Genomic DNA, 144,179 nt, shown 5'->3' with positions numbered 1-144,179 from the left:
ACGAAATTTTCTACGTCTACTTTTGCTTTCAATGTTTTTAGTAAATCGACTCCTATAAGGTCATCGAAAAATGAATGGAATTTAAATAATAAAAATTTTAGTGTACCATTTTGGTTAAATTCATTAAACATGTCTAGTAAACATGCTGAATATAGTGCATGTGTATTTATAATTGTTTTTATAATTCTTGGCTCGGTTAGTTTAATATGTTGTTCACTTGGAACAAATTGAGGGTCAATAAAAGAAGTAGTAGACCCTGTGTCGATCAAAAGGTTTAATTTTTTACCAAATGGGAATTGAATTTGTTTTTTATACCATACACCCATAGGGTGAAATGGTATATTAAAGTCGCCAAAATGTATGTAACAGGCAGAAGGAAGCATCTCCGACCCCACAAAGTATATATATTCTTGATCAGGATCAACAACCGAGTCGATCTAGCCATGTCCGTCTGTCCGTCCGTCCGTCCGTCCGTATGAACACCTAGATCTCGGAGACTATAAGAGCTAGAGCCACCAAATTTGGTATGCAGTCTCGTGTAGTATGTACGCTTATCGAGTTTGTTTTAAATTTTTGCCACGCCCCCTTCCGCCCCCGGAATTTACAAAAAACAGACTTTCTTAAAAAGTATAACAGATAGAAACATCAAATTTGGTTTATATACTCGTTTAGTTAGCGCGCAAAAAATAATTGTTCCAACTTTTTGCCACGCCCCCTTCCGCCCCCGGAATTTACAAAAAACTGATTTTCTTAAAAACTATGAAAGCTACCGACATTACATTTGGTATGTAAGCTAGCTTAATAGACGCGCAGATATTGACTATTTAAAAATTTTGCCACGCCCATTTCCGCCCCTGCAAATTAAACAAAACTGATTTTCTTGAAAACTAACAAAGCTAAAGTCACCAAATTTAGTATGTATACTAGCTTAGTATGCGCGCAGAATATATATATTTTAATATGTTGCCACGCCCACTTCCGCGTCCATAATTTAGAAAAAACCGATTGACTCTTGCAATTTTTTGACCATTGCGATCAAATTCGGCAGACTAATTAATCTTATCTATTTCTACCAAACTACCAAATTTGATTGAAATCGGACTAGAAACATACAAAATATACGTATGAACGTATTTTGCTACGCGATCCCTAAGGGCAGAATTGGCCGTTGGGTAGTGTCGGCGCTAGAGTGCTCGTGTGTTTGTAGAGTGAGCGAGATGGCATATGGTATGAGGCATGTTAAAACAATTTAATAGACAAACATTTGGTTTTCGAAATTTTAAATATTTGTTTCCCCTGGTGTATGGTATACCCAAGTCGGCGAGACGACTTACTTACTTCATTTTTATTTGATTACTGTTGTTTGTGTTGGATTTTGCAGACTGGTTAGAGAAGTTGGAATTTCTAGTTTGGGTACTATAGTTTCCCCAATATTTCTGTCTCTGTCAGTCACTTTGTTGCTCATTGTCGTACTTTTTTTGTTTAAATGGTCTTTGATTGTTGTTACTGTAATTATTTGTTTTTCCCTCTTAAGACCAATTTCTCTCCCTTTTTTGTTGGTTTCGGGGCCCAAACGATTCCGAATTTCGACCATTATACGTTGTTCTTTCAAAGCTCTGATTTATTCGCCTAGCTTCTCTTTGACTAGTATAAACTTCCTTTTCCGCAATTGCTATTTCATATGCTGTAACAATATCCGTGGGGTCTCTGCCTCGAACTATTGAACCTAAAGGTCCACGAAGTCCCTTCAGAAAAGTGGTTAGACATTGGTTAAGAAACAATTCTTTCTTTGTTTGTATGATAGTTGGATTGGTATCCTTTTGGTCAATGATGTTTAGTAGAGCTCTTTGAATATTTGTGATTTTTTCGTATAATATCTCTACCGGATGGCTTTGCAGTGTTAATATTCCAAGTTCGGCTATTAGATTATACTCGGTTCTTTTATCGACAAAGTGTTTAATTAAGGTATCTTTAATTTCATTCCAATTAAGTCGCACATTAGACTGATACAAGACTTCATGAGCTTTACCCTGAATTTTGTTCCTGATTGCTCTCAAAATCATGACCCCTGCAGGTGTCTGATCTGCTCTTTTAATAAGCATTAAAAACTCCTCAACATTGGTAATGAATTCTTTTAGTCCCTCTTTATTTCCCTCATATACAGGCATAGACTGAATCAATTGTAATAAATCGGATATCTTAAACCCACCCAATGGCTCCTGTGTTTGTGGGCCAGTGGGTTGGGCTGGAGGAATCTCCTGATCTAAAGGCATTGATAATTCGAAACTCATTGGTAATTCGAAAACTTATTATACCCTTGCAAAAAGGGTATATTAATTTTGGTCAAAAGTGTGCAACTCATAGAAGGAAGCATCTCCGACCATATAAAGTATATATATTCTTGATCAGCACGACGAGACGAGTTCAAATAGCCATGTCCGTCCGTCCGTCCGTCCGTCCGTCTGGATCAACGCAAACTCCTCCTAGACCGTAAGAGCTACAGAGCTGAAATTTTGCATGTAGGCTTGTATATACTGCAGGCGTTGTATATCTCGGATTCAGCCGTATCGGATCACTATATCATATAGCTCCATACAAATGGCAATGTCACGAACAGTGACTTTTCTCAATAACTTCGTTATTTTCTGAGCTATTGTCGTGAAATATTGATGAGTTTATTATACATTTAAACGACTATGCCGAATTTGATCAAGATCGGGTGACTATATCATATAGCTCCCATAGGAACGATCTTTCGAAAACAGTGACTTTTATCAATAACTTCGTTACTTTTGACGCGATTGCTTTCAAATTAAACATTTGTTAGTTTAATATATCTGTTAATGACTGTGCCAAATTTGATAAAGATCGGTTACTATATCATATAGCTCCCATAGGAACGATCGGTGGAAAACAGTGACTTTGATCAATATCTTCGTTATTACCTATGCTAAGATTGTAGGCCGTTCTTTCGGACACATTAGCCCATTTAGCTTAAACGTTTTTCCACTTTCATGGCTATAGGTAAGGAAAGAGTTACCAAAAAAGTTGCAAGGGTATACAAACTTTGACGCGGTCGAAGTTAGCCCCGGCCCTCTGGTTTTTTTTTGAATTTGGTTTGTTACTATCTAGTCTCTTAGATCGTGTTTCTTACTTTTTGACTTAATCGTAGCTTAATATATCTTTTTTACTTATGTTTTATTGTAATTAGTGTTATGTGAAAGCAAGGTGTCCTTCCTTCTTTTTTTATACCCTTGCAAAAAGGGTATATTAATTTTGGTCAAAAGTGTGCAACGCATAGAAGGAAGCATTTCCGACCATATAAAGTATATATATTCTTGATCAGCACGACGAGACGAGTTCAAATAGCCATGTCCGTCCGTCCGTCCGTCCGTCTGTCCGTCTGTCCGTCCGTCTGGATCAACGCAAACTCCTCCTAGACCGTTGGAGCTACAGAGCTGAAATTTTGCATGTAGGCTTGTATATACTGCAGGCGTTGTATATCTCGGATTCAGCCGGATCGGATCACTATATCATATAGCTCCAATACAAATGGCAAAGTCACGAACAGTGACTTTAATATTGTTGAGTTAATTACACATATAAACGACTGTGCCAAATTTGATCAAGATCGGGTGACTATATCATATAGCTCCCATAGGAACGATCTTTCGAAAACAGTGACTTTTTTCAATAACTTCATTACTTTTGACGCGATTGCTTTCAAATTAAACATTTGTTAGTTTAATATATCTGTTAATGACTGTGCCGAATTTGATAAAGATCGGGTTACTATATCATATAGCTCCCATAGGAACGATCGGTGGAAAACAGTGACTTTGATCAATATCTTAGTTTTTTCCTATGCTAAGATTGTAGGCCGTTCTTTCGGAAACATTAGCCTTTTAGCTTAAACGTTTTTCCACTTTTGATGGCTATAGGTAAGGAAAGAGTTACCAAAAATGTTGCAAGGGTATACAAACTTTGACGCGGTCGAAGTTAGCCCCGGCCCTCTGGTTTTTTTTTTTAATCTGTTGACTCACGAATTGTTGTCCCTCCGTGTGGCAAGCGATGAAATGATGGTTTTAAATAGTTGTTGTTTTATTTCGCGGTTGTGCTGAAGCTAACTGAGATTGTTGCTCGTTGCAGTAGTCCCAACTAAGGGCGGACAGTCATCAGCCGTGAATTTCACCAGATTAAGCCTTGTTAATAAAAAAAAATTATTATTTTTTTTGAATAGACAAGCTTTTATAAGTATTCAACATCTTTATTGTTGTTTCAAAATTGATATATAGTTTTTTGTTTATTTTTTTTTTTATTATATTTTTGGTTTATTTTTTTTTTGTGTTTTGTGGGTTTTTTTTTTTTTTTTTTTATTAGCTCTGTCCAATACAGCAGGTTCCGGTTACACATACACACAAATTTGTGGGCACATATAACCGTCTAGCGCAATAAGAACACGAAAAAAAAAAAAAAATTTTTACAACAACTTATGTGTTGGTTTAAACAGCTTATGTATCGTGTGCCCTTTTTGATGTGTTGTCCATGGTTTGTGTAGTTGAAGGTGAATTCGTTGGTGTGGTGCCCGGGTAGGTAACTCGCGCTCCGTCATAACCTTGTTAATGAAAGAGACAATAGAAAAAACGTTACAGAAAAATTACATTTAGCACACAAGGAAAGTTATTATGGAATTCCATAAAAAAGAACGGCACAGCAATTTTATAGTACTCATTTTTTTAATTCACCTTGCCCAACCATTAAAGAAGACTCAACTTTCAACTCTTTCAGAGTTGTTAGAAGTGCATTGCTGAGCCCTTTCCCGGTTACATCTTTCACAGGTGTGAAAAAAAAAAAAATCTTCCTGAAGTCGATATCCCTCTTTTGAATTTTCGGTATATCGCACACAGATTGAAAATTGTTCAATTCCGATAACTACGAAACATTTTGACTTGTTAACGCGCTCGACAAGTTTTTCTGTAATCGTTTTTTTTTTTTATATAGACGTAGTCGTACAACGCTCAGTACGAACAAGTGGCCCATATGACACCAGGGCCTGTTACGAATGACCCTAAGTAAAGTTAATGTTACAACCTCTACCCACTCCGACCTAAGGGCGTGCATAAATAAATTAAACTAAAGAAATAGAAAATATTAAATGTAATGAGACATATAAAAAGAAACAGGTTAAAATAAAGATGATTACAACTAATTACGAGCGAGGAAGGACAACATCGCAGTTTTTATACCCGGAAGCGATGTTTCGGAACCGATAACGTGCCAAAGTCTGTTGTAGTCACTACATAGTATACGAAAAGGTTCATGCAGAGAAAAGTTAGTTGTGCAAGTGGGAAGTATAAGCGGTGTGAAATTGCGGGTCCTTCTAGATGGAACAGAAATGTTAATTTGGCTCAACAGCTCGGAAGAGTCAATCTCACCATTCAAAAGTTTGTAAAGAAAAGTTACACCAAGCATTGTTCTACGATTAGTTAAAGAAGGAAGGTTAATTAACTGAAGTCGACTAGAATAAGATGGAAGTTGTACAGTTGGATCCCAGCGCAAATCACGAAAGGCAAAGAGTAAAAACTGTGTTTGTACAGATTCTAATTTGTTTTGATAAAACTCATATTAACGAGACCAAACACAAGATCCATATTCTAATATGGGGCGGACTAAAGAAATAAAAAGTATTTTGGTAGTATATGGATCCTTGAACTTCTTCGACCAGCGCTTTACAAAGCCAAGAACACTCTTAGCCCTACTAACAGTAGTCGATATATGCTGATTAAAACTAAGTTTGTGGTCGATTAAGATCCCTAAATCTTTTACAACCAAGAAAGTATTATTAATTTTTTCTATAGCTTAAGGCCTAGTAGCTATAGCTAGTAAGAAGATTGGCCTTAATTTACAATCACTGCCCAATCACAGTATAAATAAATAAATAAAATAAATAATTTTTTCTAACGGAAAATTATTTAAAAAGTAACTCGTTAATTGGGGAGAACCTCTATAAAAAGACATAACTTTGCACTTAGAACAGTTTAGAGATAACAAGTTAGTCCTACACCACCCCTGAAAAGCATTCAGGTCAGCTTGCAAGGTATGACATGAGAGAGAGTCTACGATGCGATTAGCGATTTTTACATCATCGGAACTCTGGAATTTAAAAGAACGGTGGGGAGATCATTGATAAAAATGGTAAATAATAATGGGCCAAGGTGACTGCCCTGTGGGACTCCCGATTCAACACAAATGATCTTAGAAAGAGAGGACCTAAAAAGTATATATATTCTTGATCAGGATCAACAACCGAGTCGATCTAGCCATGTCCGTCTGTCCGTCCGTCCGTCCGTCCGTCCGTCCGTCCGTCCGTCCGTCCGTCCCTTCAGAAAAGTGGTTAGACATTGGTTAAGAAACAATTCTTTCTTTGTTTGTATAATAGTTGGATTGGTATCCTTTTGGTCAATGATGTTTAGTAGAGCTCTTTGAATATTTGTGATTTTTTCGTATAATATCTCTACCGGATGGCTTTGCAGTGTTAATATTCCAAGTTCGGCTATTAGATTATACTCGGTTCTTTTATCGACAAAGTGTTTAATTAAGGTATCTTTAATTTCATTCCAATTAAGTCGCACAATAGATTGATACAAGACTTCATGAGCTTTACCCTAAATTTTGTTCCTGATTGCTCTCAAAATCATGACCCCTGCAGGTGTCTGATCTGCTCCTTTAATAAGCATTAAAAACTCCTCAACATTGGTAATGAATTCTTTTAGTCCCTCTTTATTTCCCTCATATACAGGCATAGACTGAATCAATTGTAATAAATCGGATATCTTAAACCCACCCAATGGCTCCTGTGTTTGTGGGCCAGTGGGTTGGGCTGGAGGAATCTCCTGATCTAAAGGCATTGATAATTCGAAACTCATTGGTAATTCGAAAACTTATTATACCCTTGCAAAAAGGGTATATTAATTTTGGTCAAAAGTGTGCAACTCATAGAAGGAAGCATCTCCGACCATATAAAGTATATATATTCTTGATCAGCACGACGAGACGAGTTCAAATAGCCATGTCCGTCCGTCCGTCCGTCCGTCCGTCTGGATCAACGCAAACTCCTCCTAGACCGTAAGAGCTACAGAGCTGAAATTTTGCATGTAGGCTTGTATATACTGCAGGCGTTGTATATCTCGGATTCAGCCGTATCGGATCACTATATCATATAGCTCCCATACAAATGGCAATGTCACGAACAGTGACTTTTCTTAATAACTTCGTTATTTTCTGAGCTATTGTCGTGAAATATTGATGAGTTTATTATACATATAAACGACTATGCCGAATTTGATCAAGATCGGGTGACTATATCATATAGCTCCCATAGGAACGATATTTCGAAAACAGTGACTTTTATCAATAACTTCGTTACTTTTGACGCGATTGCTTTCAAATTAAACATTTGTTAGTTTAATATATCTGTTAATGACTGTGCCAAATTTGATAAAGATCGGGTTACTATATCATATAGCTCCCATAGGAACGATCGGTGGAAAACAGTGACTTTGATCAATATCTTCGTTATTACCTATGCTAAGATTGTAGGCCGTTCTTTCGGACACATTAGCCCATTTAGCTTAAACGTTTTTCCACTTTCATGGCTATAGGTAAGGAAAGAGTTACCAAAAAAGTTGCAAGGGTATACAAACTTTGACGCGGTCGAAGTTAGCCCCGGCCCTCTGGTTTTTTTTTTGAATTTGGTTTGTTACTATCTAGTCTCTTAGATCGTGTTTCTTACTTTTTAACTTAATCGTAGCTTAATATATCTTTCTTACTTATGTTTTATTGTAATTAGTGTTATGTGAAAGCAAGGTGTCCTTCCTTCTTTTTTTATACCCTTGCAAAAAGGGTATATTAATTTTGGTCAGAAGTGTGCAACGCATAGAAGGAAGCATTTCCGACCATATAAAGTATATATATTCTTGATCAGCACGACGAGACGAGTTGAAATAGCCATGTCCGTCCGTCCGTCCGTCTGTCCGTCTGTCCGTCCGTCTGGATCAACGCAAACTCCTCCTAGAACGTTAAAGCTACAGAGCTGAATGAATTTTGCATGTAGGCTTGAATATACTGCAGGCGTTGTATATCTCGGATTCAGCCGGATCGGATCACTATATCATATAGCTCCCATACAAATGGCAATGTCACGAACAGTGACTTTTCTCAATAACTTCGTTATTTTCTGAGCTATTGTCGTGAAATATTGATGAGTTTATTATACAAAAAACAGTGAAAACAGTGTCACAGAAAACAGTGACTTTTATCAATAACTTCGTTACTTTTGACGCGATTGCTTTCAAATTAAACAGTTGTTAGTTTAATATATCTGTTAATGACTGTGCCAAATTTGATAAAGATCGGGTTACTATATCATATAGCTCCCATAGGAACGATCGGTGGAAAACAGTGACTTTGATCAATATCTTCGTTATTACCTATGCTAAGATTGTAGGCCGTTCTTTCGGACACATTAGCCCATTTAGCTTAAACGTTTTTCCACTTTCATGGCTATAGGTAAGGAAAGAGTTACCAAAAAAGTTGCAAGGGTATACAAACTTTGACGCGGTCGAAGGTAGCCCCGGCCCTCTGGTTTTTTTTTGAATTTGGTTTGTTACTATCTAGTCTCTTAGATCGTGTTTCTTACTTTTTAACTTAATCGTAGCTTAATATATCTTTCTTACTTATGTTTTATTGTAATTAGTGTTATGTGAAAGCAAGGTGTCCTTCCTTCTTTTTTTTTTTTATACCCTTGCAAAAAGGGTATATTAATTTTGGTCAGAAGTGTGCAACGCATAGAAGGAAGCATTTCCGACCATATAAAGTATATATATTCTTGATCAGCACGACGAGACGAGTTGAAATAGCCATGTCCGTCCGTCCGTCCGTCTGTCCGTCTGTCCGTCCGTCTGGATCAACGCAAACTCCTCCTAGACCGTTAAAGCTACAGAGCTGAATGAATTTTGCATGTAGGCTTGTATATACTGCAGGCGTTGTATATCTCGGATTCAGCCGGATCGGATCACTATATCATATAGCCCCCATACAAATGACAAAGTCACGAACAGTGACTTTTCTTAATAACTTCGTTATTTTCTGAGCTATTGTCGTGAAATTTAATATTGGTGAGTTAATTACACATATAAACGACTGTGCCGAATTTGATAAAGATCGGGTTACTATATCATATAGCTCCCATAGGAACGATCGGTGGAAAACAGTGACTTTGATCAATATCTTAGTTTTTTCCTATGCTAAGATTGTAGGCCGTTCTTTCGGAAACATTAGCCTTTTTAGCTTAAACGTTTTTCCACTTTTGATGGCTATAGGTCCTTACCTATAGCAAAAAGAAAGAGTTACCAAAAATGTTGCAAGGTTATACAAACTTTGACGCGGTCGAAGTTAGCCCCGGCCCTCTGGTTTTTTTTTTAATCTGTTGACTCACGAATTGTTGTCCCTCCGTGTGGCAAGCGATGAAATGATGGTTTTAAATAGTTGTTGTTTTATTTCGCGGTTGTGCTGAAGCTAACTGAGATTGTTGCTCGTTGCAGTAGTCCCAACTAAGCCTTGTTAATAAAAAAAATTATTATTTTTTTTGAATAGACAAGCTTTTATAAGTATTCAACATCTTTATTGTTGTTTCAAAATTGATATATAGTTTTTTGTTTATTTTTTTTATTATATTTTTGGTTTATTTTTTTTTTTTGTGTTTTGTGGGTTTTTTTTTTTTTTTTTTTTATTAGCTCTGTCCAATACAGCAGGTTCCGGTTACACATATACACAAATTTGTGGGCACATATAACCGTCTAGCGCAATAAGAACACGAAAAAAAAAAAAAAATTTTTACAACAACTTATGTGTTGGTTTAAACAGCTTATGTATCGTGTGCCCTTTTTGATGTGTTGTCCATGGTTTGTGTAGTTGAAGGTGAATTCGTTGGTGTGGTGACCGGGTAGGTAACTCGCGCTCCGTCATAACCTTGTTAATGAAAGAGACAATAGAAAAAACGTTACAGAAAAATTACATTTAGCACACAAGGAAAGTTATTATGGAATTCCATAAAAAAGAACGGCACAGCAATTTTATAGCACTCATTTTTTTAATTCACCTTGCCCAACCATTAAAGAAGACTCAACTTTCAACTCTTTCAGAGTTGTTAGAAGTGCATTGCTGAGCCCTTTCCCGGTTACATCTTTCACAGGTGTGAAAAAAAAAAAAAATCTTCCTGAAGTCGATATCCCTCTTTTGAATTTTCGGTATATCGCACACAGATTGAAAATTGTTCAATTCCGATAACTACGAAACATTTTGACTTGTTAACGCGCTCGACAAGTTTTTCTGTAGTCGTTTTTTTTTTTTATATAGACGTAGTCGTACAACGCTCAGTACGAACAAGTGGCCCATATGACACCAGGGCCTGTTACGAATGACCCTAAGTAAAGTTACAACGTCTACCCACTCCGACCTAAGGGCGTGCATAAATAAATTAAACTAAAGAAATAGAAAATATTAAATGTAATGAGATAATAGGTTACATATAAAAAGAAAACAGGTTAAAATAAAGATGATTACAACTAATTACGAGCGAGGAAGGACAAGATCGCAGTTTTTATACCCGGAAGCGATGTTTCGGAACCGATAACGTGCCAAAGTCTGTTGTAGTCACTACATAGTATACGAAAAGGTTCATGCAGAGAAAAGTTAGTTGTGCAAGTGGGAAGTATAAGCGGTGTGAAATTGCGGGTCCTTCTAGATGGAACAGAAATGGTAACTTGGCTCAACAGCTCGGAAGAATCAATCTCACCATTCAAAAGTTTGTAAAGAAAAGTTACACCAAGCATTGTTCTACGATTAGTTAAAGAAGGAAGGTTAATTAACTGAAGTCGACTAGAATAAGATGGAAGTTGTACAGTTGGATCCCAGCGCAAATCACGAAAGGCAAAGAGTAAAAACTGTGTTTGTACAGATTCTAATTTGTTTTGATAAAACTCATATTAACGAGACCAAACACAAGATCCATATTCTAATATGGGGCGGACTAAAGAAATAAAAAGTATTTTGGTAGTATATGGATCCTTGAACTTCTTCGACCAGCGCTTTACAAAGGCAAGAACACTCTTAGCCCTACTAACAGTAGTCGATATATGCTAATTAAAACTAAGTTTGTGGTCGATTAAGATCCCTAAATCTTTTACAACCAAGAAAGTATTATTAATTTTTTCTATAGCTGAAGGCCTAGTAGCTATAGCTAGTAAGAAGATTGGCCTTAATTTACAATCACTGCCCAATCACAGTATAAATAAATAAATAAAATAAATAATTTTTTCTAACGGGAAATTATTTAAAAAGTAACTCGTTAATTGGGGAGAACCTCTATAAAAAGACATAACTTTGCACTTAGAACAGTTTAGAGATAACAAGTTAGTCCTACACCACCCCTGAAAAGCATTCAGGTCAGCTTGCAAGGTATGACATGAGAGAGAGTCTACGATGCGATTATCGATTTTTACATCATCGGAACTCTGGAATTTAAAAGAACGGTGGGGAGATCATTGATAAAAATGGTAAATAATAATGGGCCAAGGTGACTGCCCTGTGGGACTCCCGATTCAACACAAATGATCTTAGAAAGAGAGGACCTAAAAAGAACCCTCTGCCTCCTATTGCTTAGATATTGTGAAATCCAAGCAAGCAGAGCATCCGGAAAGCCAACTAAATTCAGCTTATGTAATAGTAAGGCATGGTTTACCGAATCGAAAGCCTTACTGAAATCCGTATATATAACATCAGTTTGCTTTTGTTTCTTAAAACCTTGGATTACAAAAGATGTAAACTGTAAAAGGTTAGTTGTGGTAGACCTATTCTTGACAAACCCATGCTGGTATGGCGAAAAAATAAATTTACATAAATGCTGTATTTGAGACGTCATAATTTTCTCAAACAGTTTAGGTATCGCTGACAATTTAGAAATTCCTCTGTAATTAGTGATGTCGGATTTATTGCCTCATTTGTGAAGAGGTAAAATAAACGAAACCTTCCATATAGTTTGAAACTCGGACAGTGTAACGGACAACTCAAAAAGCTTAAGTAAAGGCGAGCACAATGACTCCGCACAGAACCTCAGGACACAAGCGGGAATACCGTCAGGGCCCGGTGAGTATACCGGCTTAATCGTCATTAGTTCCTTAGCTACCGAACTTTGCGTTATAATAGGATTAAGAATACAGTTGGATTTCGTTATAGGATATGGATATATCTGACTAGAGTTGTACTTAGTAGATATGTACGTAGTCGAGAAGAAGTTAGCAAATAAATTAGAAATAGATTGACCGTGACTTTATATTTTTTGTAATACCTAGACTTAAGATTCTTCAGTTTTGACAGCCCCCGCGTAAACCATGGTGATTTTTGCGTCACCACAGGAGACACTAGGGTTACACAGTCATTAAAGATCGAGTCAACAGTGGTATAAAATAAAGAAATGGCGGAGTTCATATCCGTACAAGTGTATAAATTAGTCCAATCGGTCTTAAGAAAGGCATTGTTTAGTGCGACAAAGTCAGTCTTCCGAAAACATCGGGTGCTTACCGTAGGATCACACTCGGAGATGGGCTCGCGGCTGGGAAACTCAATAGATAACTCTAAAGTTGGATGATAACTATCCTCTGGTAACAACATTGGACTAGTTCTAGATACTTCACAAAAGCTAGGATCAGAAGTAAAAATCAGATCCAGAAATCTGCCAGACGTATTAGAAATAGAATTCAGCTGGGCCAACGAAAGCTCAAGCAGACCATCAATAAAATCATGACACCCAGAGGGCAGCAACGTTTTGCTACCATTAACTGTTGACCAAGTCATAGTGGGCAGGTTAAAGTCCCCTAGGACAATTAATAAGTCTCTGTCAGAAAGTAGTTCAAGTATAAATTTAATAGAATCTAAGTGTAGTAAATAGGTTGGCCATTCCGATTGGGGCGGAATGTAAGAACAGGTAACTAAAATAGAAAAACGAGTAAAAGATACCTTAACGCCTATAAATTCAATAGTACTTGATACAGGTATTGTTATCAGACCCGATGATAGGGCGGAATCTACAGCAATAAGAACTCCACCACCCCTACGATCAGTACGATCACGTCTAAAATTATTGAAATTAGAGGGTAGAACTGTGGCGTCAAAAACGTCAGGTTTTAACCAAGTCTCAGTAAAGACAATTAGGTCAAAATCAAAAGACAGACTATCTATAAAGAGTTTAGTAAGTTTAGTATTAAGGCCTCTGACATTCTGATAGCCGACAGAGAAGGAAGTTGTTAGTTTTTTGATAGAGTAGAAGTAGGAATAGATAAGGAAGGAGTGGGAATAGATGAGGAAGAAAGAGGAATATATGGTGAAGGAATCCTTGTTTGGCCCCGTGTCTTCCTTTTCCTGGATGTAAACTCCTTCACAATTAAGCTTTTCGGCCAGAAGCTAGAACTGCAGATACAGTCAAAGAACTCAATTGGAACACTGATTTTAAAAGATGAAATTTCTCTAGAATTTGAAAATTTGAACTTTTCTATTGATATATTGGAGACATTCAGTTTAGCCCGAATGTGGGCCATGACATCATCCGATGTAGCATCAGGGAGAAGCCTCGAAACAAAAATGTGTTTTTTAGGTGGCACTCCCACCAATGGTTTCGGCATTGCAGGTATTGCATCAGCTACCGCATTAATTGTAGCATCAGTTGCAGCAAGTGGCACTCCGGCGCTACTATCACTAGAATCCCTATCGGCAAAATCCATGGGTGTAGATTCTTGCCGAGACAAAACGGACACTACAGACTTCGTCTGCGGAATTGGAGTTTGCATTGGTTGAGAAGGGGTCGGAAAAAAAACACGTCCGTCTTCCTCGAGAGCATTGATGATTTCCAGCAGCATTTATTATTTCGTTTTGAATAGATGGACTTGTATATGTGGCAGAAGCGGTGTCCAAATGTTGACGTAAATCTGCATCACCACTTTCCAAGGCAAAACGCAATAGTGCTTTAAAATTTCCTTCACTTTCTTTTGCAACTTCCGTGGATATTGGACCGGAATCACGATGACCTCTTAGTGCGATCCCTTGTCTGCCACATAGAAGTACAGCCCGGATAATTGGAGTCAATTTCCGCCTATTGTCGATTCGCATTTTCATTCGAGTCAAATCGATTTCACTCAAAATATCGTCCTTTTTGTTCTCAAAAACAGATTTGAAATTCTCTGCATCGATGAAAGCATTTTTGTGGTACTCTTTTTCTTGATGATCTCGGAACATTTCAAGGGCTTTCTTCCAGTTCCTGAACGGTGCCTCGACAAAAGTTTTCAAAATTTGATGACTCCCCTTGCCAACTTATCCGACTGCAAATAAAACACAATATTTGCAGTAAACTCCATCTTCTGCAGCCGAGTAAGACAACCATTGAAAGGATCGCAACCAAGACAACTGAAATTTTAAATTTCGATTGCTTGATGTTGGAAACTTAAAAATTTCATCTGGGACCCATACATCAACAAGAAGTTCATATTTTTTTTGTAGTTGAGTTTTTTCCGGCAGTAAGTAACAATGTCTTTCGGGGAAACCTGCAAACATTTTTTATTTGTAAATCTGGATCCGAAACCCTTGTACTGAACCCTTGTATTGAACCCTTTGTACCTTTCTTTGTAACAACCAAATCGACGTGATCTAATATGGTTCTACCCAAAATTGCCTCATATGCCATGTCTTCATCAGGAACGATATGAAACTCGACTTCCATCTCAATGCCATCTATCTTGACACTTATGCTAAAACTACCAAAGGTCATCACATGACTTCCACCAATGCCTGTAAGGCTTTTCGAATATCCTGTTAATGATTTAATTCAAATATGCTCCTGTATCAATTAGACCGTTGAACTTAATCGACTTATAAGTTACTTCTTTCAACTCCAAACCCGAATCGGTAAATTTACCTGATGCTTTTACTAATTTATCATCTACTACATTGGTGCTTTCAACTTTGGTGGTATCTTTTCCCTTACATTGAAATGACAAGTAAACGTTTTCTTGTTACAATCTCTCATCACGTGTGAAGGATCACGACATTTAAAACATTTGCGATCAACTTTTGTTATCGAACTTTTCTCTCTATTATCTCTACCTTGCTTGTAAAAAGGATGACTCCAATGTTGATTTCTTTGACGACTTCCTAGGATCATAGGATTTTAAGTCGGTCTCTATTTGAACTCTTAACGCATCCACTGTTCTGGCTTGATACAATAATGCCTTGTCTGCTCTCATGCCTGGTATACCTTCTACGAAATACTCGATTAAACTTTCGTCATCCAAATCGATCGGCCTTGCGATTTCCATTAACGAATACAAAAATTCATACAAATTCTCACCTCTCTTCAACTGTCGATTACTTAGTCTTCTATGAACTTCGGCTGATGAAACCTTTACTCTTAATTCGTATTTCAAAGCTACTTTCTTACTATGTATAAACGATATTGCTGCTCCCTTTAACAATTGTTTTGCATACACAAAAAGCTGTAACTGACTCCACTGTACGGTTAAAGCGCATTCTTCTAGCTCCCTAGTCCATTGTACAACATCAATCGAACCTAAACCGCAAAACGCGGAAACGCTTCCCTCCACATTTTTTAGTGTGAACCATGACTGTAGTCTCTAGCCCTAACTCTCTCAATTTAATGCGCAACTCTTCAATACGCAAAGTTAGAATCTCACCTCGACCCATTTCACACAATTACAATTACACACTATGTTAATGTATGTCAAATTGTGGTAGGTTATGGTTAAATTCAGACGATTCTTAGAAATGTGCTCTCTGCAGGTCGCATCAATTTCGTCAATATAGTAACTCACACTCAAGACAATATTTAAACAGCTCACCCAACTATAGTCGTCCTGCTCTATGGAACCACTCAATATCGCTGTAGCAACTCACTCAGATGTTCAGTTCGCTCTCAGTTGCCACTATCTCTGCTGTCGCTACTCACTCGGCTGTTTTCCACTCGTTCTCTTGTTCTCTCTTTGTCTGCTCCACACCAATTATCTCAACTTCGTGTCTGCTGCCTTCTCGTTTGGACTTGTCGTCGTCGTCTGCTTCTTGTAACGTTTTGTGTTGTCTGCTATCTTTTGGTTTTCCGCTTCCACAGTGAACACTAGTTATCATCAACTTCGTCCTCTCTGTCTGCTCTATCGGTCTGTCTGCTTCTACAGTGAACACTAATTATCATCAACTTCCTGCCCTCTATCTGCTCTCTCTGCCTGTCTGCTTCCACAGTAAACACTGGTTATCATCAACTTTGTGTCTGCTGTCTGCTCTCCCTTTTCTTGTCGAATTACCACCGTTCTTGTGCCGCTCTCAACTTCAGTCGCCGACTTTTTGCCTAAACGGCGCCAAAATTCTTAGTGAGGCTCTACTTGCGTCGTCGAACCGCTCACCATCCACTCGTCGCCTCTCGTACAGTCACACCAACTTCCACTATTTTTTGAACTTGTAGTGGTTGCTTATTGTGAAATTCGTTCGCCAACAACCTTGAGTTTGTATATGTATTACGCGTTAGTGCATGCAATTTAAACAATTTTCTGTTCACTTGCGAACTTTACACACATCTGTCTTATGCCAGAAATCCAGATTTTACTTTATCCCGGTTTATAATAATATTGAAATAAATACAATATTATTAAAGGACAACAAATACACACAACTAAACGGAATACCTATGGGCTCACCAGCATCACCAATAATAGCCGATATAATTATGGAAGAACTTTTAAACAAAATGATAAAAACACTACAGCGACCACCTAGAGTTATGACGAAATATGTAGATGACCTTTTCGCCATAATTAAAGAATACGAGATCCAAAACACACTTGACAACCTAAATTCATTTGACAGAAACATAAAGTTTACAATAGAGTTAGAAAATGACAACAAATTGACATATCTAGACGCATCAATACAGAGACGAGGAAACGAGCTAAAATTAAAATGGTACAAAAAACCAACAGCATCAGAACGAATCATCAACTTCAACTCCAAACATCCGAAGTCGATGATAATGAATACAGCAAGAGGTTGTATACAACGGATGCTCAACATATCGGCGTCTTTTAAAGGATAATGACTTTCCAAACCACACCGTAAGGACTTTACTAAAAACTAACAATAAGAAAACCAATTAAAAGGTTTCGACAAAACGCTTTATGTCCGTCACATATGTCCACAACTGTCGGAAAGATTGGCAAACATTTATTAACAATATTTCTTTGTGATAAGAATACATATATTTATTATATTATACCTTAGTGATAATTTGAGTGCGGGATGTGATCGAGGAGAGAGTACGATTGCGAGTGCTTTTCCAATCAACGCTTCTCTTTATTTGCCAATGAGTGAGTCAACCAGATTTATTTCCATGAATGTTAATTTTGGAATGTTAGTGTGCGCTTTTATTTTTATCCACTTTTCCCTAATAGTGTCAAGTGCCAATTCTATTGGAATACTTGGAAAAAGTGAGTCTACATCAAATGATATTAATCTTTCATCGTCGCAAATAAATGTGTCATTAAACCTTGTCTTAAATTCTGAGGCGTTCTTTACATTTTATGCTGAGCCTGCCCTTATATTTTTAAAAATGTTGACTATGTATTTGCATAGTCCGTATGATGGAGAACCAATTGATGAGCAGATTGGTCTCAATGGCGTACCTTCTTTATGAATTTTAGATAATCCATATATTCTTGGAGGAATTCATGTGTTTGTTATAAGCTTATTTCGTTCGGTCCGTGAAATAAGTTCATGTTTGTATAATTTTTCCACCAATTTGTTGTTTCTAGTCTGTAGTCTAGTGGTTGGGTCATTCCTTAAAGTTCTATATGTATTTAAATCGTTAAGTATATTATCCATTTTTTTGTCATACTCAGTCTTATCCATTGTCTTAATACCTTTATCTGAAGTTAAAATTAATATGTCATCATTCTGTCTAAAAAATTTCCTTGTTTGTTCCACTGTGTCAGGTATTGCACGATCAGCTGCGTCTTCTTTGTTAGATGTTTTGTGGTCTTTTTGGGTATTTATTATGTGCAGCATCTTTAAAGTGTAACGTTTGTTGTAATGTTGTTCTTGGTCTATTATGTTTACTTCGTCAAAATTTGGGGAATGTCCACTGGCGTCACAGCGGGCCATAAGTGCCGTTTTTTGTATATTGGAGTGTTGACGAAGTTTATAGTCAGATCTATGTTGTGATAGTCTGATTTTTAGCCTTGATTTGGTTGGCTCTATATACATTTTATCACAGTTTTCTTCATTGGTCCCGTCGGACCAATTATATATACTTAGACAACCAAATCGAGGCTAAAAAAGATCAAAGAAGCTAACATCGGCTATGCCGAAGGTTATATACCCTTGCAGTCCTTGGTAATAATAATTTTACATGTTTGTTTTCTGCAGCTCAATTTATCAATATACAAACAAAACAATTTTACTCTCTATTTTACAATTTGTTCTTCTTCTTGCCTCATTCCCAAAGCAAAGCAACGCATGCATACACATACAGTTTATGTAGCGTTGCGTCTGTGTGTATATGCATGTACTCTATTGATGACGAAAGACGTAGTAGACAGCAAGCAGCGCTGCCGGCAGAGCTGGGAGCAGAGCCGATTATTATATTGACTGTAACTTGTGTTATATTTATCCGATCACATTCAAATTTTGGGATCTGGGGTTTTATATCTTTTATTATCATATATTATCACATATGTAAATTTCATAGCATACTCCAATATTTATGAAAATGTTTCTTCTAGTTCTTCTAGAGCTATATGATATAGTGGTCCGATCCTGATGGTTTTCATACTTTATTTTTCCCGGGTAATAAAAAACCAGAAAAAATTCAGCCCGATAGCTCTTAAGACGGCTGAGTAAAACGCATATGTACAGACGGACGGACGGACAGACGCACATAGCTATATCAACTCAGCTTCTCATGCTGATCAAGAATATATATACTTTATGGTCGGAAACGTCTCCTTCTGTGCGTTACAAACATCTGACCAATTTTATAATACCCTCTGCAAGGGTATAACTAGTGGGCACTGGGTGGCCCACTGTGACGCCAGTGGACATTCCCAAAATTTTGACGAAGTAAACATAATAGACCAAGAACAACATTACAACAAACGTTACACTTTGGAGATGCTGCACATAATAAATACCCCGACAAATATAAGACTTAATTATAAGGTAGATACAGACAACTGCGCGCATTTATACAGGCATTTATTAGGGACAAGTCAGTGTGTGGCTCCACGTCACAGTGTGCGGACGTGTAAAAATAAGTAGGTCTTTCTTATTGTTAAATTAAGTTATGTTAAAGTTAATCACAATTAAATGTTTTTATAGTTGCCCTGAAGTCGACCACCGATGAGTGGTCGAAATATATCGAAAAGGAATAACAAACTATTATTATTTTGTTTTATTCACCCAAAAAATTTGACCTCGAGCCGGCAAAACATACATCTAACAATAAAAGGTCGCAAAAAATCAACAATTAACTTGAACGGAAGGCACTCCAAAAGCATATTCCAACCAAGCCATGGTGGCTTATGCAGAAATTAAGTCCAACTATAACAAATATAAGACGGTGATTAACAAGTACCAATCAACAATAAAAAAATCAGTAAACTTAAGTCTAGCATAAAATTTCTCTTAAAATGTAGGAAATCAAAATTAGTTCCAAAATTTATCAGCAATAATTCAAAATACAACAGGATTTTCACAAAAGATACTGACACATATTCGGACATTAACAAAATATTAGGATATAAGATATTAAGCTTATTAATAAAACATAAACATAACATACTAGCCAGCAAAACAAAGAGAAGGAAAAAGCAACAAAAAGTTTACAAGAACAGCTGGACGAAAATGATTTTAAAACATTATGGAGAGTGAGAGCACGATAACCGAAAAATTATCAACAACTTTGAAGAGACATCACGAATCCAAACATGAGAGACTACGAAAACAACGGAACAGCGGTCTCTTGAATAAGAACAACAACAACACAAACGATTGGTTTGTAAATAAAACGAATATAGAATTTCCGACCGACGTAAAAGCGTTACTTGCGAAAGGCCCTAAGTTCGCAATCCCAGTGGAGAAGAGAAAATTCCCTCTCTTTAAATATATAGCAGACGGAGAGGAGCTAGTACAGACTCTTAAAGGCAAATAGAAACAAGAGGAAGCACGAACAAAAGAATCTTAATAAAAGACCACAAAACATCTAACAAAGAAGACGGAGCTGATCGTGCAATACTTGACACAGTGGAACAAACAAGGAAATTTCTTAGACAGAATGATGACATATTAATTATACCCTTGCAGAGGGTATTATAAAATTGGTCAGATGTTTGTAACGCACAGAAGGAGACGTTTCCGACCCCATAAAGTATATATATTCTGGATCAGCATGAGAAGCTGAGTTGATATATCCATGTCCGTCTGTCCATCTGTCCGTCCGTCCGTCCGTCCGTCTGTGCATATGCGTTTTAATCAGCCGTCTTAAGAGCTATCGGGCTGAAATTTTTTTTTTGTGTTTTTTTTTACCTGGGAATAAAAAAGTATGAAAACCATCAGGATCGGACCACTATATCATATAGCTCTAGAAGAACTAGAAGAAACATTTTCATAAATATTGGAGTATGCTATGAAATTTACATATGTGATAATATATGATAATAAAAGATATAAAACCCCAGATCCCAAAAGTTGAATGTGATCGGATAAATATAACACAAGTTACAGTCAATATAATAATCGGCTCTGCTCCCAGCTCTGCCGGCAGCACTGCTTGCTGTCTACTACGTTTTGTTTGTTTGTTTTGTTTGTATATTGATGAATTGAGTTGCAAAAAACAAATTTTGAACATGTAAAATTATTATTACCAAGGACTGCAAGGGTATATAAACTTCGGCATAGCCGATGTTAGCTTCTTTGATATTTTTTATCTTTTTTTGTTTTCTTTTCTTTTTTCTTGCAATTTTTATACTTTTTTAACTCTGATATATTTTTCTTTGGGCTGCGTATTTTTGCCGTTTGTCACTTCTCACCCCTTGCCCTACCACTTGCCGGGGTCGTAAAGAAATTTGACTGATCAGTTGGTCGCCAATGTAATTGCTTCGTCCCCTTTGGTGAATAACTTCTTCGCGCTTGCACTATCCAACATAAATATCTTGGAATTCCGGCTTTGGAAATCATCGATACCAAAACTTGGGCTTTATATTTGTCTAACAAAAAAAATCATATACATATATGGGATAAATTAGAATGTCGTTAATGCGTTTTTTTTTTCTAGAGCTGTATAATTACCTTCTGCTTAATCAAAGCAATACATTTTAATTTCCTTATTTTGGCATTATGAACGAATATACCGCGACCTAGCAAATCTGCGTGCAAAAATTTTATTTGCAAAATTACCAAATTTTATTCAATCAAAGGAAAATTAGCACTTACTCAAGAAGTATATCTTGAAATAGAGAACAGCAACATAATTGGTTTCTTTTAATCACCGATTCAAGTCCATGAAGGATGGTTTGTATTTATTCGAATTTATAATTTACTTGTGTTATTTTAACCACAAAAAAAAATGAACTATTAATTTTTTCCACTTCCTGCAAAGGACTGTTTCGCTCGGCTGCCAATTTGAAAAGAGTTTATCAAGATAGTTCGCCTATGTCCCAGGCCTAGCTTTGATCATCGTTTAGACCCGATGTCAATTATCAAAGTGACATTATCCGCTATTGGCATAATGGGAAAAAGAAACGTACCACTGTGGTGAACTTTCTTTCTGCAATCAAGCAGTGCATTCGCGAATCATTTAAATTCTGTCTTCCTTTGATTCTTTTCTTTTTTTTTTCTTTTTTTTATGAGCTGCAAGTTTTAATCAAGGCCCCTCCACAACCACAGACGAATTCTAGAGTTTTCTCGGGGAATTAGTCTGAAAACCCTCATTGTTTAATGTCCTTGCCTTGATGTGTTCCTTGCAATTTCCCTTGAAGGTCTTCTAAAACATAATAACAATTCCCTAAAGATTCCCTGACTCTAGATTTCACCCATTGCGGATTGAATTTCGCATTCATATTTTTCTGAAAATTACTATGGCTGAAGTTTCTTCTGAATACTTCTTGGCCTATCCTAAAATGAATTTGTCTAGTGCGCAGGTTATACTGCTTGGCGTTTTTATCTGCTGCTGATGCAATTTGCTGTTTTATTCCTTTTCTCAGCAACTGCAATTGATCGTCTTTCCTAAGGGGATTAAGTGATTCATCTAATAAATTGAACTTACTTAGTAGACTATAATGAGACCCATATGTGATCATATCAAAGTCGAAAACTGCATGATATGGAGAACAATTAATGCTCGCATGATGACCATTACGAAGAGCACAACTAATTGCTGGAATATGTTCATCCCACTCTCTATGATCATTGTTAAGATAAGCTCTAATCGCTGCTATGATTGATCGATTCACCCGTTCTGAGGCGTTGGCTTGAGGTGAATACAACGCTGTATATACATGCTTAATATCAGGCTTCGTTAGCCACGCGTTAAATTCGACCGCTTTGAATTGTGCTCCGTTATCGCTCACTAGGATTTCCGGAATACCAAACATAAATAAAATGTGATCCTGAAAAAACTCCTGTATTAAACGAGATATCAACTTCTTCAACGGACAAAGCCAATGAAATTTGGAAAAGTGATCCAAAACTATAGCCATTCCTCCATGTGCTGATATAACACTATTATGAGCACTGCCTATGACTTCAGTCGTCAAACCAGATGGAATCCACAGTTTCCATCTCGATTCTTGATTTTCTAAATTTCCATCATCATGTTCAGTTCGTATATAGACAAAACCATCTTCTACTCGTATATCTCGATACTCTGCCAGACTATCTAAAAACTTTTTTTTCAAATTCTGATATTCACTATCACTAAAACAGTTGGAATTGAATTCAACACCAGGATAAACTTCTTCTAGTGCGCTTATCTCATCTGAAAACATTCTCGAAAGCGCATCAGGTACGACATTGTCCCGACCTCTTCTATGGCTTATCGTGAACTTGTAACTTTGCAATTTCATGGCCCATCTAGACAAACGTCTCTTCAAATTAGGTTGCTTCATTAGCCATAAAAGGCTCGCATGATCAGTTATCAATTCAAATTCCTGCATCTCAATATAGCATCATCTTCTAGTGCTGCTAAACATTCCCGCTCAGTTACACTGTAGTTTCGTTGAGCTGAACTCAGTTTCTTGGACATAAATACAATTGGTTTTTCTTCTCCTTCGTCTGAGACATCACTCGCATCGCAATGCACATAGAACTTCCGTTCGAAGTTCGGGTTCTGCAACACTGGAGCTGAAGTCAATGCAAATTTAAGCTTTTCAAAGGATTTCTGAGCCTGCTCGTTCAGGACAAATTTCTTTTTCGACGACAGAAGCTCGATGATTGGAAAACTAATATCTGAAAAGTTAGGTATAAATCGTCTATACCATCCGGCTACTCCCATAAACGCTCTTACTTGTTTAACTGTTTTCGGAATTGGCCATGACTGAATCGCGTCTGTTTTTGATGAGTCAGTTGAAATTCCTCCATTGCCAACTATATATTCTAAAAATGCAACTTTTGTGACATAAAATTTGCGCTTTGCCACATTTAAAGTCACGTTCGCTATTCGAAATTGCTCAGCTAGCTTGGCTAAAACAATTAGATGTTCCTCAAAGCTTTCTGATACTACACATAAATCGTCTAAGTATCCAAAAGTATAATATTTTAATTCGGGGGGTATTATTTCGTCCATTAGTCTACACATTGTTTGCGCGGCATTACCCAAACCAAAGGGCATGACCACAAAATGATACAATGGACGACCTGGTGCTGTAAATGCTGTGTTTGCTTTTTATTCGTCACTCAAACCTATTTGCCAAAAAGCATCCTTCAAATCTATCTTCGAGATGATGTTAGCTTTTGGTAGTCTTGCAAAAATTCCGCTGATGCTGGAATGCGCATACCCACTGCGTCTTTGTTGGTAACCTCGTTAATACGTCGTGCATCTAAGCATAAACGAACTTTTCCGGGTTTAAACACCAAACGCATGGGCGAACTCCAAGGACTATTTAACTTCTCAATAACTCCTAGCTCTAATATTCTATCGATCTCCTGAAACATAACCTTTTCAACCGACGGTGAAACTGAATAAAATCGCTGTTTAATTGGGGTGGCATTTCCTACCTCTATATGATGTTGCAGAAGCTTTGATCTCCCGAGGCCTTGCCTTTCAAGGTCTGGAAATAAACTTATGATTCCGCCTAAACGCGACATTACTACCATCGGAAAATATTCTTAGCGGGCTTTTGGATATTCTTTTAAACGTATGTGATATGGTTTTATTGGATGTAACTTAATATTCTTTCTATTTTTTTGTAAATCTCAAATCTTTTCTTGCTTTTCTTTTTCAGTGAAATTAAGATTTAATCTTTTTTGAGCAACAGTTACTAAGGGTCCGTCCGCTTGTTGCCTTACGGTGGTCCCTTCCGATAGTTTTCCGTCCGATTTGAACATTTTATGCACTGCGGCTTGTATACTCCTTTTGTTCCGCAGCCGTAACAAAAGATAATCCGATCTTCTAGGCACATGTCCCAGCGATGTCCTTCTACGTCACATTTCCAGCAAACTAAAGAATTCGCCACTCGCTGAACTGCATCTACCTCTTTCACCGACAACTCGTCTTCTGAATGTTCTGCGGTCAAACAGGTTTAGAAAAATTTACACTCTTGATCAGCCGCTTGATTAGTGTCTCTACTAATAAATTTTCTCTTCTTTGAACTAGCTGTCGTAGATGTGACACCGAAACAACTGATATATATAACAATGCTTCACGCCCTTCCGGTATGAGGTTACGCTGCAACTGCTGCACTAGTCTATCCTCTTCTAATGGAACCGAAAGCCACTAACAATGGATATTACATCTTCATAAAAATTATCAAATAATTCTCCAATCTTTTGTTTCCTGCTCCTTATTTCTTCGAAAATTAAATCATCATCCTTAGTATCACGATATTGTCTTTTGAGCTTGTCACAAAAATCTGTCCATTCTACTTGAGTAATTTCTTTACGGTAGAGCTTTTCCAGTTAGGAGAATATGTAGATTCTTACAGACTACAGAAAAGTCTCCATCTAAACTATTCATAGTTAATGCACGCACTCTGTACAAGAATTCTTGAACGGTACTTCCTTTCTGTAATCCGTCAAACTTTATACCCCAACTCTGGATAATCTGTGTAACCTTTTCGCTCCTGAAACTTGATGTAGAAATCGCTGAATTTCTGGGTGAAGATTGTGCTCTAGCCTGCGTATTTAATTCTGGCTGCTGCTTCATTTGTCTGCAAACTCTCAAACTTCTGATTTATAAGATTCTCTATTCTTTCAAACAATCTTTCGTAGTCTATCGCTGCTGCCGACTGACTCTTGCCTGATGTCTCTCAAATTCTCTGATTGAGCACGTTGTACTCTTCGCTTAGGTGGTCTTCCTTGTAGTTTAGCAGTTCGTAGAGTTTCTACCTCTTCTGATGAGTTCATCACCGTTTTTTGCGGACTAGTGTCATCAGGTATTGCTGACTGTTCTGGACCAGATAAAAGGTGTGCTTGCGCCTGCTGTAGTGTATTATGAACTTTAGCAACTGCTCCTTGTTTTTGACTGGTTGATAACTCAGTTCTAACTTGTACATCTCAAAGGTGGCATAAAGACTTGCATACCGGACATTCTTGATTTGTCGAAACATAAGTAATTATACAATTTCTATGGAATGAGTGCATACACTTGGTTGTTGCCCTCTCGTGTAAGTATGAGATAAATTGTGAACAAATGCTACACACTTGTGATGAGGATGATCGTGGTGCCTCCTCGCAATCTTTATCACTATATGTTAATGGCATTTTAAATATTTGATAGCGTTTTTAAATCAATGAAATGTTATTAAATTTCCTTTTTGTTTATTTTTATTTTTTTTTTTTAAATCAATTTATAAATAATTTTTCTTTTTGGGTGACTCTAAGTGAATTCGGGAGTGATAATTTAATTTATCACTAGGGACTACTCTTAAATCTGCGTTCTGTTACTATTTTTTTTTTTTTTTTTTGGCTTAGTAACGGGAAATTGAAATTTACATAGGTAAACTCATAAATTGGTAGTCTCTTTCTTTCAAGCGGTTGGGTTGGGGTCTCTTGCCTCAAAATACCATAGTTCCATTCTCTCAAAAAACATCACCTTCCTTTCTTTTTTTGAGTTGCACCTACATAAAAGAATTTAAAAAAGGGATTTGTTACCTGTTGTAATATAGTCTATTGCTATGCCAATTATGATCTGGGGTTGGCTAATTAAACCTCTAATGTTCTCACCAATGTCCTGACCACTCACAATTCAGCTGCTATGTGCTATACTATAAGAAATAACAAAACTGGACTGACTTGTATACATACTCTCTACGATAATACTAGCGGTTGCATTATCCCTGGATGATGTTTCAGCCATGTGTCACAATCATAATTCCAGGTGATACGCATCCTATAGCAAAGAAAGAGATACAGACTCTAGACTACAACCACGCCCTCGTTTACTCAACACTTTTCAAACCAGAGTCTAGCTCTCAGTCACTTGCCAAAAGTTAGTTGTTTCTACTGTTTTGACTGTTCTTGTTATGCCATACACCCATAGGGTGAAATGGTATATTAAAGTCGCCAAAATGTATGAAACAGGCAAAAGGAAGCATCTCCGACCCCACAAAGTATATATATTCTTGATCAAGATCAACAACCGAGTCGATCTAGCCATATCCGTCTGTCCGCCCGTATGTCCGTCTGTCCGTATGAACATCTAGATCTCGGAGACTGTAAGAGCTAGAGCCACCAAATTTAGTATGTAGACTCGTATAGTATGTAGAGTGATCAAGTTTATTTCAAATTTTTGCCACACCCCTTTCCGCCCCCGCAATTTAAAAAAAGCGTTATCTCAAACTATTCCAGCTAGAGACACCATATTTGATATGTATATTCGCTTAGTAAATGCACACATTCTGTATGTATAAAAATTATTCCACGCCCTTTTCCGCCTCAGTAATTTAAAAAACTTGATTATCTCCCGTATTTTTTTACCTTATTATTTCAAATTTGGCACACTTAAATTTTATACTAACATCTAGCAAAATAGCAAATTTGATCAAAATCGGACAAAAAACAGTCGAGTTAGCCATATAGACTTGAGTTCATGTTGGCAGTTAGCTTTAAAATATTTATAAAACTGACAAATAATTAATTTGAATGCAATCGCGTTAAAAGTAACGAAGTTATTGATAAAAGTCACTGTTTTCGAAGGATCGTTCCTATGGGAGCTATATGATATAGTGACCTGATCTTGATCAAATTTGGCACAGTTGTTTATAGGTATAATGAACTCACCAATATTAAATTTCACGACAATAGCTAAGAAAATAACGAAGTTATTGAGTAAAGTCACTGTTCGTGACTTTGCCATTTGTATGGGCGCTATATGATATAGTGATCCGATCCGGCTGAATCCGAGATATACAACGCCTGCAGTATATACAAGCCTACATGCAAAATTTCAGCTCTGTAGCTTTTACGGACGGAAGTGAACATAATAGACCAAGAACAACATTACAACAAACATTACACTTTGGAGATGCTGCACATAATAAATACCCCGACAAATAAAAGACTTATTTATAAGGTAGATACAGACAACAGCGCGCATTTATATAGGCATTTATTAGGGACAAGTCAGTGTGTAGCTCCACGTCACAGTATGCGGACGTTTAAAAATAAGTAGGTGTTTCTTGTTGTTAACTTATGTTATTTTAAGTTAATCACAATTAAATGTTTTTATAGTTGCCCTGAACACGACCACCAATGAGTGGTCGAAATATATCGGAAAGGAATAACAAACTATTGTTATTTTGTTTTAATCATCCAAAAAATTTGACCTCGAGTGGACTAATAATAAGTACATTAAGAAATAAAATAAAATACTATTAATCCAAAACAACTAAAACCGAATCTGCTAAACATTTTGTGGCGCCTCAAAGAAAACGAAACGCACGATTCAGTGCCGACTGAAACGAATGCAGCGAAAACGAGAAGGCAGCAGAACTAATTGGCGCGCAAAATCAGATCCAATTGGCCTGCAAAACTAGCGTCGTTAACCAGTGTTGGTAAGCCAACGCTCGGAGCATATGTTGAAAGCGGATTTTCGTTGGCTGCAAATTCCAATTAGCAAAGGAAGCGTTGTTGGGATTTAATGGGAGCTCGTGTGGAAAGAAATGGGTCAAGCAGATGACAAAAATAAGCGGTGTTTATTTAATCAAAAGTGTACAAATGCACATGCTTCTGGTCTCCAAGTCTAATGAGTGGCTACATGCCAATGGTACGGTAATGGTAAGTAATTTCCATTGCTACTACTGCAACTCGAAGAGCCACATGAGCAAGGACTGTAAGAAACCCGACATAGTGCAAGGGTCCTGCTTCGGATGCGGTGCCTTGGATCACTGGGTGGCCACTTAATAAAGAGAAGCTAGCTAAAGGGTGCGACGACGTAAGACATGTTAAGATATATTAAAAAACACCAACTGATTCTTAATTAATTACAGCATGCTTAGTGATGTTTCACTTATTAAAATCTCTTCTCTACCAGAAGGTGAGTAAAAAGAAAATTGTTAGCGAAATAGTTAAGGAAAGTGATAGCAAGATTGTTAGTGAAATAGAAAATAGACATAGAGGCAAAATGGTTATGGAAAGAGGGAATGAAACTGTTATTGAGTTAGTCAAAAAACAAGTTAGATCTGATAAAAAATGTGAAGAAAGAAATAGACTGCTAATATCCAGATAGATTTTAAAATCCGGAAAAAGTTTGAGCATTTTAGTTGTGCGCCTAGAAGATTGTTAATTCTGAGAAAGGGAAATTGCAGGTGATGCTAGACGGGTAAATGGAAAAGAAGATCATTCACCCTATTCAGTTGGAGTATGCATCACCCATAGTGTTAGTGCCTAAGAAAGCTGGCGAGTTATGGTTGCGCATTGACTTTAGGAGATTGAACAAAGTTTTGGTTAAAGATAACTACCCTATACCCCTGATAGACGATTTATTAGATAAGCTTGGAGCAAAACGATTTTTTTCAAATCTAATAGACCGCTATTTTCACGTGTTCATGGAGGAAATCTCAGTTTAATATACATCTTTCGTCTCTCCAAGCCAGTTTGAACTCCTCACGATGTCAATGAGTCTGAAAAACTCCTCATCAAATTTCAAAGATTTGTGAACAAAATTTATACAGATATGATTGGAGATAGTAAAGCAATAGTGTATCACGAAGATATCATGGTAGCCAGTAGAACTGCCGAAGAGCAAGAAGTTTTTAGAAGGATAATCAGACACAACCTGGAATTTCGTATAAATAAGTGTGAGTTCTTTCAGTCAAGCATTAAATACTTGGTATTTCTCATATCGGAAGAGGGCATTGGAGCCGATAACAAGGGCTCTTATTAGAAACTTTTCATTAATTGCAAAACCACTCTATGACCTATTGAAAAAAAGATAGGGTTTTTAAATTTTGAAAGGAAGAACTGAATTGTTTTTCGTTGCTCAAAGATAAATTAGTAGACTCGCCGGTGTTGGCAATATATAACCACAAGGACGAAGTACAGCTCCATTGTAGTGCAAGCGCGTTAGGCTTTGGGGCAATGTTAATGCAAAGGAACATCAAAACGGACGTCAGATGTAGAATCAAAGATAGCAAATAGTATATGCAGTCCGCAGGTTCAGAGTGTATTTACAGGGAAGACATTTTGAAGTACTTACGAATTTTAATTCGCTGACTCTCACTCTCAACCGAATTGAATTAAACCCAAGAATTGCGCGATGGGCTCTTGAGCTACAGATTTATGACTATGAAGTAGTGCACAGGGCAGGCAAAGAGATGTACATATTTGTTGTAGATACAAATATAAATACATATATACATACATATATAGATACATATATAGATATATATAGATACAATTTGTATCATACAAATAGTTTTGAAGACAATCTTGTTATACGCAAGAACAGAAAAGTTGCAGGAAGTGAAAAGAAAGTTGGAATTCGCTGAGGATAAGTTATTTGAAATGAGAAATGGAATAATTTACAGGAAAACCAATGACCAAAGGTTGATGTCTTGTGTACCGAGTGAAATGGAAGAGTCAATCCTTTTCAAGTATCAAAACGAACTAGGCAATATCAGCAAAGAAAAAGAAATGGATGCCATTTCGAAAACGTATTGGTTTTTTAACGTAAAGGAGAAAGTTGTGAAACACATTAGAAATTGCTTAAAGTGTGTTACGTATTCGCCAAGGTGTGGATAACAGGAAGGAATATTGCACAGTATTCCTAAATGGAATCGACCCTTTGAACTAATTCACATTGATCATTGTGGTCCTATAGCATCAGACAGAAACAAAAACCATTTGTTTGTTATTATTGATGGTTTCACAAAATTCGCCAGACTATATCCAACAAAGACAACGAATACTAACGAAGCGGTGCTGGCTATTAAAAACTATTTTACGGCCTAGAGTCGACTCTTTTTCGTAGAATCGGATAGAGGAAGCTGTTTCACGTCATCAGAGTTCGAGATGTTTGTAAATCAGAAAAACGTTAAACAATTAAGATTGCCACAGGGTCCCCTCAAGCTAATGGCCAAATTTAGAGGGAAAATTGTACAATGGGACCTATGCTTGCTAAATTATGGGAACCAAGAAATATTAGGCAAAATGAAATCAGCTAAAACTATAAGGAAATCACGATCTTTAAAACGATTAAAAATAGTTTGCAAAGCATCAGCATGGTGCATATAGGTCATAATATCAGAAGCTGGGAATATATGAACAAAAAAAATAAAAAAGCTAAAGTTGGAACATGTAGCTTTGACGCAAATAAACTCAACACCTAAGGGCAGATCAATCGGCACAACACTTGAACACAGATTCGAGTTAACAGCAATGAGTACTCCACCGTCACGACGACCAACACGATCAAGCCTATAAGAAATAAAGTTATTAGAAAGAATTTCATTATCCAAAACAGAGGGGTTAAGCCAAGTTTCAGAGAAAGCTAATGTGTCAGCCGAAAAGGTTTGGCTATCACAGAACAGGTTCGAGAGCTTGGTAAGAAGTCCTCTTACATTTTAATTATGAATGCAAAGACTAGACGCTATTAGTTTTTATACCATACACCCATAGGGTGAAATAGTATATTAAAGTCGCCAAAATGTATGTAACAGGCAGAAGGAAGCATCTCCGACCCCACAAAGTATATATATTCTTGATCAGGATCAACAACCGAGTCGATCTAGCCATGTCCGTCTGTCCGTCCGTCTGTCCGTCTGTCCGTATGAATACCTAGATCTCGGAGACTGTAAGAGCTAGAGCCACCAAATTTGGTATGTAGACTCGTGTAGTATGTAGAGTGATCAAGTTTATTTCAAATTTTTGCCACGCTCCTTTCCGCCCCCGCAATTTAAAAAAAGCGTTTATCTTAAAAACTATTCCAGCTAGAGACACCATACAAATTTTGCCACGCCCTTTTCCGCCTCAGTAATTTAAAAAAACTTGATTATCTCCCGTATTTTTTTAATACTAAATTAAATACTTAAATTTAATACTAATATCGAGCAAAATACTAAATTTGATCAAAATCGGACAAAAAACAGTCGAGTTATGCATATAAACGTTTATCCATAAGGCCGGAGTTGGCCGTTGGCTGGTGGGGGCGCTAGGGTGCTCGTATGATTGAGTGAGCGAGATACTAAGATACTAAGAAGCATGTGAAAATGCATTTGTTTAACAAAGTTTAAATATTTGCTTTACTGGTGTATGGTATACCTAAGTCGGCGAGACGACTTCCTTACTTCATTTGAAGCAGAAGATAAATTAGGAAGGTGGACAGGCAACGGACGGGAGCGCTTATTGGGCGCAAACTCGTGTACAACTAGGCCCTCTGGCCAGAAATTAGTGTCAACCATAGCTGAGGAATACTCATTAGGTACTGTAATTTTAAAAGAGGAGATTTCGCGAGGCCTAGAAAACTTAAACTTTTGAATTAAAACCTTAGCAGGTCATATATTACCAATGTAAGCTGCCACAGACGACTCAGAAGTATCTGGAGCAAGCCTAGAGATAAATAATTGTTTGCGATGAGGCACTACAGTTAGTGGAGACGGAGAAGCATTGGGATCCGCAAGTGATTGAGAGCCAGCATGATCCTGTGATTGATCAGAGTTCCCGTGAGGGATAGATTGAGTTACACCAGGACTTGCAATGGGTACTTCAATCTGGAAAGAAGAGCATAAAGAGGGACAAGAAGATGGTGTAGGCGAAAGTAAAATGGGAGACGATGTTATAGAGAGTGCTGGCGACTGCTTACGAGGCAACTCAAGGGTACATTTCTTGGGCGACTTCTCAGAAGGTGGAACAAACTTGAATTGCGACAATAAATGTATGCTAGAGTCACACTCGTTAGACAGCTGCTTGGCCAGTTTGTTTAAAGAAAGAAACTTTAAACGAAGATCCCTATACATACGGCTAAAATCAAGATGATGGCTGGCACAAGATGGGCAAGTCCAGCGCATTAAGCCAAGCTCAGGCTTAGACACAGACAAACCAAATTTGTCGTCGTCGCGGCCATTGAGGCCAGCACATTTTAAGTGAATAAAATTATCGCAAAGCCAACAAGATATTGCTCTATACTGATCATCAAAACGATCAGAATGCTTGCAAGTAGGTAGACAACAAGCCATTAAAAAGCCAAAAGAACCACAAGGCAAAAAAAAAAAAAAAAAAAATTTATATATATAAGAACACCGAAAGTGCCAGCCACTCAGCAATCAACAGCAACTTACCGTGGAGAGAGCAGTGTGCTTCTCCATCAATATCGATAACTGGGTCACCGATTGCACCGACCAGCACCGTCAGCTCGTTGACAGCAACTACTGAAACGTCTGCCGAAGTATTGACCTGCCTCAAGCCGACAACGACAAGTCGCCCAGAGTCAGCTACAATAGTAAACCCAACGACTTCTCTCCAAACTGGAATGGATAGATATATTAAAATAACTAAGCGGAAGCTGAGCCCGCAAAAGAAAAAAAGTGGCAATACGCCGAAAATAACCAAACCAAATGAGAATCGGAATGGGAATCGTTTTAAAATTCTTGCCGATCAGCAAGACGATCAAGCCGGCGCTGTAGATAAAGTTAAATCGGCTAGACCACCCCCTTTATACATCCGTGGAGCCAACTGCAGCGCCCTGATTTCGAAGCTAGTAGAAACAGTAGGGGCAAATAACTTTGTTGTAACCCCTCTCAAGCCCAAACGTAATGCTAGCATCAACTTCTATACCTACCAACTAAAAAGCAGTAAAGGTCTCCAGGTTGTGTTAAAGGGGATTGAGCCATCGGTCCCTACTCAAGAAATAGCAGACGCGTTGGTCGAAAAAGGGTTTGCGGTCAAGTCCGTTGTCAACATCATCAACAGGAACAAAGTCGCACAGCCGCTCTTTAAAATCGAGCTCCAACCTGATGCAAAGCGGTCGAAGCCAAATGAAGTGCACCCGATCTACAACCTACAGCTTCTATTGCACAGAAGAATCACCGTAGAGGAGCCACATAAGAGACGCCAACCGCCGCAGTGTAAAAACTGCCAGGAATACAACCACACCTCTAACAATTGCAGTCTTAGGTCAGTGTGTGTTGGCTGCGGCGAACATCATGAAGATGGCATTTGCACCAAGGACAGAAACAACGTCGCACTAAGGCTATTCAGCAACTGTGGAGGGAACCACACGGCCAGCTACAGAGGATGTCCTGTCTTCAAGGATCTTAAATCACACCTAATCGGGCGCAAACCCCCAGCTGGACCAAAAATCACCTTCAACGCCTCCAAAACTACACCGGAGGTTTTCTTCGCCAAGGATGTTAGATCATCCAACATGACTGCTACAACCAGTCCTAGTGTATCCTTCGCTAGTGTTCTCCGAACTGGACAGACGGAGCCCGCGAAAGAGACCCCGTCTCTCCACCATCTACAGAATCCGCAACCTAGCGCACTAGAGCTTGGCCAGCAAACTCCAAGTGGTTTAGTGGCCCTATTGATCTCACTCAATCAAAACATGACCACTTTTATGACGTTCATGCAAAACTGTATGCACGAACTGATGCGGAATCAAAACCTGCTTATCCAGAAGCTTATCGAGAATAAAAAATGGCTTCCCTACGTCTATGTCTTTGGAATGCTAACGGCATCTCCAAGCACAAAAATGAACTGCAACTATTCCTAGACTCAAGTGAAATCGCCGTTTTGCTTATTTCGGAAACACATTTAGCATCAAAAAATAATTTTCAAATACCAAAATATACCTTCTACGCAACAAACCATCCAGACGGAAAAGCTCATGGCGGGACACTGGTATACTAATCAAAAACCGTATAAGACACTCGTTCCTCAACAGATTTGAAACACAGCACCTACAAGCAACTGCTATAACCGTCCAAACCAGCTGCGGCAACACTACATTGGTTGCCCTGTACTGCCCACCACGCTTCTCAATCTCTGAAAAGGAATTTACCGATTTCTTTAACACACTCGGAGATCGCTTAATTGCAGCAGGGGACTATAACGCCAAACATACGCACTGGGGATCTCGCCTGGTAAATCCTAAAGGCAAGCAGTTGTACAACACAATAGTCAACCCTCTCAACAAGATGGATTGCGTCTCACCGGGTAGGCCTACTTATTGGCCCACAGATCCACAGAAAGGGCCTGACTTGATTGATTTCGCAGTAACCAAGAGGATTCCACGTAATCGGATTACTGCGGATACACCGATCACTCTCCAGTGCTATTCACACTATTAACAAGACCTCAAGTACTTGATCGCCCTTATAGGCTCACACACAACAAAACAAATTGGCTTAAATTTAAAATGTACATGAGTGCCCACATTGACTGTTCGCCGAAACTGGATGCTGCAGAGGACATTGATATGTGCGTCTCTGCACTTGAGTCGATGATGGGAGCTGCAGCAAGAGTATCTACTCCACATGCCTCTTCTTACACCAGACCTGTTGACAGGCCTACGAACCGGCGGATAGAACAATTAGTAACGGAAAAACGACGTCTAAGAAGAGAATGGCAGATTACTCGATCACCAGCAGTAAAACTTCGCCTAAGGCAAGCTAATCGCGGAACTCCAATCGGACGAGATCACTGCAGTTATTAAAAACCACATAAAGCCGAAAAAAGCCCTTGGCCATGACCTAATCACACCGAATATGATCCTAGAACTCCCTATCATTGCAATACAATATATCTGCAAACTGTTCAACGCTATAATAAAAATTGGCTACTTCCCAAGAACATGGAAAAAGTCCACTATCATCATGATTCCTAAAGTGGGAAAGGACAAAACCCAGCCATCATCCTATAGGCCAATTAGTTTGCTGCCATGTCTTTCGAAGCTTTTTGAAAAGGTCCTGCAGATCCGCCTAAACTCATTTCTGGCATCGGAGAACACAATCCCTTCACACCAGTTTGGCTTCCGCGAAAAACATGGTACAATTGAACAAGTCAATCGCATAACATCCGAAATACGAACAGCATTCAAACTAAAAGAATACTGTGCGGCTGTCTTTCACGACGTTGCCCAGGCTTTCGATAGAGTTTGGCTGGAGGGTCTGATGTTCAAAATCCGGCAAAAACTGCCACAGTACACCCCAAACTCATGGAATCTTACCTTTACAATAGGAAATTCGCTGTAAGATGTAATGGCTCCGTCTCGGCTGATTTTGAAATCAAAGCTGGTGTACCGCAAGGCAGTGTACTCGGCCCATTGCTCTACCTGCTGTACACTGCAGACTTACCAACGAGTTTAGGACTTACAACGTCCACTTTTACCGATGACACGGCAATCCTCAGCAGATTCAAATGCCCAATACAAGCCTCTGCAAAATTAGAGGAACACCTCAAGGTGGTAGAGGAATGGCTAGCAACCTGGCGTATCCGGGTCAATGAGCAGAAATGCAAACATGTTACATTTACGCTTAACAGAAGAAACTGTCCAGCTCTAAAGCTAAACAACGTACCAGTTCCTCAAGCCGTGGATGTCACTTACCTTGGCATCCACCTAGACAGAAGACTAACTTGGCGCAAGCACATCGAAGCAAAAAAGTCACAGCTTAAACTGAAAGCGAATAGCCTACATTGGATCATCAATGCTCGGTCCCCTCTACGTCTGGAGTATAAAGTCCTCCTATACAACTCCGTATTGAAACCCATCTGGACTTACGGAGCCGTACTATGGGGAAATGCAAGTACCAGCAATGTCGATATTATACAAAGAGCGCAGTCGAAGATTTTAAGATCAATCACGGGGGCCCCGTGGTATATACGAAACGACAACATTCAAAATGATCTAAATATACCTAGCGTAAAATCTGAAATAGGTACTCAACAACTAAAGTATTCTGCGAAACTGGATGCACACCCAAATGTTCTTGCCAATTGCCTTACGCGAACTAATAATAGAACTCGTCTTAAAAGAAATGACAGACCAACCCAATAACAAGTGATTAGGGCCGCCTACAATATCCCCAGGATTTATCTTAAGTACTAGACTAAGAAAAATATCTCAAACTTGTTGTTAGGCTCTAATTTAAGAGTAGATTCAACAAAAATATATTAAACGTTAAAAAAAAAAAAATATATAATAAATATATAAGAATATATAGAAAAATTTAAATACACAGCACAAAGATAGTTATCGATAAAAAATCAATAATTACAAATAAAACAAGACAGCTAGAGAATGCAAGAACAGTTATAAGCCGAGCTTTGAGAGGCGGCCTTACAAAATTGATTACGCGGGAGAGAAGCTGAGCACAAGCACAAAGCAGAGAGAACAACAAAACCACTAGCACTAATGGTGTGATGGGGGCGATGAGGGGAGCAACTGCAGAAGCAATGACGAGAGAGAAAAAAAGAAAAAATATTAAATGCACCAAACACTAATCCCGAAACAGAAAAAACTGTTTAAACTATTTAATTTGGCGAATTATGGAAATACAACACATTGGTGTCAAGCAAACAACACCAGCAAAAGCGTAAACAAACCAAGCACAATTAAAAATTGAGAGAAAACAATAAATATTAATAAAAACTCAGGAGCTATGCAAAAACACAAACGTCACGTCAGAGAGCAGAAGCTTTGTATTGGGATTTCATAGTTGAGAATGTTGAACATTGTTTAAATAGCACACTTCATAGGAGCATTAGTCGGCAAAGTCGGAGATGAATTAAGAAAAGGACTAGAGTAGTTAGGAATAGTGAATGATCCAAGAAATTTGGATACAATTAGAAAGGATGGGGAAATACATCAAAAGCAAAGCCAGAAGTACAATGAGTACAATAGCAAAGCAGGCATATGATATAAGGCAGGGGATTATACTATGGTGAAGAATTTTGATTCAACTCTAGGAGGTGTTTGGAGTAACCAGAATATAAAGCATTGCATAGGTAAAAGAAGAAGTGACTAAAAGTTATGCTTAATCAAATGAAAATAATGATAACTGTAACGTTAATTATGTATGGATCGGGAGATCTTACGGTCAGGACGGTCGAGTTGTAGAAGGAGAAACGGTCACACTCGCTCTGCTGCTTCTCTTCGATCCCGGTATTTTTAATCACTCTCTGAGAAAGAGGTAAGTTTAGCGCGTGAGTCAGTCAATGCTTAGCGTTGAGGACAGTAGGACAGATATCGAGAGAACATTAATGATAACGATAATAAATAATAATAAGTACTGCAGTCCTCGGTAGATGAGTTGTCTAAGTGGCCCAGTCATTTAGTCAACTGAACAACGAGGATCCGGGTTCGAATCCCAGGCTAGTGTATGGATGTAGTTTTCGTCTAAGCCGAAGGCCTTAGTTGCCAGTGCTTGTAAAATATAGTTAGGTTGATAGTTTATAACTATATCCTATACTTTAATAATAATAATAATAATAATAATAATAATAAGTACAGTTAAGAAATAAAATAAACTACTATTAATCTAAAGCATCCAAAAGACGAATCTCCTAAATAATCTGACATCGGTTGATTTATCTACCGCCCAAAATATCGTAGAGAAACTATCCCATGTCTCTAAATTCCTCATGTGAAGTCAAAGGGCGAGACATGCTGTTTAAGAATAAACATAGTGTTTATCTGAAGCGGCTTCTCCGAATCAGATGGACTAAAGAATATATAATACAACTGTACTTTTGATACAAACCAACCTAGCACATTACTAAAATTACAATCAGATACACACGTTGTGGAAAAACATTTGTTGCTCTAAACTAACCCAAAAGATCACAACGGCAGGATGTCAAGTGGCCGTTTTATCTAAAAAGGCTTATGTTTGCGAAAGAACGGCCTACAATCTTAGTATAGGAAATAACGAAGATATTGATCTAAGTCACTGTTTTGCACTGATCGATCCTATGGGAGCTATATGATATAGTTACACGATCTTTATCAAATTTGGCACAGCCATTAACAGATATATTAAACTAACAAATGTTTAATTTGAAAGGAATCGCGTTAAAAGTAGCGAAGTTATTTCCAAAAGTCACTGTTTTCGGCTGATCGTTCCTATGGGAGCTATATGATATAGTTACCCGATCTTTATCAATTTCGGCACAGCCTTTAACATATATATTAAACTAACAAATGTTTAATTTGAAAGCAATCGCGTTAAAAGTAAGTAATAGCTCAGAAAATAACGAAGTTATTAAGAAAAGGCACTCTTCGTGACTTTGCCGGTTGTATGGGAACTATATGATAAAGTGGTCCGATCCGGCTGAATCCGAGATATACAACCCCTGCACTATAGACAAAATTTCAGCTCTGTAGCTCTTACGGTCTAGGAGGAGTTTGCGTTGATCCAGACGGACGGACGGACGGACATGGCTGTTTGAACTCATCTCGTCGTGCTGATCAAGAAAATATATATACTTTATATGGTCGAAAATGCTTCCTTCTATGCGTTGCACCCTTCTGACCAAAATTAAGATACCCTTTTTGCAAGGGTATAAAAAAAATTTTTAATACTATACCCTGCCTTAATTCCCAATCGTGCCGAAGGACTTGATGGGAAACTGTCAAACAACGGTTCTATCCTGTTAGTCCTGCTGTTAAAAAGCTTCTTCTTGCCGAGATTGACAAAATGTTGTCATTAGGGGTAATTGAGTTCTTCTAGTCCTTGGAGTTCGTTCCTTCCATTCACTGAGAAGTCAAACCACCTCGCCGTTTTGCCGAGCAATTCAAAAAGGCCAACATTACATTAAACATTAAGAAAAGTAATTTTTGCGTGACTAGAATTAATTATTTGGATTTCGTTATTGTTGCCGCCGAAATTCGCTAACTGCCCAGCAGACCCGACGCAGCCACCAATGGGTTAACCCATATCACTCATTCTCTTTCATTTTCATACTTATTCTTAAGCGCCAACCTACGTGCTGGGAAATTAACCGTTGCATCTTGCGCTTTAAGCTTACATGTTAGGTTCTCTGCTTGTTACTAAGCGGCGGAAAGAACAGTTTGGTTACAACCGCGAGTAAGGGCGATTAATTTATAGCGGCTCGCTTACAAAAACGGCTCGCTTACAATCATAGCAGCTCTCAAACGGCTCGCTTACAATCAAACGGCTAGCAAACGCATAATAACGACTCGCATACGGCACACACACCATACACACACCCATTAGCATAAGAAATACACGTGGAAGAAATAAATGAAGTATCACGTGAAAAGTGGAGTGTTTTCTTGTGGGTCCGCTAAAACATCGAACCTTAGCGCCAAACTCAACAATTCTATAAATTAATGGCAGGAATTAATTCTATAAATTAATTCTATAAATTATGCCAGGAATTAATTCTATAAATTAATTCTATAAATTACGCCATAAAGGCAATGATTGCATAACCAATCACTAAACCTAAACATAACCTCAACGGTCAACCGTTTACGACCTACATAGGTCACATAACTAATCAACATCGCTTAAAAGTATAAACTCATTGGTAAACCATGGCAACAAAAGACTTATCAAGTGGAATATATCATTGCAAGAAATGCATGCAGGAAGACAATGACCGCATGGTGCAATGCAATCGATGCTGTTCCTGGTATCATTTCGACTGCGTTGGAGTAATAGACGAGAGATCTGAGAACAGCTGGAACTGCGACTGCGTCAACGTGTCATCGGAAGTCATCACAACCATATTGAGCAACGCCCTGCAGAACCTCGGAAATACCACACGAGCAGGCGAACCTCAGGCTACTTCGTCACCAGCAAAACCAACGGCGCAATGGACTATGCCCGCCAAAAATATTCCCGGACACAGCTAGGACGGCTGTTCCTATTTTTACTTCTGCCAAACAAAAAGCGATGGTCACACACTCAGCTGTGCGTGACACGTGGCATTACGATCACGAGGCACCGCAGCTGCCGTTCTTAACCTCAAACAACACGCGTGCTACGACACGCGAACAACCGCACCTAAGTGCTACGCCGATGGCTCCCTGGAATTTCACAAATACTCAAAACAGGGCTGCATCGTACTATCCAGAAAGTAAAGTGCGAATGGACATAGACCTAAACACAGCAATACCAAGCGCGGCACAACTTGCAGCCCGTCAAGCGATACCGAAAGAGCTTCCAACATTTGATGGCAATCCTCAGAACTGGCCTCTATTCTACAGTAGTTTTCAGACAAGTACGGAAATCGCTGGGTATACGAATGCAGAAAATCTTATGCGGCTGCAAGCTAGCCTGAAGGGAAAAGCACGTGAGTTAGTTCAATCCAAACTCCTGTTACCAGCAATGGTCCCTGAAATCATACAAACATTACGTATGTGTTTCGGTCGGCCAGAGCATATTTTGCACAACTTACTGGAAAAAACGCGGCAACTACCCGCAATAAAAGATAAGCTTGAACCACTTATCGAATACGCACTGTGTGTACGAAACATCTACTCAACGATGGAAGCATGTGGACTCACAGGTTACATGCAAAACCCAATGCTCGTACAAGAGCTACTAGAGAAACTCCCCACACAATTGAAGCTGCAGTGGGCAATGTTTCCCAAAGACACTAAGGTACCATCAATAGAATCTTTTAGCAAATGGATCTACGACATAGCTGAAGCAGCAAGCCAGGTAACATCGCCGCTTTACCATAAGAAGAGCGGAAGCCTAAATCATCACACAGAGGCACCTAAAGAGCAGGTCAAGGAAATTACGTGCGTCATATGTAACGAACCTGGGCACAAAATACACAGCTGCCCATCGTTCAAAGCCACGCCACATCAACGAAAGATGTATTTTCTGAAAAATCACAAGCTCTGCCAACAATGCCTAAACCGTCATCACCAAAAGTGCCAACGTGAAAAGGTTTGCGGCATACGAGGCTGCCGAAGAAACATCACCCATTGATCCATGAGATGCAGCCGATGCCAGAGGCTGCGAAATCCAGCAGCCCAAACAGACCAGCTATGGTACCCAACGTACATACGCCGGAGGGCAAGCACACCCAACGATCCAGAGAGTCTGGCTCAACATATTTCCGTGTCATTCCAATACAAATCATCAATAAAATGAAAGTCACTAACACTTTTGCATTTCTAGATGAGGGATCGGCACTAACGCTCATCGACAACAAGGTCTTTAAGCAACTCGGCTTAAAAGGCGTTCCAGACCCACTGTGCCTAAAATGGACCAACGATACAACACGCGAAGAAAATGCATCGGAACGTGTCACGCTTTCGGTTGCCAATCCACATAATGGCAATCAATTTTACTTGGAAGAGGTTCACAGTGTAGATACCCTGGATCTACCTGTACAGTCTATCGACATAAGGGCTCTCGCCAAAGAATTCCCCCACCTAGCGGGACTACCGATAGCATCATACACCAACGCACGCCCAAGCCCTAATCGGCATAAATAACTGGTACCTCGCCGTACCCCTTAAAATCAAAGAGGGGGCATGGCACCAACCAATAGCGTCAAAGACGCGACTGGGATGGGCACTACAAAGCTCCACGCCATCAAGGGCCACTAGAGCTAATGTCAGCGTTCACATGTGTTCATGCCGAGACGCAGACGCCAAGCTGCATGAGATCATCAAACAAGCGTTCTCATTAGACGCTACCACAGCAAAACCGCTATCATCACCAGAAGAATCTCAAGCTCTAACCAGACTTGAATCTACTACCGCCTTGAAGAACGGCAGGTACGAGGTCGGTCTAATGTGGAAAGACCCTGAAGTTTTATTACCTGATAGCTACGCAAACGCACTAAAACGGCTTAAATGCCAGCAAAAGCAATTTTCCCGACAACCACAGTTGAAGGAGCAAATCACCAAGCAAATCGAAAACCTCGTCGAAAAGGGCTATGCTCGCATGCTGACGCCGGAGGAAATAGCTGCACCAAACAGATGGACATGGTATCTACCAACCTTCATAACTAAAAATCCAAACAAACCAGAGAAGGTCCGGCTTGTATGGGACGCAGCCGCCCAATCCGGCGGCAAGGCCCTGAATGACTACATCTGGAGTGGTCCAGATCTCCTAAACTCCCTGTTTGACCTCTTACTCTCATTCCGAGTGGGACGAGTGGCTATCTGTGGCGATATCGCCGAGATGTTCCACCAGATCAGAGTGAGACCAGCAGACACCCATGCGCAAAGGTTTCTGTGGTTCGACAGCAAATCCGAGAGGCAAGAGCCTAACGTCTATGTTATGGAAGCGCTTACTTTCGGAATCAATTGCGCACCCTGCATTGCACACTTTATTCGTGACAAAAATGCAGATCGATTCTGCCAACAGTACCCTCAAGCGGCACAAGCCATGAATGACTACCATTACGTGGATGATTTTATATACAGCGGCGACGTGGAAGTCGGAAACATCGCAACTCAAGTCAGAGACATCCATGCAGCAGGTGGTTTCCACATACGCAATTGGTCTTCGAACTCAAAGGAGGTCCTACGAATACTAAAGAGCGATTCGCTACTCCCCGAAGCTGCCGAAATTACCGCAACAGAAAAGGTACTCGGCTTATATTGGATGCCGAACTCCGACGTATTCACATTCATCTGCAAGTTCGCCAGGCTGAAGCGCAACGTTTTAGACAGCGACAAAACACCAACCAAACGCGAGCTCTTGCAAGTACTTATGTCAATGTACGACCCACTCGGCTTCATCTCATGCTTTACAATAGAGCTGAAAATCCTACTGCAAGAAGTCTGGAGAAGCGGCATTGGCTGGGATACTGGTTTGCCCGACGCATTGTTACCCAAATGGATACGATGGAAACGGATCCTTACAACAATCGCCGGATTGACCATCCCGAGATGTTATTTCATCAGCAGCGATCAAATCCATGATGTCCAGTTACACATGTTCGTTGACGCCAGCGAATTGGCATACGCAGCAGTCTGCTACCTTCGGATACGCCAGTGGGAAAGAACCTACCTCAGCTTCGTGGCCTCAAAGGCGAAAGTGGCACCGTTGAGTCCACTATCTATACCAAGGATGGAACTGCAGGCCGCAGTTATCGGAGCAAGGCTGAGTAACCGAATCCAACGCAATCCAAGTTTGTCAATTAACTCGAGTTGTTATTGGTCCGACTCAAAGACTGTTCTCAAATGGCTTCGTATGGATCCACGAAAGTTTCAGCAATTCGTCATGCACCGCGTGGGCGAAATACTGGAATTCACAAACGTTAGCCAATGGAACTGGGTTCCAACCAACCTTAACCCTGCAGATCTTGCTACTAAAACAAACAACGCCAATAAATATAAAACTTGGCTACACGGTCCAGACTATTTGCTGCAGGATCAACACGAGTGGCCAAAATGCGATGATTTGGGGCCACCAAACAATGCTGAAGTCAGGCATAACATACTCTTCATCGACAATTCGCCGATGGAGCTAAAACTTAACGCGGAATATTTTTCCGACTGGCGCACCAATAGCAGGTGGAGACGTCGTTGTAATATTGGACGAGACTCTGCCCCGAAATAGATGGCCAAAAGGTATAGTCGAGCAAACAATCCTGGCCAAAGACAACCAGGTGCGTCGAGTGATCATCAGAACTGCCAACGGGACTCTTCAACGGCCCGTGGCTAAAGTAGCTGTATTAGACGTCGGCTGTTTTGGAGCAAAGCAACCCCCTGAAGAGAGCAGCTTTACTGGGGGGGAATGTTGCCGCCGAAATTCGCTAACTGCCCAGCAGACCCGACGCAGCCACCAATGGGTTAACCCATATCACTCATTCTCTTTCATTTTCATACTTATTCTTAAGCGCCAGCCTACGTGCTGGGAAATTAACCGTTGCATCTTGCGCTTTAAGCTTACATGTTAGGTTCTATGCTTGTTACTAAGCGGCGGACAGAACAGTTTGGTTACAACCGCGAGTAAGGGCGATTAATTTATAGCGGCTCGCTTACAAAAACGGCTCTCTTACAATCATAGCAGCTCTCAAACGGCTCGCTTACAATTAAACGGCTAGCAAACGCATAATAACGACTCGCATACGGCACACACACCATACACACACCCATTAGCATAAGAAATACACGTGGAAGAAATAAATGAAGTATCACGTGAAAAGTGGAGTGTTTTCTTGTGGGTCCGCTAAAACATCGAACCTTAGCGCCAAACTCAACAGTTATTGTAAACGCAGGCATTTGTATCTTGTATCTTGGTATTTACGGGTGGTACCGTAGGTTTATTCCAAATTTCTCCGATCTTACATGCCCTATATCATACGTTTTGTCCGCAAAAAAAGAAGTTTATGTGGACACCAGAGGCAGAAAAAGGTCGTCCGGGATATTGTTAAAAATAAATTTAAAAAAAAGAGACAACAAATCAATTTCTAAGAAGTGAAAAAGCAAAAGCTTTTTGTGTCGGCATCATTGTGTAAGAGCAAGCGAGATAGGCTGTGCTAATTTTGTTGCAAAAAATCGTTGATGCCCAAATACGTTACGACGCAGACACTACATGTACGAGCATGTTTGATAACGCATGTTTAATCAACCCGTTGGCAGAGACAAAGCTGGACGTTAGCGCAAGGTAAAACGTCAGCAGAACCAGAGGTAACCAGTTGGCAGAGGCAAAGCTGGACGTAACGCGAGGTAAAACGTCGGCAGAGGCAGAGGCAACCCGTTGGCAGAGGCAGAAGCTGGACTCGGCAAGAGAGAAAACGTCATAAGAGGCCCGACAACCCGCTGGCAGAAATTAAACGAAGACTTCGTGGTTAATTGAATTTATTCAAACTAACCTTAGCATTAATTATTGGTATTGAACAAAGAAAATTTTAAAATATGGAGCTTGACGATGGCATTGCGAGTCGCAGATTTGCGAAATAAGTTGGCCGAATTGAACCTTTGCACAGTGTAAGCGCGATTTACATAATAGACTTATTACGCATTACAAAATTCAAGACCAAGATAGCAAGGAAGAAGAAGTAGAATCAGTGGTTACAGTTACATGCGAACTGCCTACAAATAATTTTAAAAGGGCGGTGTATCCTATTTTTCCGGCTCAGGTAGTTCCGACATTGATTCGTGGGTGCAACAGATAGAAGAGTGTGCTATTACAGTACAATGGGACAAGTTACAGACCTTTTTGTATGCCAAACAGTTGTTAGCTGCGACAGCCAAATCATTTTTTTGGAGTCAACATGGTATACACAATTTGGAGATATTAAAAGCAGCGTTGCGCAAAGAATTTGGTTCGAAGCGATCAGCAGCTGAGATTCATAGAATATTATCGCAACGTTCTTAGAAAAGAGAGGAGACTTTACATGTAAATTTGTATGCTTTAATGGAAATTGCCAAACCAGTGAGTTTGGACGATGAGAACTTGATAGAATATATTGTAAAGGACATTGCAGACTCACAAGTAAATTAAGCTATTCTATTTCAGAATCTAGAAAAACTGAAATTTTAAATAAATTCGTATCAGTAAGTTCGTGCTTCACACAAGTTTGAGGCTCAGTCAGTAAAAGGGATTAATCAGGGTAAAATAATCTAACGTTATATCTAAAGAAATTGTAGATACTGGCGCTGGTTTATGTCTTATGCGAAGAAATATTTACTTCATGATTGGATCGAAACCGTTATTAGGCGGAGCTAGACACTTAACAGGAATTGGCGACAGTAAAGTGATGACTTTCGGTAGTTATGAACGTAGCATTCCATATAGTGCCAGATAATGACATAAGTTTTGATACTATAGTGGGTCGAACAATATTGATCAATATAAGTGTAACAACAAATCGATTTTATTTTGCTATTCGCAACGATATAGAAGTTTGGTACACCCATAGTTGGAAATTCTTCATCACAAATATTGATGATAGGGATAAGAGTTTAGACATAAATTTGTCGCATTTGAACCATTTGATAAAAGGGGCAGTAGAGAAATTAATTCGGTACCACAAGCCAATAAGAAATGCGATTTGACCAGTAAGCATGAAAATTATATTGAGCGACGAAATACATCAGCACCCGAGACGTTTAGCCCTTTGTGACCAGGTAATTGTTGATAAACAAATTCAAGAATGGCTAGCAGAGAAAATAGAACAGTTGTCTTAGTCTCGAAAAAGAATGGTGAGAAACGTTTATGCTGTGTCTACAGGAAATTAAACGAAAAGATTTTTGGTGATAACTTTCCCATGGTTCATATGGACAGCGTTTTAGAAAAGTTGCAAGGTGCCGAAGTGTTTTCAACTTTAGACTTAACAAACGGATTTTTCCATGTACCGGTAGTCGAAAGCTCTCAGAAATACCGAGCCCCCGAGATTGATCTTAAAATCTTCGATTGCGCCCTTTGTATGATGTCGACATTGCTGATACTTGCATTCCCCCATAGTACGGCACCGTAAGTCCAGATGGGTTTCAGTACGGACGTTATGCGATTGACTTGTTTAATTCTCGCATGTTTTTCGCGGAAACCGAACTGGTGTGATGGGATTGTGCCAGAAATGAGTTTAATTGGATCTGCAAGACCTTTTCAAAAAGCTTCGAAAGACACGGCAGCAAACTGATTGGCCTATAGGATGATGGCTGGGTTTTGTCCTTTTCCACTTTAGGAATCATGATGATAGTGGACCTTTTCCACGCTCTTGGGAAGTAGTCAATTCTTATTATAGCGTTGAACAGTTTGCAGATGTATTGTATGGCAATGATAGGGATTTCTAGGACAATTTTCGATGTAATTGGGTCATGACCAGGGTGTTTTTTTGGCTTTAAGTGGTTTTGAATAGCTGCAGTAATTTCATTCGATTGGAGTTTCGAGTACTCACTATCCGTTATTGTGCTTGAAGGGGGAAATACAATCGAGTTTGATGTTGGATTTGGCTCGAAACGGTTTTCCGTTTGGCAAATACGGATGCCCTATCTTAGTCACTGTGTGCTCATCCACCGGTTGAACTCCTTATCGGTGAAACTGTCTCTGTAGGAGCGCTTAAAGTTGGGTGACCTTTCCAAAGAGGATGTTTAGTGCTGTTTGGACTAAGATTTTCTATGTATTTTCTTTGAGCCCAGCTTTCTTGTCTTAACGCCTTGAAGAGGTTGCGATTGTCATGCCTTAGTCGAAGTTTTGCTGCTGGTGAGCGAGTAATCCGCCATTCTCTTCTTAGACGTCGTTTTTCCGTTACTAGTTGTTTTATCCGCCGGTTCGTAGGCCTGTCATCAGGTTTAGTGTAAGTAGAGGCAGGTGGGGTAGATACTCTTGCTGCAGATCCCAGCATTGACTCCAGTAAAGAGATGCATAAGTCAATGACATCTGCAGCATTCAGTTTCGGCGAACAGTCAATGTGGGCACTCATGTACATTTTAAATTTAAGCCAATTTGTTTTGTTGTTTTTAAGCCCATATGAGCGATCAAGTATTTGAAGTCTAGTTAATAGCGTAAATAGCACTGGAGAGTGATCGGAAGTTATATCTAGCAGTGTATCCGCAAAATCAATCAGGTCAGGCACTTTCTGTGGGTCTGTGGGCCAGTAAGTTGGCCTACCCGGTGAGACCCAATCCATCTTATTGAGTGGGTTGACTATTGTGTTATACAACTGCTTGCCTTTAGGATTTACCAGGCGAGATCCCTAGTGCGTATTTTTGGCGTTATAGTGCCCTACTGCGGTAAATTCCTTTTTTTGAGATTGAGAAGCGTGGTGGGCACTATAGGGCAACCAATGTAGTGTTGCCGCAGCTGGATTGGTCAGTTATAGCAGTTGCTTGTAGGTGCTGAGTTTCAAATATGTTGAGGAACAAGTAGTTTAAACGGTTCTTGATTAGGATACCAGTCCCGCCATGAGCTTTGCCGTCTGAATGATTTGTTGCTTATAAGATATATTTTGGTATTTGAAAATACTTTTTTGCTGTTAATGTGTTTTCGATATCAGCATGACGTCGATTTCACTTGAGTCGAATAATAGTGGTAGGTTATCTTTTTGCTTGGAGATGCCGTTAGCATTCCAAAGAAGCCATTATTTATTATCGATAAGCTTCTGGAGAAGCATGTTTTGATTCCGCATCAGTTCCTGTATGCAGTTTTGAACGTCATAAAAGTGGTCATATTTTGATTAAGTGAGATCAATAGGGCCTCTAAAATTCCACTTGGAGTTTGCTGGCCAAGTTCTGGTGCGCTAGGTGGCGCGTGGTGGAGCGACGGGGTCTCTTTCGCGGGATCCATCTGTCCAGTTCGAAGCACGATAGCGATTGATACACTAGGGCCGGTTGTGTTAGATGATTTAACAGCGGGGGCGAAGAATACCCCCGGTGTAGTTTTGGAGGCGTTGAAGGTGATTTTTGGTCCATCTGGGGGTTTGCGCCTGCTTAGGTGTGATTTAAGATCCTTAAAGACAAGACATCCTCTGTAGTTGGCCGTGTCGTTCCCTACACAGTTACTGCATAGTCGTAGTGCGACGTTATTTCTGTCCTTGGTGCAAATGCCATAGTCAACAGCCAACACACACTCACCTAGGATTGCAATTATTATAGGTGAGAGGGGTTACAACTTACAAGCGGCACTTCATGTATGCTGCATTTGAAGCTGTGTGAAATATTTCGGCGAACTATTCTTCTATATTTTCCTAATAAATCGGATTTATAGTTATAGCATTGGTGACTTATAAGTAAAACGCCTAGTGGACTCGGTGTAAGGGGTAGAGGTCCTGCCTAAAATAGGCTAACTAAATGGCGTGTTTATGTCCGAGGATCTCGATTCACCATAGTTACTGATTGTAACGCCTTTGAGAGTTGCTCGTTGGACTATGTATCTTCAAGATTTTGATTATGTTATTGTACATCGATCAAGTACTCAAATTAGGCATGTCGATGCGTTGAGTCGTTTTGCATGTTTTATGCTTGTTGAGGACACTATTAATAGTGTCCATCTATTAAGCGAAGCTCAGTTACAAGATGAGTGGACCAAGGCAGTAAGGACACTAGTCGAAAACGAAAGTTATAAAGACTTCTATATAGAGAACGAGAATCTCCATAAAGACCCTAATTGTGAGTTGATTGCAGTGCCTTCGGCAATGAAACATGAGATTATTAGACTTGCACATAACTAGGGTCATTTTTCCGTCAAGAAAACGCAAGATTTGTTCGAGAATTCATACGATATTCCCGAATTGAGAGATAAGGTTATTCGTGTGGTACATAGTTGTGTGGAGTGTATTGTTGTTAACGCAAAGGCTGGCGAAGAGAGTGATATCTTACTTCAATAGAGAAGGGTGACCAAAGGAACTTATAAATAAACGGTGTAACTACTTGTTGGTTATTATAGACAGTTTGGTTGTATCACACCAGGAGCACTGGCGTAGATGAAGTGATACGGTGTTTAAAAGTTCAAGCAACAAATTTTGGGAAGCCAGTGTAGTATATCCATACCAAAAATCATTCAACACAAAGAGCTCAACTTGTAACACTTTGTTGCAAGTATAAACAATCAAATATGTACGCAATAAAACATAAGTGTGCACTTGAATATGTTTATGTGTATACATTAATATATATATTCACATAAACATACTCACATAAATATACAGCTAAACATGTTCATATATGTATGTACATTTATATATGCACATACATATATTCAAATGAGCAGCAATGCACAGGCGTAACATGAGCTAGGGCCAAGCCAGCGTGTGAACGCTGACCAAGCACTTTGACGCAAGGGCCCTAAATAATATGTATGTATGTACTGACACTCTCCCTCTCTTTTGTAGCTGTCGCCTAAGTCGCAGCATAGGAATATCTATGCAACAATAGGTTAAGCAAAAGAATATTATTGGAATAAAAATCAATCTAAATATTACCACCAACCAACACTGACCTGTTAGTTCTCTATTAATTAAACCAAAGTGGAACCCGGTCATTACATGGCGACCGTGACAATAGGCCAAGACAAGGCCTAAGGACATCGAAGGACCAAGGAAAAAGGACATCGAGGACCAAGGAGAAAATTTTGTGTACGTATGTGTGTGTGTTAGAAACGAAGAAAAAAAATATATAAGCACGAAACTGAGAAACGGTAACGATGGATAACTACTTTCAAAGAGTTACCAGACGGAACCCGAGTTTAAGAGAAAACATAATTGAGGTGTTTAGAAGTGAACACAGCAACTCCCCTCAAAGCTCGCTAACTCTAGTGCTAATAAGAACTATCTACTCAGAAAAAACTGAAGAAAGATTCCCAGTAAAAGGAGACACAAGAATACAAATGTGCTTCTTACTGAGTGTACCAAATATATGCTGCTACACAAATGCAGCCGGTACTTTCCATTTCTACTTGATGGAATAAAAAAAAAAATAAATAAACCCACACACATACACACAAAAATACAAATTAACAATTGAAGAAAAAGCCAGTGATGATGACTAGCACCGAAACGTCACATCCAGAGGACTTGGATTTCCTGACGGCTGTACCTACCGTACGAGGACGGACCCCTCCTCGAAGAGGTATTAGAGGTGTGTCCAAACGAGGGACCACGCCCACTCACGATAGCTGAGTACCGGGCTCGCCACGAGAAACAGAAGGAAGCCCCCAAAAGAAGTCTAGAGGAGGAAAATACGCCAGGCTAAGGCGTGAAAGGAAGCTCCTCCAGGACCTCCTCCACACAGGACTGGATGACAAGGACCGACAGGACTACACAGAGTGCCTCATGAACAATACAGTTCAACTTCAAAGAGTGAAGACACGCAATGAGTAAATAATTCTCTTGCCCCTAATTTTAATTGAAATTTTATATAAATATTAAAAACAAACACGTACGAGTTTGCACTTGTTGCACAGTACTCTTACTAACCAACCATTGATAGGCTATTACTAAAAACATGCGTAGGCAAAGATTTAATCAAAACATTGTTCAAGCTGTAAGCCTACGCATGTATACTCTTCTATCTTTCCACGTCTCTGGCTCACTGTGCAAGACACAGTTGAGATAATTTTTCTTTTTCAAAAAAAAAAAACGTTTTTTCAAGTTACATATAAATAAAATAAAAACAAATGAATCCATAATGATTTTTTTAAACATTTTTCTCAATAATCGAAAACAGGTCTAAACGACCAAGAAAAACAAAATTTTTTTTTCTCGCTAGAAAGATGGGTTCTCAAGAATCCAAAATAGACCACCCAACGGCTAATGTCGTTAATAGCGTTAAAATAGTAGATCACAGGGAAAATTTAGAGTATATAGAGATGTTGTTGTTAGCCAATCTAATATTAGTAGCTTTAAAACTAGCATTGAAATCATATGCAATGCATAATAAAATAATCAAGAAAAATTTCAGAGTAGAGCAGACGGCCTACATACAGTATAAAAATGGGTCGAGTAGAACTTAAATATTTGAACAAATACGTTCCATTCTTAGACTTCCTCTTTAACAGAGGCGAAACCAATCCAAAATATAAGGAAATCAAATACTGGATTGTGAATAATAGAAAATTCAAAACAAGGATTGCTCACTTGATAGCTCACGCATGTGTGTAGAAGCATATAATCGCCTAAAGCGAAAAAATAGAATTTTACCCACCTGGGTACATAAACTATTTGAAGAATCCATAGAGACAATCGATCTCTCAGGGAATTAATTAAAAAAAAAAGAGAGTGTAATTTTTTTTTAAACAAAATATGATTACTTGGGATGATATAATAAGAGAAGCTAGAATACATGCACAAGAATTAAATAAATCTTGTAAATGCCTCTCGCAGAATAGGGAAACATCCCAAAGTACAATAGAAAAACACTCGAACGTAATAATAGAGAGCCTGAAAAATATCAGAGCTGTGTTAAGAGAACACTATAATAAACTATCTGCGGGACGAAAAACAGCCGCAAATGCATTCTATGATGACTGCAAACAAAAGGCAAAATCCGTATTGAAAAAATATAATCTTGAATATAAACAAACAATTGATTTGGAAAGTTCAATATCTCTAGAAGATAAAACCAAGTTAACGGCTGAAGAAGAGATGGATGAAGAAGAACCATCAGTGAGTTTAAATAACACAAAAATATCTCTTAATAAACCAGCCATTTCCCCAGGAAACGCAAAAATGACTCAAACAGTCACTGATTTTTTAAAGATGGCCTCAAGCCTTATTCCACAGTTTGATGGCAGAAGAGAAAATCTTCAGAGCTTCATGGACGCATTGAATTTGATAAATTCACTAAAAGGCGACGATGAGGAAGCAGCCGTGTGTTTGATAAAAACAAAACCAAAAGGTCACACAAGAAATTCGATAACCTCTGAACAAACAATAGGAGAGATTATCAATAGTATAGCATCAAACGTAAAAACGGAATCGGTAGCGTCAATACCAGCAAAAATTAAAAACCTACCCAGAGAAACAAAACAGCAAGTCAATATGCTCAAGAAATTGAAAATCTTACTGAATCTCTGGAAGGTGCCTTTATACACGACGGCACAACTGTCGAACTAGCCAAAAAGTATACACTTTCAGTCGCTACAGAGGCAATAACAAAGAACTGCATAAACAACCAAGTACGTAACGTACTAAAAGCAGGTATTTTCCGTGACATGAACGAGCTAAGAACAAAGTTCGTAGACAGTAGTACAGCAGAAACAGGACACACGAACCCTGTCATGCACTACCGTCAATACAATAGAAATGGACAAAATAACTACCGAGGTAGAGGTAATTACCAAAATAACGGTTATAGGAATAATAATAATACCGGCGGATATCGTGGTAACTCACGGTACAACAACCGAGGAAGAAATAATTCCAACCGTAACAGCTCGAATCGAGGTAATTCCAACCGAGGTAGCTCTAACAACGCAAATGGTAATGTACGACTTACTCAAAGTAATTCGGAAAACCAATAGAGCCCTGCAGATATTCAGAAGAAACTGTAAATGTATACACCTTCAATCTTAGCCTAAGTATTTTCATCAAAGTTAAAAACGAAAATACAAACAACACATATACCTTCTTGTTAGATACAGGTGCAGACGTATCAATAATAAAAGAAAAAACAGATCCTTTTGAACATATAGATACTTCAAACACAATTGAAATATCAGGAATTGGTGAAGGTTCAATTACTTCCAAAGGTCTAACCCTTATAGAACTGAGACAAAATGAATTCATAATACCATACAACTTCCATATAGTAGGCGAAAGTTTTCCAATTCAATTTGATGGAATTTTAGGACTAGATTTCTTCAAAACATTCAATTGTCAATTAGATTTCAGTGAACCAAACGATTCACTATTATTAAGACCAAAAAATTTAAATTTTGCAATAAATATCCCAATATTACATACTTGTGACAGCAATACCACAATACTCCCAGCGAGATCTGAAGTAATCCGGCAAATAAATATTCCAAATGAAAAATCAAATATCGCCATATTAAATCAAGAGGTCGAAAATGGAATATTTATTTGAAATTCAATCTGCAGTCCGAACAAAACATTTGCCCGAATTTTAAACACAACAAAAACAGTTGTGTAAACATTTTAAATTTAAAAACCATAAAATATGAATCATTAAAGAATTATGAAATTGTACAGACAACTGATGACCCAAGAAGTCAATCAGTAATACAAAAACTAAAACCAAACTTCCCACCTATGTTCAAAAATGTACTAGAAGAACTCTGCACCAAGTATACAGATGTATTTGGTTTAGAAAACGAACCAATTACTACAAACAACTTTTATAAACAAGAACTAAGATTGAATGACAATCAGCCAGTATACACAAAAAACTACAGAATACCACACATGCATAAAGAAGAAATAATTAGACAAGTCGATAAACTCATTAAAGATAAAATAGTTGAACCATCAGTGTCCGAGTATAATAGTCCGTTATTACTGGTACCGAAAAAGGGTTTACCAGGATCAGAAAAGAAACGATGGCGATTGGTAATAGACTATCGTCAAATAAACAAAAAATTGTTGTCCGATAAATTTCCATTATCAAGAATAGACGACATTCTTGATCAACTAGGCAGAGCCAAATATTTTTCATGCCTAGATTTAATGTCCGGTTTTCACCAAATAGAACTAAAAGATGAATCGCGGAGCATTACGTCATTTTACACCAGCAATGGATCTTATCAGTTTACTAGACTACCGAATGGTCTGAAAATTGCACCAAATTCCTTTCAAAGAATGATGACAATTGCTTTCTCTGGATTAAATCCGTCACAAGCATTCCTTTACATGGATGACTTAATAGTCATCGGCTGTTCTGAGAAACACATGCTCAAAACCTAAAGGATATTTTTGACATATGCAGAAAACACAACCTAAAACTGCATCCAGAGAAATGTTCATTCTTCATGCACGATGTGACATTTTTAGGTCACAAGTGTACCGACAAGGGAATATTGCCAGATGACACCAAATATGACGTCTTTGAAAAATATCCAGTACCAACAGATGCTGATAGTGCTAGAAGATTCGTAGCCTTTTGTAACTATTACAGACGTTTTATTAAAAACTTCGCAGAACATGCACGTCCGATAACACAACTGTGTAAGAAAAACGTAGAATTTGTTTGGTCTGAAGAAGACCAAAGAGGATTTGAATATCTGAAAAAAGCCTTAATAGAACCCACACTGCTGCAGTATCCAGATTTTAGCAAAGAATTTTGCGTAATAACAGATGCTAGCAAATATGCATGTGGAGCAGCACTAACTCAAACTTATGGCGATAAGCAGTTGCCAGTAGGATACGCATCCCGTTCGTTCACTAAAGGTGAGCAGGAACTAGCTGCGATACACTGGGCTATCACTTTCGCCCATATATATATGGCAGACACTTCAGAGTCAAAACAGACCATAGACCCCTAACGTATTTATTTTCTATGATAAATCCGAGTTCAAAATTAACAAGAATGAGACTTGATCTAGAGGAATATGAATTTACATTAGAATATCTGAAGGGAAAAGATAATTTTGTTGCGGATGCATTATCCCGCATTACAATACAAGAACCAAAAAACACAAAAGCACATGTCCTGAAAGTCACTACCAGGCAGCAAAGTAGACAAAATAATCTCTTGCCAGATGATAAAAATGAAAATACAATTAGGCAAGTACCTAATGATGCTTCTAAGCCCAAAATATATAAAGTACTCTACATTGATGAAGTACAAAAAGTAGTGACCTTGCGCATAACACACGATTTATGTTTCCTCAAACATGGAAAGAAAGTTATAGCAAGAATTGAGATTGAAGATCTGTACACCAATGGAAATCTAGACTTAGGTCAGTTTTTTCAAAGGCTTGAAAAACAAGCCGGTATACTTGACATCAAACGACTCAAATTGGCACCGAGTGAAGAGATCTTTGAAACATTCAATAGAATCTTTTAAAGAAAACATTAAGAGTAGCGCTACTCCAACCGGTGACCATTATAGAAAAAAATAAAGATAAAGAAGCAATATTGTCTACATACCATGATGATCCGATACAGGGTGGCCATACAGGCATTACAAAAACTTTGGCCAAAGTAAAAAGACATTATTATAGGAAAAACATGACACGTCATGTAAAAGACTGCATTAATAAATGTGAAAAATGCCTAAAGTCAAAAACGACAAAGCACATAAAAACACCCTTAGTTATTACATAAACCCCCATACATGCTTTTGATAGGGTAATAGTAGGCACCATTGGTCCATTACCAAAATCCGAAAATGGTAACGAATATGCAGTCACTCTAATATGTGACTTGACGAAATACCTAGTAGCAATACCAGTTCCCAATAAAAGATCTACAACAATCGCGAAAGCTATTTTTGAATCCTTCATTCTGAAGTACGGTCCAATGAAGACGTTCATTACGGACATGGGAACAGAATACAAAAATTCAATAATAAATGACTTGTGCAAATATTTAAAAATAGACAACATTACGTCTACTGCACACCACCACCAGACCTTGGGTACAATGAGTACATTCGATCATATATATCAGTAGATAAAACTGATTGGGACATATGGTTACAATATTTTGAGTACTGTTTTAACACAACCCCGTCAGTAACACACAAATACTGTCCATATGAACTTGTATTTGGTAAACAAAATAATTTACCAACGCATTTTAATAGCATAAATAGAATAGAACCATTATATAGATGATTATGCTAAAGAAGTTAAGTTTAGATTAGAACTAGCATACAGTAGAGCTAGAATAATGTTAGAGGAACGTAAGGAAAACCAGAAACATTTTTATGACAATAAGTCAGCAGATTTTAAAATAGAAATAGGAGATAAGGTTTTCTTAATAAACGAAGCTGGTCATAAACTTGACTCAGCCTATATAGGACCCTTCGAAGTGGTAGAGATATCTAAAAACAACAAGATAAAAATTAGGAACAATAAAAATAAGATACAAACAGTACATTAGGATAGGTTAAAAATTTGCAAAAATAATTAAAAAAAAAAAAAAAAAAAAAAACCAAAAGAAATATATAAAATTTTTTTATGGATTCAATTACTAAAACTACTTCATTCTATTACGAATATAAAAAAAAAACGAAATTTTTTTGAGAAAGAAAATTTGTCTGGCCAGACACAAATAAAATGAAGTAAGTAAGTCGTCTCGCCGACTTTGGTATACCATACACCAGTAAAGCAAATATTTCAACTTTATTAAACAAATGCATTTTCACATGCTTCTTACAAGTATATCTTAGTATCTCGCTCACTCAATCATACGAGCACCCTAGCGCCCCACCAGCCAACGCGTTGCAAAATTTTTACACATACAAAATGTGTGCATTTACTAAGCGAATATACATACCAAATATGGTGTCTCTAGCTGGAATAGTTTTTGAGATAAACGCTTTTTTTAAATTGCGGGGGCGGAAAGGGGCGTGGCAAAAATTTGAAATAAACTTGATCACTCTACATACTACACGAGTCTACATACCAAATTTGGTGGCTCTAGCTCTTACAGTCTCCGAGATCTAGGTGTTCATACGGACAGACGGACAGACGGACGGACGGACAGACGGACAGACGGACAGACGGACGGACGGACAGACGGACGGACAGACGGACATGGCTAGATCGACTCGGTTGTTGATCCTGATCAAGAATATATATACTTTGTGGGGTCGGAGATGCTTCCTTCTGCCTGTTACATACATTTTGGCGACTTTAATATACCATTTCACCCTATGGGTGTATGGTATAACAATTTTTCTAACAAACACATACATTACTATTAATCAATCATTAATTATCATTAGTAGTAATTAATAAATAACTCCATAATATTACGTTATTTTCTAAAAAGGGGACACCTCCCCTTGTGTTTTGGTGTAGTATATCCATACCAAAAATCATTCAACACAAAGAGCTCAACTTGTAACACTTTGTTGCAAGTATAAACAATCAAATATGTACGCAATAAAACATAAGTGTGCACTTGAATATGTTTATGTGTATACATTAATATATACTGACCAAGCACTTTGACGCAAGCGCCCTAAATAATGTTTATGTATGTACTGACACTCTCCCTCTCTTTTGTAGCTGTCGCCTAAGTCGCAGCATGAGAATATCTATGCAACAATAGGATAAGCAAAAGAATATTATTCGAATAAAAATCCATCTGAATATTACCACCAACCAACACTGACGTGTTAGTTCTCTATTAATTAAACCAAAGTGGAACCCGGTCATTACACCAGTACGTTTGATATCTGATAGAAGCGCGGCTTTTACATCTCAAAAAAGTATTGCGAGGATCACGACATCGTGCTAGGAAGTGGGCAGGTTGAAAGGGTTGAAATACGTAGGGAAGGTTTAACAAATCATCAAGTACTAAGTACTAAGATCGCTCCTTTTAAGATCCTAACAAGACATACCTCCCATTGACATACCAAGATCAGAAGATGTAAACCTTAAAAAACTAGTCGATGATCTTCTAATCGAAGAACTAGCAGAACATAAGAAGAAAAAACGAATGGAAGCACTTGAAAATATAAAACAAATTCAGGAGGAGAACAAGAAGTCATCTAATCTAAAGAGAAAAGAGGGAAAACGATTTACAATGAATGATTTGGTTGCTATTAAGCGTCCCTAATATGGGGTTGGTCTGAAACTTAAAGAAAAGTAGGACCATATAATGTGAGGTAATCGAGGAATATTTGAAGTAGAGAAAGTCGAACAAACAGAGGGGCCTAATAGGACATCAACTGTATCGGAATATATGAAGTTGTGGCGAATGTACTGTCTGGATAATGCCCAAATGTGGGATAAGACATTGATAGAGCAGAATCTAAAGTAATAAAAGTGAAGAAATAAACACGTAGTTGCCGAACATTCTAGTAGTAGTAGAGAGAGCAGGGTTAAAAAAGCTGTAAATCATTCGCAAAGAAACTGTCAACTGAATCCCACGTCAAGGTCCATCAGTAGTCAGGTGTTATTTTTATAAATATGTTTATAAATTCTTAACAATATATTGAACTCGATTGTCATGAAAAAATTCAAATATTAATAAATAAATAAATATAGTAACGATCATTGAATCAACGCTACATATATTAAAGCAACCATTGACTTCAGCTCCTATCCAAGCAAATGCAAATTTGGAAAATGCATTTTTTCTCCATTGTGACGCTACTGATTATAAAATAGGAGCTGCTTTAATTAAATTAAGTGAGGACAACGATGAGAAACCAATTGCATATATGTCTAAAAGGTTAAGTTGAGCTCAACGTATTTATAGTGTTACGGAAAGGGAATGTTTAGCGGTCGTTTTGGCCATTGAAAGGTTTAGATGTTACAAGAAGATTCAGGAGTTTGAAGTTGTAACTGATCATTCCGGTTTATTAGGGCTTATGCGTCAACAGAATTTCTCAGATAGATTATCAAGGTGAACATTTAGGCTTCAACAGTTTAAATTTTCTATTTCACATATCATATGCTTTCACATATCATATGGTGCACGGGATCATATGGTGCTGGATGCACTTTCACGCTTATATGAGGATGAAATAGCCGAATTAGAAATTGAAACTTAAGCTCCAAATGATATTCTCCGTCCTCCCATGGGAAAACCATAATTTACATGCCGTCAATTTTAAAGCTTTTATATTGATTTACTTGGCCCATACCCGAAAAGCAAAAGATGAGACGTTGGTCTGTTGATTGTATTAGACCACTACAGCAAATATTATTGGCTATTTGCACTTAAAAAATTTAATTCTTTGTCCAATCAACACTTTTTGTTGACGAATATTTTTCATTGCTTTCCAGAGTCAATTATCAGTGATAATGAAGTCCAATTTAAGGCCAACCATTTTAACGCATTTCTTACCGAATTAGGTTTCACTCAAATGTATACTGCTCTATACTCGCCTCAGAGTAGTTCAGCAAAACGCGTTTACGACAATAGCTTAGAAAATAACGAAGCTATTGAGAAAAGTCACTGTTCGTGACTTTGCCATTTATATGGGAGCTATGTGATATAGTGATCCGATCCGGCTAAATCCGAGATATACAACCCCTGCAGTATATACAAGCCTAAATGCAAAATTTCAGCGTTGTAGCTACACCGGTCTAAGAGGAGTTTGCGTTGATCCAGACGGACGGACGGACGGACGAGCATGGCTTTTTGAACTCGTCTCGTCGTGCTGATCAAGCATATATATACTTTATATGGTTGGAGATGCTTCATTCTATGCGTTGCACACTTCTGACCAAAATTAATATACCCTTTTTGCAAGGGTATAAAAAGAGTTTGGGACATGTAAAAATACACAAATACATATAGTTTGGAACCCTTGACTCAAAGTGATTGATCAGCGTTCACACGCTGGATTGGGTCTAGCTCATGTTAAGCTTGTGCATACATCACTTTCACTCGTTGCAGAGGACGGACGCGTTTTTTTTGCGCTTATCAATTTTTACTTTTTCTCGCGATTTAATACTTTTCTATAACTTGTAAATTCATTATCGGCTTAATTAGTAATAATTCCAGCATCCGAATTTTATTTTTTTCGCGAATCTTGCTGTCGCTTTTGTGTTTTTGTTTAAATTTAAATAAAATCAAAACTTAAAACAATACTTGCATTAGCGGTGTTGTTGATTTGTTTATCTCTTTTGCTTTTTGTCTTTACCGTTTTAACTAACTCTCGCGCCCTTTCGTACAAATTGTCGTTGCATGTGTTCAATTTGACGCGCTCTCCCGCTCATTCCTATTCTGGTTTGATTTGTGCTCTCGTCTCTTTTAATTCTTTAGTTGTGAAGGCTTACTCTGCACATTAACCCTTGTGTCAGAACCGGTCAGTATATTCTTATACACAGATTTTTTACCTTTAGAATTTTTATTTTTTGTATTTCCTTTTTTAATTAAATTAAACTTTTTGATACAATGGTTGTCTGGTAAAAAAATGATTATATTGTTTGTTGGTTGTGTGACAATGCGGTTCACGTTAAGTGTGCAGCCGTCTCTCAAAGCTTGGCTTATAACTGTTCTTCCACTCTTTTTTATGCTGTGCACTCTAGCTGTCTCTTTGTATTTATTGATTTCTTATCGATAATTATCTTAATGCTGTGTTTTTAAATTTTCTATATATGTTTATCTATTTTTGCCTTTTGTTTCCTTCGGCTTTTCAATGGCTTGTTGTCTACCTACTTGCAGGCATTCTGTTCGTTTGCGATAATCTAATTCACTTAAAATGTGCTGGCCTGAACGGCCGCGACTATGACTAATCCTGAGCTTGGATTAATGCGCTGGACTTGCGCATCTTGAGCCAACCAGTAGCTTGATTTCGGTTTAAAGTTTCTTTCTTTAAACAAACTGGACAAACAGCTGTCTAACGAGTGTGACCCTAGTGTACATTTATTGTCGCAAATTAAGTTCGTTTCACGATCTGAGAAGTTACCCTAGAAATGTACCCTTGAGTTGCCTCATAAGCAGTAGGCAGCACTCTCTATTGCAAATTCTCCCATCTTACTTTCGCCTACACCATCTTTTTGTCCCTCTTTATGCTCTTCTTTTCAGATTGAAGTACCCAGCACAAGCATGCCGAACAGACTAGAACCCCAGAGAGCGGCGCAGCGAGAGCGAAAAACGTTCGCTAGCAGCAGTGTCGCTACGCATCAAAAATAATTCAGTCTGCCACAGATCGCAGAACGATGAACGCATGTCTGTGTCGCTGCGCTTCAGTACCGGTCGCCGGGGAATCGCCGGGGACATGTCGCTTGTCCGCGGGGACAATCTAGCGCCATTAAAATTGCGGCGACATTTAACATTGCATGTCCTAGCTTTCAAGACCGGAACGACAACCTAGCGACAGTTGTCGCTCCAGTCGTTAAGACAAATGTCCAAATGTCAAGCACTGTACCGATGCTTTGTCGCTTTTCCAGTCGCCGACGACCAGAGCGACTAATAGACAGCCCGGCGACCAGAGAGACATATGTTGCTCAATGGTCTTGTGAACGGGATCATTGAGCGACAATTGTCCCTCTAGTCCAGGGCCCGGCACAAGGAGAGCGCTAAAAAGTTTAGTTGTATGTGTGCACTTGCTTGTGTGCGTATGTTGCTTTACACACAAAATGAAACTTTATCAATTTCTGCCTCAAATCAAGAAAACGAGTGCAGCAAATAATCTTATGCAAGAAAAAGATAGAGAAAACAAAGCAGCGATCAATTTTTTCATGTGTCTTCTCTCAACAAAGCGACATACCACCCTCTTGCTCATGATTTTTTTGTGTGAGGTCTTCGGCAGCCGTTCGGCTTACACGCATAAGAGGTGCCGAACGTGTTCGTCCCCCGGGGGATATGAGTGCCGGGCTCTGCTCTAGTCTTTAGATAGGTTCCAAGGCTCAACTTTTTGTGTTTCTTATCCAGGTTGTGGCTCTTCACAAGAGGGAGTTGTCTCCAGCTAATTGAAAGGTCTGCAAATATAAAAAATAATTAAAATTTTGTGCTTTTCATACAACAGCTGTGTACTTTACTAGCTTTTATGAATTTCCGACGTAATGCTGTTCTTGAAGTCAATTATTTCTAAGCCAGTTGATAATGTTTTTTTTTTTGTGAGAAAAAAAATTAAATTATTACAAAAATTTTTATCTTTTAACACAGCTTGGGGTCGATCTCGCATTTAATTTTGTTGGCAAAATACTTCGATTTCCTTTCACTCTCTGTACTCATACTTCACTTAGAAACTGCTATAAATGCATAAGAATGCAAAAAAAAATTAAATTATTAAATAGAATTAATTAAAAATATACTTTATGGGGTCGGAAACGTCTCCTTCTGTGCGTTACAAACATCTGACAAATCTTATAATAACCTCTGCAAGGGTATAAACATGGCAATTACACAAAAAAAAATGAAGACTTAACCAAGGCTAAAATATTTTCTAGTAAAATTCGTTGAACAAAAAGATGAAGAAAACTTAAAGACAAATAGAAATGGCAATAACAAAATAACACATCAATTATTAAACAAAAAACCGAAAAAAAACTCACCACCAACAAATAAGATGAAAAAAAAAGTATAAAAACAAAATTAAACACTTTTAGCCAAAGTGAATGTTGCCATTATTATTTCTGATGACAACAGGTGAAAATTTCTGGCCAAAAGTGAAGAAAAAAACTTAATTTATTAACTCAAACAATTTAATAATGAATGAGCTAAAAATTTAAAAGCATTGGAAAATAAATAACATCTTAAGAAACAATTTTAAATGGATTGGAATATTATAAATTGAAGAAGAAATTAATTATACATTCTATTGATTTCAAAAGATCTCTAGTACTTACGTACAGTGAAATATCGTTTTAATGAATTTGAAGTATGTAGTGAGTTATTTGTAAAATATTGCAGTTCGAAGAAGAAGTTACTAGATTATTTTAAGGACTATCTTCAGTCTTTTTCTAATAACAAGAAATACTTTTTGACATTTCTATTTTTTTTGAGCTACAGTATATTTAAAAAACAGAAATTAGCATATTTCTAGAGTAATTTTTTTTAACTTTTCCTTAATTTTTAAACTCTTTTTCCTCAATGAAAATTAAAACCAGGCTGCAGTACTTTCATATTGAAAGAAGCTTTAATATATAGTAGGTTTAGTAGGTACAAAATTACCGATACCTTTTACTTAACCCATTCAAGTTTCAAGTTAGTTATTAATCATAAATCGCAAATGCAGCAAAAACCTTGGGGCGAAAATTTCATTGATTGGTTTAATGGGCGCCTGAATGTTTCTGGAAGTAACTCAGCTATATTTGAATCGATTGTCATGAAATTGGTTATGAATACTAAAATAGTCTTAGTTTTATCCAGTTTTATCAATATTCAGAAGATATTTAGAAGAACAAAAGCCACAAATTACATCAAATTATTGCATATAAAAAGAATTCAATAGATCAGGCTTCAATATTCTATACATTCTATAATAAACAAAGAGACTAACAGAGTTGATTTTAAAGTTTCAATTCTGATTGTTTCCCTCAATTCACTTTAAAGGTGACAAATAGAACTCTTAGCCTACTCACACACAGTTCTAAATACACACTTAAGGACAAAAAACACACACAACTACAAATACATTCATCATACGCAACGTTGGCGTTGCCGTTAGCCTTGAACTTTTCCATTAAGCCAAATATTATTAATTACATTTTAACGGTAACTCCAAACAAATAGCAAGGCAAAAAACAATAAAACAAAAAACCACGCAAATGATTTTGTTTGATGAAAGTATATAATTTGTATTTGTATTTTTTTTTGCTTTTTGGCAAACAACAAATATTTTGAAAGCCAGCCAGGACAAAACGGGAACCTGTTTGGCCCCGGTGAACCGACTGCGGCAGAGTCGACGTCGGCAGCGTTTGTCTTGTTCGTTTTCAACTCGATCTTCTTCTTCTTCATCTTCATAAGCGTCAAAAATCTTTTGCCATGTCAGCGCGCAAGGCGAGTAAGTTTTACATACTCTTTCAGATTTTAGTCATATTTTCTAGCCACAAAGTTTCATTAAGACCAGACGAAAAGAGATCCCCTACCCAAAAAACCCGCCAGTGCCGCCATCTGATTCACTTCATGCTAATTTATCTCAATGTTGGTGGCGGCCTGTTTTATTATACCCTTGCAAAAAGGGTATATTAATTTTGGTCAAAAGTGTGCAACGCATAGAAGGAAGCATCTCCGACCATATAAAGTATATATAGTCATATATCCGACTCCAATACCCAATAACATATAAATATTTCGGCCCCTAAAATTCATAACGTTAAAGTAAACATCCGTTTTTATAAACAATTGTCCCCCTCAAAACCAAAGCGTATGAACGCTAATCCATAAAAACTAACATAAACAATTGAACACTTGAAATAATAATTGTCCCCCTAACAACCAAAGGCGTGAGAACGCTAACTCAGCAATTAAAATCGGACCAATCAAATCGTCGAAATATCAACCACGCCACCAAAGGGCTCCCAAATTTAGCTATAAACCAGCTATAACCATAAGACATTTTTGTAATCAGTTCTAAGTTTTCATTCAAATAATAAAGTACGTTGCTTTTAACTCACAAAAAATGTCTTTTTTTTTCCTTATTGCGAAAATCGGATATTTAATTGGCGCAGTCGGTAGGATTGGAAAAAAGTTATTCTATCCGTGTTACATATAGAATTGTTATCCGTGTGTTACATAGAATTGGTGAATAATCATTGTAGTGAACTGTTATTCTATCCGTGCGACGCGTAGAATTGTTATCCGTGCGTTACACAGAATTAGTGAATAATCACTATAAAATTCCGATCCGACATCAAGAACTTACGGGTAGTGCTCAAAAGTCTACAACAGTGAAAAATATTTGCTGCCAACTGTGCGCGAAAATATCAACTGTGTGTTGCAACCAAAAAAAAAATTTTTACGCCAACTGTGCGCGAAAATATTAACTGTGTGTTACAACTATTAAATCCAATTTAGGAACAAAAACGCCAACTTGTGTGCGAACAAAAAACCAAAATCCAAAATAAAACATAACCAAAACCCAGAAAATTAACAAAACAAAACACCACAAAAAACCCAGAAGATCAACAAAACAACACATCACTAAAACCCAGAAAAAAAAAAAACAAAACAACACATCACTAAAACCCAGAGAAAAAAAAAAAACAAAACAAAACATAACTAAAAGCCAAAAAATCAAAAAAATAAAACACCACTAAAACAAAAAAGAAGAAATAAAATGGCTGTAGAACTCACCGAAGCCCACCTCAATCAAGCACTGTCTTCGTTAAGACAGGTGGCAAATTACGATGGAGCTCCAGAAAATCTGACGTCGTTTATAAGGAGGATAGATTTATTATGCACCTATATCCAACCCATGATATAAGGCAGTATAACATATTGTTCAGTGCAATCGAGATGCAGCTCACTGGAGAAGCACAACGACTCTCACAAATTGGACAAGCCAACACCTGGCCGGAACTAAGGACACTCCTCATCAACGAATTAAAAACGCAGACCCCCTGTGAGGAACTTCTGCGACGCCTCTACAACACCAGCTATGCAGGAAATCTTCGTAAGTTTGTAACAGAATTAGAAGATAAGTCCTGCATTATAACAAACAAATTAAGTCTAGAAAACGATGCGAATAACACCGCGCTTTATACAAATGCGTTAAATAACACTATAAAAGTGTAATAAACAAAAATTTACCCGATAGATTATTTATGACGTTAGCTAGATACGATATAACCACAGTCAGCAAATTGAAGCAAGTAGCTCAAAGAGAAGGGTTATACGAGAATAGTATAACAGAAATAAGAAAATCAAATCAAAGCCAAAATCAGAATCAAAAAGGTGGAAAAACTTTTTTACCCAATAGTACAACTCCGTCTCAAACAAAACAATCAGATACAATACAAAACCAAAAACTATTCCAAGAATTTCAACAAAAATTAAATATTGACAGGGCTCAAAATCCAATGAATAGTCAACAGCAAAACAACTATTCAAAGAATAATGTAGCAAACCAGCCTACAAAAAGGCAAAGAGAAAGTAATTGTGGAATTAGCAAAATGGACACATCCGAAAATTTTCATCAGAATGCCTCGGATCAATCGGAAGAAGAGATAGAGACAAGTCCTTCATCAGAATAATGATGAACAATAAACCTTTAAGATGTGTAGTCGACTCAGGCTCTTCAATTAATATAATGTCCGAAAACTTTTTTAATTTCAAAACCTATTTAGGAGATTCCAAAATTCACATGATTGAAGGAGCAGTAGAACTAAAAGAAATTATTTTCCTTGCACCCAGCAAACTTTGTCCGACAGAACAAAAATTTTATATCCATAAATTTTCAAATAAATACGACATGTTGATAGGCAGAACTTTCCTAAAAGCCTGCAAAGCACAAATAAATTATGAAGAAGAATACGCAAAATTAGGAAACTATACATTTTATTTTAGACATGTTGAAGAAATAGAAGAAGAACAAAACATAGAAGTTTTGGACCCACCCACAGAAAGGGACCCGGAAACAAATTTTGCGATTGAAAACGAAATAATAGAAAGCAATGAGTATAGACTCGACCATTTAAACAACGAAGAAACTCAAAAACTAAAAAAGGTCTTGTACGAATTCAGTGACATTCAGTACCGCGAAGGTGAAAATTTGACTTTCACGAGTACAATAAAGCACTCTATTCATACAAAACATGAGGACCCAATCTATAAACGACCATACAAATATCCCCAAACATTTGATATGGAAGTCAACAAACAAATAAATGAAATGATTGAACAGGGTATCATTCGAAAATCGAATTCCCCCTACTGTTCACCAATTTGGATCGTTCCAAAAAAGGAGATGCTTCCAAGAAACAAAAATTCAGATTAGTCATTGACTATCGAAATCTAAATGAAGTCACAATAGACGACAAATTTCCAATTCCAGTCATGGACGAAATTCTCGACAAACTAGGAAAATGCCAATTGATTTAGCTAAGGGATTTCATCAAATTCAAATGGATCCTGAATCTATTGCAAAAACAGCTTTCTCAACTAAACATGGCCATTACGAATACACACGTATGCCATTTGGTCTTAAAAATGCTCCGGCAACATTCCAAAGATGCATGAATAATCTTTTGGAAGACCTTATTTATAAGGATTGCCTTGTTTATCTGGATGATATCATTGTGTACTCCACTTCATTGGAGGAACACATACTATCACTCAGAAAGGTATTTAACAAACTAAGAGAAGCTAATCTTAAACTCCAACTTGACAAATGTGAATTTATGAAAAAGGAAACAGCATTCCTTGGTCATATAATAACAACAGAAGGTATAAAACCTAACCCAGATAAAGTCAAAGCAATTCAAAAATTTCCGATACCCAAAACTCCAAAAGAAATTAAATCATTCTTAGGATTATGCGGATTCTTCAGGAAATTTATACCCAACTTTGCACATATTGCAAAACCTTTAACTCTAGGATTAAAGAAAGGAGCTAAAATAAATATAAACGACCCAAATTATATTTCATCCTTCGAAAAATTAAAACATCTCCTTATGAATGATCCTATACTTGCATATCCCGATTTCAAAAAACCATTTTTCCTAACCACAGATGCTAGCAACATAGCTTTAGGTGCGTTCCTTTCACAGGACCATAGACCTATTTCTTATGGTAGTAGAACACTTAACGAACACGAACTTAATTATTCAGCCATAGAAAAGGAATTACTATCTATTGTATGGGCAACCAAATAATTTAGGCCATACCTTTTCGGTAGAAAGTTCGAGATTCTAAGCGACCATAAGCCTTTAGTATGGCTCAACAATATAAAAGAACCAAATATGAAACTTCAAAGATGGATAGCAAGACTAAATGAGTTTGATTACAAAATTAAATATTTACCTGGCAAAGAAAATCATGTAGCAGATGCCCTTTCCAGAGTTAAAATAGATGAAAACTTTTTAGGATCAACAGAAAGCACAGCAGCTACAATACATAGTGCTCACGAGGATAATGAAAACTACATTCCAATAGTAGAAAAACCCATTAATTATTACAACAGAGAAATAGAATTCATTAGAGGTTCAGAAGACAAAGCAGAAACAACAACTTACTTTTACAAAACAAACATAAAAATAACATACAAAGAAATGACCAATGCTTACGCAAGGAATATAATCATAAGATATCTTTGCAGTAAGAACACTGTACTATATTTTCATAATGAACAAGATTTTCCCATATTCCAACAAGCTTTTATCGAAATAATACAACCAAACGCAAATACAAAAACCTCGAAATCTAGCATTAAGTTAGAGGACCTTCAAACGTTTGCACAATTTAAAGAAATAATCCTAAAACAACATAAAGAATTTTTACATCCAGGAATTGAAGAAACGATTAATCTGTTTAAAGAAAAATATTATTTTCCCGATTTTCAAAACCTAATTCAAAACATTAGTAATGAATGCTCAGTATGCAATATCGCAAAGACAGAAAATAGAAATACAAAACTAACTTTTGAAATAACACCAGAACTTTTTAATATCAGAGAAAAATACGTCATAGACTTTTACATGATCGACAATTTACAATTCCTTTCATGCATTGACATTTACTCGAAATTTGCAACACTTGTAGAAGTAAAGTGTAGAGATTGGTTAGAAGCCAAGAGAGGAATTATGAAAGTATTCACTGAAATGGGCAAACCAATAGAAATAAAATTAGACAAAGATTCAGCATTTCTGTGTATAGCACTAAAAAATTGGCTACAAGAAGAAAATGTAAAGTTAGAAATCACATCAAGTAAAAACGGCATCTCAGATGTAGAAAGATGTAGAAAGATGTAGAAGTATACAACCATAAGACGAGACATAAAACAACTAACCGAACACCAGCGGACATTTTTATCTAAGCAGGATCCCCCGACTATAATACCCAAACAAGAAAAATACTTCAAATAAACAATTTAAATGAAGATAGACACGACTTCGAAATCGACACTAGATTTAAACAAGCACCATTAGTAAAGTCAAAAACGACAAATCCATTCAAAAAGACAGGAGAAATAAATCAGTTAGACGAGAAACATTTTGAAGAAAGAAATAGAGGACAAAAAGTTACACACTACAAATCAAAATTCAAGAAGAAAAGAAAGTTAATAAAAGCAAATACGACAATTAATTAATTACAGGTCAACAACTCAAGATGACTTTTTTATGCATCATGCTATTCTTAACATTAAAATCAACATGCAGTCAATCCATTGACATAAACCCAGTAAAAGCACCAAACGGTTACTTAATATTTAAAACAGGAACCATGGACTTACCGACAAACTTTGAATATCATTATTTAAAAGTGAATTTAACTCTAATAGACATTACATATAATAATTTAATGCAACAAGCACAAGAGTTTAAAAACCTAATCCATATTCAATACTTAACAGAAAAACTAAGTATGGAAATTAATGGAATACACATTGTAAAACGTAATAAACGAGGACTAATTAACGGAATTGGTTCAATATACAAATACCTTTTTGGTACTCTTGATCAGGAAGATAAAGATGAATTAGAAGAAAAAATATCTTGAAAGCAATAGCGTACAAGCAAACGAACTAAATTACGTAATAGACACTGTTAATAAAGGTTTAGAAGTAATAAACAGCCTCAAAGAAGAAAAAGAAAAATCAGTAAGATTAGAAGTTCTAATCTTTAATTTTGAGCATTTCACAGAATACATTGAAGACATAGAAATGGGCATGCAGCTCACTAGACTAGGAATTTTCAACCCAAAACTTCTAAAACATAATCACTTAAGTCATGTTAATTCGGAAAAACTATTGAATACAAAAACTTCCACCTGGCTTAAACCAAGTTCAAACGAGATATTTATCATTTCAAACATTCCTCAAGAAATAATAAAAACCCCTATCTTTGAGATACTTCCTTATCCAGACGAGAATAAAAATATGGAATACAAATTGGAAAACGTAACAAATGATGACTAATTAACGGAATTTGTTCAATATATAAATATCTTTTTGGTACTCTTGATGATAAAGACGAATTAGAAGAAAAAATAAATAATCTTGAAAGCAATAGCGTACAAGCAAACAAACTAAATTAAGTAATAGACACTATTAATAATGGTTTAGAAGTACTAAACAACCTCAAGGAAGAAAGAGAAAACTCAGTAAAATTAGAAGTTCTAATCTTTAATTTTGAGCATTTCACAGAATACATTGAAGACATAGAAATGGGCATGCAGCTCACTAGACTAGGAATTTTTAACCCAAAACTTCTAAAACATAATCACTTAAGTCATGTTAATTCGGAAAAACTATTGAATACAAAAACTTCCACCTGGCTTAAACCAAGTTCAAACGAGATATTTATCATTTCAAACATTCCTCAAGAAATAATAAAAACCCCTATCTTTGAGATACTTCCTTATCCAGACGAGAATAAAAATATTTTGAAAGAAAATTCATACGATAAATACTATTTTAATAACAACACTTTGTTCAATAAAAACACAAAACAAATAGAAACTAACGAATGTATAATAGGCATTTTAAATCAAATCCCAACCACTTGTAAATACACTAAGACATATAAGAATTTTCAAACTAATTACACTGAACCAAACATAATTGTAACATGGAATCTACCAAAAACTAAACTTAATCAAAATTGCGTAAACAACGAATTAATAATAGAAGGCAATAACATAATAAAAATTTACGATTGTGCCTTACAACTAAACGAAATATCAATAATAAATTCATTGTTTGACTATAGCCAAAGCATTTATGTAACAAACAATATCACCAGGCTAGAACCTATTTCCTTTATCCAAACAAAAGAGATAATTAACGAACATACGAAATATTATACTGCATTTCAAACTATTACATTAACCACTTTTATACTTACTATAATAAGTTTGATTACATACTTAATCTATAAGTTTAAGGCAATGCCACAAAAATTAATAATTAAGCATTTTCGATCAAATAACAATCGTGGTCCCACAGACATAATCGAAACCCCAATTGTTGAACAAATCGAGTCCCAAATTATAAACAAAATTGATACTCCAATATTTACAGCTGAGAAAAACCCCTCGCTATATCCCAATGTATCCGCCTGAGGACAGGCTATTTTCTTTAGGATGGGGAAGTCATATATCCGACTCCAATACCCAATAACATATAAATATTTCGGCCCCCAAAATTCATAACGTTAAAGTAAACATCCGTTTTTATAAACAATTGTCCCACTCAAAACCAAAGCGTATGAACGCTAATCCATAAAAATTAACATAAACAATTGAACACTTGAAGTAATAATTGTCCCCCTCAAAACCAAAGCGTATGAACGCTAATCCATAAAAACTAACATAAACAATTGAACACTTGAAATAATAATTGTCCCCCTAACAATCAAAGGCGTGAGAACGCTAACTCAGCAGTTAAAATCGGACCAATCAAATCGTCGAAATATCAACCACGCCACCAAAGGGCTCCCAAATTTAGCTATAAACCAGCTATAACCATAAGACATTTTTGTAATCAGTTCTAAGTTTTCATTCAAATAATAAAGTACGTTGCTTTTAACTCACAAAAAATATCTTTTTTTTTCCTTATTGGGAAAATCGGAAATTATATATAATTATATATCCTTGATCAGCACGACGAGACGAGTTCAAATCCTAGACCGTAAGAGCTACAGAACTGAAATTTTGCATGTAGGCTTGTATATACTGCAGGCGTTGTATATCTCGGATTCAGCCGGATCGGATCACTATATCATATAGCTCCCATACAAATGGCAAAGTCACGAACAGTTTTCTTAATAACTTCGTTATTTTCTGAGCTCTTATCATAAAATTTAATATTGTTAAGTTAATTACACATTTAAACGGCAATGCCAAATTTGATCAAGATCGGGTGACTATATCATTTAGCTCCCATAGGAACGATCTTTAGAAAACAGTGACTTTTGTCAATAACTTCGTTACTTTTGACGCGATTGCTTTTAAATTAAACATTTGTTAGTTTAATATATCTGTTAATGACTGCGCCAAATTTGATAAGGATCGGGTAGCTATATCATATAGCTCCCATAGGAACGATCGGTGGAAAACAGTGACTTTGATCAATATCTTCGTTATTTCATATGCTAAGATTGTAGGCCGTTCTTTCGGACACATTAGCCCTTTTAGCTTAAACGTTTTTCCACTTTGATGGCTATAGGTAAAAAAAAAAGTTACCAAAAAAGTTGCAATGGTATACAAACTTTGACGCGGTCGAAGTTAGCCCCGGCCCTCTGGTTTAAACCGTAAGATAGTCTCAAAGTTTTGTTTTTGTTTCTTTCATGCCGGTCGCCAACCATTTTAACGCATTTCTTACCGAATTAGGTTTCACTCAAATGTATACTGCTCTATACTCGCCTCAGAGTAGTTCAGCAAAACGCGCTCACGACAATAGCTTAGAAAATAACGAAGCTATTGAGAAAAGTCACTGTTCGTGACTTTGCCATTTGTATGGGAGCTATGTGATATAGTGATCCGATCCGGCTAAATCCGAGATATACAACCCCTGCAGTATATACAAGCCTAAATGCAAAATTTCAGCTTTGTAGCTACACCGGTCTAAGAGGAGTTTGCGTTGATCCATACGGACGGACGGACGAACATGGCTATTTGAACTCGTCTCGTCGTGCTGATCAAGCATATATATGTAGGAATTTATTTATCCAGGTTTATTTATTACAATATTATTAAAGGATGTGATTTCCTTGTTAAGTCTTATATTATTAACTATGTTTCTTTGTGTTAAGAATACATATGTATATTTTATATTATTTAAATGGCCTTAGTGATAATTTGGGTGCGCGATGTGATCGAGGCGAGAGTACGATTGCGAGTGCTTTTTGAATCAACCCTTCTCTTTATTTTGTTATTATGAGTGATGTAACGATCCTTTTTCGTCCTTCGGGATATTTACAATTATCTCTTGGGCTAGGTTCGGCACAACAAAATTTATTTTGTGCCCCCGTGAAATTAGAACAGGTTTGTTTAATGATTTGTTTTGGTGGTATGTTTATTTACGATTGTTTATGGGCTTGGTTGGATATAACAAGTTTCCTTTAGAGGAGTCCCGACCTCTTTCCTAGAATTTCGGTAACAGGATATATCCTTGTACCTTCCAATATGCTGGGAATCGTCCTGTAGCAGTTTGACCTTACTCGATTCTTGCCTAAACACGGTGTTTTAGTCCTATTCCAAGGACTTGCTGGTTACAGGATAATTTGAGAGGTTACTCGTAAGGCCGTCTCAAATTATTCTGACTTTTCTTGATCCTTTCACTTGTTTTGTTTCACTAGTCTGAGCTTTTAAGGTTACTCGTAAGGCCTTAAAAACTCCCTTGGTTGATCAGGACTTGTAGACTTGAGTCAATTAGTTCCACGTCTAAACTAAGACTGCCTTCTAAACTAAGACTGCCGGCTCTGTCGAGCGTGGTCCCTTAAATATATCTCGGATGCCGAGATCCGAGATAGGGCGCTGGCTGCGGCGTCGTGCTGTTGGCAGCGGCGTTGGGACCGTGTCAGAAGTGGGTCGCCTCTTCCGGCGAATTCTGCTTACCGGCGATATTCGAAGAATGGCTATGCTAAAAAGTGCTATGGGTCGCGATGCACGCGTGCTGTTGGCAGCGGCGTTGGGACCGTGTCAGAAGTGGGTCGCCTCTTCCGGCGAATTCTGCTTACCGGCAATATTCGAAGAATGGCTATGCTAAAAAGTGCTATGGGTCGCGATGCACGCGTGCTGTGTGCACTCGTTTAATTTCCCCTGCAATGCACTTTCATACGTATATCGTATCTATCAGATAGAGGGCTTCCCCATCGTTCATCCCTCCCCCTTCGGTTCGTATATTCCCCTATGCAATCCACAAACCGTTTTCATATAATGCATGCATGCCCCCCCACGCATCTTCCCGCTTGTACGAAATTGCCAGCGGTCGCATGTGGTTCGATCGTAAATCATGGGATCGAGCCATGTTGGACTTGGTTGCCCATCGCATGTGTGTGTATATCGGTTTCTTGCATTATGCTTCCCACGCATCTTCCCGCTTGTACGAAATCGCCGGCGGTTGTGTGTGGTTCGACTGGCCACGTTTGATCGTATGCCACTTATATCGAATCGGTTCGATCCATCAGCAGCGGGTTCGGTCGTATATCGTACGTTTGGTTTGTGTCTCGGCTGTATCTTGTATCTGGTGCATCCTTTGCACCGCTTGATTTTGTTGTTGCTGGCTTGTTGTGTGGGATATTATAGTTAATTATAATGTTCCTCACAGTGAGTCGACCAGATAGGTACGGCCGCTGCGTGTCGTTCTGTCTCGCTCACTAGCTACTCCCGATTGCCATGATTATGCCCGCCTGACACTTCATTTCCTACAATCGGCTGTCCTGACAAGTCATTCGACCCGAATGATCCTAGCCAAGGCTTCATGAGCTCAGTCACTGTTGGGGTCTTACAAGGTCCTTCACCATCGCCAACTTTCTCAACGTCGTATCGACCGTGCCTATTTACCTTCGTGACTTTATACGGTCCTAAGTATTTACCTCTCAACTTTAGACCTGTCCCATACTGCGTACGTTTAATCGCCACTAACTCGTTTAAATTGTACTTTCTTTCCCATTTCCTGTTCTTGTCAAACGTCCTTTTCATTTCCTGCTGTATTTCATTAATATTCTTTCGAGCCTCCGCTCTAATCTCATCACGACCACAGTCTAATTCTTCTATTAACGAATCGGTTATCAGCTTTCTTATTTCGGGATCATCAGGACTACGGTGTAACTCTTGTACTTCTTGGAGCAGTATTATTAACAAGTTGTTGCACACGACCAACATACTTGTACCAGTTTCCCTCATTCTCTTGGCTTAACTTTGAAATCATTGGAACTATTATCTTATGCATCCTTTCTACTTGGCCGTTGCCGCGGGGTACACCTGTTGCTATCAGTAAATGCTGTATATCCTGTCTGATACAATACTCCTTAAACGCATTGGATGTGAAAGCTGCTCCATCGGGTTACCAAAAATTATCGCCTGCTTTTCAAGACAACTAAGTACTTCATCGACTCCTGTTCCACGAGTCGGATACAACCATACAAACTTAGAGAACCCATCAACAATAACAAGTATATGATTATAACGCTTTGTCGTGACCTCCATCGGGCCAACGTGATCAATGTGATATGTCATCAATGGCTGATCTCCTTTGCTTATTGGCATCAAATATCCTTCCTTTTTACCGGTTTTGGCATTAACAATAAGACATTCCACGCAACACTCAACAACACGGGCTACCTTTTCTTTTAATTTTGGAATATAATACGATTTTTCAACGATATCCTGAGTCTTTCTATCTCCAAAATGTCCTTGTTTGTGTGCAATCTGTATTATTTCTTTTTCCATCTGCGAGGGAACGACAATAAGTTCTTGATTGGGGTCTTTTAACAATATTTTATTTTCAATGTAAAAATCTTCATATCCCTTCTCCTGAACTAAACTCCTGATCAATTTAGTCCAATCATCTGACAACTGTGCTTCCCTCAATCTATGGGTTATGGTGTCGGTTAGCAGAAAACAAGATAAACGGCTCAAAGCATCCACATGCCGCATCTTTGAACCTGAACGATGTTCGATCTGATAGTCGAAATCTTGTAGGTACATTGCCCAACGTGCTACACGTAACGGAACCTCTTTCTTTTTCATTGTCATCGTGAACGCATTACAATCTGTAACAATCTTAAATCTCAATCCTAGCACATATACACGCCACTTTATTAATGCTCCAATAACTGCTAAAACCTCAAGTTCATACGAATCATACTTCACTTCGCAAGGTTTAGTTTTCGGACTCATATATTGTACCGGATGAAATAAACCATCTTCTGAATCTTTCTGTAAAAGTGCAGCTCCGAAACCGTGTTTCGAGGCATCAGGGTGAATCTCAGTCTCTAGCTTAGGATTGTATAACTTTAAAACGGGACCTTTGATCAATGCTAACTTCAATTGCTCAAACGCTACCATTTGGAATTCTTTAAACTCAAACTTTTTGTCTTTTCGCAAAATGTCAGTCAAGGGCTTAGCTGTTACTGCGTATCCTTCGATAAATCTACGGAAATACGATGTTAACCCCAGAAATCGTTGAACTGACTTCTTATCATGTGGGATCGGGAATCTTGAAACAGCATCAGTCTTCTCCTTACTTGGCTGAATACTTCCATTTTCAACTATATAGCCCAAAAATTTACTTTACTTTGCAGTATCTGACATTTCTCCCAGTTTATTCTCAACCCATTTTCCGCAGCTATCTTCAACACTCTTTTAAGTTTAATTAGACCATCATTCACGTTAACACTTGGTATAATTATATCGTCCATATACACCACTGCATCTCCATTCTTCACTGATTCTCTCATTACTGCCATTATAAATCTCGTAAAAACTGCTGGAGAGTTGCATATTCCGAATGGTACATATAGGAATTCATACTGAACATTCTGAGTTACGAATGCTGTGTACTTCTGAGATTTTTCCTCAACAGAAACATGAAGAAACCCGTTTGTTAGATCTAGAGTAGTATAAACTAAAGCATTTTGAAGTTTTTCTAATACAGTATCCATCTGTGGCATAGGAAAATTATCTCGGACCACTTTCTCATTTAGCTTTCTGTAATCGCAGCACAAACTTTTTTCCCATTCTTCTTTGTTACAAGTACAACAGGCGAAGCATATTCGGAAAAACTTGGCCTTATTATCTTCTCCTCCAACCATTCTTGTACTGTACTATCAACAATTTTCTGATCAGACTCTGCTAGATGCCTTGGATGCTGATAAACTGGCAACTCATCTGTTAGTACAATCTTCATTTCGATAGGAGTGTTTGTATTTCTAATAGGTTTGTAACTTTTAATCAACTTCTTGACTTCACTAGCGATTTCTGCACTGATATGGGACAAGTCACTCTTGATTTCCACTTCATTCTGTTCTGCACTGTGCATACACATACTTTCAAATTACTTAAACAACTCAGCACAAGATTTATTCGCGTTACACAGTGATTCTTTTCCCTTGATGCTCACAAACTTTGTACCTTTCTTTGTAACAACCAAATCGACGTGATCTAATATAGTTCTACCCAAAATTGCCTCGTATGCCATGTCTTCATCAGGAACGATATGAAACTCGACTTCCATCTCAATGCCATCTATCTTGACACTTATGCTAAAACTACCAAAGGTCATCACATGACTTCCACCAATGCCTGTAAGGCTTTTCGAATATCCTGTTAATGATTTAATTCCAAGTTCGACAAACACGCTTTTACGTATGAGACTCAAATTTGCTCCTGTATCAATTAGACCGTTGAACTTAATCGACTTATAAGTTACTTCTTTCAACTCCAAACCCGAATCAGTAAATTTACCTGATGCTTTTACTAATTTATCATCTACAACATTGGTACTTTCAACTTTGGTGGTATCTTTTCCCTTACATTCAAATGAGCGATGGCCTGTTTTGCCACATTTAAAACAAGTAAACGTTTTCTTGTTACAGTCTCTCATCATGTGTGAAGGATCACCACACTTAAAACATTTGGGATCACCCTTTGTTATCGAACTCTTCTCTCTATTATCTCTACCTTGCTTATGAAAAGATGACTCCAATGTTGTTTTCTTTGACGACTAGGATCATAGGATTTTAAGTACGTTTCTATTTGAACCTTCAACGTATCCACTGTTCTGGCTTGATACAATAATGCCTTATTTGCTCTCATGTCTGGTATACCTTCTACGAAATACTCAATTAAACTTTCGTCATCCAAATCGATCGGCTTTGCGATTTCCATTAACGAATACAAAAACTCATACAAATTCTCACCTCTCTTCAACTGTCGTTTGCTTAGTCTTCTATGAACTTCGGCTGATGAAACCTTCACTCTGAATTCATTTTTCAAAGCTACTTTCAGGGACTCCCAACTACAAATATCTCTCTTACTACGTATAAACGACAATGCAGCTCCCTTTAACAATTGTTTTGCATACACAAAAAGCTGTAACTGACTCCACTGTACGGTTAAAGCGCATTCTTCTAGGTCCCTAGTCCATTGTACAACATCAATCGAACCTAAACCGCAAAACTCGGAAATGCTTCCCTCCACATCTTTTAGTGTGAACCATGACCTTTGCCCATCTGTGTTCGGGACTTCTCGAATTGTTCTAGCCGAGGCGAAATCTGCCTCCTGCCCGTCATTCTCAGTTTCTATTAAATCGTAATGAGCGAGTAGACGCGATTGCAGCTCAGCTTTAAGGCCTGTAGTCCCTAGCCCTAACTCTCTCAATTTAATGCGCAACTCTTCAATACGCAAAGTTAGAATATCACCTCGATCCATTTCACACAATTACAGGTATAATGCTTAACAAGTTTGCTATATTAATGTATAGTTAGTATCAATCAATCAAATTTGTTACGACTTTGCAAAATTTACACACTATGTTAATGTAGGTCAAATTGTGGTAGGTTATGGTTAAACTCAGACGATTCTTAGAAATGTGCTCTGTGCAGCTCGCATCAATTTCGTCAATATTTCTGCCACCGGTCTGGTTTCGTCGTGCAAGCAAAGTAACTCACACTCAAGACAATAATTAAACAGCTCACCCAACTATAGTCGTCCTGCTCTATGGAACCACTCAATATCGCTGTAGCAACTCACTCAGATGTTCAGTTCGCTTCTCTGTTGCCACTCGCACTGCTGTCGCTACTCACTCGGCTGTTTTCCACTCGTTCTCTTGGTCTCTCTGTCTGCTTCCACACCAACTGTCTCAACTTCGTGTCTGGTGCCTTCTCGTTTGGACTCTTCGTCGTCGCCTGACACTTCATTTCCTACAATCGGCTGTCCTGACAAGTCATTCGACCCGAATGATCCTAGCCAAGGCTTCATGAGCTCAGTCACTGTTGAGGTCTTACAAGGTCCTTCACCATCGCCAACTTTCTCAACGTCGTATCGACCGTGCCTATTTACCTTCGTGACTTTATACGGTCCTAAGTATTTACCTCTCAACTTTAGACCTGTCCCATACTGCGTACGTTTAATCGCCACTAACTCGTTTAAATTGTACTTTCTTTCCCATTTCCTGTTCTTGTCAAACGTCCTTTTCATTTCCTGCTGTATTTCATTAATATTCTTTCGAGCCTCCGCTCTAATCTCATCACGACCACAGTCTAATTCTTCTATTAACGAATCGGTTATCAGCTTTCTTATTTCGGGATCATCAGGACTACGGTGTAACTCTTGTACTTCTTGGAGCAGTATTATTAACAAGTTGTTGCACACGACCAACATACTTGTACCAGTTTCCCTCATTCTCTTGGCTTAACTTTGAAATCATTGGAACTATTATCTTATGCATCCTTTCTACTTGGCCGTTGCCGCGGGGTACACCTGTTGCTATCAGTAAATGCTGTATATCCTGTCTGATACAATACTCCTTAAACGCATTGGATGTGAAAGCTGCTCCATCGGGTTACCAAAAATTATCGCCTGCTTTTCAAGACAACTAAGTACTTCATCGACTCCTGTTCCACGAGTCGGATACAACCATACAAACTTAGAGAACCCATCAACAATAACAAGTATATGATTATAACGCTTTGTCGTGACCTCCATCGGGCCAACGTGATCAATGTGATATGTCATCAATGGCTGATCTCCTTTGCTTATTGGCATCAAATATCCTTCCTTTTTACCGGTTTTGGCATTAACAATAAGATATTCCACGCAACACTCAACAACACGGGCTACCTTTTCTTTTAATTTTGGAATATAATACGATTTTTCAACGATATCCTGAGTCTTTCTATCTCCAAAATGTCCTTGTTTGTGTGCAATCTGTATTATTTCTTTTTCCATCTGCGAGGGAACGACAATAAGTTCTTGATTGGGGTCTTTTAACAATATTTCATTTTCAATGTAAAAATCTTCATATCCCTTCTCCTGAACTAAACTCCTGATCAATTTACTCCAATCATCTGACAACTGTGCTTCCCTCAATCTATGGGTTATGGTGTCGGTTAGCAGAAAACAAGATAAACGGCTCAAAGCATCCACATGCCGCATCTTTGAACCTGAACGATGTTCGATCTGATAGTCGAAATCTTGTAGGTACATTGCCCAACGTGCTACACGTAACGGAACCTCTTTCTTTTTCATTGTCATCGTGAACGCATTACAATCTGTAACAATCTTAAATCTCAATCCTAGCACATATACACGCCACTTTATTAATGCTCCAATAACTGCTAAAACCTCAAGTTCATACGAATCATACTTCACTTCGCAAGGTTTAGTTTTCGGACTCATATATTGTACCGGATGAAATAAACCATCTTCTGAATCTTTCTGTAAAAGTGCAGCTCCGAAACCGTGTTTCGAGGCATCAGGGTGAATCTCAATCTCTAGCTTAGGATTGTATAACTTTAAAACGGGACCTTTGATCAATGCTAACTTCAATTGCTCAAACGCTACCATTTGGAATTCTTTAAACTCAAACTTTTTGTCTTTTCGCAAAATGTCAGTCAAGGGCTTAGCTGTTACTGCGTATCCTTCGATAAATCTACGGAAATACGATGTTAACCCCAGAAATCGTTGAACTGACTTCTTATCATGTGGGATCGGGAATCTTGAAACAGCATCAGTCTTCTCCTTACTTGGCTGAATACTTCCATTTTCAACTATATAGCCCAAAAATTTACTTTACTTTGCAGTATCTGACATTTCTCCCAGTTTATTCTCAACCCATTTTCCGCAGCTATCTTCAACACTCTTTTAAGTTTAATTAGACCATCATTCACGTTAACACTTGGTATAATTATATCGTCCATATACACCACTGCATCTCCATTCTTCACTGATTCTCTCATTACTGCCATTATAAATCTCGTAAAAACTGCTGGAGAGTTGCATATTCCGAATGGTACATATAGGAATTCATACTGAACATTCTGAGTTACGAATGCTGTGTACTTCTGAGATTTTTCCTCAACAGAAACATGAAGAAACCCGTTTGTTAGATCTAGAGTAGTATAAACTAAAGCATTTTGAAGTTTTTCTAATACAGTATCCATCTGTGGCATAGGAAAACTATCTCGGACCACTTTCTCATTTAGCTTTCTGTAATCGCAGCACAAACGTTTTTTCCCATTCTTCTTTGTTACAAGTACAACAGGCGAAGCATATTCGGAAAAACTTGGCCTTATTATCTTCTCCTCCAACCATTCTTGTACTGTACTATCAACAATTTTCTGATCAGACTCTGCTAGACGCCTTGGATGCTGATAAACTGGCAACTCATCTGTTAGTACAATCTTCATTTCGATAGGAGTGTTTGTATTTCTAATAGGTTTGTAACTTTTAATCAACTTCTTGACTTCACTAGCGATTTCTGCACTGATATGGGACAAGTCACTCTTGATTTCCACTTCATTCTGTTCTGCACTGTGCATACACATACTTTCAAATTACTTAAACAACTCAGCACAAGATTTATTCGCGTTACACAGTGATTCTTTTCCCTTGATGCTCACAAACTTTGTACCTTTCTTTGTAACAACCAAATCGACGTGATCTAATATAGTTCTACCCAAAATTGCCTCGTATGCCATGTCTTCATCAGGAACGATATGAAACTCGACTTCCATCTCAATGCCATCTATCTTGACACTTATGCTAAAACTACCAAAGGTCATCACATGACTTCCACCAATGCCTGTAAGGCTTTTCGAATATCCTGTTAATGATTTAATTCCAAGTTCGACAAACACGCTTTTACGTATGAGACTCAAATTTGCTCCTGTATCAATTAGACCGTTGAACTTAATCGACTTATAAGTTACTTCTTTCAACTCCAAACCCGAATCAGTAAATTTACCTGATGCTTTTACTAATTTATCATCTACAACATTGGTACTTTCAACTTTGGTGGTATCTTTTCCCTTACATTCAAATGAGCGATGGCCTGTTTTGCCACATTTAAAACAAGTAAACGTTTTCTTGTTACAGTCTCTCATCATGTGTGAAGGATCACCACACTTAAAACATTTGGGATCACCCTTTGTTATCGAACTCTTCTCTCTATTATCTCTACCTTGCTTATGAAAAGATGACTCCAATGTTGTTTTCTTTGACGACTAGGATCATAGGATTTTAAGTACGTTTCTATTTGAACCTTCAACGTATCCACTGTTCTGGCTTGATACAATAATGCCTTATTTGCTCTCATGTCTGGTATACCTTCTACGAAATACTCAATTAAACTTTCGTCATCCAAATCGATCGGCTTTGCGATTTCCATTAACGAATACAAAAACTCATACAAATTCTCACCTCTCTTCAACTGTCGTTTGCTTAGTCTTCTATGAACTTCGGCTGATGAAACCTGAATTCATTTTTCAAAGCTACTTTCAGGGACTCCCAACTACAAATATCTCTCTTACTACGTATAAACGACAATGCAGCTCCCTTTAACAATTGTTTTGCATACACAAAAAGCTGTAACTGACTCCACTGTACGGTTAAAGCGCATTCTTCTAGGTCCCTAGTCCATTGTACAACATCAATCGAACCTAAACCGCAAAACTCGGAAATGCTTCCCTCCACATCTTTTAGTGTGAACCATGACCTTTGCCCATCTGTGTTCGGGACTTCTCGAATTGTTCTAGCCGAGGCGAAATCTGCCTCCTGCCCGTCATTCTCAGTTTCTATTAAATCGTAATGAGCGAGTAGACGCGATTGCAGCTCAGCTTTAAGGCCTGTAGTCCCTAGCCCTAACTCTCTCAATTTAATGCGCAACTCTTCAATACGCAAAGTTAGAATATCACCTCGATCCATTTCACACAATTACAGGTATAATGCTTAACAAGTTTGCTATATTAATGTATAGTTAGTATCAATCAATCAAATTTGTTACGACTTTGCAAAATTTACACACTATGTTAATGTAGGTCAAATTGTGGTAGGTTATGGTTAAACTCAGACGATTCTTAGAAATGTGCTCTGTGCAGCTCGCATCTGCTTCTTGTAACGGTTTGTGTTGTCCGCTCTCTTTTGGTTTTCCGCTTCCACACCAGTTATCATCAACTTTGTGCTCTCTGTCTGCTCTCTCCGTCTGTCTGCTTCCACAGTGAACACTAATTTTCATCAACTTCGTGCCCTCTGTCTGCTCTCTCTGTCTGTCTGCTTCCACAGTGAACACTAATTATCATCAACTTCGTGTCCGCTGTCTGCTTCCTGAGTCTGTCTGCTTCCACAGTGAACACTAATTATCATCAACTTCGTGTCCGCTGTCTGCTTCCACAGTAAACACTAGTTATCATCAACTTCGTGTCTGCTGTCTGCTCTCTCTGTCTGTCTGCTTCCACAGTGAACACTGGTTATCATCAACTTCGTGCCCGCTGTCTGCTGTCTCCGTCTGTCTGCTTCCACAGTCAACACTGGTTATCATCAACTTCGTGTCTGCTGTCTGCTCTCTCCGTCTGTCTGCTTCCACAGTGAACACTCGTTATCATCAACTTCGTGCCCGCTGTCTGCTGTCTCCGTCTGTCTGCTTCCACAGTCAACACTGGTTATCATCAACTTCGTGTCAGCTGTCTGCTCTCTCCGTCTGTCTGCTTCCACAGTGAACACTGGTTATCATCAACTTTGTGTCCGCTGTCTGCTTCCACAGTAAACACTAATTATCATCAACTTCGTGTCCGCTGTTTGCTTCTCGTAACGGTTTGTGTTGTCCGCTCTCTGCTCTCTCTTTTCCTCTCGAGTCACCACCGTTCTCGTGCCGCTCTCAACTTCAGTCGCCGACTTTTTGCCTAAACGGCGCCAAAATTCTTAGTGACGCTCTTCTTGCGTCGTCCGACCGCTCACCGTCTCACCGTCCACTCGTCGCCTCTCGTACAGTCACACCAACTTCCACTATTTTTTGAACTTGTAGTGGTTGCTTCTTGTGAAATTCGTTTGCCAACAACCTTGAGTTTGTATATGTTTTACACGTTAATGCATGCAATTTTAACAATTTTCTGTTCACTTGCGAACTTCACACACACACACACAAATTTCACTTATTGTCTTGGGCCAGAAATCCCGGTTGAGCCCCCAGTTTCTAGGAATTTATTTATCCCGGTTTATTTATTACAATATTATTAAAGGATGTGATTTCCTTGTTAAGTCTTATATTATTAACAATGTTTCTTTGTGTTAAGAATACATATGTATATTTTATATTATTTAAATGGCCTTAGTGATAATTTGGGTGCGCGATGTGATCGAGGCGAGAGTACGATTGCGAGTGCTTTATGAATCAACGCTTCTCTTTATTTTGTTATTATGAGTGAGTCGACCAGATAGGTACGGCCGCTGCGTGTCGTTCTGTCTCGCTCACTAGCTACTCCCGATTGCCATGATTATGCCCGCCTGACACTTCATTTCCTACATATATACTTTATATGGTTGGAGATGCTTCATTCTATGCGTTGCACACTTCTGACCAAAATTAATATACCCTTTTTGCAAGGATATAAAAAGAGTTTGGGACATGTAAAAATACACAAATACATATAGTTTGGAGCCCTTGCATCACAGTGCTTGATCAGCGTTCACATGCTGGATTGGGTCTAGCTCATGTTAAGCTTGTGCATACATCACTTTCACTCGTTGCAGAAGACGGACGCGTTTTTTTTTGCGCCTATCAACTTTTATTTTTTTTCGCGATTTAATACTTTTCTATAACTTGTAAATTCATTATCGGCTTAATTAATAATAATTCCAGCATCCGAATTTTATTTTTTTCGCGAATCTTGCTGTCCCATTTATGTTTTTGTTTAAATTTAAATAAAATCAAAACTTACAACAATACTTGCATTAGCGGTGTTGTTGTTTTGTTTATCTCTTTTGCTTTTGTGTCTTTAGCGTTTTAACTAACTCTCGCGCTCTTGCGTACAAATTGTTGTTGCATGTGTTTAATTTGACGCGCTCTCCCGCTCTTTCCTATTTTGGTTTGATTTGTTCTCTCGTCTTTTGCCTACCCGCTACTCTGTGATACGTGTTTTTGTTTTTGTGCATTCTTGCTTTTTTAATTCTTTAGTTGTGAAGGCTTACTCTGCACATTAACCCTTGTGTCAGAACCGGTCAGTATATCTTATACACAGTATTTTTAACTTTAGAATTTTTATTTTTTTATTTTTTTGTATTTCCTTTTTTAATTAAATTAAACTTTTTGATACAACGGTTGTCTGATCAAAAAATTATTATATTCTTTGTTGGTCTCTCAAAGCTTGGCTTATAACTGTTCTTCCATTTGATTTCTTATCGATAATTATCTTAATGCTGTGTTTTTAAATTTTCTATATATGTTTATCTATATTTGCCTTTTGTTTCCTTCGGCTTGTTGTCTACCTACTTGCAGGCATTCTGTTCGTTTGCGATAATCTAATTCACTTAGAATGTGCTGGCCTGAACGGCCGCGACTATGACAAATTTTATGGTTTGTCTGTGTATAAGCCTGAGCTTGGATTAATGCGCTGGACTTGCACATCTTGAGCCAACCAGTAGCTTGATTTCGGTATAAAGTTTCTTTGTCGCATATTAAGTTCGTTCCACGATCTGAGAAGTTACCCAAGAAATGTACCCTTGAGTTGCCTCATAAGCAGTAGCCAGCACTCTCTATTGCAAATTCTCCCATCTTACTTTCGCCTACACCATCTTTTTGTCCCTCTTTATGCTCTTCTTTTCAGATTGAAGTACCCAGCACAAGCATGCTGAACAGACTAGAACCCCAGAGAGCGGCGCAGCGAGAGCGAAAAACGTTCGCTAGCAGCAGTGTCGCTACGCATCAAAAATAATTCAGTCTGCCACAGATCGCAGAACGATGAAACCATGTCTGTGTCGCTGCCCTTCAGTACCGGTCGCCGGGGAATCGCTGGGACAATCTAGCGCCAATAAAATTGCGGCGACATTTAACATTGCATGTCCTAGCTTTCAAGACCGGAACGACAACCTAGCGACAGTTGTCGCTCCAGTCGCTAAGACAAATGTCCAAATGTCTTGCGAAACGCCGGGACAAACAAGCACTGTACCGATGCTTTGTCGCTTTTCCAGTCGCCGACGACCAGAGCGACTAATTGACAGCCCGGCGACCAGAGAGACATATGTTGCTCAATGGTCTTGTGAACGGGATCATTGAGCGACAATTGTCCCTCTAGTCCAGGGCCCGGCACAAAGAGAGCGCTAAAAAAGTTTAGTTGTATGTGTGCATTTGCTTGTATGCGTATGTTGCTTTACACTGCGCAAAATTAAACTTCATCAAATTCTGCCTCAAATCAAGAAAACGAGTGCAGCAAATAATCTTATGCAAGAAAAAGATACAGAAAACAAAGCAGCGATCAATTTTTTCATGTGTGTTCTCTCAACAAAGCGACATAGATTTGCTTGTGTCGAAATGCTGAGGGAAACTAAATCAACCCTCATGCTCTGTGTGAGGACTTCGGCAGCCGTTCGGTTACACGCATACGAGGTGCCGAACGTGTTCGTCCCCCGGGGGATATGAGTGCCGGGCTCTGCTCTAGTCAAGGGCCCGGCACAAAGAGAGCGCTAAAAAGTTTAGTTGTATGTGTGCATTTGCTTGTGTGCGTATGTTGCTTTACACACAAAATGAAACTTCATCCATTTCTGCCTCAAATCAAGAAAACGAGTGCAGCAAATAATCTTATGCAAGAAAAAGATACAGAAAACAAAGCAGCGATCAATTTTTTCATGTGTGTTCTCTCAACAAAGCGACATAGATTTGCTTGTGTCGAAATGCTGAGGGAAACTAAATCAACCCTCATGCTCTGTGTGAGGACTTCGGCAGCCGTTCGGTTACACGCATACGAGGTGCCGAACGTGTTCGTCCCCCGGGGGATATGAGTGCCGGGCTCTGCTCTAGTCAAGGGCCCGGCACAAAGAGAGCGCTAAAAAGTTTAGTTGTATGTGTGCATTTGCTTGTGTGCGTATGTTGCTTTACACACAAAATGAAACTTCATCCATTTCTGCCTCAAATCAAGAAAACGAGTGCAGCAAATAATCTTATGCAAGAAAAAGATAGAGAAAACAAAGCAGCGATAAATTTTTATACCCTTGCAAAAAGGGTATATTAATTTTGGTCAAAAGTGTGCAACGCATAGAAGGAAGCATCTCCGACCATATAAAGTATATATATTCTTGATCAGCACGACGAGACGAGTTCAAATCGCCATGTCCGTCCGTCCGTCCGTCCGTCCGTCCGTCCGTCCGTCCGTCCGTCCGTCCGTCCGTCCGTCCGTCCGTCCGTCCGTCCGTCCGTCCGTCTGGATCAACGCAAACTCCTCCTAGACCGAAAGAGCTACAGAGCTGAAATTTTGCATGTAGGCTTGTATATACTGCAGGCGTTGTATATCTCGGATTCAGCCGGATCGGATCACTATATCGTATAGCTCCCATACAAATGGCAAAGTCACGAACAGTGACTTTTCTTAATAACTTTGCTATTTTCTAATCTATGATCATGAAATTTAATATTGTTGAGTTAATTACACATATAAACGACTATGCCAAATTTGATCAAGATCGGGTAACTATATCATATAGCTCCCATAGGAACGATCTCTCGAAAACAGTGACTTTTGTCAATAACTTCCTTACTTTTGACGCGATTGCTTTCAAATTAAACATTTGTTAGTTTAATATATCTGTTAATGACTGTGCCAAATTTGATAAAGATCGGGTAGCTATATCATATAGCTCCCATAGGAACGATCGGTGGAAAACAGTGACTTTGATTAATATCTTCGTTATTTCCTATGGTAAGATTGTAGGCCGTTCTTTCGGACACATTAGCCCTTTTAGATTAAACGTTTTTCCACTTTGATGTGGCTATAGGTAAGGAAAAACTTACCAAACAAGTTGCAAGGGTATACAAACTTTGACGCGGTCGAAGTTAGCACCGACCCTCTGGTTTTATGTGTCTTCTCTCAACAAAGCGACATAGATCTGCTCGCGTCGAAATGCTGTGGGAAACTAAAACCCACCCTCTTGCTCATGATTTTTTTGTGTGAGGTCTTCGGCAGACGTTCGGTTTACACGCATAAGAGGTGCCGAACGAGTTCGTCCCCCGGGGGATATGAGTGCCGGGCTCTGCTCTAGTCTTTAGATAGGTTCCAAGGCTCAACTCTTTGTGTTTCTTATCCAGGTTGTGGCTCTTCACAAGAGGGAGGTGTCTCCAGCTAATTGAACTTGTCTGGAAATATAAAAAAGAATTAAAATTTTGTGCTTTTCATACAACAGCTGTGTACTTTACTAGCTTTTATGAATTTCCGACGTAATGCGTAAAAACATTGATAATGTTTTTATTTGTGAGAAAAAAAAATTAAATTATTACAAAAATTTTTATCTTTTGGCACAGCTTGGGGTCGATCTCGCATTTAATTTTGTTGGGAAAATACTTCGATTTCCTTTCACTCTCTGTACTTATATTTTCTTACTCTTTTGATTAGCATTCGATTATAAATAATGCTAATAATTTAATTTAATACTTTGCCAATAAAATTACTATTCACTATTTGTGTATATTATAGATAATATTTAAATAGCACTTACCTTTATTTATATCAAAAATCAATAAGAAAATACTAGTACAATATATTTTCACTGAGTGCTCAGAAAAATGAAAAAGTTCTGCCGACGTCGGTGGCTCGGACGACATTGTCGGCGGCGACAATTTGGTACTGAACTCTGCTTTGAATTGAAAGCAAGTTAACACACATTTGCATTTACTTTGTGCCTGTGTGTGTGTGTGTGTGTGTGTGTGTGTGTGTGTGTGTGTGTGTACGTGTTGTGTGTTGCCCCTCCAATCATCGCTCTCAATTAATAGCATTGAGATTCTTTAACTTTATTGTTATTAACATAAAAATTTGCCTCTTTCCACTCCCCCCAGTGGGCGGCCTTCACTTAGAAACTGCCATAAATGCATAAGAATGCAAAAAAAAATTAAATTATTAAACAGAATTAATTAAAAATATACTTTATGGGGTCGGAAACGTCTCCTTCTGTGCGTTACAAACATTCGACCAATCTTATAATACCCTCTGCAAGGGTATAAAACATGGTAATTACACAAAAAAAATGAAGACTTAACCAAGGCTAAAATATTTTCTAGTAAAATTCGTTGAACAAAAAGATGAAGAAAACTTAAAGACAAATAGAAATGGCAATAACAAAACAACACATCAATTATTAAACAAAAACCCGAAAAAAAACTCACCACTAACAAATAAGATGAAAAAAAAAGCATAAAAACAAAATGAAACACTTTTAGCCAAGGTGAATGTTGCCCTTATTATTTCTGATGACAACAGGTGAAAATTTCTGGCCAAAAGTGAAGAAAAAACTTAATTTATCAACTCAAACAATTTAATAATAATGGTTATGAATACTAAAATAGTCTTAGTTTTATCCAGTTTTATCAATATTCAGAAGATATTTAGAAGAACAAAAGCCACAAATTACATCAAATTATTGCATATAAAAAAGAATTCAATAGATCAGGCTTCAATATTCTATACATTCTATAATAAACAAAGAGACTAACAGAGTTGATTTTAAAGTTTCAATTCTGATTGTTTCCCTCAATTCACTTTAAAGGTTACAAAAAGAACTCTTAGCCTACCCACACACAGTTCTAAATACACACTTAAGGACAAAAAACACACACAACTACAAATACATTCATCATATGCAACGTTGGCGTTGCTGTTAGCCTTGAACTTTTCCATTAAGCCAAATATTATTAATTATATTTTAACGGGAACTCCAAACAAATAGCAAGGCAAAAAACAATAAAACAAAAAACCACGCAAATGATTTTGTTTGATGAAAATATATAATTTGTATTTGTATTTTTTTTTGCTTTTTGGCAAACAACAAATATTTTGAAAGCCAGCCAGGACAAAACGGGAACCTGTTTGGCCCCGGTGAACCGACTGCGGCGGCAGTCGACGTCGGCAGCGTTTGTCTTGTTCGTTTTCAACTCGATCTTCTTCTTCTTCATCTTCATAAGCGTCAAAATCTTTTGCCATATCAGCGCGCAAGGCGAGTAAGTTTTACATACGTTCTTTCAGATTTTAGTCATATTTTCATAGCCACAAAGTTTCATTAAGACCAGACGAAAAGAGATCCCCTACCCAAAAAAACAAAAAATCAAGATATCTGCCGACATCTGATTCACTTCATGCTAATTTATCTCAATGTTGGTGTCGGCCTGTTTTAAACCGTGAGATAGTCTTAAAGTTTTGTTTTTGTTTCATTCATGCCGGTCGCCAACCATTTTAACGCATTTCTTACCGAATTAGGTTTCACTCAAATGTATACTGCTCTATACTCGCCTCAGAGTAGTTTAGCAAAACGCGCTCACGACAATAGCTTAGAAAATAACGAAGCTATTGAGAAAAGTCACTGTTCGTGACTTTGCCATTTGTATGGGAGCTATGTGATATAGTGATCCGATCCGGCTGAATCCGAGATATACAACCCCTGCAGTATATACAAGCGTAAATGCAAAATTTCAGCTTTGTAGCTACACCGGTCTAAGAGGAGTTTGCGTTGATCCAGACGGACGGACGAACATGGCTATTTAAACTCGTCACGTCGTGCTGATTAAGCATATATATACTTTATATGGTTGGAGATGCTTCATTGTATACGTTGCACACTTCTGACCAAAATTAATATACCCTTTTTGCAAGGGTATAAAAAGAGTTTGGGACATGTAAAAATACACAAATACATATAGTTTGGAGCCCTTGCATCACAGTGCTTGATCAGCGTTCACATGCTGGATTGGGTCTAGCTCATGTTAAGCTTGTGCATACATCACTTTCACTCGTTGCAGAGGACGGACGTGTTTTTTTTTTGCGCTTATCAACTTTTATCTTTTTTCCGCGATTAAATACATGTCGCTTGTCCGCGGGGACAATCTAGCGCCATTAAAATTGCGGCGACATTTAACATTGCATGTCCTAGCTTTCAAGACCGGAACGACAACCTAGCGACAGTTGTCGCTCCAGTCGCTAAGACAAATGTCCAAATGTCTTGCGAAACGCCGGGACAAACAAGCACTGTACCGATGCTTTGTCGCTTTTCCAGTCGCCGACGACCAGAGCGACTAATAGACAGCCCGGCGACCAGAGAGACATATGTTGCTCAATGGTCTTGTGAACGGGATCATTGAGCGACAATTGTCCCTCTAGTCCAGGGCCCGGCACAAAGAGAGCGCTAAAAAGTTTAGTTGTATGTGTGCATTTGCTTGTGTGCGTATGTTGCTTTACACACAAAATGAAACTTCATCAATTTCTGCCTCAAATCAAGAAAACGAGGGCAGCAAATAATCTTATGCAAGAAAAAGATAGAGAAAACTAAGCAGCGATCAATTTTTTCATGTGTCTTCTCTCAACAAAGCGACATAGATCTGCTCGCGTCGAAATGCTGTGGGAAACTAAAACCCACCCTCTTGCTCATGATTTTTTTGTGTGAGGTCTTCGGCAGACGTTCGGTTTACACGCATAAGAGGTGCCGAACGAGTTCGTCCCCCGGGGGATATGAGTGCCGGGCTCTGCTCTAGTCTTTAGATAGGTTCCAAGGCTCAACTTTTTGTGTTTCTTATCCAGGTTGTGGCTCTTCACAAGAGGGAGTTGTCTCCAGCTAATTGAAATGTCTGCAAATATAAAAAAGAATTAAAATTTTGTGCTTTTCATAACAACAGCTGTGTACTTTACTAGCTTTTATGAATTTCCGACGTAATGCTGTTCTTGAAGTCAATTATTTCTAAGCCAGTTCATAATGTTTTTTTTTTGTGAGAAAAAAAATTAAATTATTACAAAAATTTTTATCTTTTGGCACAGCTTGGGGTCGATCTCGCATTTAATTTTGTTGGCAAAATACTTTGATTTCCTTTCACTCTCTGTACTCATATTTTCTTACTCTTTTGATTAGCATTCGATTATAAATAATGCTATTAATTTAATTTAATACTTTGCCAATAAAATTACTATTCACTATTTGTGTATATTATAGATAATATTTAAATAGCACTTACCTTTATTTATATCAAAAATCAATAAGAAAATACTAGTACAATATATTTTCACTGAGTGCTCAGAAAAACGAAAAAGTTCTGCCGACGTCGGTGGCTCGGACAATGTGGCGACATTGTCGGCGGCGACAATTTGGTACTGAAGGGCTTTGAATTGAAAGCAAGTTAACACATATTTGCATTTTCTTTGTGCCTGTGTGTGTGTGTGTGTGTGTGTGTACGTGTTGTGTGTTGCCCCTCCAATCATCGCTCTCAATAAATAGCATTGAGATTCTTTAACTTTATTGTTATTAACATAAAAATTTGCCTCTTTCCACTCCCCCCAGTGGGCGGCCTTCACTTAGAAACTGCCATAAATGCATAAGAAAGCAAAAAAAAATAAAATTATTAAATAGAATTAATTAAAAATATACTTTATGGGGTCGGAAACGTCTCCTTCTGTGCGTTACAAACATCTGACCAATCTTATAATACCCTCTGCAAGGGTATAAACATGGTAATTACACAAAAAAAAATGAAGACTTAACCAAGGCTAAAATATTTTCTAGTAAAATTCGTTGAACAAAAAGATGAAGAAAACTTAAAGACAAATAGAAATGGCAATAACAAAACAACACATCAATTATTAAACAAAAAACCGAAAAAAAACTCACCACCAACAAATAAGATGAAAAAAAAAGTATAAAAACAAAATTAAACACTTTTAGCCAAGGTGAATGTTGCCATTATTATTTCTGATGACAACAGGTGAAAATTTCTGGCCAAAAGTGAAGAAAAAAACTTAATTTATCAACTCAAACAATTTAATAATAAATGAGCTAAAATTTAAAAGAATTGGAAAATAAATAACATCTTAAGAAACGATTTCAAGTGGATTGGAATATTATAAATTGAAGAAGAAATTAATTATACATTCTATTGATTTCAAAAGATCTCTAGTACTTACGTACAGTGAAATATCGTTTTAATGAATTTGAAGTGTTGTAGTGACCAGAATGGGTTATGGTTCATATTTCTAACTCAACCTAGTTAACATCTAAAAGTCCCGAGTGTTGGTGGACTTGGTTCTTTTACAAGAACTTCGATTCAGAAGTATAGGCACTAAGGTTGGGGATAAGTCTTTAACATGAGCAGGATCCTCCGAAAGCGTTATGCTTCGTTGCGCTCATTAGTTGTTGAATTGACAAAATGATTAAACCATCAGTGTGATCAGGTTCGAGGATGCGCATTCTTGCTATGCTCGGGTCTAGCTCGTCGGATTGGTCGGAGTTCTTTCTCCCCTTTTCACACTCACTATCATTAATAAATTTAATGCGCGTTAAGAAAACGAAACTAACTACTAAATGTTAAAGGTGATGTTACTATTATTACTATTTCTAAGGTGCCAATTCACCATGACCTAAAGAAAGAAGACAAACATGAATCTAAATAAAGAATGGGAGAGAACTTAGATGTGATGAGTCTCTCTTCTTTACCCACCCGACCATGACAACTGTTCTAATTCAAAGGTTGTCCCAAAACAATGTAGTTTCTATTTCTTTTATGACATCTTATGAAAGTTCAGCAAGGATACTTGACAGACCACATTAGAGTAACTCAATCCATTATTTCGGTTTCGAACATAATTTGGGGTTTTCTTGACTTATTTTCTAACAAGTTTGGCAAAATTTCATATTTTTTTTTTTTTTGACTTCATTCTTTCAAATCCAAAAGTGACTTAAATTACTAACATCTTAAATATAAAAGAAAGAAAAGGATGTGCTAGATCCAACCATATGGAGATATTCCAAATATAATATATATATATATAAATTTTAAAGGATTAACACTTTACTCACGACTTTGGCTTACTTCACAGTTTTTCGTTGCAATCGTTGGGCCCAAGATGACGTTGAATTGGCTGTGGTGTGGTTTTTTTTAAAAAAACAGTTTTAGATTAATTATTTAAATGACAATGAAATATACTCCATAGGTTACCATACGCATATCGCTCCATTAGAACAAACAATTAAAGTAGGATTCTTAACTAGAGATTACTTAAATACTATAAAAAAAAAGGTTAAAGCTCGTAATGAGCAAAAAAATGAACTAAATTTAAATTGTTCGGTTTAAGTCCGTTGCTTAAGGAACGTTAGGTTATGATTGATTCCAATCGAATGACAAAGTGCGAATCTTTATAGATTATGAGAGATACTGACTCAATTTACCACTTTCCTTAACCACCTTGGGGTTTATTAACTTAGGCGATTATTATATTTTTGTTCGGCCTACGAGCGACATGTGCGAGGTAGGGTATTTACGTGATTATATGACAAAGAATAATTTTTAGCAGCCTAGACAGCTCCTTCTCAAGACGGTGTATGAGGATTTTATGTTTTTGCCTAATTTACGGCCTTCCTTCAGCGCCTTACGTCACCGTATGTGAACCATGGTGCGTTCGTCGCCCTCCAATTTGGGAAGCTTCATCCACGAAATTCCGAGGCCTAGGCTTACTCTTAGCGCTAGTACGGATATTCGGCACCTTGTTACGGCTGGGACTGTGAAAACATGAATTTAGTTTACCGGGTCAGGGAATCATAACCTCACATAATTATACAAAAAAAAATATCACCTTTTGACTCTTTCACTTTTAACAAACTAACCGAATGGTTAGGTTTCACACTGTACTGGTCTTCAACTTTTGCACCGATACTGGCTAGATAGCCTGGTAATTAACTTTTTATTTTTTTGGCTTGTCCACCACCACGTGGTATTACGACTTGAAATTTCTTTAAGTAAAAATCACTATATAATTTATGCAACTTCGCTTCGGCAGAACAGAATAGAATAAATTTGAGCTTAAGCACGCGTCTTATGCCAAAGAATTTGCGGACAGAGCTTTCTAACGGGTCTTTTCCCACATGTTGCGACGTGGCGTCTTTTCATTGGGCGATGCGCCTGCATCAGTTAACTGTACTCAAAGCTAAAACTCAACCCTGCAATTAAGTTGACCATGATCGTATCAGTGTAACCGTTCTGTTATTTGCTCTTTATGAAAGCGCGGTTAATTTAAAAAAATAAATTTTCTTTCTTTAGAAAGTTAAATATTTTAAAGAAAAATCCGGTCACTACACCACAGATAATGAAGCGAGATCTCTATCACAGCAGCATGATCTGAAAAGGACAGGATTTTATCGCTTTTTCTTGACTTGAATGTCCTTTAAGTGAAAAACTCCTAGGATTTTGCCGTGGCTGTCTACTAATTCGTAATAAAACGGACTACGTTTCTTCTTTACCGTTGCCGGTACAAAAACAGATGCTAATTTCGCAGAAAACTTCTTAGCTGCATTGCTTTGGGTGAAATTCCTGGCATAAACTTGATCACCAACGTTGAGTTGTATATTTCTACTACGTAAATTATATCTTTGTGCGTTTTTCTCGTGTGTGTGATCGATATTTTCTTGGGCTTTTTGTCTGGCTAGTTGTAGATAATCAGGGTGATTTAACATAGTATCGTCCTTTAACAAATCTAACTTTCTTAACAGAGTATAATCGTTACCGTTAAGGATCATATTCTGACCGAATGTAAGAAAATATGGTGAAAACCCGGTGCTTCGATGTACGTTAGCCCGGAGTGCGCCACTAATAGCGTTCAGATGTACATCCCAGTTGGTATGATCTTCGCCGACATAGGCACGAATCGCGGAAAGGATAGATCGATTAAGTCTTTCACTGGCATTAGCTTGTGGCGAGTATATAGCCGTAAGCCGATGAGATACACCAAAACTAGTTAAGAAAGCTTCGAAATAACTTGATTTGAATTGGGATCCGTTGTCGGTAAGAATGACTTCGGGCACGCCAAAAGTGTAAAATATGGTTCTTTCCAAAAATTCACAAATCCTTGGCGCAGTAAATTTCTTAATGGGAATCAAAAAATGAAACTTCGTGTTATGGTCGACGATTACGATGAGTCCGATGTTTCCACTCTTAGTTCTAGGATATGGGCCGAGGAGATCTAAATAAAGTTTTTGAAACGGACGTTCAGAAACTAAAGGTTTTCCCATAGGGGGTTTTAGCACAATATTTGGACTCTTCGTTGAAGACAAATATCACAATTGGAAACATAAGCTCTTATTTGGCTCACCATTTGTGGCCAAAATAAATATCGTTTTAGTTTTTCTACCATTTTCGCCATTCCACAATGAGCTGAACTTGGTAAATCATGGGCCTGTTGCAAGACTTCTGGTACTAGGGCAGATGGAATCCACAGTTTCCATGATGTATCTTCTCGAGACTCTACGACATTGTTAAAAACAGTTCTTTTATAAACGAATCCTTCTATAACCTTTAAATCAGGGAATTTAGCTTGGTTACTTTGAACATGTTCAATCAGTTCTAGATATTCTACTGATTTGAAATGTACCGATTGTATATCTACAATAGAAGTACTCATTTCAAGTTCAGATACCTCTAACTCGTTTTGTCTAGATAGCGCGTCAGCGACTACATTTTCCGGGCCTCGCCTGTGTATTATTTTGAAAGAAAAGGATTGCAACTTCATTGACCATCTTGCGAGTCTACCCGATAGGTCTTTCTGGCGCATTAACCATTGAAGTGAAGCGTGATCTGTGATAACTACAAAATCTTGTCCTTCGATATATGGACGGAATTTTTTAATACCCTTGATTACCGCTAAACATTCTAGTTCAGTTACTGAGTAATTCCGCTGGGCTTTTGATAATTTTTCGGACATATAAGAGATGGGTAACTCGACTCCATCGCGTTCCTGGGCTAAAACGCACCCGATGCCAACAGTGCTTGCGTCGCATAGTAAAATAAATTGTTTTGAAAAGTCTGGAGTGATTAGTATTGGTGCAGTGGTTAGACGAGTTTTCAAGTCTTCGAAAGCTAAGGAAGCGGAATCGTTCCACTTTAAGGGACCCCTAGACTTCAATAATTCCGTAAGAGGAAATGGTAGCGTAATTTTCGACGAATCGACGATACCAGCCGGATAATCCTACAAATCGTTTTAACTGCTTTACTGTAGTCGGAGTTGGAAATTCTTTAATGGCTTTTATCTTGTCCGTGTCTGTCATTAATTGTCCTTCACGAATAATAAAACCGAGATATTTTATCTCACGCATACAAAATTTAGATTTGCTTATGTTGATGGTAAGATTAGCTTTACGTTAAGTTAAAGTAAGTGTGAATCGAAGGTATCAGACATGATCAAAAGATCGTCGAGGTATACAAAAACTTGGTTACGCAACTGAGGTGGTATGACTTTGGCCATTAAACGACAAAGAGTTTGAGCGGCATTACAAAGACCAAAAGGCATCATCTTATATTGGTACAACGGTCGATTTGGAATAGAAAATGCAGTATATTGACGTGATTTCTCATCAAGAGGAATTTGCCAGTATGCATGTTTCATATCTAAACCAGTGATATACTGTGCTGCGGGAAGACGACTTAAAATACCGTCGATATGCGGTAAAGGGTAAGCGTCTTTTCTGGTCACTCGATTAACCTCACGCGAATCTAAACACAATCTATTTTTACTTCCTTTCTGAACTAGGACGCAGTTACTGCTCCAGGGACTGTTCGATTCTTCAATAACATCTAGGGCTAACATCATATCTACTTCAGGAAACATAAGATTTTCTTTAGCGGGCGACACGGGCCAAGTTCTTTGTTTTATGGGGACTGCTGAACCGACATCGATTATATGTTCTATTAGCTTAGTGCGGCCAAGTCCTTCCAATTCGAATGATGGATAGTTTCCTATTATTACATTTAGTCGTTTCTGTTGCTCTGGTGATAAATTATGATACTTCGGTAGTTCTTCTGAGTAATCTGATCCTACATCCAATTCTGTAACTTCTAGAGGTGAAGCGATAAGGTCTAGTAGACCAAACTTCCTAAAGAAATCAATTCCCAGGTAAACGTCTTGTTTAAGTTCTGGAATAATGAATAACTCTACCGTCTTAATGACTTGTCTGTAGTTAATTTTGGTTTCAAGTCTACCTACTACTCTACTTGGTGTTCCATTCGCCGTATGGATTCTATCTGAGCACTTTTTATAATTACCGGTTTCTAACAATTCTTTGGCAGCCATTCCGCCTACACAGCTAATGTTTGCTCCTGAGTCTAGCAAAGCTTTATATTTTCTGTCTTCTATGGTGATTTCCGTATATAATCGATCGTCAAGCGGAGTAAAGATGGTTGAAACGATCTTATGGTGGCTAGCGCGAATCGCTTTCCAAAATTTTCTTAACCGTATAGTTGAACGTCTGGGCTTTTTAATATAATTTACATAATCTATTCCTCCAAATATTCTTTCGCGTACCTTATTGTAGTTTTGCAACCGAACATGATAGGTTTCTGTTTTACTTAGAATAGATTTTGTTTGTGTTTCCTGGGCTCTATTTACCATTTGAAAACTATATTCGACGGGTTTTACGGGTGTGTTTTGTGATGTTTGGGAAACACACCCGATGTTCGGTTTCCCGTTGGATTGCATTTTGGGCATCGCGGTTTAAATACATCTTTAGCGCCACAGCCGTAGCAAAAGATACTACGCTGTTCTAAGCAGTCATCGAAACGGTGACCATATTGGTCGCAATTCCAACACTTTGGACTAGTTGGGTTTGCTGTTATAGCAAGAACTTCCTCACATGATTCTTTATCAATTGTTTGGTCTAACTTTTCATAGGTTTCAGTCAATTCGTTAACGTATGAGCGAAGCGTGCGTGGTTTAAATGATTTAATTTCGTTATAAAACTGTTCGTGCTTGCGTACCTCTACTCGTAACTGTGACCTGTTTGTGATTTCCAGATGTAGTAACTCATGATGAAGACTGGATTTAGCATTTCTAATTAAAAGTGCTACCAACTGTTCTTCTGACATGCCTTGTTGAAGTCTATCGCTTAAGTCTTCAATGGCATACTGGTAGTCGTCAAAAAACTTCGTTTTCCCCTTGACGTCGTTTCCTAATCTTTTCCCAAATATCTAAGTCTGTCTCTACATCTTCAAATCGTTTACGAAATTCGACACAAAATTTTTCCCAGGTAAGGTTGCTATGGTTACTATAGTTACTATGAAATTTCCAGTACCAATCGCTGGCTTTACCCGTAAATAATAAATATAAATGATCACATAACAGTTGATAGTCGTTGTTTAAATTTTGTCGTGTCAGTGATCGTACTCGGTAGATGAAATCTTCCATTCTCATACCCTGCTTTGTACCATCGAATTTAATTCGCCACGTCTGGATAATGCTAGACGCTTTTCCAGGGGAAATGCAACTAAGTGATCTGAGTTGATCTCTGCTCGTTCCTGAATTGTCTAGGTCTACTCTTGGTCTTTGGAAGGTTTCTGATTCTTCTCTATTAGGGCTTTGTCTGATTGCTTGTTGTTGGCTAAGTTGAAGTGAAGCTAGATGCTTTTGTATGGAAGCCTCAATATTCTGACTTAATATATTGGACAAATCTTGCACTATCTTTACTTGCTGACTGTCAATAGCCGAATTGATATAATTGGTTATTTCGACCTGCGAATTTGCATTGAAAGCATCAAGTCTACTCTCTACTTGCTTTTGTTGCGATCTAGTATTAACTCCGGGTTTGCTGCCGTATTTAGGTCTGCCTTTGCCTCTGTAGGGTTTTGTAGCTGATTTCCTTACATTTTCGTTAGAAGTATTAACACTTGCTGATCCTAACGCTAGTGAATTTAATTCTGCTGCTAATGTGTTGTTGGAAAATGTTAGTTGTACGGGAATACAACTAGTCGCACATGTCGGACAGGCTGCAGTTGTCTTCAGATGCTCCAGAAGACATTCCTTGTGGAATCTGTGTCTACATGGTGCGTTTGCTATCAGATCCGTCGCATTCATTACTTCATTACATATACCGCAAAATGGATCTTCTATTGCCGGCTGGGCTATATTTTCATTACTACGAAACATTTTAAATGTGTATGTTCCAATAATTTTTCTAAATAAAAAAAACTTTTCTCAATATCACTAAGGTCTGCCTTTCCTCTTGCTCAACTTGTTCACAGATGTCTAATCTTTATCTGGATCTAAATGTTTGTTTTCTTCTTTGGTCTTACTGTATCTAATATGCGTATTGCCGATTTGAAAGTGGACAAGCTTGAATGACTGGACTATATCCGAAACTCTCCAGAACATAGTAATTCCAAAATAAATCCTCCATGCCTATCTAAACCAAATTTTTACTACCATAGCATTTCCTGAAATATGTATCTAAGGCTAGGCAATCACGAAACTCACTTGGTCGACCAATCCTTATTCTGGAATTGCAATCGCATTTCCAAAGATCGTACTCGTGCGCGATACCAAAATACTTTCTAGAATATGCACAATAACTTGTAATCAAATGGAACTTTAGTTGTTCCTAAAATTTGTAAATATGGATGGACTATTCGAGCTTTGTGGGACGACCCATCATTTGAGAATTTTCCTCAAACGTTTGAAAAGTGGTTTGTTTATGGATTTGTTGGTCGAGCCCCACGTTGGGCGCCAATTATTAATATATGTAGTGACCAGAATGGGTTATGGTTCATATTTCTAACTCAACCTAGTTAACATCTAAAAGTCCCGAGTGTTGGTGGACTTGGTTCTTTTACAAGAACTTCGATTCAGAAGTATAGGCACTAAGGTTGGGGATAAGTCTTTAACATGAGCAGGATCCTCCGAAAGCGTTATGCTTCGTTGCGCTCATTAGTTGTTGAATTGACAAAATGATTAAACCATCAGTGTGATCAGGTTCGAGGATGCGCATTCTTGCTATGCTCGGGTCTAGCTCGTCGGATTGGTCGGAGTTCTTTCTCCCCTTTTCACACTCACTATCATTAATAAATTTAATGCGCGTTAAGAAAACTAAACTAACTACTAAATGTTAAAGGTGATGTTACTATTATTACTATTTCTAAGGTGCCAATTCACCATGACCTAAAGAAAGAAGACAAACATGAATCTAAATAAAGAATGGGAGAGAACTTAGATGTGATGAGTCTCTCTTCTTTACCCACCCGACCATGACAACTGTTCTAAATCAAAGGTTGTCCCAAAACAATGTAGTTTTTATTTCTTTTATGACATCTTATGAAAGTTCAGCAAGGATACTTGACAGACCATATTAGAGTAACTCAATCCATTATTTCGGTTTCGAACATAATTTGGGGTTTTCTTGACTTATTTTCTAACAAGTTTGGCAAAATTTCATATTTTTTTTTTTTGACTTCATTCTTTCAAATCCAAAAGTGACTTAAATTACTAACATCTTAAATATAAAAAAAAGAAAAGGATGTGCTAGATCCAACCATATGGAGATATTCCAAATATAATATATATATATATAAATTTTAAAGGATTAACACTTTACTCACGACTTTGGCTTACTTCACAGTTTTTCGTTGCAATCGTTGGGCCCAAGATGACGTTGAATTGGCTGTGGTGTGGTTTTTTAAAAAAACAGTTTTAGATTAATTATTTAAATGACAATGAAATATACTCCATAGGTTACCATACGCATAACGCTCCATTAGAACAAACAATTAAAGTAGGATTCTTAACTAGAGATTACTTAAATACTATAAAAAAAAGGTTAAAGCTCGTAATGAGCAAAAAAAATGAACTAAATTTAAATTGTTCGGTTTAAGTCCGTTGCTTAAGGAACGTTAGGTTATGATTGATTCCAATCGAATGACAAAGTGCGAATCTTTATAGATTATGAGAGATACTGACTCAATTTAACACTCTCCTTAACCACCTTGGGGTTTATTTACTTATTATTATTTACTTATTATTATATTTTTGTTCGGCCTACGAGCGATATGTGCGAGGTAGGGTATTTACGTGATTATATGACAACGAATAATTTTTAGCAGCCTAGACAGCTCCCTCTCAAGACGGTGTATGAGGATTTTATGTTTTTGCCTAATTTACGGCCTTCCTTCAGCGCCTTACATCACCGTATGTGAACCATGGTGCGTTCGTCGCCCTCAAATTTGGGAAGCTTCATCCACGAAATTCCGAGGCCTAGGCTTACTCTTAGCGCTAGTACGGATATTCGGCACCTTGTTACGGCTGGGACTGTGAAAACATGAATTTAGTTTACCGGGTCAGGGAATCATAACCTCACATAATTATACAAAAAAAAATATCACCTTTTGACTCTTTCACTTTTAACAAACTAACCGAATGGTTAGGTTTCACACTGTACTGGTCTTCAACTTTTGCACCGATACTGGCTAGATAGCCTGGTAATTAACTTTTTATTTTTTGGCTTGTCCACCACCACGTGGTATTACGACTTGAAATTTCTTTAAGCAAAAATCACTATATAATTTATGCAACTTCGCTTCGGCAGAACAGAATAGAATAAATTTGAGCTTAAGCACGCGTCTTATGCCAAAGAATTTGCGGACAGAGCTTTCTAACGGGTCTTTTCCCACATGTTGCGACGTGGCGTCTTTTCATTGGGCGATGCGCCTGCATCAGTTAACTGTACTCAAAGCTAAAACTCAACCCTGCAATTAAGTTGACCATGATCGTATCAGTGTAACCGTTCTGTTATTTGCTCTTTATGAAAGCGCGGTTAATTTAAAAAAATAAATTTTCTTTCTTTAGAAAGTTAAATATTTTAAAGAAAAATCCGGTCACTACAGTGTGTAGTGAGTTATTTGTAAAATATTGCAGTTCGAAGAAGAAGTTACTAGATTATTTTAAGGACTATCTTCAGTCATTTTCTAATAACAAGAAATACTTTTTGACAGTAAATCTTTTTAAAATATATAATTTTATTTTTTTGAGCTACTGTATATTTAAAAAACAGAAATAAGCATATTTCTAGAGTAATTTTTTTAAACTTTTCCTTAATTTTTAAACTTTTTTTCCTCAATGAAAATTAAAACCAGGCTGCAGTACTTTCATATTGAAAGAAGCTTTTATATATAGTAGGTTCAGTAGGTACAAAATTACCGATACCTTTTACTTAACCCATTCAAGTTTCAAGTTAGTTATTAATCATAAATCGCAAATGCAGCAAAAACCTTGGGGCGAAAATTTCATTGATGATTGGTTTAATGGGCGCCTGAATGTTTCTGGAAGTAACTCAGCTATATTTGAATCGATTGTCATGAAATTGGTTATGAATACTAAAATAGTCTTAGTTTTATCCCGTTTTATCAGTATTCAGAAGATATTTAGAAGAACAAAAGCCGCAAATTACATCAAATTATTGCATATAAAAAAGAATTTAATAGATCAGGCTTCAATATTCTATACATTCTATAATAAACAAAGAGACTAACAGAGTTGATTTTAAAGTTTCAATTCTGATTGTTTCCCTCAATTCACTTTAAAGGTTTCAAGTAGAACTCTTAGCCTACTCACACACAGTTCTAAATACACACTTAAGCACAAAAAACACACACAACTACAAATACATTCATCATACGCAACGTTGGCGTTGCTGTTAGCCTTAAACTTTTCCATTAAGCCAAATATTATTAATTACATTTTAACTCCAACCAAATAGCAAGGCAAAAAACAATAAAACAAAAAACCACGCAAAAGATTTTGTTTGATGAAAATATATAATTTTTATTTGTATTTTTTTTTGCTTTTTGGCAAACAACAAATATTTTGAAAGCCAGCCAGGACAAAACGGGAACCTGTTTGGCCCCGGTGAACCGACTGCGGCGGCAGTCGAAGTCAGCAGCGTTTGTCTTGTTCGTTTTCAACTCGATCTTCTTCTTCTTCATCTTCATAAGCGTCAACATCTTTTGCCATATCAGCGCGCAAGGCGAGTAAGTTTTACATACGTTCTTTCAGATTTTAGTCATATTTTCATAGCCACAAAGTTTCATTAAGACCAGACGAAAAGAGATCCCCTACCCAAAAAAACAAAAAATCAAGATATCTGCCGCCATCTGATTCACTTCATGCTAATTTATCTCAATGTTGGTGTCGGCCTGTTTTAAACCGTGAGATAGTCTTAAAGTTTTGTTTTTGTTTCTTTCATGCCGGTCGCCAACCATTTTAACGCATTTCTTACCGAATTAGGTTTCACTCAAATGTATACTGCTCTATACTCGCCTCAGAGTAGTTTAGCAAAACGCGTTCACGACAATAGCTTAGAAAATAACGAAGCTATTGAGAAAAGTCACTGTTCGTGACTTTGCCATTTGTATGGGAGCTATGTGATATAGTGATCCGATCCGGCTGAATCCGAGATATACAACCCCTGCAGTATATACAAGCCTAAATGCAAAATTTCAGCTTTGTAGCTACACCGGTCTAAGAGGAGTTTGCGTTGATCCAGACGGACGGACGAACATGGCTATTTGAACTCGTCACGTCGTGCTGATTCAGCATATATATACTTTATATGGTTGGAGATGCTTCATTGTATACGTTGCACACTTCTGACCAAAATTAATATACCCTTTTTGCAAGGGTATAAAAAGAGTTTGGGACATGTAAAAATACACAAATACATATAGTTTGAAGCCCTTGCATCAAACTGCTTGATCAGCGTTCACATGCTAGATTGGGTCTAGCTCATGTTAAGCTTGTGCAAAGTGATGACTTTCACTCGTTGCAGAAGACGGACGTGTTTTTTTTTTGCGCCTATCAACTTTTATTTTTTTCGCGTTTTAATACTTTTCTATAACTTGTAAATTCATTATCGGCTTAATTAATAATAATTCCAGCATCCGACCTTTATTTTTTTCGCGAATCTTGCTGTCGCTTTTGTGTTTTTGTTTAAATTTAAATAAAATCAAAACTTAAAACAATACTTGCATTAGCGGTGTTGTTGATTTGTTTATCTCTTTTGCTTTTTGTCTTTACCGTTTTAACTAACTCTCGCGCTCTTTCGTACAAATTGTCGTTGCATGTGACGCGCTCTCCCGCTCATTCGTATTCTGGTTTGATTTGTGCTCTCGTCTCTTTTAATTCTTTAGTTGTGAAGGCTTACTTAGCGGACGTTGACGATACTATGCGCAGTACGTTCAAGTGGCCCTACGACACCAGGACAAAGCCTGTTACGCGCGAGCCCAAGCAGATAACTGCCCACCTCCCACCCGACCGACCGAGGGGTGCAGCCGTATAACGCACGGCACGAATCGCGTGGACAAAATTCACAATAGAAAAGACAGACAAACACATAATACTATAGCTATCTATTAACTAAATGGGATAGGATAGATGTTTTAAGCATATTAATAGAAAACTCTGAGCCGATTACAGGGGATAGAAGATTGTAATCAGAGCAGAGGACCCTAAAAGGTTCATGCATAGCATAGTTAGAAGAACAACGACTAAGGGATAAAGGTATTAAAGGATGTCTACTCCGTCTATATGGTACCGACAGATTCACCTGAGCTAATAACTCAGGCGAGTCGATATCACCAATTAGGAGCTTGTGCATAAAAATGACACCAAGCATAATTCTACGGTTAGTTAGGGACGGAAGGTTAATCAAGAGAAGTCTACTAGAATACGAAGGCAAATTGACATTGCGATCCCAGTTTAAGCCACGAAGAGCAAATAGCAAGAACTGCTTTTGAACGGATTCTAGTCTAATCTGGTGCGACTCATATTGAGGTGACCAAATGCAAGATCCATACTCTAGAATAGGACGGACAAGCGAAGTAAAAAGAACTTTAGTTGTATAGGGGTCATCAAATTCTTTTGACCATCTTTTAATGAAACCCAGGACACTCATGGCCTTTGCGACCGTGGTGGAAATATGGGTGTTAAAATTTAACTTATGGTCCATAAGTACGCCCAAATCATTCATATTATTTAGACGTTCTAAAGAGCTGTTGTTTAGAAAATAAGTGACCAGTTGAGGAGAGTTACGAAAAAAAGTCATTGCCTTACATTTGGTAGTATTAAGATTTAGTAGATTAAACTGGCACCAGGATTGAAAGTTTTTAAGATCAGCTTGTAGCCGACTAAATGAATCTGTATCTTTATAAGTAAGACAAAGCTTGACATCGTCAGCATACATAAGCACACGCGAATGAACAATGACTGATGGAAGATCGTTAATAAATAGTGTGAAGAGCAGAGGGCCAAGATGACTACCTTGAGGTACACCAGAAGTCACAGAAATGGAAACGGAAAAAGAAGAATTACAGATTTTAAATTACACAGATTTTTTACCTTTAGAATTTTTATTTTTTTGTATTTCCTTTTTTAATTAAATTAAACTTTTTGATACAATGGTAGTCTGGTAAAAAAATGATTATATTGTTTGTTGGTTGTGTGACAATGCGGTTCACGTTAAGTGTGCAGCCGTCTCTCAAAGCTTGGCTTATAATTGTTCTTCCACTCTTTTTTATGCTGTGCACTTTAGCTGTCTCTTTGTATTTATTGATTTCATATCGATAATTATCTTAGTGCTGTGTTTTTAAATTTTCTATATATGTTTATCTATTTTTGTTTTTTTTTTCCTTTGGCTTTTCAATGGCTTGTTGTCTACCTACTTGCAGGCATTCTGTTCGTTTGCGATAATCTAATTCACTTAAAATGTGCTGGCCTGAACGGCCGCGACTATGACAAATTGTCTGGTTTGTCTGTGTCTAATCCTGAGCTTGGATTAATGCGCTGGACTTTCGCATCTTGAGCCAACCAGTAGCTTGATTTCGGTTTAAAGTTTCTTTCCTTAAACAAACTGGCCAAACAGCTGTCTAACGAGTGTGACTCTAGCGTACATTTATTGTCGCAAATTAAGTTCGTTCCACGATCTGAGAAGTTACCCAAGAAATGTACCCTTGAGTTGCCTCATAAGCAGTAGCCAGCACTCTCTATTACAAATTCTCCCATCTTACTTTCGCCTACACCATCTTCTTGTCCCTCTTTATGCTCTTCTTTTCAAATTGAAGTACCCAGAACAAGCATGCCGAACAGACTAGAACCCCAGAGAGCGGCGCAGCGAGAGCGAAAAACGTTCGCTAGTAGCAGTGTCGCTACGCATCAAAAATAATTCAGTCTGCCACAGATCGCAGAACGATGAACGCATGTCTGTGTCGCTGCCCTTCAGTACCGGTCGCCGGGGAATCGCCGGGGACATGTCGCTTTGTGCTTTTCATACAACAGCTGTGTACTTTACTAGCTTTTAAAAATTTCCGACGTAATGCTGTTCTTGAAGTCAATTATTTCTAAACCAGTTGCTAATGTTTTTTTTTTGTGAGAAAAAAAATTAAATTATTACAAAAATTTTTATCTTTTGGCACAGCTCGGGGTCGAACTCGCATTTAATTTTGTTGGCAAAATACTTTGATTTCCTTTCACTCTCTGTACTCATATTTTCTTACTCTTTTGATTAGCATTCGATTATAAATAATGCTATTAATTTAATTTAATACTTTGCCAACAAAATTGCTATTCACTATGTGGTGTATATTATACATGTAAACTCTCTATTATTTTCATTAATTAATCCCTTGGGATTGTCTTTTTATTTTCGGATTTTATTTCTGTTTTTTATTAATTGCACATGTGGTCTTATTGCCTATTTTTGAGAGAGTGTGCCCGTACCCCGCCTTAGTGTATTATACCCCTTTAGTGTGACCAAATTCGGTTATCGGGGAAATTCACTGAGACGAAGAGCGGGCTTATCTAAAATATTCTTAATGTTTACATTCGGGCAATCCTGACATTTGATCGACCTCGATCATACAATATAACATACAACATACAATATACATATACAAATACTGCTTATCAAATACATATTACAAACAGAAACTCACAGTTTTATCACACGCATGCATCCACGGCTTGAGTCGGGCTGATTCTAAGATACCTTTGTAGGGCAATTGAGTAAGTTGACAATCATCAATATCAGTGACTTCGTAACGGTCATTTGGAAGAACTCGATTTATCTTATAAGGACCACGGTACTTAGGAGCGAACTTTTTGCACGATCCGGGAGTGACATCAACATTGCGAATGGCAACAAAATCATTGACTCTATAGGATAAAGGTGCCTTATGCCTTAAAGCGTACCGCTTTTCATTGCGCTCCTGCGATAATTGAATTTTCGCACTTGCCTCTTGCCTAGTGGCCTCAAGGTTACAGGGGTTTTCTGAACTAAATTTCTCGTCAAGATACTCGGTTAATTCGTCTACTAAGGGGCCTCGCTGATCGCAACCAAACAACAACATTGACGGAGTTTTACCGGTACTACACTGCACTGAGTTATTAATAGCGAACTCCACACGATTAACTAATTTATACCAATCGGCTTGGGCTAAAGGTTCTGACAGCTTTCCCAACATTGGGGTCATCACACGGTTCACGCGGATATCCGGATCTCTTATTTGTTCTGACTTCAATAATAAATCAACATCTTGCGGAGACGCACCCATTACACCAACTAGGTTTGCTGACTCATTTTGATCGAGCTGGTCACTTATTTCGCTTTGGTTACTCAATCTCGGATCAACATAACTTTCATTTAAAGAAACGCAAGGTTATTCTTAACCAGTTTTAACCGACTTTTTTCTAAACATAGCTCACACAGCCTGAAACAACTCTTCGCTAAATGAACACACGGGTTTGTCCCAAACGGTCCTAATTAATTCTTCCCTAAAGGAGCACATGGTTTTATTTTATACGGGCTTATCTCACACGGGTCTATCCTACACGGGTTTGTCTCACACGGGTGTATCTCACACGGGTCTATCTCACACGGTTTTATCTCACACGGGTTTTTCTCACACGGGTCTATCTCACACGGTTTTGTCTCAAACGGGTCTATATCACACGATTTTGTCTCAAACTTGTCTATCTCACACGGTTTTGTCTCAAACGGGTCAATCTGACACGGTTTTGTCTCAAACGGTTTTGAACAAATTTTCCCTCAAACGGTTTTAAATAATTCTTCTTTAAAGGAGCACACAGCTTGGTCAAATCTCTACCAGACTCACACGGTTTAACGCAACTTTCCTCAAAAGTAATATACGGTTCACAAGGTTCAATTGGGGCATTCTGGTCTCTTTTCACTAATAAATCGCAAGGATCAAAATCACCTTCTACAATATTCTCTAACAACTCGGTTTGCCGACTTAATGCGTCTACATGGCCCATGTTTGAACCGGGTCTATGAGCAATGGTATAATCAAAGTTTTCCAATTCCAACGACCACCGCGCAATGCGGGGATTTATTGATTTTTTACTCAAGGTTTTGACCAATGAATTACAATCGGTAACGATCAAAAATGGTCTGTGTTTTAAATAAACGCGAAATCGGCGCACGGCATATATTATGGCCAAAGTTTCAAGTTCAAAACTGTGATAACGGGACTCGGCGGCTGTCGCCTTTCGGGAATAATAAGAGACTGGATGCATTTTGCCATCAGTCTGTCTTTGCATCAAAGAGGCACCAAAGCCATTTGAACTGGCGTCAGTATGCAAATCAGTTTCGTAAGTAGGGTTAAAGATAGCAAGCTAATACGGGCGGACTGGATAAGGCGGATCTTAATATGAGAAATACGTTTTTAGCGGTTTTGTTCATGGGAAATGGACCACCTTGTTTAAGCAACTCAGTTAACGGTTTAGCTATGCGGGAGAAATTCGGAACAAATTTGCGAAAATAAGAGAATAAGCCTAAGCACGAGTGTAATGCTTTGCTGTTAAGTGGTTCTGGGTATTCTTGAATATCTTTTAAATGTGTATTATTTGGTAAAATTCCCTTATCACTGACTTCATATCCTAAATAATCAATGCTCTTCTGTAGGAAAATGCTTTTCTTCAAATTGAGCTCTAAATTGTACTGAATAAAACGATCTAACAGTTTTGCTAACAACTTATGATGCTGATCTACGGTGCGGGTGGCAAGAATAATATCGTCCATATAAAGTACAAGTTCTCGATCTCTAATCATATCACTAAGTATGTTCGATATAAATCTCTGAAATACAGAGAGCGGCGCAGCGAGAGCGAAAAACGTTCGCTCGCAGCAGTGTCGCTACGCATCAAAAATAATTCAGTCTGCCACAGATCGCAGAACGATGAACACATGTCTGTGTCGCTGCCCTTCAGTACCGGTCGCTGGGGAATCGCCGGGGACATGTCGCTTGTCCGCTGGGACAATCTAGCGCCATTAAAATTGCAGCGACATTTAACATTGCATGTCCTAGCTTTCAAGACCGGAACGACAACCTACAGTTGTCGCTACAGTTGTCGCTCCAGTCGCTAAGACAAATGTCCAAATGTCTTGCTGAACGCCGGGACAAACAAGCATTGTGTCGCCGCTTTGTCGGTGATGACTTTCACTCGTTGCAGAAGACGGACGTGTTTTTTTTTTGCGCCTATCAACTTTTATTTTTTTTCGCGTTTTAATACTTTTCTATAACTTGTAAATTCATTATCGGCTTAATTAATAATAATTCCAGCATCCGACCTTTATTTTTTTCGCGAATCTTGCTGTCGCTTTTGTGTTTTTGTTTAAATTTAAATAAAATCAAAACTTAAAACAATACTTGCATTAGCGGTGTTGTTGATTTGTTTATCTCTTTTGCTTTTTGTCTTTACCGTTTTAACTAACTCTCGCGCTCTTTCGTACAAATTGTCGTTGCATGTGACGCGCTCTCCCGCTCATTCGTATTCTGGTTTGATTTGTGCTCTCGTCTCTTTTAATTCTTTAGTTGTGAAGGCTTACTTAGCGGACGTTGACGATACTACATATTAATAGAAAACTCTGAGCCGATTACAGGGGATAGAAGATTGTAATCAGAGCAGAGGACCCTAAAAGGTTCATGCATAGCATAGTTAGAAGAACAACGACTAAGGATAAAGGTATTAAAGGATGTCTACTCCGTCTATATGGTACCGACAGATTCACCTGAGCTAATAACTCAGGCGAGTCGATATCACCAATTAGGAGCTTGTGCATAAAAATGACACCAAGCATAATTCTACGGTTAGTTAGGGACGGAAGGTTAATCAAGAGAAGTCTACTAGAATACGAAGGCAAATTGACATTGCGATCCCAGTTTAAGCCACGAAGAGCAAATAGCAAGAACTGCTTTTGAACGGATTCTAGTCTAATCTGGTGCGACTCATATTGAGGTGACCAAATGCAAGATCCATACTCTAGAATAGGACGGACAAGCGAAGTAAAAAGAACTTTAGTTGTATAGGGGTCATCAAATTCTTTTGACCATCTTTTAATGAAACCCAGGACACTCATGGCCTTTGCGACCGTGGTGGAAATATGGGTGTTAAAATTTAACTTATGGTCCATAAGTACGCCCAAATCATTCATATTATTTAGACGTTCTAAAGAGCTGTTGTTTAGAAAATAAGTGACCAGTTGAGGAGAGTTACGAAAAAAAGTCATTGCCTTACATTTGGTAGTATTAAGATTTAGTAGATTAAACTGGCACCAGGATTGAAAGTTTTTAAGATCAGCTTGTAGCCGACTAAATGAATCTGTATCTTTATAAGTAAGACAAAGCTTGACATCGTCAGCATACATAAGCACACGCGAATGAACAATGACTGATGGAAGATCGTTAATAAATAGTGTGAAGAGCAGAGGGCCAAGATGACTACCTTGAGGTACACCAGAAGTCACAGAAATGGAAACGGAAAAAGAAGAATTAAAAAGTACCTTCTGTTTTCTATTTGTTAAATATTCTCGAACCCAAGAAAGGAAAAGGGGTGGAAACCCAATGTCGCTCAGCTTAGAAAGTAACTTACTCTGCACATTAACCCTTGTGTCAGAACCGGTCAGTATATTCTTATACACAGATTTTTTACCTTTAGAATTTTTATTTTTTTGTATTTCCTTTTTTAATTAAATTAAACTTTTTGATACAATGGTAGTCTGGTAAAAAAATGATTATATTGTTTGTTGGTTGTGTGACAATGCGGTTCACGTTAAGTGTGCAGCCGTCTCTCAAAGCTTGGCTTATAATTGTTCTTCCACTCTTTTTTATGCTGTGCACTTTAGCTGTCTCTTTGTATTTATTGATTTCATATCGATAATTATCTTAGTGCTGTGTTTTTAAATTTTCTATATATGTTTATCTATTTTTGTTTTTTTTTTCCTTTGGCTTTTCAATGGCTTGTTGTCTACCTACTTGCAGGCATTCTGTTCGTTTGCGATAATCTAATTCACTTAAAATGTGCTGGCCTGAACGGCCGCGACTATGACAAATTGTCTGGTTTGTCTGTGTCTAATCCTGAGCTTGGATTAATGCGCTGGACTTCGCATCTTGAGCCAACCAGTAGCTTGATTTCGGTTTAAAGTTTCTTTCCTTAAACAAACTGGCCAAACAGCTGTCTAACGAGTGTGACTCTAGCGTACATTTATTGTCGCAAATTAAGTTCGTTCCACGATCTGAGAAGTTACCCAAGAAATGTACCCTTGAGTTGCCTCATAAGCAGTAGCCAGCACTCTCTATTACAAATTCTCCCATCTTACTTTCGCCTACACCATCTTCTTGTCCCTCTTTATGCTCTTCTTTCAAATTGAAGTACCAGAACAAGCATGCCGAACAGACTAGAACCCCAGAGAGCGGCACAGCGAGAGCGAAAAACGTTCGCTAGTAGCAGTGTCGCTACGCATCAAAAATAATTCAGTCTGCCACAGATCGCAGAACGATGAACGCATGTCTGTGTCGCTGCCCTTCAGTACCGGTCGCCGGGGAATCGCCGGGGACATGTCGCTTTGTGCTTTTCATACAACAGCTGTGTACTTTACTAGCTTTTAAAAATTTCCGACGTAATGCTGTTCTTGAAGTCAATTATTTCTAAACCAGTTGCTAATGTTTTTTTTTGTGAGAAAAAAAATTAAATTATTACAAAAATTTTATCTTTTGGCACAGCTCGGGGTCGAACTCGCATTTAATTTTGTTGGCAAAATACTTTGATTTCCTTTCACTCTCTGTACTCATATTTTCTTACTCTTTTGATTAGCATTCGATTATAAATAATGCTATTAATTTAATTTAATACTTTGCCAACAAAATTGCTATTCACTATGTGGTGTATATATACATGTAAACTCTCTATTATTTTCATTAATTAATCCCTTGGGATTGTCTTTTTATTTTCGGATTTTATTTCTGTTTTTTATTAATTGCACATGTGGTCTTATTGCCTATTTTTGAGAGAGTGTGCCCGTACCCCGCCTTAGTGTATTATACCCCTTTAGTGTGACCAAATTCGGTTATCGGGGAAATTCACTGAGACGAAGAGCGGGCTTATCTAAAATATTCTTAATGTTTACATTCGGGCAATCCTGACATTTGATCGACCTCGATCATACAATATAACATACAACATACAATATACATATACAAATACTGCTTATCAAATACATATTACAAACAGAAACTCACAGTTTTATCACACGCATGCATCCACGGCTTGAGTCGGGCTGATTCTAAGATACCTTTGTAGGGCAATTGAGTAAGTTGACAATCATCAATATCAGTGACTTCGTAACGGTCATTTGGAAGAACTCGATTTATCTTATAAGGACCACGGTACTTAGGAGCGAACTTTTTGCACGATCCGGGAGTGACATCAACATTGCGAATGGCAACAAAATCATTGACTCTATAGGATAAAGGTGCCTTATGCCTTAAAGCGTACCGCTTTTCATTGCGCTCCTGCGATAATTGAATTTCGCACTTGCCTCTTGCCTAGTGGCCTCAAGGTTACAGGGGTTTTCTGAACTAAATTTCTCGTCAAGATACTCGGTTAATTCGTCTACTAAGGGGCCTCGCTGATCGCAACCAAACAACAACATTGACGGAGTTTTACCGGTACTACACTGCACTGAGTTATTAATAGCGAACTCCACACGATTAACTAATTTATACCAATCGGCTTGGGCTAAAGGTTCTGACAGCTTTCCCAACATTGGGGTCATCACACGGTTCACGCGGATATCCGGATCTCTTATTTGTTCTGACTTCAATAATAAATCAACATCTTGCGGAGACGCACCCACTACACCAACTAGGTTTGCTGACTCATTTTGATCGAGCTGGTCACTTATTTCGCTTTGGTTACTCAATCTCGGATCAACATAACTTTCATTTAAAGAAACGCAAGGTTATTCTTAACCAGTTTTAACCGACTTTTTTCTAAACATAGCTCACACAGCCTGAAACAACTCTTCGCTAAATGAACACACGGGTTTGTCCCAAACGGTCCTAATTAATTCTTCCCTAAAGGAGCACATGGTTTTATTTTATACGGGCTTATCTCACACGGGTCTATCCTACACGGGTTTGTCTCACACGGGTGTATCTCACACGGGTTTTTCTCACACGGGTCTATCTCTCGGTTTTGAACAAATTTTCCCTCAAACGGTTTTAAATAATTCTTCCCTAAAGGAGCACACAGCTTGGTCAAATCTCTACCAGACTCACACGGTTTAACGCAACTTTCCTCAAAAGTAATATACGGTTCACAAGGTTCAATTGGGGCATTCTGGTCTCTCTTCACTAATAAATCGCAAGGATCAAAATCACCTTCTACAATATTCTCTAACAACTCGGTTTGCCGACTTAATGCGTCTACATGGCGCATGTTTGAACCGGGTCTATGAGCAATGGTATAATCAAAGTTTTCCAATTCCAACGACCACCGCGCAATGCGGGGATTTATTGATTTTTTACTCAAGGTTTGGACCAATGAATTACAATCGGTAACGATCAAAAATGGTCTGTGTTTTAAATAAACGCGAAAGCGGCGCACGGCATATATTATGGCCAAAGTTTCAAGTTCAAAACTGTGATAACGGGACTCGGCGGCTGTCGCCTTTCGGGAATAATAAGAGACTGGATGCATTTTGCCATCAGTCTGTCTTTGATGCAAAGAGGCACCAAAGCCATTTGAACTGGCGTCAGTATGCAACTCAGTTTCGTAAGTAGGGTTAATGATAGCTAATACGGGCGGACTGGATAAGGCGGATCTTAATGTGAGAAATACGTTTTTAGCGGTTTTGTTCATCGGAAATGGGCCACCTTGTTTAAGCAACTCAGTTAACGGTTTAGCTATGCGGGAGAAATTCCGAACAAATTTGCGAAAATAAGAGAATAATCCTAAGCACGAGTGTAATGCTTTGCTGTTAAGTGATTCTGGGTATTCTTGAATAGCTTTTAAATGTGTATTATTTGGTAAAATTACCTTATCACTGACTTCATATCCTACATAATCTATGCTCTTCTGTAGGAAAATGCTTTTCTTCATATTGAGCTCTAAATTGTACTGAATAAATCGATCTAACAGTTTTGCTAACAACTTATGATGCTGATCTATGGTGCGGGTGGCAAGAATAATATCGTCCATATAAACTACAAGTTCTCGATCTCTAATCATATCACTAAGTATGTTCGATATAAATCTCTGAAATACAGCTGGTCCGTTCTTTAGACCAAAAGGCATTCTCAGATAATCGAACTGCCCATCTGGTGTAACGAATGCGGTGTATTTAATTGAATCCTCTTCCATACCTACATGGTAAAAACCACTTTTCAAATCTATGACGGAGAAAACGGTCTTGCCCTCCAGGTATTCTAGGCAATCGTCTATCAAATGCAACGGAAAATTATCCCTCACAGTCTTCTTATTTAAACCTCGATAATCAACGCACATTCGAATATTGCCATCCTTTTTCCGCACTTGGACGATGGCGGACACATAGGGGGAATCGCTTGGTCGCATTATTGGCTAACAACTCACTAACTATTTTGAAAACGATTCCTCTTTCATAATATGATAATCCCCTAGGACTACTATGAAATGGTTTTGTATCTGTCAGACATATTCTCATCATATATTTGGGCAACCCGTAATTAATTGAAAATCGGTCAATGTAATGCTCATGCACGATGTCTCGGCACTCACGCATCGCGCCTAAGCCAAATTCACTGCCAGCAGTAGTATTCCCGGTATCTGACAGCGTTGCACACACGGTTTGCAACTAAGTTAGCCATTCTCGAAACAGGGATGCACAGAAGGATTTGTAAACAAAAGCAATCGTACTCTTTAATGATGCGCAATTCTTTTCATACTTTCTTACATTTTCAATCAATGAGAACTTAAGACCTATTTTATTCAAGGCGTCTCTACCACGAAGTAGTTGAGTCGGCATAATATTATCGGGAAAAATGGAATTTCATAATATTTTTTGCAAAACAGAACTAAACATTTGACTGTTCCAAAAGTCAGAATAGTGCCACCGCTCAGTTCACGAAAAGAACTTTTAACTAATTTATCGCAATCTAAATGCGGCATCAACGCTCTACTGGCAAAACTTACTGGGCTTCCGGAATCTAATAGGGCAAAAATATTATTAACATCAGTGCATCCCCATTTACAAGATATTCTTAAACTTACTAATTGAATAAATGACTTATCATCAATGGTGTCCGGGTCTTCACAAGAGCTCATTGCGGCAATCTGGGTTCGCATTGGACAATTCCGGTATTGATGGCCCACTTTGAAGCACCGATAGCAACTTCTTTTTGGTCTCTCCGGGCGTGGACAGTCAAACATTAAGTGACCAATCTGGCGGCAATTGAAACATCTCTTCTCCTTTGCAGGAGGCCTAATGGCCTGCGCACGGTCTGAAGTCTGACGAGCCTGAGGAACGTAGTTTTTGGCTGGTGGCTGAACTGTCTGAAAACGCATCATCTTCTCTCGCAACTCGTTCAGAGAAGTACAATAATACAAAGGAGCTGACAATCCGGTTCGATCTTGTAGTCCGTCAACAATGTATTTGACCACATCGGTGTCTTCAAAATTGCCCTGCTGAACAATATTTCGCATAATGATGAAATACTGCAAGAGTGACTCCTTTGCCAACCGGGCGCTTCCTCATCTGGTTAGCAATCTCGTAGTTTGTCATTTGTAGGCCAAATACCTTCACAAGGGCATCCTTCAGCTCGTTCCAGGTTGTAGTCTTTTCATATGTCATGTATGCTTTAGCAGATACTTCCAGCAGTCGGTTGCCCAACGACCAACATTGGGCATCACTCAGTACATAGACTCTAGCCGCTTTCTCCAGCTCACTAATCCATACGTGAATGGACAGATCACCATCACCAGAGAATTTAGGTACGGTAGTTTCGACATCCTTCAAGTTCATGCGGCAATTATATTCCGGTCTGCTTAAGTTCTCCTCCAACTCCATAACACGTGTTTTTAGCTCCATTAGGTTTTTACGTGCTGTATACAATTCGATGCTACTAAGAATCGAAGCCAATTCGTCGGTTTCGCTCGCTTGTGCGCTTTCACGAACATGCACTGGCAACTGGTTAGCACCCACTTGATCCGGCGTACTTGGCTGTTCAATGTTTCCCACGCCGCGCTGCTCAATAAGAGGCTCCGGACCAACATCCACAAGTTGTCCGGCAAGCACACTGCTGTCTGTCTGCTCTTCGGGTACATCACTCTGTCCAGACTGATTCTGTGACATGACTGCTTTTACCAATGCTCGCAATTGGTAAATTGACGCCTCTCTGTCGCAAGGTACTTCCTGTGCCGCTAGCAACTCAAACAATGCGGTTTGGTTTAATTTAATGATCTCGGTGTATTTCATAAAAATACTTTCTTTAGGGCAAACTCCACACCTGATTTGTAAACTCTCTATTATTTTCATTAATTAATCCTATGGGATTGTCTTTTTATTTTCGGATTTTATTTCTGTTTTTTTATTAATTGCACATGTGGTCTTATTGCCTATTTTTGAGAGAGTGTACCCGTACCCCGCCTTAGTGTATTATACCCCTTTAGTGTTACCAAATTCGGTTATCGGGGAAATTCACTGAGACGAAGAGCGGGCTTATTTAAAATATTCTTAATGTTTACATACATAATATTTAAATAGCACTTACCTTTATTTATATCAAAAATCAATAAGAAAACACTAATACAATATATTTTCACTGAGTGCTCAGAAAAACGAAAAAGTTCTGCCGACGTCGGTGGCTCGCACAATGCGGCGACATTGTCGGCGGCGACAATTTGGTACTGAAGGGCTTTGAACTGAAAGCAAGTTAACACACATTTGCATTTACTTTGTGCCTGTTTTTTTTTTTTGTTTTTTTTTTTAATTCATTTATTTAGATGGTGGGATATAGTATAGTAAGTTATAGAAATTTAACAATAAATATTACAAGTAATAAAATAGGCTACATAGGTAAGAAAAAATAAACAGAAATATAGGAAAGAGAAAGTTTGTTACTGCTGGTGGCTTGTGCATTTGGGTGTAGGGAACATTACTTTCGGGACTAGCCAGTGGGCCATTGCATCGAAAGCACGTAGCCCTCTCGCGTTCTAGCCTGCGAAGCTCAGCTGCTGTAGATGCCGCATAGTCGCTGCATGCTCTCCAGTTAGATTCGTTTTCTAACATAATCGATATTAGATTGCCCGCGTTGATAGATGTACCCAGCTGTGTTCCCAGCCGAGTCCGCTGCTCCGCAAATCGGCCACACGTAAATAGTGCATGGCTAGCATCCTCCTCAATGTCTTCGGTGCACCAAGTGCATAGCGCACTATTGGCGATCTTGAAACGATGCAAATAGCTGCGAAAGCAGCCGTGCCCGCTTAAGAATTGTGTCATCGGGAACGACACTTGGCCATGATTTCTTCCTATCCAGGCTCTTATATTCGGTATAAGCGAGTGAGTCCATCTTCCGTTCAATGCCTCATCCCACCTCCTTTGCCATCTATCAATCGTGCGCTGCCTCGCCTGGTATAATCAAAGTTTACCAATTCCAACGACCACCGCGCAATGCGGGGATTTATTGATTTTTTACTCAAGGTTTGGACCAATGAATTACAATCGGTAACGATCAAAAATGGTCTGTGTTTTAAATAAACGCGAAAGCGGCGCACGGCATATATTATGGCCAAAGTTTCAAGTTCAAAACTGTGATAACGGGACTCGGCGGCTGTCGCCTTTCGGGAATAATAAGAGACTGGATGCATTTTGCCATCAGTCTGTCTTTGCATCAAAGAGGCACCAAAGCCATTTGAACTGGCGTCAGTATGCAACTCAGTTTCGTAAGTAGGGTTAATGATAGCTAATACGGGCGGACTGGATAAGGCGGATCTTAATGTGAGAAATACGTTTTTAGCGGTTTTGTTCATCGGAAATGGCCACCTTGTTTAAGCAACTCAGTTAACGGTTTAGCTATGCGGGAGAAATTCGGAACAAATTTGCGAAAATAAGAGAATAAGCCTAAGCACGAGTGTAATGCTTTGCTGTTAAGTGATTCTGGGTATTCTTGAATAGCTTTTAAATGTGTATTATTTGGTAAAATTACCTTATCACTGACTTCATATCCTACATAATCTATGCTCTTCTGTAGGAAAATGCTTTTCTTCATATTGAGCTCTAAATTGTACTGAATAAATCGATCTAACAGTTTTGCTAACAACTTATGATGCTGATCTATGGTGCGGGTGGCAAGAATAATATCGTCCATATAAACTACAAGTTCTCGATCTCTAATCATATCACTAAGTATGTTCGATATAAATCTCTGAAATACAGCTGGTCCGTTCTTTAGACCAAAAGGCATTCTCAGATAATCGAACTGCCCATCGGGTGTAACGAATGCGGTGTATTTAATTGAATCCTCTTCCATACCTACATGGTAAAAACCACTTTTCAAATCTATGACGGAGAAAACGGTCTTGCCCTCCAGGTATTCTAGGCAATCGTCTATCAAAGGCAACGGAAAATTATCCCTCACAGTCTTCTTATTTAAACCTCGATAATCAACGCACATTCGAATATTGCCATCCTTTTTCCGCACTTGGACGATGGCGGACACATAGGGGGAATCGCTTGGTCGCATTATTGGCTAACAACTCACTAACTATTTTGAAAACGATTCCTCTTTCATAATATGATAATCCCCTAGGACTACTATGAAATGGTTTTGTATCTGTCAGACATATTCTCATCATATATTTGGGCAACCCGTAATTAATTGAAAATCGGTCAATGTAATGCTCATGCACGATGTCTCGGCACTCACGCATCGCGCCTAAGCCAAATTCACTGCCAGCAGTAGTATTCCCGGTATCTGACAGCGTTGCACACACGGTTTGCAACTAAGTTAGCCATTCTCGAAACAGGGATGCACAGAAGGATTTGTAAACAAAAGCAATCGTACTCTTTAATGATGCGCAATTCTTTTCATACTTTCTTACATTTTCAATCAATGAGAACTTAAGACCTATTTTATTCAAGGCGTCTCTACCAAGAAGTAGTTGAGTCGGCATAATATTATCGGGAAAAATGGAATTTCATAATATTTTTTGCAAAACAAAGTCAGAATAGTGCCACCGCTCAGTTCATGAAAATAACTTTTAACTAATTTATCGCAATCTAAATGCGGCATCAACGCTCTACTGGCAAAACTTACTGGGCTTCCGGAATCTAATAGGGCAAAAATATTATTAACATCAGTGCATCCCCATTTACAAGATATTCTTAAACTTACTAATTGAATAAATGACTTATCATCAATGGTGTCCGGGTCTTCACAAGAGCTCATTGCGGCAATCTGGGTTCGCATTGGACAATTCCGGTATTGATGGCCCACTTTGAAGCACCGATAGCAACTTCTTTTTGGTCTCTCCGGGCGTGGACAGTCAAACATTAAGTGACCAATCTGGCGGCAATTGAAACATCTCTTCTCCTTTGCAGGAGGCCTAATGGCCTGCGCACGGTCTGAAGTCTGACGAGCCTGAGGAACGTAGTTTTTGGCTGGTGGCTGAACTGTCTGAAAACGCATCATCTTCTCTCGCAACTCGTTCAGAGAAGTACAATAATACAAAGGAGCTGACAATCCGGTTCGATCTTGTAGTCCGTCAACAATGTATTTGACCACATCGGTGTCTTCAAAATTGCCCTGCTGAACAATATTTCGCATAATGATGAAATACTGCAAGAGTGACTCCTTTGCCAACCGGGCGCTTCCTCATCTGGTTAGCAATCTCGTAGTTTGTCATTTGTAGGCCAAATACCTTCACAAGGGCATCCTTCAGCTCGTTCCAGGTTGTAGTCTTTTCATATGTCATGTATGCTTTAGCAGATACTTCCAGCAGTCGGTTGCCCAACGACCAACATTGGGCATCACTCAGTACATAGACTCTAGCCGCTTTCTCCAGCTCACTAATCCATACGTGAATGGACAGATCACCATCACCAGAGAATTTAGGTACGGTAGTTTCGACATCCTTCAAGTTCATGCGGCAATTATATTCCGGTCTGCTTAAGTTCTCCTCCAACTCCATAACACGTCGTGCGCTGCCTCGCCTCTGTGCGAGCGACCCTTCTAGTTGCGTTGTTGCTGCGAACTGCCAAGAACACTTCCTGATCCTCTAGGGCTAGTAGATCAATTGGTGGCATTCCCGCAATTACCAGTGCTGCCTCCGTGGATACCGTCCTGAATGCACAGCAGACTCGTAGAGCACTCAGCCGATATGTCGCTGCCAATCCTCTGGAGTAGCTAGGTGTTGCTGCTGCTCTGGCCCATATGGGCGCGCCATATAAGATAACGGATTTTAGAACCGTCATGAGGAGCTGCCTTCTCCATTGTTTGGGGCCCCTGGAGTTGAGCATTATACGCGAAAGTGCCCTGCAAGTGCCTGCAGCCTTTGTGTTAGTCATCGCCAAATGTTCCCTGAAACTTAGGCTGGTATCAATTATTACTCCAAGGTAACGCAGTGTTCGCTTAGACGCAACCATTTCGTCCGCAATTTTGATTGATGCTGTCTCCACCTTTTTTCTGCTACTGACTAGCACTGCCTCCGTTTTTTGTGCCGCCAGCTCCAACCCCATTCTGTCCAGCCAACTTTTGACCATCAACACTGCCTCATTGCAGTTAGTTTCTACCAGGCTCAGATGCTTCGCCACTACCACCAGTGCAATGTCGTCGGCGAAGCCCACCATCGTGCATCCTGCCGGTAGCGTCAAACGAAGAATGCCGTCATACATTACATTCCATAATGTCGGCCCTAATACCGAGCCCTGAGGGACTCCGGCTGAGATGTGATGCGTTCTAAGCCCGTCATCGGTACTGTACAGGAGAGTCCGGTTGCTGAGATAGCCACGTATGATACGTGTTAGGTACATGGGCACTCCAAAGCCTTCCAATGCAGCTAGAATTTTATTCCAGCGGGCAGAATTAAAAGCATTTTTGACGTCAAGTGTGACTATCAGGCAATACTCCTTGTTTCCGCCTTTCCATCTTGTGCCTTGAATTGCATTTGCCGCTATGTCTACAACTGTTTTTATGGCATCGACAGTCGAGCGTGCTCTGCGAAACCCGAACTGAAGCGGAGCCAAGTCCCCTACCTCTCTTATGGCCACTTCCAGTCTGCTGCAGATTACTCTTTCAAACACTTTGCCTAGAGTGTCTAGCAAGCAAATGGGCCTATATGCTGAGGGATCATCTGGTGGCTTATCAGGCTTGGGAATAAGGACCAGTTTCTGGATTTTCCATCTGCTTGGGAATATGCCTGACCTCATGCATAGGTTAAAAAGTTCTGCGAACGCCTCGGGCTGCAGGGACACCGCTAGCTTAGTGGCGCGGCTTGGTATTCCATCTGGGCCTGGCGCTTTGTCGTCTGCGATTTTCCTTGCAGCATCAATTACGTCTCTTACCGTAATCTCTACATCATATTCTGTTGGTGTCGCCGATGGATCTTGCGTTTCTGCTGGGTCATGCACTGTCGGGGAAAAGGCTAGATACGATGCGGCCGAGTTTCTCGGAATCTGTCGGAGCTTGCTGCTTGTGCCCGTGAAGCTTTTTTACAATTGTATTATATGCCTTTCCCCAAGGATCTGTGTCGGCCGTGTCACAAAGTTCGAGAAATAGCGTACGCTTGCTGTCTTTGATTGCTCTTTTTAAGTATTTTTCTCTTAGCCTTATACTGCTGCCTCAGTGTATCCGCATTATCGCTGCCTCCTGACCTAGAATATTGGCGACGCGCTATGTGGCAGTCTCTTCTTCTGCGGCAATATCGTTAGACCACCAGTACACGGGTGTGTGGTGTCGCCGATATGTGCATCGTCTTGCCATACTCCTGTTACATGCTTCTGTGAGGCAAGTTGTCACCGCATCTGCTGCAGTCTCCTACTTTGTGCCTGTGTGTGTGTGTACGTGTTGTGTGTTGCCCCTCCAATCATCGCTCTCAATTAATAGCATTGAGATTCTTTAACTTTATTGTTATTAACATAAAAATTTTTTAATTAGAATTAATTAAAAACATGGTAATTACAAAAAAAAATGAATACTTAACCAAGGCTAAATATTTTCTAGTAAAATTCGTTGAACAAAAAGATGAAGAAATCTGAAGACAAATAGAAATGGCAACAACAAAACAACACATCAATTATTAAACAAAAACCGAAAAAGAAACTCACCACCAACAAATAAGATGACAAAAAAAGTATAAAACAAAATGAAACACTTTTAGCCAACAGGTGAAAATTTCTTTCAACTCAAACAATTTAATAATAAATGAGCTAAAATTTAAAAGAATTGGAAAATAAATAACATCTTAAGAAACAATTTCAAATGGATTGGAAAATTATAAATTGAAGAAAAAATTAATTATACATTCTATTGATTTTAAAAGATCTCTAGTACTTAAGTACAGTGAAATATCGTTTTAATGAATTTGAAGTGTGTAGTGAGTTATTTGTAAAATATTGCAGTTCGAAGAAGAAGTTACTAGATTATTTTAAGGACTATCTTCAGTCATTTTCTAATAACAAGAAATACTTTTTGACAGTAAATCTTTTTAAAATATATAATTTTAGTTTTTTTACAGTATATTTAAAAAACAGAAATAAGCATATTTCTAGAGTAATTTTTTTAAACTTTTCCTTAATTTTTAAATTTTTTTTCCTCAATGAAAATTAAAACCAGGCTGCAGTACTTTTATATTGAAAAAAGCTTTAATATACAGTCGGTTCAGTAGGTACAAGATTACCTATACCTTTTACTTAACCCATTCAAGTTTCAAGTTAGTTATTAATCATAAATCGCAAATGCAGCAAAAACCTTGGGGCGAAAATTTCATTGATGATTAGTTTAATGGGCGCTTGAATGTTTCTGGAAGTAGCTCAGCTATATTTGAATCGATTGTCATGAAATTGGTTATGAATACTAAAATAGTCTTAGTTTTATTCAGTTTTATCAATATTCAAAAGATATTTAGAAGAACAAAAGCCACAAATTACATCAAATTATTGCATATAAAAAAGAATTTAATAGATTCAATATTCTATACATTCTATAATAAACAAAGAGATTAACAGAGTTGATTTTATAGTTTCAATTCTGATTGTTTCCCTCAATTCACTTTAAAGGTTACAAAAAGAACTCTTAGCCTACCCACACACAATTCTAAATACACACTTAAGCACAAAAAACACACACAACTACAAATACATTCATCATACGCAACGTTGGCGTTGCTGTTAGCCTTGAACTTTTCTATTAAGCCAAATATTATTAATTACATTTTAACGGTAACTCCAACCAAATAGCAAGGCAAAAAACAATAAAACAAAAAACCACACAAATGATTTTGTTTGATGAAAATATATAATTTGTATTTGTATTTTTTTTTGCTTTTTGGCAAACAACAAATATTTTGAAAGCCAGCCAGGACAAAACGGGAACCTGTTTGGCCACGGTGAACCGACTGCGGCGGCAGTCGACGTCGGCAGCGTTTGTCTTGTTCGTTTTCAACTCGATCTTCTTCTTCTTCATCTTCATAAGCGTCAACATCTTTTGCCATGTCAGCGCGCAAGGCGAGTAAGTTTTACATAAGTTATTTCAGATTTTAGTCATATTTTCATAGCCACAAAGTTTCATTAAGACCAGACGAAAAGAGATCCCCTACCCAAAAAAACAAAAAATCAAGATCTGCCGCCATCTGATTCACTTCATGCTAATTTATCTCAATGTTGGTGTCGGCCTGTTTTAAACCGTGAGATAGTCTCAAAGTTTTGTTTTTGTTTCTTTCATGCCGGTCGCCAACCATTTTCACGCATTTCTTACCGAATTAGGTTTCACTCAAATGTATACTGCTCTATACTCGCCTCAGAGTAGTCCAGCAAAACGCATTCACGACAATAGCTTAGAAAATAACGAAGCTATTGAGAAAAGTCACTGTTCGTGACTTTTCCATTTGTGTGGGAGCTATGTGATATAGTGATCCGATCCGGCTGAATCCGAGATATACAAAATTTCAGCTCTGTAGCTACACCGGTCTAAGAGGAGTTTGCATTGATCCAGACGGACGGACGAACATGGCTATTTGAATTCGTCTCGTCGTGCTGATCAAGCATTTATATACTTTATATGGTTGGAGATGCTTCATTCTATGCGTTGCACACTTCTGACCAAAATTAATATACCCTTTTTGCAAGGGTATAAAAAGAGTTTGGGACATGTAAAAATACACAAATACATATAGTTTGGAGCCCTTGCATCAAAGTGCTTGATCAGCGTTCACATGCTGGATTGGGTCTAGCTCATGTTAAGCTTGTGCATACATCACTTTCTGTCGTTGCAGAGGACGGACGTGTTTTTTTTTGTGCTTATCAATTTTTATTTTTTTTTTTCGCGATTAAATACTTTTCTATAACTTGTAAATTCATTATCGGCTTAATTAATAATAATGCCAGCATCCGAATTTTATTTTTTTCGCGAATCTTGCTGTCCCATTTGTGTTTTTGTTTAAATTTAAATAAAATCAAAACTTACAACAATACTTGCATTAGCGGTGTTGTTGTTTTGTTTATCTCTTTTGCTTTTGTGTCTTTACCGTTTTAACTAACTCTAATTTGACGCGGTCTCTCGCTCTTTCCTATTCTTGATTGATTTGCGCTCTCGTCTTTTGCATAGCCGCGACTCTGTTATATGTGTTTTTGTTTTTGTGCATTCATCTCTTTTTATTCTTCAGTTGTGAAGGCTTACTCTGCACATTAACCCTTGTGTCAGAACTGGTCAGTATATTCTTATACACAGATTTTTAACCTTTTGAATTTCTATTTTTTATTTCTTTTATTTCCTTTGTAATTAAATTAAACTTTTTGATAAAATGGTTGTCTGCTCAAAAAATAATTGCATAGTTGCCACTAATGCGGTTGACTCCCATGATTATATTCTTTGTTGGTTGTGTGACAATGCGGTTCACGTTAAGTGTGCAAGTTACACAGTCAAGGAGTCTATTGCTAAAGGTGGTGGCTTAAAATATGGATGTGATGCTTGCCGGGAGGTCGAGAATGAGATGCGCTCTTTCATGAGGCGGACTAGAGATAGTTTTGACACTTTAAGGGCAGGTTTTAATAAACTCTAAGCGGAGTTTACTGCGGTGGAGTTCAGAAGTTTATCGCTTATGAATGAGTCTCCGAAACGTAAAAGGACCAGTCCTTGGGGTGTTTCTGTATCTGTAGATCCGCCAGCGTCTCTTATCGTCCCCGACCGGTCTCATGCACCGTCCACTCCTAATGTACAGCAATTGATATCGTTTAAGAGCCCAGTTGTGAATGCTATTAGTAAGGAATTACCGATATCACCTGGGAATGATCTCTTAAAAACGATGCCTACTGTAGTGTCCGATGTGTCCGGGCAATTACCCATTCCAATGGAAATTGCCGATAGTTCTAAAAGTATCGAGGTCCCCTTAAACAAGTTGACTGCTGCAGTGGGTGACATGTCCAACGTTACTGCTGCGGCTGACGTTTCGGGACCGCGGCCTCTCGTTGGCATACCACCAAAGAAACATATATTTGTTTCTAGGCTAGACCCTGTTGTCACATCTGATGATAAAATAGCCTATATTCGGAAGAAAGTTAACGTCTCGAATATTGCGGTGGAGAAGTTTAAATTTTCCTATTTTCGGGACATTTCGTCCTTTAAAATTAGTGTTTCTGCCAATATCTTCGACACTATACCGATTCGCATGCCAACAACAACAACTAATACTATTCCTGCCACATCAGCATCTGCTGGTGTGTCAAAAAACTAGCTTCGTCCTTTAACCTGGGTTACCAGAACGTTAGAGGACTGAAATCTAAACTTCCTAATCTCTATGTAGATAGTCTTTCTTTTGAGCGTAACATTCTTGCTTTTACAGAGACGTTGCTAAAACCTAATATTGCTGATGCATCGGTTTTTTCCACAAACTTTTCTATATTCAGGCGTGACCGGATTTCTCGCATAGGTGGTGGCGTTCTGATAGCTGTTGATGCTGCTTTATCCCAGGAGATTGAGTTTGTCGGTGTTAAAGTAAATTTTAAATCTTTTAATGCTTTCATTACTTGTTCCTATATTCCACCATTGTCAGACATGGTGATATATTTAAATCATATAGAGGCAATTCAGTTTGTCTCCTCTTTAGTTTCCAGTCAAGACATGCTCATAGTTGTAGGTGATTTTAAGTTACCCGCTTTAGCATGGTCACTAACAGATGAATCTACCACGTTGCTGCCCTCTTTGTCACATGACTTTATTGATGGCCTTCTAGGCTTATCGTTATCCCAAGTCAATCCTGTCTTAAATTCTAATGGAAAATCGTTAGATCTTATTTTTGTATTGGATTCTTTTTATTGTGAGGTTTCTAGGATCGAACCATTTGTTCTTCCAGAAGACAAATTTCATCCTACATTAAATTTAAAAATTAATTTGCCCTTGCTTTCACCATTACTTGGTTCAAATGAGTTACCTCCAACCAGGTGCTTTCGTAAGACTGACTTTGCCAGCCTTAATGAAAACATTGCTACTACCGATTGGTCTTATCTGTACAATTGTAGAGATATGAACTCAGCTGTTCGTTTTTTCTATGATACTCTGAATTCACTCTTTGATATTTGTGTGCCTCTTGGTAGGCTGGAGCGGCTTAACAAACCTCCCTGGTTCTCTCGCGAGCTATCCAATTTGAAAAATGTGAAGACACGATATTATAAGAAGTTCCAAAAAACACGTCGTTCATCAGATTATGCTCTGTATACAGTCGCTCGTTCAAAATTCATGATGCTTAATACACAATGCTATAAGAATTATCATCAGCGGTGTAAGCTTCACGTTTCTTCTGACCCTAAACAATTTTATAATTTTGTTAATTCTAAACAAAAGAAATCTGTGCACCCATTTTTTTTGTCTTTTCAAAATAAAAAAGCGAGCACTGATCAGGCAATTGCTGATATGTTTGCGAGTTTTTTCAAAACAACGTAATCCTCAACGGAATATCGAGCAAGTCCGTATCCTTATCATTTAAAAAAGGTTAATTGCATTTTCAATCCAGTGATTGATGAAAGTTCTATTCTTAGCGAACTTAAATTAGTTAAACCTGTTTATTCTCCGGGGCCAGATGGTCTTCCTGGATGTGTACTCAGGTTCTGTGCAAACGCATTATGTAAACCCATTTTAAAATTGTTCCTATTGTCTGTCGAATCTTCCTCTTTTCCATCTATTTGGAAGGAGTCGTTTATCATTCCTTTGCATAAAAATGGCAAAAAGTCCGAAGCCTCTAACTATAGGGGTATCTCAAAATTTCCCATTATTCCGAAAGCTTTTGAGAAAATTATAACTTCTCAATTGCAACATTTTTGCAGCTCTATTATTTCGCCATCCCAACCTGGGTTTGTAAAACGTACATCTACAAACACTAATCTTTTAGAATTTTAATAATTATCAAGGGGTTCAAAATTGGTAAACAAATTGTCATATACACTGACTTCAGCAAAGCCTTTGATTCCGTTAATCATACCCTATTACTTTCTAAACTGAGCGACATTGGGTTTCCACCCCTTTTCCTTTCTTGGGTTCGAGAATATTTAACAAATAGAAAACAGAAGGTACTTTTTAAGTCTTCTTTTTCCGTTTCCATTCCTGTGACTTCTGGTGTACCTCAAGGTAGTCATCTTGGCCCTCTGCTCTTCACACTATTTATTAACGATCTTCCTTCAGTCATTGTTCATTCGCGTGTGCTTATGTATGCTGACGATGTTAAGCTTTGTCTTACTTATAAAGATACAGATTCATTTAGTCGGCTACAAGCTGATCTTAAAAACTTTCAATCCTGGTGCCAGTTTAATCTACTAAATCTTAACACTACCAAATGTAAGGTAATGACTTTTTTCGTAACTCTCCTCAACTGGTCACTTACTTTCTAAACAATAGCCCTTTAGAACGTCTAAATAATATGAATGATTTGGGCGTACTTATGGACCATAAGTTAAATTTTAACACCCATATATCCACCACGGTCGCAAAGGCCATGAGTGTACTGGGTTTCATTAAAAGATGGTCAAAAGAATTTTATGACCCCTATACAACTAAAGTTCTTTTTACTTCACTTGTCCATCCTATTTTAGAGTATGGATCTTGCATTTTGTCACCTTAATATGAGTCGCACCAGATTAGACTAGAATCCGTTCAAAAGCAGTTCTTGATATTTGCTCTTCGTGGCTTAAGCTGGGATCGCAATGTCAATTTGCCTTCGTATTCTAGTAGACTTCTCTTGATTAACCTTCCGTCCCTAACTAACCGTAGAATTAAGCTTGGTGTTATTTTTATGCACAAGCTTCTAATTGGTGATATATACTCGCTTGAGTAATAACTCAGTTGAGATTTGTCACGAAGAGAATCATGGCGATCATAAACGGATGTCCCCAAAAAGAAAAAATATCATCAGAATCGAAAAAATATAAATTTTTTAATGAATCACGTACGACTCTTTCGCGGAATTAACTAAAAATTGTGTTTTTTTTGTTTTTTCTCGTTTGTTTGTTGTCAGAGACAAATAAGTACCTGCCGAAATACTTACTTACGTATTGAATCAACTTAAAGTAAACATTCAAATTTTTTGGTGGCACCAGCAGCTCTTCCTGAGCCCAAAAATTTGCGGATTTCGTTTTGAATAAACATTTAACTCTTGTGGGCTCTTTTGCATTTGTTTTTTCCTGGCTTTTTCCTTTTGAATTTTATGGTTTTGTGGTGGTTTACAAGTGGGTTACAAAATTAAAAGAAAAAGGCATCAGCAGAAATGAATATTGAATGTCACACAAGTTATTCATATTGCAAAGCAAAGCAGGTCAAAAGAAGGTTGTATACGAAACTACAGAATCAAGTTAACACAGGCAAAATGCCCCTGCCATGTTGAGCCCCTAACCCAACAGTTATACAGTTTACTTTGTTATCAGTATCATTTGCTATAGCGTTTTTATAATATATACATATTTAAATTTGTGAGAGAATTTTTACAGATTTTTCAAATAGAACAGATCTGCTTAATATCCAAACAATTTGTTTACCATTTCGAAACAAAGTTTTTGTTAGATTCATTTAATTATTTATGCTGAAACCTATTGCTACAATGCGGATCAACATATTTGGAATTTTACGACTTTAAAATAAAACAAGTTTAGTGACAAAGTACTTATTGCTGTCAACTCGAATCTGTGTTCAAGTGTTGTGCCGATTGATCTGCCCTTAGGTGTTGAGTTTATTTGCGTCGAAATTACATGTTCCAACTTTAGCTTATATATTTCTTGTTCATATATTCCTCCAGCTTCTGATATAACGACCTATATGCATCATGCTGATGCTTTGCAAACTATTTTTAATCGTCTTAAAGATCGCGACTTCCTTATAGTTTTAGGTGATTTTAACTTGCCTAATATTTCTTGGCTTGTTGATGATAATCTATCTTTCTTAATTCCTTCATCTCACCATGTTTTTCTTGATAGCCTACTTGAATGTCCGCTATATCAGTTGAATTCTTTCCTTAACTCTTCTAAAAGAATCCTTGATCTTGTTTTTGTCTCTGATCCCACTGTTAGTGCTGTATCCCGAACACAGCCCCTAGTGAAACCTGAAGATCCCTTTCACCCTACCATTGAACTTACTATTTCTTACAATTCCGTTACTAATTCATTTAATAACATTGCAAATTCTCATCGTAAATGTTTTCGTAAAACAAATTTCAATCTTCTTAATAGCCTTATTTTCTCTTTTGATTGGTCGTTTCTATTTGAATGCTGCGATATAGATCGTGCAGTGAAGTTTTTCTACTCTGCTCTTAATTCTCTAATTGATATATGCGTTCCTTATGTGAATGTCTCTACTGTCTCCAGCGAGCCAGTCTGGTTCACACGTAGGCTCTCTAATCTCCGTAACATTAAATCGAGATATTTTAAAAGATTTAAAAAAATTGGTTCGCGACTTGACTATGCAAATAACTGTATAGCCAAATCTCAATTTTGTCTTTTAAACACTAAATGCTACAATAATAATATAGTTCGCTGTAAGGTTGAATTTTATAAGAACCCCAAAAGATTTTATAACTTTGTTAATTCCAAAAGACGCTCTAATGTACTACCCTCCACCTTCAGACTTAATGACCAGACTGCTAATAATGATTCAGATATTGCAGATCTGTTTGCTAAATTCTTTCAGTCGACTTATTCTACTACTGTTTCGGAACCCACACCCTATCCCTTTTCAATCCCACATTTAAATTGTATGTTTTTTTCTAGTATTACTGAAGACTGTATTATCTCTAGCTTGTCATCTATGACGTCTTCCTTCGTTCCCGGTCCTGATAATATACCTAGTTGCATCCTTAAAATGTGTTCGAATTCCCTATCTAAGCCTTTATCTCGGTTATTCTTTATATCGAGTGAGACTTGTACCTTTCCCGATATTTGGAAGGAGTCTTTTATTATTCCGCTTTTTAAAAAGTGTAGCAAATCGGATGTTTCTAACTACCGTGGCATTGCCAAACTTTCGGCAATACCAAAGCTGTTTGAGAAAATTATTACGTCTTCCATTCAACACCCATCCAGATCCACTATTTCTCCTTGTCAGCATGGATTCATGAAAGGTCGTTCGTCGCTTACTAACCTTTTAGAATTGACTACCCTTGTACACCATGGCTTCCGTAAAAAGTGTCAAACTGATGTTATTTATACTGACTTTAGTAAGGCTTTCGATACGGTTGATCATTCTATGCTTCTCGCGAAACTTAACATAATGGGTTTTTCCCCAAAACTGTTGGCTTTATTTAAAGTCGTATCTTATGGGCAGAACCCAAAAGGTGTCTTTTCGTTCCTCGATATCTAAAACTGTTCGAGTTACATCAGGTGTACCCCAAGGCAGTCATCTGGGCCCCCTGTTATTTACACTGTTTATAAATTATTTGCCTTTGGCCTTGGCTCATTCACGCGTGCTCATGTTTGCGGATGACGTCAAGATTTGTTATTCCTATAATGATCCTTCTTTCCAACAGTACTTGCAATCAGATCTCGATGCGTTCTGTGATTGGTGCCACGTTAATAAATTACACCTTAATGCCTCTAAGTGTTCTTTTATGACTTTCAGTCGTTTGTCTCCGTTCCTAGCTCATTACTCTGTTAAGTCTGTTCTGTTAGATTGTGTACCATCGTTCAAAGACTTAGGCGTGATGTTTGACCCAAAACTTTCATTTAATGTTCATATTTCTTCTATTGTCAATAGAGCATGCAGCCTTCTAGGCTTCATTAAACGTTGGGCCAAAGAATTTGATGATCCCTATGTAACAAAGGTTTTATACACTTCGTTAGTTCGCCCTACTCTAGAATATTGCTCGCCAGTGTGGAATCCGCAATATGATGTTCACCAGCGTAGTATTGAATCGGTACAGAAGCAATTCCTTAAGTTTGCGTTACGCGGTCTTAATTGGGACCCGAGTCTTCGCCTACCTTCTTATTCTAGCAGACTTCTTCTTATTAATCTTCCTTCACTTTACAACCGTAGGCTCTTTTTTGGCATTCTCTTTCTCCATAAACTAGTCAACGGCGAAGTCATTTCTACTAATTTACTAGATACGCTATATTTTTGAGTTCCCTCACGTCGGACCAGAAACTTTTTTCCTATTCACCTTAGTAGATGTCTGACTAACTACTCTCTTCATGAACTTTTTCGTGTTCTTTGCCAATCTTTTAACAACCTTTCTCACCTAACACCTCCACCGGGTTGGGGATGTTGAGTTGTGTATATAGCTAAGCTATCTTTTTCAATTAATTACTATCTGTCTTTAGCTTAAGCTTTTTCGTCGACTGCTGTGTTAGTTGACGTAAATAAATAAATAAATAAATAAAAAAACAAACCCAAAAAGTTCTTCCTATTAAAAACTATTTTGTAGGCCGTTTCAGATACATTTTTTTTTGTCACCTCAAAATAAATCGCAACAGACTTGGCAAACTCTTTATTTTGGTATTGGTTCTTCGTGGCTTAAGCTGGGTTTGCATTGATATCCCCTCATATTTTAACAGACTTCTTTGAATCAATCTTCCCTCTCTAATTAATCGTGGAATTATGCATAGTGTTATTTTTAGGCTCAAGCTTTTAAATGGTCAAAAAGACTTGCCTGAGTTATTGCCACAGGTTAACCTACCGGTACCCAGTTTTACATACCAACTTTACATTCAAGACATCCAATTATCCCTTTAGCTCCAAGTCGATATTCTACTAACTATAACGAACACTTTACAACCTTCTATACTTTGTAATCTACTCAGAGCCTTCTCTTCCTCTTCCTTCTGTTTATCTCTTAGAAAGCTATGGCTTATATATCTTAATCTGTTTTATATATCAACGTAAACTAAAAATGTACACTTGCTTACTATTAATTCAAGTTGAACAAGTTTATTATTTTATAAAGAACATTTGATAAAACTAGCTCAGTTAACTATCCAACCAATTCCTAATTATAAGCTTCGGCTTAGCTTTCAAAGTCTTATTTTAGGATAAAATTAAATTAAAAGCTTTAAAAATTAATTTAAATTCAACTGACGAAATCTCTTTTAAGATGTTTCCCTTTCGTTCAACAATCGATAAAAATGCACACTTTAATGTTCGAGTGTTCGTAAGATTTGTGACCTTGTCTTGAGCATGTCTTGTAAACTTGACATAATATTTAACTGGATTACAACATTTCGATAAAGTCTTTGTCCAAGCTTATACCATGTATTTGAATTAATTACTAACCAAACACAAAAAAAAAGAAATCAACAAAAATTCAAATTAGAATCAAATCTCTTGCATAACTCATCAAAATGCCAACCTTTCTAGCGAGACTAACGGGCTAAAAATCATAAGCGTATCTCAAAAGGGGTCTCAAATGATGTATATTTCGATGACAGGTGTCTATCGAAAATAATTATTTATAAGAATTTATTAACAACTTCTGTTTGGATTCAAAATATTTATGGACTGTCATCAACTGCATAGGAAACTATGTAAAAGAACCTTGCATAAGTGTTGTAAGAAATTTATAATAAATAAAAACTAATGAATTTATTTGCCTTTATATTGTTTAGCATGACCTTTGGTGCATTAGTTCATAAATTACTAGTTCTAGTCTTAGCAATTAGGAATTCCTAGACAATTATTGATATTAGCAAGAAAATATGTCGACTTTTCGATACCCTAGTATAAACTAGGGTTCATATTGAGTTCTCAAAAAGTCGTACCACAGATTCTTAAGGGGTTACGCCACCCCTGAGGTCCAAAAAACAGGTGAAAAAATGAATTATTGCTGTGCGCCCAGTATACAATTTAGGGAAAAACTTTTATTATACACAGATTGAGGGTACTTTAAAGAATATTTATTGAAAAAAAAAAAATTTTTTAAAACAAAATGGCGGAGATATGGGCCGGCAAGTGCCACCATGATTTGTAAATCCTTGCAGGTGGGGTGTCAAACTTCTCGGCTAAACATCACCCGAAAAATCCAAAAACAAAATCTTGTTATTCAGGAAGGCTATGGCTATCCGCCCACGTAGGATTTTTTTTTTAAATTTTTTTTGGCAAAATGGCGGCTGTTTGAACAAAAAACGCTCTTTTTCGGAGAACATTTTTGGCTAAAAAAATTCATAACTTCCAAACAGGACCTTAAATCAAAAAAATCCTACGTGGGCGGATACCCAACACTGTAAAGAATATGTGGTAAAAATTTAAGCCAAATCGGTCCAGTAGATTCGGAGATATTTGACACCCCGGTTCAAAAAAGTAGTTTCGAGAAAAACGCAAAAGAAAAAAATTTACCGCGTCGGGGCCGACTCGGCCGCGCTCATTTCTAAACGCTGTAACTTCGGAAGTAATTCGAAATTCGATATGATGTGAAGTGTAAAAGATTCTTAAAACTATAGTGAATTTTTAGAGCCAAAAAAAAAATATTTTTTTATTTTTTTCAGGGGTGGCGTAACCCCTTAAGCTGACTTGTTGCAATTCCTTAGAGAGATAAACTGGTCCAGGGTGGAAAAGTTACCATTGCGAGCCGCTTTAGTAAATCCCCAAGCCCTTTTTTGTGTTCAATGTCTAGAGGGTATTAAATGTGCCCATGGATAAGCGCAATAGTTTTGGCTACGCCTATGGCAAAAATTTAGGTGTGTGCTTGTGTTCATTCATAGATATCTACAAATCTTTATAGTATTTGTATATGTATGTGGCGTACAAAAAACAAAAACTTAATAAAATTAACTTACTAATAAATCGATGATCACACCGGACAGGAAAAATACCTATACATATTAGTATATGCATCCGAAATCCAGAGATACAGCTTATGGACACAATATTATATTTTGTTTTTCTTTCTATATGAATATTTTTTGTTTTTGCTGGTCTTTTTTATTTTTTTGTGTCTTTTGTCGCGCGTGTTGTAATCAAGTTTAGTTTCAAGTTTCTTCTATGCAAATTAATCATACCAATACAAAGGCAATATGATTTTTTTTCTTTTTTTTCTTGCTGCTTGGAATTTTGTAATAGGAAATATGAAAAACGAAAGTGAATTGGTGACCTTTGGTGAGAGCTGCCCTTGTTTGGTTTTTATTCATCATTGTCATTAATTTCACTTTTTTTTCTACTTATTAATTTGATCGAATTAAAATAAATACCTACATACACATATGAATGTATGTATGATACATTAAAAACGCATGTGTGGACTGCGGTTTGTTTCTCAAGTATCCTCCGCGTTACCCTCGAATTGGGCATTCTTCAGGCCTATAAATCGAAATAAACAAGTCAGAAGGGGTCTTTGGGACTCTGTCTACATACCACATCCGCGGAACAGCTGTGGTGCCATCGTCGCTGGACCGGCCTTAATTTTTTGGCCAAGGCCGGTTGGGTTACTGGTGAAGGCTGCGGTGAGGGAAGGGAGTTGCCTCTCTCCTTATTTTTTTCCCGCCTCTCTTCTTCGGCTCCTGCGTTGGTGTGGGTGAGAAATTATCGAAATTATCGAAATCGAAATTACCCTAGCCAATATCGGGCAGGTGGCGCCTCTGGGAAACCCGCAAATAAAAACCGTTCTTAGCGGGATCGAAATTTAAATTCAAATTGACACCAATTAAATTCTCAATTAAAATCTAAATTTAGCCCCGCCCCTGAGCCCTAAATGGTCAGTCCTACTGCATCGATGGACCAGCATGATCGACAAGGAAGATTTCCCCTGCGCGAGCGAAGATTTAATTTTTGCAAGGCGTCCGTTAATCGGAAATTCCCCCCCTGCAGCAGTTGGATCAAACCCAGTGTCAGTTGCAACGCGGGCTATTCTAAACAGCCCAGATGTGTCGGCAACAGCGTCAAGCCCTCCAGTGAAGTCGCACATCGCTGAACTAGATGAACTAGGCTCTCTAGTATGGCAGTTAGACCACACGTTTAACAACAGAGATGATAATAAAAAGCCAGTGAGGCATATAAATCTGAGCACGAAACAGTCTATAGTGAAAATGAAGGAACTGTACGAGTTTCTCTGCCACAGAGTTCTAGCTGGAGAATTCCAAAAAGTCCCGCAAAGGCAAGACGGTGCCACACAGATGACTCCAAAGGCAAATGGCCGCAACAGAGTCCTCGCAGCGACAAACACAAGTGACTCTCCCAAACGTCCAAGAGAGCATTCGACGGCCCAGCGCAAAACACCGCCTAAAAAAAAGAAAAATAATGCGCCAGTCATAAAGCCATCTACAGCGACAAGCCCACTGCGCACTGATCGTATAGACAGGCATCACAATCAAGATGAGTGGCAGAAAGTCACAAACAAAAGGATAGACAGGGCGGCGGCTCAAAAGCAAAGGCTGCCAAAACAGAGGCCAGACGCTATTTTGATAGTAAACAAAGGCAACCTGTCATACAGCGAGATGCTCAAATTCGTCACATGCAGTGAAAACGAAGCCCTAAAATCGCTTGGGGAAAATGTCAAGAAAGCAAGAAGGATAGCCAAGGGAGACCGTTTGCTTGAAATGGGAAAACCAATGCCGGAAAGTCTAAACCAAATAAGCGATGATATTGGTGCTGCATTGGGCAGCCAGTTTGCAGCCTCTGCTTTGATAAGCGAAACCAGGCTGGATATCAGAGAGCTTGATGGTGAAACCACCAAAGAAGAGATAGTAGCAGCGTTCGGAAACAGGCTCAAGGTGAAGATTGACGTGACCGCCATTAAGAGTCTGCGCAAATCTTATTCAGGTTGCCAGAGAGCTACAGTAAGCGTCCCAACTACGGCAGCTAACGACATCCTTAAAGCTGGAAAACTAAAGGTTCGCTGGAATATCTGCCCCATACGCCTAGATAATACTCCGAGAATGTGCCTAAAATTCCTAAAATACGGCCATATCGCGTCCAAATGCACCAGCGAAACCGATCGAACTGGCCTCTGCCTAAGATGTGGCAAATCGGGTCACAAGATAAAAGAGTGCAATAATAGCCCTTCATGTTGCCAGTGGAAACGCTGATTATGCACACACGGCAGGTAGCCAGAGGTGCCCTCACGGGCCGAAAGGGATGTCTACAACAAAACAATAATGAGATTTATTCAAATAAATCTCAACCACTGCGAGGCAGCACAAGACTTGCTGTCACAGACTGTCAGAGAGCTCGGCACAGACGTTGCTATTATCAGCGAGTCTTATAAAAATTTTAAAAGCCGCGATCTGGGCATTTGGGACCACACCGTGCGAGATAAAATTCTCTGCATCCTTCAACGGTTTTGTTAGAGCCAAAATAAGAGAGTACTGGATTTTTAGCTGCTATCTACCCCCCTCATATAGCCTCGGAGAATTCTGCGGTGTAATAGAAGAGCTGTCGGATCAGATCCGATGCCACAAGCCGGCAATTGTTGCAGGGGATTTCAATGCATGGGCAGCGGAATGGGGCAGCTCCTTCACCAATGCAAGAGGCCAAGCACTTCTTGAAGCATTCGCGTCAATCGACTTGGCGCTCCTAAACACAGGCAACGGCTTCACATTCCAACGTGGCAACATAGGATCTATAAATGATCTTCGTCACCAGTGCACTCTGCACACATGCACGGTGGGTATTGAGTCCCCATTACACAGCTAGCGACCACAATGCAATTATCTGCACAATTGATAATCAGCGGAGGTCGGAACGGCAGATAACGAGACCCCAAATATTCAATTCGAAAATGTTAGATGTCCAAGTCTTCACTAGAACTCTTGAGCAGCACAATATCGAGGCATATACAGCAGACGAGCTTAACGCCTGGCTAACCGACGCGTGCAACGCCTGCATGCCCCGGAAAAATGCCTGTCCCAAGAACCACAGACCAGCATATTGGTGGAATGAAGAGATTGCCAAACTCCGTAAGCTGTGTCATCGATCCAGAAGGATATCCCAGCGCACTCGGGGTAGTGAAGACTCTGAGTCTTACCGTCTAGAATTTGAGGCAAAGCGCAGAGAGCTTAAGATGGCTATTCGCCTTAGCAAAAAGGCTTGTTTCGACGCATTACTCACAGAAGCAGCAAATTATGTATGGAGCAGGCCATATAAAATTGTTATGAAGAGGCTTAAATCTTTCCAGCACATAGAACCACCTTCTAGCATCGAAATGGATGCAATAGTAAGGGAACTGTTCCCCACCCAGGCACCTAGCAATTTTGTCACAGTTAACTATGATGTAGCAGGCATACCGCCGGTCACATCACAAGAAATACTAACAGCTGTAGGACGCATTAAAATCAATTCCTCCCCTGGCCCCGACTGTATCCCGAACGAGGCATTAAAGATTGCTGCCCTCCAGCACCCTGAAAAGTTTGCATTCGCCTTCACCAAATGTCTCAACGATGGCATATTCCCCGACCTATATAAACAGCACAACCTAGTGCTCTTACCTAAACCAAGAAAACAAATGGGAGAGCCCTCTGCCTACAGACCCATCTGCCTACTGGAAAACTCCTAGAAAGAATAGTAGTGGACAGGCTAGACCAAGCCTTGCAGGCCAACCAAGCAATTTCCTAAAACCAGTTTGCTTTTCGCAAGGGAAGATCTACACTAGATGCCATTCGGAAAGTGGTTAAAATAGCTCGAAACGCAACCGCCGGCGATAGATGGAAAGGCGGATCAAAAGAATACTGCCTAATAGCCACGCTAGACGTCAAAAATGCCTTCAACTCGGCAAGATGCTCCTGCATATTGGAGGCTCTGCATAACTATAGAGTTCCGCCGTACCTGTTGAAGGTAGTTAGCAGCTACCTCAACAACAGATGGTTGCATGTGGACACCTATGATGGAGGAAAAGATTATAGCATTACCGGTGGAGTTCCACAGGGCTCTGTCATGGGGCCGCTGCTCTGGAATGCAATGTACAACGGAGTGCTAAACCTGAATATGCCTAAAGGAGTTGAGACCATTGGCTTTGCAGACGACATCGCCTTAGTTTGTGTGGCGAAACATCTAAATGAAGTGGAAGCTGTTTGCTCGAACGCGATATTCCGAGTTCAGCAGTGGTTGGCCTCAATGGGCCTTCACTTGGCCGAACATAAAACTGAGGCAGTGCTCGTAAGCAGTCGGAAGAAAGTAGAGATTGCAACAATTCAGGCTGGCACCGCGCAAATAACCAGCAAAAGCTCAATAAAGTACCTTGGCATATTTCTATTCCTATCCGACTCCTAGCAGACGAGACCAAACAACTGTTCAGCAAACTAAAAGACCCGAGAATTTCCCAAATCGAAAGGGCTGCAATCCGCAGGAGGGAGCGGCGCATAAGTATTTCTAGATGGCAGGCGCTGTGGGACGAGTCTGAAAAATGGACTCACCGACTTATCCCAAATCTCGAAACATGACTTAATAGGGGACACGGCGAAGTCAACTTCAACCTGACACAGCTACTGAGCGGACACGGTTGCTTTCGTAGTTACCTTTACAGATTTCACCATGCTGCAAGCCCAGCGTGCCCATGGGAGCGGCGCATAAGTATTTCTAGATGGCAGGCGCTGTGGGACGAGTCTGAAAAATGGACTCACCGACTTATCCCAAATCTCGAAACATGGCTTAATAGGGGACACGGCGAAGTCAACTTCAACCTGACACAGCTACTGAGCGGACACGGTTGCTTTCGTAGTTACCTTTACAGATTTCGGCATGCTGCAAGCCCAGCGTGCCCATGGTGCAACAACGGTGAGGAAGAGACTGCTGAACACATTCTGTTCAGTTGTGGCCGCTTTGACATTCACAGAGGAAATCTACAAGTGGTACTCGGGGTGCAGGCGTCAGCAACAAATCTGGTACCGCTAATCATACTGCGGAAGGCCAATTGGGATGCCTTCAACAAATTCGCAGCGGTCACCATGGCCGAACTGCGCAGCCAAGAACAACTGGCAAACAGAACCTGATAAGAGGATGTGCGGTGGGGGCAAGATCGTGTGAAGCAATACTCCCGCTGGCAGTCCCACACGCTTTTCCCTCTCCGCAACTTCATATATTCCTAAATCTTTTGTAAATTCTTCTTTCTATCCTTTCTCAAATAAATGAATTAAAAAAAAAAAAAAAGACAAAAGATAGAGAATCCAAAAACATTATGAATAAAAAAGACACTTCTGGTTTAACATCTGAATCGAACAGACGTTTGAGTTACTCGGGAAAAAACTAAATAGACACACATCTCACACACCCTCATTCACGTGCAATATTGAAATGGCGCAATGCTTTTCTATTTCCCATTGACAAAAACCTCACTCACAGGTACTTCCGACGAGAAGGAGGTAAAGTTTCACATACGACCGTTGGCTCCAGGCGCAGACGTTTGGGTCTGTACCTGCAAAGAAATTATGCAATTTCAGGCGCCCATTGAAAAAATCTCAGGTCCAGGTACTTCCGATGGGGAAAAGGTAGGGATTTCCGATACGACGATAAGCGACAGGTACAACAATGTCATGTTCACTATAATTCAAAACTTAGTTTTTCTACTTTACAGAAGTATAACTTCATTGAACGTTTATTTTAATGATAGTGTTATATTTCTACCTCGTTCTTCCTCGTCCGAAAGGACGCACCGACATATTTATCTGTTAATTCTATAATATACATATATACCAAGCTTCATCCGGTCGTAAATGCTTCTAGCTGTCTGTTTTCGACTTTAACCCAGGCATATAACTAGTAAAAAAATAGATTTACTTGGTGCATGGTATACCAAAGTCGGCGCGACGACTTACTTCATTATTTTCTGTCTTTGCGATATTGCATACTGAGCATTCATTAATTATGTTTTGAATTAGGTTTTGAAAATCGGGAAAATAATATTTTTCTTTAAACAAATTAATCATTTTTTCGATTCCTGGATGTAATAATTCTTTATGTTGTTTTAGGATTATTTCTTTAAATTGGGCAAACGTTTGAAGGTCCTCTAACTTAATGCTAGATTTCGAGTTTTTTGTATTTGCGTTTGATTGTATTATTTCAATAAAAACTTGTTGGAATATGGGAAAATCTTGTTCATTATGAAAATATAGTACAGTGTTCTTACTGCAAAGATATCTTATGATTATATTGATTATATTTTTATGTTTGTTTTATAAAAGTAAGTTGTTGTTTCTGCTTTGTCTTCTGAACCTCTAATGAATTCTATTTGCCTGTTGAAATAATTAATGGGTTTTTCTACTATTGGAATGTAATTTTCATTATCCTCATGAGCACTATGTATTGTAGCTGCTGTGCTTTCTGTTGATCCTAAAAAGTTTTCATCTATTTTAATTCTGGAAAGGGCATCTGAAGTTTCATATTTTGTTCTTTTATATTGTTGAGCCATACTAAAGGCTTATGGTCGTTTAGAATATGAATGTATGTGCTTTAGAGACAACAACAAATATAACAGCATACACATGGCAAATGCCAAATGACAAGTGTTTATGTGTATTTTCAAGTGCGGTCGCGTTTATCAGTCGCTCCGCAAAGTAAAAGGACACAATTGACGTACAATACCTGGAATATAGAGGGGAAGGATTAGGAAGGGTCACCAAGAGACTGGCCACTCACCTGGACTGCAATCGGCTGCCCAGCTGGCTGCATCTGTTGTGTTGGAGAAATTATTTATTTCCCATCAGCCTTAGCTTGGAGGCCACGCCGGGAGGGGCGGCGGGGGTGTTAACCATATCCCGCGCTTTCTCCGGTGGTGGGAAAAATTGTTTTTTTGCATTTTCCTTATCGTTGACTTCTTAGCGCTTTTTTTTACTTTGCCGATTGCAATTAATCAGCTGGTAACTAGTGTTGTGAACCGTCGATCGATAACAGAGCCGATAAGCCAGCTGACGGCTTAACATAAGCTCACAACAGTAGCCTCCAAAGTGCTGCGTGCTTTTGGGCGCTCGCTTAGGCGCGATTTTTAAAAATGCCCTATAGACTGAGTAAGTTTTAAGTTACCGACTAGCAATCTTTTCAGGTTACAAGAAGAGGACTAACAAACCCACAGGGCCTCTGAGGCACGAAGAGGACTGTGGTCTGCGCTTGTGCCAGCGGCCACAGCGTATAAAACCTGGCAGCAGGTATAAAATGCAAAAAATACATGGAAAAATGGTTGGAAAAACTTCGACTACTCCAGGTGGCAGCCACAGTTGTGGAAATCCACCCATGGTACAAGCCATGGCAGGGGCACGGATTCTGGAGGCCCCAACAACCGTCATCACCACCACTACTGCACCGGTGGCAAACTTGGCCGATGCAGCGGACATAGCTACAAGCAGCAGCAGCAGCAGCAGCAAAAAGCACGGACTGTGCACAAACGGAGGCAACCCTTTCGCCAAAGGAAACAAGATCGCCAGGACACCACCGCAGGCTCTTCACTCGGCTCCGC

At 38.4% G+C, this 144,179-nt stretch overlaps 3 protein-coding genes across 3 annotated transcripts; 1 reads left to right on the top strand and 2 right to left on the bottom strand.

Moving 5' to 3' along the window:
* Nucleotides 1-40,673: 40,673 nt before the first annotated feature.
* On the top strand, nt 40,674-111,243 carry LOC124462012. The gene is made up of 4 exons (XM_047013410.1): nt 40,674-41,073; nt 41,913-42,124; nt 42,189-44,266; nt 110,967-111,243. The coding sequence occupies exons 1-4, from the start codon at nt 40,674-40,676 to the stop codon at nt 111,241-111,243; spliced, it is 2,967 nt and encodes a 988-aa protein (XP_046869366.1).
* A 6,074-nt stretch (nt 111,244-117,317) lies between these two features.
* Nucleotides 117,318-117,707, bottom strand: LOC124462010 (cellular nucleic acid-binding protein homolog). Its single transcript, XM_047013408.1, has 2 exons — nt 117,408-117,707; nt 117,318-117,343 (listed from the first exon to the last, which is right to left on the bottom strand). Exons 1-2 carry the CDS (start codon nt 117,702-117,704, stop codon nt 117,326-117,328), a joined length of 315 nt encoding a protein of 104 aa, XP_046869364.1. The 5' UTR covers nt 117,705-117,707; the 3' UTR covers nt 117,318-117,325.
* A 3,731-nt stretch (nt 117,708-121,438) lies between these two features.
* On the bottom strand, nt 121,439-121,828 carry LOC124462011 (cellular nucleic acid-binding protein homolog). Its single transcript, XM_047013409.1, has 2 exons — nt 121,529-121,828; nt 121,439-121,464 (listed from the first exon to the last, which is right to left on the bottom strand). Exons 1-2 carry the CDS (start codon nt 121,823-121,825, stop codon nt 121,447-121,449), a joined length of 315 nt encoding a protein of 104 aa, XP_046869365.1. The 5' UTR covers nt 121,826-121,828; the 3' UTR covers nt 121,439-121,446.
* Between the last annotated feature and the right edge of the window lie 22,351 nt (nt 121,829-144,179).

The sequence above is a fragment of the Drosophila willistoni genome, unplaced genomic scaffold, assembly GCF_018902025.1.
Source record: "Drosophila willistoni isolate 14030-0811.24 unplaced genomic scaffold, UCI_dwil_1.1 Seg819, whole genome shotgun sequence".
NCBI classification, from domain to species: domain Eukaryota; kingdom Metazoa; phylum Arthropoda; class Insecta; order Diptera; family Drosophilidae; genus Drosophila; species Drosophila willistoni.
The sequence above is the reverse complement of the archived record's forward strand: the minus strand, read 5'-3'. Positions and strand labels throughout refer to the sequence as shown.

Coding starts and splice junctions, on each gene's coding strand:
- LOC124462011 (XM_047013409.1), bottom strand. CDS start 121,825: ATGATGCGTTTTCAGACAGTTCAGCCACCAGCCAAAAACTACGTTCCT.
- LOC124462010 (XM_047013408.1), bottom strand. CDS start 117,704: ATGATGCGTTTTCAGACAGTTCAGCCACCAGCCAAAAACTACGTTCCT.
- LOC124462012 (XM_047013410.1), top strand. CDS start 40,674: ATGGTCACACACTCAGCTGTGCGTGACACGTGGCATTACGATCACGAG. Junction 42,125..42,188: donor TAGATACCCTGGATCTACCT/GTACAGTCTATC, acceptor GACTACCGATAG/CATCATACACCAACGCACGC. Junction 44,267..110,966: donor GACTGGCGCACCAATAGCAG/GTGGAGACGTCG, acceptor TCTGAAATACAG/AGAGCGGCGCAGCGAGAGCG.